The sequence below is a fragment of the Malus domestica genome, chromosome 09 (genome assembly GCF_042453785.1).
Source record: "Malus domestica chromosome 09, GDT2T_hap1".
In the NCBI taxonomy this organism is placed as follows: domain Eukaryota; kingdom Viridiplantae; phylum Streptophyta; class Magnoliopsida; order Rosales; family Rosaceae; genus Malus; species Malus domestica.
Window position 1 is genome coordinate 34,597,616 of NC_091669.1, and position 143,340 is coordinate 34,740,955.

The 143,340-nt window shown below is 40.3% G+C and overlaps 9 protein-coding genes, 2 long non-coding RNA genes and 1 pseudogene across 17 annotated transcripts; 6 read left to right on the top strand and 6 right to left on the bottom strand.

Annotated features, from left to right (window-relative positions):
- Positions 1-17,969: 17,969 nt before the first annotated feature.
- On the bottom strand, positions 17,970-23,882 carry LOC103444267 (uncharacterized). Its single transcript, XM_008383193.4, has 6 exons — positions 23,695-23,882; positions 22,180-22,451; positions 21,445-22,093; positions 21,155-21,354; positions 20,329-20,573; positions 17,970-19,788 (listed from the first exon to the last, which is right to left on the bottom strand). Exons 2-6 carry the CDS (start codon positions 22,449-22,451, stop codon positions 18,236-18,238), a joined length of 2,919 nt encoding a protein of 972 aa, XP_008381415.3. The 5' UTR covers positions 23,695-23,882; the 3' UTR covers positions 17,970-18,235.
- A 1,194-nt stretch (positions 23,883-25,076) lies between these two features.
- Positions 25,077-26,792, bottom strand: LOC103444268 (transcription termination factor MTEF18, mitochondrial). The gene has a single exon (XM_008383194.4). The coding sequence runs from the start codon at positions 26,790-26,792 to the stop codon at positions 25,077-25,079; it is 1,716 nt and encodes a 571-aa protein (XP_008381416.4).
- A 249-nt stretch (positions 26,793-27,041) lies between these two features.
- LOC103444269 (uncharacterized) lies at positions 27,042-29,556 on the top strand. Of its 2 annotated transcripts, none has more exons than XM_070804698.1 (3): positions 27,042-28,395; positions 28,526-28,577; positions 29,181-29,556. In XM_070804698.1, the coding sequence occupies exon 1, from the start codon at positions 27,124-27,126 to the stop codon at positions 28,330-28,332; it is 1,209 nt and encodes a 402-aa protein (XP_070660799.1). In that variant the 5' UTR covers positions 27,042-27,123; the 3' UTR covers positions 28,333-28,395; positions 28,526-28,577; positions 29,181-29,556. The 2 variants fall into 2 exon arrangements, with proteins under 2 accessions (XP_070660799.1, XP_070660800.1); XM_070804699.1 differs by having other exon boundaries at positions 28,526-28,543; positions 29,181-29,495.
- Positions 29,557-29,859: 303 nt separating this feature from the next.
- Positions 29,860-32,123, bottom strand: LOC103444270 (beta-carotene isomerase D27, chloroplastic). Its single transcript, XM_029108670.2, has 6 exons — positions 31,963-32,123; positions 31,660-31,860; positions 30,914-31,105; positions 30,740-30,820; positions 30,521-30,589; positions 29,860-30,435 (listed from the first exon to the last, which is right to left on the bottom strand). Exons 1-6 carry the CDS (start codon positions 32,089-32,091, stop codon positions 30,298-30,300), a joined length of 810 nt encoding a protein of 269 aa, XP_028964503.2. The 5' UTR covers positions 32,092-32,123; the 3' UTR covers positions 29,860-30,297.
- Positions 32,124-32,662: 539 nt separating this feature from the next.
- On the top strand, positions 32,663-34,917 carry LOC103444271 (pentatricopeptide repeat-containing protein At1g02370, mitochondrial-like). The gene is made up of 2 exons (XM_008383200.4): positions 32,663-33,031; positions 33,378-34,917. Exons 1-2 carry the CDS (start codon positions 32,765-32,767, stop codon positions 34,626-34,628), a joined length of 1,518 nt encoding a protein of 505 aa, XP_008381422.3. The 5' UTR covers positions 32,663-32,764; the 3' UTR covers positions 34,629-34,917.
- Positions 34,918-35,880: 963 nt separating this feature from the next.
- Positions 35,881-38,007, top strand: LOC103444392 (phosphoacetylglucosamine mutase-like; annotated as a pseudogene).
- Positions 38,008-38,241: 234 nt separating this feature from the next.
- On the bottom strand, positions 38,242-40,613 carry LOC103444272 (uncharacterized). Of its 3 annotated transcripts, none has more exons than XM_070804968.1 (4): positions 40,363-40,577; positions 39,919-39,944; positions 39,292-39,684; positions 38,242-38,536 (listed from the first exon to the last, which is right to left on the bottom strand). In XM_070804968.1, the coding sequence occupies exons 3-4, from the start codon at positions 39,612-39,614 to the stop codon at positions 38,527-38,529; spliced, it is 333 nt and encodes a 110-aa protein (XP_070661069.1). In that variant the 5' UTR covers positions 39,615-39,684; positions 39,919-39,944; positions 40,363-40,577; the 3' UTR covers positions 38,242-38,526. The 3 variants fall into 3 exon arrangements, with proteins under 3 accessions (XP_070661069.1, XP_070661068.1, XP_008381424.1); XM_070804967.1 differs by having other exon boundaries at positions 39,818-39,944; XM_008383202.4 differs by lacking the exon at positions 39,919-39,944 and having other exon boundaries at positions 40,363-40,613.
- A 4,823-nt stretch (positions 40,614-45,436) lies between these two features.
- Positions 45,437-65,438, top strand: LOC103421970 (uncharacterized). 2 transcript variants are annotated; one of them, XM_029108673.2, is made up of 27 exons: positions 45,437-45,751; positions 45,841-45,906; positions 45,995-46,081; positions 46,284-46,340; positions 46,445-46,509; positions 46,611-46,780; positions 47,074-47,135; positions 47,437-47,520; positions 47,777-47,936; positions 48,619-48,734; positions 49,620-49,748; positions 50,367-50,438; positions 50,615-50,710; positions 50,784-50,867; positions 51,395-51,523; positions 52,643-52,819; positions 52,977-53,180; positions 53,275-53,388; positions 53,485-53,726; positions 53,969-54,014; positions 54,105-54,353; positions 55,722-55,952; positions 62,927-63,018; positions 63,675-63,903; positions 64,067-64,420; positions 64,693-64,766; positions 64,872-65,438. In XM_029108673.2, exons 1-27 carry the CDS (start codon positions 45,638-45,640, stop codon positions 64,975-64,977), a joined length of 3,609 nt encoding a protein of 1,202 aa, XP_028964506.2. In that variant the 5' UTR covers positions 45,437-45,637; the 3' UTR covers positions 64,978-65,438. The 2 variants fall into 2 exon arrangements, 1 of the variants encoding a protein (XP_028964506.2); XR_011571030.1 differs by having other exon boundaries at positions 45,452-45,751; positions 63,675-63,911.
- Positions 65,439-66,076: 638 nt separating this feature from the next.
- LOC103444273 (pentatricopeptide repeat-containing protein GUN1, chloroplastic) lies at positions 66,077-70,142 on the bottom strand. 2 transcript variants are annotated; one of them, XM_008383203.4, is made up of 4 exons: positions 67,966-70,142; positions 67,042-67,258; positions 66,734-66,918; positions 66,077-66,650 (listed from the first exon to the last, which is right to left on the bottom strand). In XM_008383203.4, exons 1-4 carry the CDS (start codon positions 69,903-69,905, stop codon positions 66,386-66,388), a joined length of 2,607 nt encoding a protein of 868 aa, XP_008381425.3. In that variant the 5' UTR covers positions 69,906-70,142; the 3' UTR covers positions 66,077-66,385. The 2 variants fall into 2 exon arrangements, with proteins under 2 accessions (XP_008381425.3, XP_017190057.3); XM_017334568.3 differs by lacking the exon at positions 66,734-66,918 and having other exon boundaries at positions 67,966-70,124.
- Positions 70,143-71,406: 1,264 nt separating this feature from the next.
- Positions 71,407-75,165, top strand: LOC139198505 (uncharacterized). The gene is made up of 4 exons (XR_011584038.1): positions 71,407-71,768; positions 71,871-71,918; positions 72,662-72,721; positions 73,405-75,165. It is a non-coding gene; the product is annotated as an uncharacterized lncRNA (long non-coding RNA).
- A 2,089-nt stretch (positions 75,166-77,254) lies between these two features.
- LOC139198504 (uncharacterized) lies at positions 77,255-79,491 on the top strand. 2 transcript variants are annotated; one of them, XR_011584037.1, is made up of 4 exons: positions 77,255-77,554; positions 77,657-77,725; positions 78,448-78,507; positions 79,191-79,491. It is a non-coding gene; the product is annotated as an uncharacterized lncRNA (long non-coding RNA). The 2 variants fall into 2 exon arrangements; XR_011584036.1 differs by lacking the exon at positions 79,191-79,491 and having other exon boundaries at positions 77,263-77,554; positions 78,448-79,175.
- A 29,704-nt stretch (positions 79,492-109,195) lies between these two features.
- On the bottom strand, positions 109,196-109,672 carry LOC139187924 (uncharacterized). The gene has a single exon (XM_070804547.1). The coding sequence runs from the start codon at positions 109,670-109,672 to the stop codon at positions 109,196-109,198; it is 477 nt and encodes a 158-aa protein (XP_070660648.1).
- Between the last annotated feature and the right edge of the window lie 33,668 nt (positions 109,673-143,340).

Here is a 143,340-nt window from a genome sequence, read left to right on the forward strand (position 1 = left end):
TAATAATAATAAAGGGGGCAAGAAACAGGAGGGAGCCTTCACAAAGGTTGATCAGGTGGCGCCTCAGTACTCGGTAGAGCTCCAGAAGAGGGAGGCACCAGAGGATGATTATTTGGAGCCTCAACAGTTGGTAGAGCTCCGGAGGACGAAGGCAATAGGTGCCTTTGGAGTAAAGCCACAAACATTTGATGGTCACTCTGAATCCGACCTTCGGATTCCTGCAGCTGGTCGAGCTTTCTTTTCATGCTCGTTAAGTAACTAGCATGTGCAACTCTCTGTTTTCATGCTTAAGCCCTCTAATTTCTTGCTTAAGGCTCGCCACCTTAGCCATCAAGGATTCGACCTAGCGAGTATGAGCAAGAAGGCATTGGCCCATATTCGATACAGAGCCCGCACATTGAACACTAAAAGCCAGAGAGTCCTGAACAACCAGCTTATTAGACCGCTTGGAAATGATCATGTTGTCCTTGGGAGTGAGAAGATTTTTAGCTACCACCGTAGTGGTTATGTCATTCTTCATCACAGAGTCCCTAACTGTAAGAGGACCGGTGGGGGATAAGAAGAATGAGTGCCATATGTTGTCTGGAGAAGATATATCATCATTTTCCCCAACATTTAAATCAATACGACGATCAGATGGACAAGCCATTTGCAAAAATGATGAAAGAAGAAGAGGTCGTGTAAATTGAATTCTTAGAAATACAAAAGAAGGGAAATTCCTAACAGGTAGCAACTCTTTAAGTGTGTTTTTGAACACGATTAATGCCTTTATAAAAAGAAGAGGCAACAGGGCTGTTCAAAAACCAAGGAGGCACCTCTCCCCGAATTTCAAAAGCTGGGCCGTTTGTTCAGAAATTGAGGAGGCAACAAGGCCACCAGGGATAGGTGCCTCTTTGGTTTTTGAACAGCCACGTTGCCTCTTCGATTTTTGAACAGGCCATGTTGCCTCTTCTTTTTATAGAGGCATTAATCGTGTTCAAAAACACACTTAGAGAGTTGCAACCTATTAGGAATTTCCCTCCTTTTGTATTTCTAAGAATTCGATTTACACGACTTCTTCTTCTTTCATCATTTTTGCAAATGGCTTGCCCATCTGATCGTCGTCTTGATTTGAATGTTGGGGAAGATGCTGATATATCTTTTCCATACAACATATGGCACACATCATTCTTATCCTTTACCAGTCCTCTTACAGTCGGGGACTCTGTGATGAAAAATGACATAACCGCTACGGTGGTAGCTAAAAATCTTCTCACTCCCAAGGACAACATGATATTTTCCAAGCGGTCTAATAAGCTGGCTGTTCAGGACTCTCTGGCTTTCAGTGTTCAGTGTGCGGGCTCTGTATCAAATATGGGCCAACGCCTTCTTGCTCGTACTCGCCAGGTCAAATCCTTGATGGCTGAGATGGCAAGCCTTAAGTAAGAGATTAGAGGGCTTAAACATGAAAACAGAGAGTTGCACATGCTCGCAAATAGTTACTCAATGAGCATGAAAAGAAAGCTCGACCAGTTGCAGGAATACGAAGGTCGGATTCAGAGTGACAATCGGATATTTGTGGCTTTGCTCCAAAGGAACTTATTGCCTTCGTCCTCCGGAGCTCTACCAACTGTTGAGGCTCCAAATAATCATCCTCTGGTGCCTCCCTCTTCTGGAGCTCTACCGAGTACTGAGGCGCCACCTGATCAACCTTTGTGAAGGCTCCCTCCTATTTCTTGCCCCTTTATTATTATTATTATTATTATTATTATTATTATTATTATTATTATTATTATTATTATTATATTTTTTCTTTTTACTCATGTAAAATGTAAGTTTATGTAAATTTTGTACATAAATCAATAAATGAGCTTTATTTCCCCCACATGGCACTTCCTTAAGGAAGTAAGGCCCCGTCTTGTTTGTTCATTTTAGTATGTCAATTTTTTAATTGACATTTCCAAATCAACTTTCGGCTTCCCACTCCATTTGGTTGATAAACAAGACAAAAATAAAGGGACCATGTTCCTTGTTTTGGGGAGCAAAGCAAATGCTTTAGCATTGGAGCAAAGCAGATGCCTTAGCATTAGGGAAAAGCAGATGCATGTTGCCGTGCCAGATATCAAGTTCCTCAATTCCAGTTGTGTATAAATAGGTTCTCATGTAAAGCTTTAGACAGATATCTGATCCCCATTCCATTTCCTTCAATTTGCAGAGTGCTTGGACTGTACTACAACCACCACTGATCACCTTTCACTGTGCTTTATTTATTACGCTTGTTGCCACAAGTTCAGGTCTTGCTGTAATTTTTTTTTTTTGGTTCCTGCTGGGCATCGAAAGGATGTCATGTATATATAAACACACACACATTATTCATTGTGCTTTTGATTTTGACTAGCATATATGTATATATATACACACACACACATATGCACATACACGGCTGATGGGTTTTGACTTTCACGTGACTTTTTTTTTTTGTTAAGGTACACAATGTATATTAGTGAATTTCCTTGCTTGTTTCGACAGAGGTTCTTTTGCCTGCACTTGGAGCTTGTTGCAGTGCGTCACTTTTACCATGTGGGGTTGTGCAAATGACTGCAGCGAGTTTATGCTGTGTAGTGCCTTTTGGTCACGACTTTCCGCAGTGGTGACTTCGTCGTGTCTCTTACTGCCGCTCGGAATGACCGTCTTGTAGCTACCCTCTTTGCCGTGCTGCTTAAGTTTTGTGGCTGATTTTTTTTTTTTGTTTTGTTAAGGTCATGGTATTTTTCAAGTGCTCTAAGAGCAACACTATCACCATTCTTGCGAAGGAATGGGATTCGCAAGACAGGGGAAAGACGTTGAACCTTTACGCGCCACTGACTGGTTCTAAGGCGCTTGCTCTTCCCGCAAAAGACAACTCCATGCATATTAAGTCATGCTCTTCTGAAGTATCTTGGGAGGTGGTAGATTATGTTCAACCAGATACGAAGAAGAAGGCGTGCACCTCGAGGATTCTTATCTTGGACTCTTCGCACCATGTTCGTGACAATCATCTGAGCTTCTTGGTGATCGTATCCGTAGCGGAGCTGTGGCTTGGAGTAGCACCCTGTCGACTACTGGAGGAGCCTCTTTCGTTGAGTTTTACTAGGAATGGCTTGAAGATGTCTTAAGCCGCTCCAAAGTTGTGCTTACCAACATGGGCCTTTATCATGTTGTATATGCATCTTTGTTCAGTTATGATTGCCATCCTTCCATCCTTCGTGCATTCTTTGAGCATTGATGTTCAACAACCAACACACTCCACATGGCTCAAAGGGAGATGTCGATTTCACTTAGGGATCTTCACAAGATAGGAGGCTTGCCGATCCAAGGAAAATTTTATGACGAGGTTGTTCCTAGTGTTGATGAGTTTTCTTATTGCAACAATTGAGGATTGCCTGCGAGTTGCCGTTATTTGTTTTGGGCATACCATAAGCTTTCCTAAGAGGCCCCAGGTAAGTCAAGCATGAATATTTATTCATGGATCCTATTTTGGTATTGGGATGCCATGAAGTACTAAAGGTGTTTGAAGAAAAGTGGTCGTAACAAGACAACCAGACCTAAGGGAGACTTGGATTCGTCAGGTGTCATTGGTCAAGCTGGGCGCCGTACCCCTACTGAGTTGAAGGCATTTGAGGATCTTGGCTTGGCGTCAGAGCACTTGGACGAATCTTACCTAGTCGTTTTCTTAGCTTGTTGGCTTTGTAAGCTTGTTTTCCCCAAAGACGAAGTCAATTTCGTCCGTCCCGGAGTCTTCAAAGTTGCTAGCAAGATGGCTGTAGGTGAATCTTTTAGCCTTGCTATTTCAATCTTAGCCAACATTTACAATGGCGTGGGCGTTGTTTCGAACTCGGCCAGCACTGAAGATCGTGCTGCAGTACTTCCCTACCACTACGTGTATGGTTGGTTGGGTGAGTACTTTGGCACTCATTTTTCTTCGTCAACTTTAGACAAGTCAGGGCCTTCTTCACCGACTTCAGTTAAGTTGGGGCCGTTGATGACGAAGTATTCTGGCGTGTTTTCTGCGAAGGGCCTTGATGATTTACAGGCGCAACCGCTGTTTAGAAGTTATGAAGGTTTGAGGATGGATCACCTGGCGAGAGTGGGCTCGGTGCGGCTAGGCATCATGGATGATTCGCATCTTCGCTTCTCGGACTTGTCTTATCTTATACATCTTCGCTCGGGGTATGTTTCTTTGCGGCAAGAAGATCGATGCATCGTTTAGTCGTATAGTCCCCACCGTTTTAGCAGGCAATTTAGTTTTGTCCAAAATGTGCCTGGCAAGCTAAAGGAAAAAGCCCGATTGGAATCCTTGCAAGTCATATGTATGCATTAGAAGTCTTGTACCCGTGCATGTACAAATGCTTCTATCACCCTGCCGGCCAAAGATAAGTTCAAGAACAATCCGGTGACCCATGCTTACGTAAATTGGTGGTCAAATGTACATTATGAAAACTTGGGGACGGCAAGTGGTACCAATTCTTCTTGCTTACGTAATGATGCGCCGAGAGAGGGTTGTTCTGTGATTCCTACGTAGCTGGTACCGCTTGATTATGTGAGTACAACTCCTTTGTAAGATGGACCTATGGTTAGTTCCTTAGCACCCGTGCTTGTCTCTTCAACATCCGGATGCTTATGAAGAGGCAGGTGATGAAGTTGATTCGTGCAAAGATGGACTTGTGTTGCAGCAGCGTCAACAAATTATAAACAAACGACCACTTGAAGATGTTCAGGCTAATAGCGACGTCAATTTTTGTCATAAGAAGAAAGAAGCGTTTAGGCCTTCTCAATTTGGTGGTCGTGTGTCACTTGATAAAGATGTACATATTCATTTCTTTCTTGTGACTTACTTTGCTTTCATTGTTTTAGCTTTGATTTCTAACATCTTTCTTTGTCTTGTTTAGGCTGGGTCTTCTTATTCTTTTGATCTAGTGAACGCAGGCGTTCATTCTTGTATGGATATGATATTTGAAGGTAATTTACCTACAGACAGAGAGATTGGGGATCCGTCTGGTGCAGAGCTTGTTCCGAATCCGCCAAGTTGGCCTAGTTTGTCGTGTGTAGGTGAAGGTATGCAAGGACCCGTTATGCATCCAATACCTTTGCCAGCTAGCTCTGAGATCTCTTTAAGAGGGCCAAACATTAGTGGAACTGAGCAGCTTATCCGTCGCATCAGACTGCATGTGGCTATGAATGTCAAAAACCATATTGAGGAGAGGATTTCAAAGTGCCCATTGGAAGACCTTGCGTTGCTCAAGGAGGATTTATCGGAGTTTGTTTCTGCGATTGATGACCTTAAAGTTGATTCCTCGCCCTTGAGAGTTCAGATTGCCGAACTTATGGCCGCCTCAACTGAGTATTCTTCCTTGCGTGCTATTTCCTCGAAAAAGTTGAGTCCATATGTTATAGCTCAACAACTTGCTGGAATAGACTTATCAATTGCCCAAGTCTGGTCTTCTTAGCAAGCTGCTTCAGAAGATTATCAATTCACAGGAACCTCTTTAACTTCCGTCTAAGTGCGTCTGAAAGTGTAGGTGCGGGAGAGAGAGCAGTTGGGAATCAAACCATCACGACTTGAATATGTTTTTTCGGAGCAGGAAGCTACAATTTCTCAGTACCAAAAGGAGATGTCACACCTAGAGCAAGAGAAATGTATGGTAATAGAGTCGCTTACCTTGTCTCCTACCGATGTGAAGACTTTAAAGACTTTGGAAGGCCTGCTTGAGGATCGTTGCTGTAGTTTTAGGGACATAGTTCTCAAGTAATGTCTTCCTTAAGCCTTCTTTCCTTCTGATTAATTTTTTTTTTTTGTAAATAAAACTTTGTTGCCAAATCCTTCCTTTAAAGAAATAAAGTATTCACATATTGAATTTGCTCTTTATTCCTCAAAGTATTTGTGTTTTTGTTGATAATATGACTGTACTTGAAGTTTTGAAGTTTCAAGTTGCATACGTACCCTCAGTTGAAGAGGGATCAAGTCATGACGTAGTTCAAATACATATTTTTTTTGAATTTTTTTTTGTGTCGTACGTAGTTTATGCTCTTGCGGGCCAAAAACATAGTCCGTTTGTTTTAGGAGTAATAGCGCTTCAAGAATTTACCATTGATGGGGCTGATCTTCAAGCCGTCTTCTACCATGATTAAGTATGCCTCATTAATGTAGACTTCTTGTATTACATAAGGTCCATCCCACTTTGATGTGAACTTGCTTTTTGTTTTGTGAGTTGTGATGATAGGCCTACGCAATACAAGGACGAGATTTCCCATTTGAAAAGAACAAGGGCGAACTTTCTTTTATGAAGGCCTTGGTGAGTTGTGCTTGATAACATTCCAAGTGTTGGTAAGCTTCGAGCCTTCTCTCATCCAGCGCTTCTAGCTCTTAAAAGCGTAACTTTGCATTCTCTTCTTCAATCAAGCCTTCTAGTATGGCCATCCTTAGTGAGGAAATTTGACTATCGAGTGGTAGAACATCTTCCACGCCATATACGAGAGAATAAAGTGTAGCTTGGGTATGAGTCTTATGTGTCTTCCTATATAACCAAAGTGCTTCGCTTATTTTTTCATGTCAGTCTCTCTTTGTTTGGCCAATCACCTTCTTTAGGTGGTTGCACAATGTTTTGTTGAATGCTTTCGTAAGACCGTTGGCCGGAGCATGATACATGGAAGACTTGTGCTACTGGAACTTGTATTCCTCGCAGAGCTCGTCCATGAGTCGGTTGGAGAACTGTTTTTCGTTGTCAGTGATAATGTAGTGAGGCACACCATATCGGTGGATCACCTAGTAGCATTTCAGTAACGAGCGGGATCACCCATCTTTGGCAAACTGGCACGTCTGCAGCTTCGTTTTCTCCTAGTGCCATACTCGAGGCTAGGTTGGCGAGAGCGTCTGCCATTTGATTTTCTTTTCTTGGCACATGTTCTAGTGTCACAGTCTCGAACTTTTGTAGCAGTTGGGTTGCCAGTTGGAAGTATGGGACGAGATCATCTTTCCTCACCTCATATTCAGTTAAGAGTTGATTGATTATGAGCTTGGAGTCGCCAAATACCTCAAGGGCTGTGATTCCCATGTTGATCGCCATTTGGAGCCCGATGATCAGTGCTTGGTACTCAGCGACGTTGTTGAAGCATAGTTCGCTTAGTCGGAGGGAATAAGGTAATATTTGCCTATGTGGTGACATGAATACTACTCCTGCCCTTGCGATCCGTTAAAGAACATCGTCCATGTCGGAAAGATGTCGATGTAAAACACCTTCTCGTCAAGCAAGTCGTCTGAGATTTTCCAATCAGCTGGGATTGGATGATCGGTAAGGAAATTTGCTGGCCTTTGCCCCTTGACGGCTTTAGCTGGGACGTAGATGATCTCGTATTGATTGAGAAGCAACGCCCATTTAGCTAGTCTCCCTGTCAACACTGGTTTCAACATGACGTATTTGACTGGGGTAGCTTTAGCAACCAAGTGGATAGTGTAAGCATGCATGTAATGCCTGAGCTTTTGGATGGCGAACACCAAAGCGAGGCGCATCTTTTCTATTGGGGAGTAGTTCAACTCGACGCCGATGAGAGTTCGGCTGAGGTAGTAGAGCGCTCTTTCTTTTTGGGATTCATTCTCTTGTGCAAATAGTGCTCCAACTGAACTTTCTTGAGCGGCGATATATAATATGAGCGATTTTCCAGGCACAGGCACCCCCAGGACAGGTGGACTTGATAAATATTTTTTTATGCTTTCAAAAGCATTGTGGCATGCTTCGTCCCACATGAACGGAACATCTTTCTTCATGAGTCGACTAAACGGTTGACAACGCCCTGTAAGGTTGGAGATGAAACGCCTGATGAAGGCTAGTCATCTTTGTAGACTATTCAGCTCGTGCAAGTTTCTTGGTTCAGGCATGCTTTGAATGGCCCTGATCTTTGATTGGTCCACTTCAATGCCACGGTGCTTGACAATGAAGCCAAGGAACTTTCTAGAGGTGATGCCAAATGCGCACTTTAACGAGTTCATCTTGAAGTTGTATTTTCGCAACCTTTCGAACACTACTCGCAAATCCTTCAAGTGAACTGATCTTTTCTTTGTCTTGACCACCACATCGTCTAAATAACATTCTACGTTTTTGTGTAACATGTTATTGAAGATTTTCTGCATTGTACGTTGATATGTGGCTCCAGCGTTCTTCAGGCCAAAGGGCATCATCTTATAGCATTAGATACCTTTTGGAGTGCGAAAGGCTGTTAGTTCCTCGTCATCAAGAGCCATGCAGATTTGATTGTATCCAGAAGAGCCGTCCATGAATGACAGCGCTTTATGGCCAGTGGTTGCGTCCCCTATGATATCGATGATTGGCAAGGGGAAGTCGTCCTTCAGGAAAACATCGTAGAGGTCCCAGAAGTCTACGCAAACACGTATTTGTTCAGATTACTTAAGGACAATGACAATGTTGGAGATCCACTTGGGGTATTGCACCTCTCGAATAAAGCCTATTTCAATTAGCTTGTCAATTTCAACCTCAATTTGTGGGATGAGCTCCTATCGACAGCGCCTTTGAGTCTGCTTTATCGGTCGCGTTCCAAGCTTGACTGCAAGATGATGCACAGCGATGACAGGGTCAAGGTCGGGCATTTCCTTGTAGGTCCAAGCAAAGACGTCTTTGTACTATAGCAGCCGTTGGTAATACTCTTTTGTCTCATTCGCACTTAGCAGCGCACTTATGAAGATAGGCTTCGACTCCTCTTTTGTGCCTAAGTTGAGCTTCTTGAGATCATCAATTGTGGCCTGCCCCCTATCCTCAAGTTGTGGTGGTGCGGCAGTGACGTCTTCCTCGGGGATTTCATCTTTTTTGCCTTTTTGGATCGTGATGTGAAAGACGTCTTGTTCCTCCTTTTCAGAGCTGTCCTTTCGGGCTTGTTAGCATGAAGATTAGCCAGTGTGGATGATGGTGCGCCTTCTCACTTTCAGTGATCCAATTGTGTCAACCTCCAAGATTGCTTAGCGCTTCATCCTTGAAGGAATAGAGCTTCGAACGTCACCTTTTTCTGCTAGCCTGTCTAACTTTTCTTCTTTTGGTGTTGTCTTCCTTTTTTTCAAAGGCTTCTTGTTGTCTTCAAGTCTCTCCGAAGCTGACCGTCGTGGAAGATAGCTTGCCGTGTTGCTTTGTTTATTAGGTTTTGACAATATTTCAAAAACAAAGCTTTGGGATGTTGGCACGTTAAGCCTCTTGAACACGGAGGTTTGGTCATGACCACCAATGCGATTAAATGCCGAAATTCTGGGCCTTGAACGATTCATCCTATCGAAGACTGACGTTCGAGGGGTGGATTTAGGTTCATGCTCACGCTGATGTGTTGAGTGCTAGCGTTTTTCGCTTTGCTTGAAATCTTCACGAGTGCATTTAGTGTGAAGCCAAGTCCAGCTTTATTGTTGTTGATTCCGTAACCATGCTTCTTCAACTTCTTTTGAGTCTCAGTAAGGTCACGTTCTTTATTGTTGACGGTGTTTAAAACTTTCTTTCCAGTATTCAAAGAAGAAGAAAAGTCGTACCCAGCCTTCGACATGAGCTTGTAGGCATTTGGATCAAAACCTTCTTCGGTTCTCTTGGTTGGAAGAAAGCTTGGTTCCACCCACTTTGGCAAAGCTTTTATGAAGCCTTGTGGTAGTCTTGCAACCTTAGCATCGCCTAGATGTGTCAAAGGCAAAACTGCATTCGTTTTGAGCAACTTCACATTATCCTAGTGCCATTGTGTGTCGGCTTTGCTTACTCCAGTTTTGAACGGGGATTAACCATTATTTCTTCTTGACATCGGGATGTATCGGAATACAGGTATGTTCGGTCCTTTTGAAGGCGTCCTACTCCCTTTGGTTGTTGCAGGTTTAACAGGCTCGTCATCGTTTTTGCCTAAAAATGGCACGGCTTGCCATTCTTGCTTCTTAGGCATGGCTTGCCATTCTTGCTTCTTAGGCATGGCTTGCCATTCCTGCTTTTTAGGTGCTGCTTTGCCCGTGGATTTGATCTCTTCTGGAAGAGCTTCAGGCATTATGTCTTTGTTCATGTAGAACTTGAAGGATGTAATGTAACCCCCAGTGCATGCCTTGAACGCACATCTCAATGGTAGAGGTTTCAGAAAGCCGATCTTTGCAATCCAGACTTAACGAACACCATCTATTGATGTAGTTGACGACAGGTTCATCCTTCCACTGTTTTGTACTAGTCAGCTCTAGCATGCTTACCGTGCGGCGAGTGTTATAGAAGCGGTTGAGGAACTCCCTCTCTAGCTGATCTTAATTGTTGATATATTCGGGCTCGAGGTTGGTGTACCAATCAAAAGTGTTACCTTTCAGCGAGTGCATGAACTGCTTGACGAGGTAGTCTCCTTCTGTTCCAGCATTGTTGCATGTTTCAATGAAGTGGGCGACATGTTGCTTTGGGTTTCCTTTTCCATCGAATTGCATGAATTTTGGCAGCTGATAACCCTTCGGCATCTTTAAAGCATCAATCTTCTTGGAGTAGGGCTTTGAGTATAGTACGAAGTCATGTGAGCTTCCTTCGTACTGCGCCTTGATAGTGCTGGCGGTCATCTTCTGTAGGTACTAGATAGAAAGAGATCTTATGAGTGCTGCTGCTTGGTCTAGATCCGGCTTCACATCGACTTTCTCCACCGGAGGCTAATCTTCTTCGCCGGCTCTTCTCTTTAGTGGATTAACTTTTGGGTCGGGTTTCTTGTCATCCTATGCTTCCAGTCGATTGATGAGTGCAGCGATTTACAAGTCTTTTTCTTCAATAGTCCGTGTTAGCCTTGCAATCGCTTCATTCATTTGAGCCAGCTGCTCATCGATTGAAGTCGCTCTGGTGGTCATGACTTGCATGGCTGAACTGCTGCTTGAGTCGGCATCGAAAAACATGGAATCAGAGTACTTCATTGGGCTTTCCTCCCTTGGTACCCTTAATGAGGCCAGGGTGATCACAAGCTCGTGCCTCGGGTGCTCTTGTTCCTTTGGCAGAGTGTATGCAGAGGTAGAAGAAGCGGTAAAAAGAGCTTTTGCCTTGCTTCTAGTTATGATGCCTGAAGTGACACCACTTGTGGCGATGACGCTCTTGTTTTTCGTGTTGGTTGTGGGAACCGCTTGAACCTTCCTTGATGCCATTTGATTTTCGAATGTGTGCTCTGATTTCCTTGAACAGAGAAAGAGATGAGAGGTAGGGATGGTCCCACCGGGCGTGCCAAATTTGTAAACACAGAAATTCCTGGTAAACACAGAAATTCCTGTGATGAATGAAACAAGTACACATGTACAAAGTAATATTTGTATTAATGATTTTGTGGTTACAATCTTTTCTATAAACTTAGCCTCTGATTCGATCTTCATAAGGTGTTGATTTGTGGATGGGTTGTTGATCCAAAGGGTCGTCGGGGCTTGATCTTTAGGATGTATATTTGTGTAGATTTATGGATGGGCTGCTGATCCAAAGGGTTGTCGGGGCTTGATCTTGAAAGAGGATTTGAAGAAGAACGGAGGGAGCTTTCCAGATCCTTTGGGATTTGCTTAGGAGCTTTAGAGTTTCAAAGCTTCAAGGTTTTGGTGTGATGTGAATTGGTGATGAATTGGTGAACTTAAATCAAGCATGATATTCCATGTGATTGATGCAAGAACTTCCTACAGCCTTCTCCAAGGAAGGCATTGGATCCACGGGAATAGAGTAGTGCCATCCACCCTCCACCAATGCTTAAAATTCTACCAGTTCAGAGATCGAAAAGGCACTGCTCTCTGAATTTAAAAAGCTGGATTTGCTGGATCAAAGTTTGTCGCCACCCTTCACACGCAACCTCAACTTTGCAGAAAGCATGGGCAACTTTGTCAAAGATTTCTGACAAAGTCGAAAACGCACAAATCTTACTGTTTCAATTACCCAACGGTTGACGACAAAAGTAAAAGAATAGTGCCACTACTGGCTGTTGGGAAATTCCTATATATGTCAACATTCGTCCTTCATAGCAAGGCAGACCTGTAAAAATGCCCAACCCTTCCTCACCTCTGAGAGTACACTTCCAACAAAGCCTCTTGAAATACTCAGCTTTCTTCCTATCCGGGAATACCCTTGCAAACAAATGACATCAAAGCAAAAGTATCTCATATCACCAGGGTCGAAAGCAAGAGTATCTCATATCATGCTTTTTCCCTATCTTTTCCTTTACCCTTGCCCTTACTTGCAAGACAAGGAGAAAGAAAGCAATCAGTCAGAATCTGAAATCAAACTTCCGATCTGGAACTGATTGCCCTGAACCTTTGCCTGGTTGCTTACCTGACATTGCTCTTGAGTGCTCATCATCGCTAAAAAGTAGCTCTGAAAGACCATTTAAATGCAAAGGTTGCATTCCACTCCTGCATCGAGGGCAAATACTGCAAGAGATCGAAGCAGAATGATCAATGATGAGCCGGAACATATCACTATAGCACGACGCCCTTCCCTACAGAACCGCGTAACCCAGATGGAGGAGTCTAAATCAAATCCAAGCTCGGCATCGTTGCCCTAATCAAAGAGCTTAAGAAGCTTCAACAGCCTTTCGCCGGCATCGTCGTCGAAGAGCAAAGCCTCGCTGTGCAACGCTGTCAAATCACCACCACTTCTTCGAAAGCAAGAGTATCTCATATCATGTTTTCTCTCTGTCCCTTTCCTTGTCCTTGTTCTTACCTACATGACAAGAAGAAAGAGAGCAATCAGTCGGAACTTAAAGTCAAACTCCCAGTCAGGAACCGACTGCCTGAAACCCTTCCCTGATTACTTTCCTAGCATTGCTCTGCTGGGGAAATAGACAAGGTAGCAGAAGATACCACATCTACCTGAAGAACAGATAAGGCAAGTGAAAATGATACATTGAAGCATGTGGAAACAAGCATAACAAAACACGTGTCGATTCATCCGCTACTTCTTCAAAAACAAAAATATCTCATATCATCAAGGTTGCAATTACTCTAGATTTGGCGAACTTATTTTGACCCTTAAATTCTTGAGTTGACTCGCTAGGAGTTGTGAGTTGCACGTGCCGATTCACCACCCTTAAATCAAATCCTTAAAGATCAAGTCACCAACTTGAAGAAATCACGTCTGATTCAAGATCAAGTGTCCACCATCCTTGAACCAAATTCAGCTCCAGATAAAAGGAGTAAATCCAGACATTTTGGTGCAAGTCTAGCAGAAGAAACCCCTTAGCCCAGTTCAAGAATAAGCCTATGGAAAGTCAACAATTGGAGGAAACCAGAAAATCATCCAATCCAGTTCAAGATCAAAGCTGTGGAAATTCAACAAGCGCAACAAAATACGTGCCGATTCATCCACTACCAAAGCCAAAGATCATCTACCACGTGAAGCTCCTTGTGGTCCAATTTAATTCATGATCAAACCTCGACCGCCCTTGAAGAAATTTCAAACAAAGTTCAAGAACAAGCCTTAACAGCTATTGAAGAAACTTCCAGCCCAATTCAAGATCAAGCCTCAACGGCCCTTGAAGAAATCTTCAGCCCAATTCAAGATCAAGCCTCGATGACCCTTCAACATCTACATTAAGGGACTTCAAAACGCATCTCCTACACATGACAAGCACATGTATATGACGCGCCTTGAAGTGGGGGCATTTGTGGACATCGAAATTTCGGTGAAATAAATGTTGACCAATAATTACAATTTCAACGCTCACGTGTCATATAAATTTTACACGTAGCGTGTGACTAAACGAAAAATCAAAATAAATCGGAAAAGTCATCAAATAAGGACACGTGTCAACACCTGGCATAAATCAATTATTTCATCTGAATATTATATTCAAAATTAGGCCTTGAAAAATTCTATAAATACAAGGCCATTTCATTCATTTTAGGACACCAATTCATCACCAATTCACATCTCACCAAAACCTTGAAGCTTTGAAACTCTAAAGCTCCTAAGCAAATCCCAAAGGATCAAGAAAGCTCCCTCCATTCTTCGTCAAATCCTCCTTCAAGATCAAGCCCCAACGGCCCTTGAAAAACGTCCACCAATTCAAGATCAAGCCCTGACAGCCCTTGAACAAAGTATTCATCATTCATCATCTATTCATCTTAAGATCAAGCCCCAACGGCCCTTTGGATCAACAACATCAACAAATCCACACATCCGTTCTTCAAGATCAAGCCCAAAAGTCCTTGAAGATCCATTCATCCGTTTGTCCAGATCAAGCCCAACGGCCCTTGAAGAAACCATCCGTACACCACTGTTCATCCTAAAGATCAAGCCCTGACGGTCTTTTGGATCAGCAGCCCATCCATAAATCTACACAACTATACATCCTAAAGATCAAGCCCCGACGGCCCTTTGGATCAACAGCCTATCCACAAATCAACACCTTACCAAGATCGAATCAGAGGCTAAATTTGTAGAAGAGATTGTAACCACAAAATCATTAATACAAATATTATTTTGTACACGTGTTCTTGTCTCATTCATCACAGGAATTTCCGTGTTTACAGTGGTATAATCATCTCAGTGAGTATTTGATCAAAGAAGGGTATACCAACGATGTCATTTGCCCTTATGTGTTCATTAAAAAAATTCAACTCTAGATTTGTTATAGTGGCAGTATGTGTTGATGATATGAACCTAGTTTGAACCCCTGAAGAACTCAATAAAACTACTGAATATCTGAAAAGTGAATTTGAAATTAAGGACCTTGGAAAAACAAAATATTGTCTTGGCTGGCAAATCGAGCATTGTGCTAGTGGAATTTTGGTCCACCAATCAGCTTACATTGAAAAAATCCTGAAACGATTTGGCATGGACAAGGCTTATTCACTAAGCACGCCAATGGTCATTCGTTCTTTGGGGTCATTGGTCCAGAAGTACCATATTTGAGTGCAATAGGTGCTTTATTGTATTTAGCACAATGTACTAGACCAGATATAGCTTTTTCAGTCAACTTGTTAGCAAGATATAGCTATACTCCAACAATTTGTCATTGGAAGGGAGTCAAAAATGTATTGCGATACCTTCGTGGAACAACAGACATGAGTCTCTTCTACTAAAAGAAATCCACAAATGACAAGGTCCTTGTTGGATATGCAGATGCTGGTTTTCTCTCTGATCAGCATAAAGCCTGCTCACAAACTGGATATGTGTTCAAGAATGTAGATACAGCAATCTCTTGGCGCTCAACAAAGCAAACATTAGTTGCTACATCTTTAAATCATTCAGAAATACTTGCTTTACATGAAGCAAGTCGTGAATGTTCTTGGTTAAGATCAATGGTCCATCATATTCGGAATTCATGTGGTCTACCCTCAAAGACAGACACTTCAACTGTCATCTATGAAGATAATGCAACCTATGTTGCCCAAATGAAAGAATGATTCATCAAGGGCAATAAAACTAAACACATATCTCTAAAGTTTTTCAGTGCACATGAGCTTAAGAAGGCTAAAGTTATTAAAGTCAAACAAATCCGTTCCAATGAAAATCTGGCAGACTTGTTCACCAAATCTCTACCAAAATGCACGTTTCAGAAGATAGTGCAAAGTATTGGATTACGTCGACTTACCAATCAGATAAATTTGGAGAATGCGAAATCAATGGGAGATATATATCAGGAGGAGCATCCATGATACATGCATGTTGTACTCTTTTTCTTTCGCTATGGTTTTTTTTTCCACTGAGTTTTTCCAAGCAATGTTTTAATGAGGCAACTGATGTTGATATGTGGGCATCCAAGGGGGTGTGTTGAAAACATTGGCAGTGTTGAAAATGTTTGGCAGATTAATGAATGCCCACACAGATTTTCAATACCCACACAGTAATGTGGACTTTGGAAATGAAGGAGATCGTATTTTCAAAAGATGTGTGTTGTAAATTTCAAAATGTAATAATACGTTTGTTTGGAGTTGCTCTATAAATAGAACGCTCCGACTACTATCAAGATATACAGAAAGAACAAGAAATATCAATAACATCATTATCTATCCCTCCCTCTTTTATTTGTCATCCCCTTGTGTTATAGTTACAGTGTGATATTTTACACCTACTTCGCTCATGTCACTAGTAAAGGTCATCTCTCTAACTTTTACTTATTTATAACAATGTTTGATTATTGCATAGCTAAAGAAATGAACTAAAGTTTTTGTACAGAAAGTCTTGATTTTTATTGTTCTTTTGGAATGAAGAAAGGGATGCAAAAACAAAAGGGTGGCGTGGAATCACAATTTTAAGGCCTAGAGTAAAACAATGGTCCCTCAACTTTAATCAAATTGGAGCAATGGTCACTCAACTAAAAATTCATTACCATTGGTCCTTCAACTCATCAAAACATGTAGTTATGGTCTTATTTGTCAACTTCGTCAGAATTTTGTCAAAATGGGCTATGTTGGAATGACCATTGCTACTATTGGGTTAAAGTTGAGGACCATTTCTTAAATTGGGTTAAAGGTGAAAGGAAAGAAACAATGTTGTTTTTCAAAATAATACCATCAACCCATTTAGAATTGTGTTATTGCCACTAAATTTGGTGAAGATTATTTAAATGAAAATAAAAATAGTAAAAAAGTTAGTAAAAGAAAACTTGTTTATCAAATGATCTCCTCCATGAAGGGGGAACCTTAAACTAAACTTTGACAGTTCTGTAATTAACAGCCATGTTGCTGTTGCTGGCCTTATTGTGAGGGTTGAAAATTGCACCCATATTCTTGTTGGAGCTTGGGAGAAAACACTATCAATGTTGCGGAATGTGTTGGTCTGAGAGATGCGCATTGGATGGCTAGATCCCAGGGTTTCAGAAAAATCCAAATTGAGGGTGACTCGAAGCCTGTGATTGACTCTGTTCATAGTCGTTGCTTGATTCCTTGGAGATTAAAAATCATTATTGCAGATATCAAGATCTTGGCTAGCTGGTTTGAGGACATCTCTTGGAGCCATATCTTTAGGGAGGCCAACTTTTTGGCAGATGCAATCACGGATGTGGGTTTTAGATTTAGCAACCTTTCATGTGTGGGATAGAACTATTCCTAGTGTTGCTCATACAGCACTCCTATGTGATTGTATGCAACCTGGATATACTCGTGGTCATTCTTTTTAATTTTACTGTCTTTTCTTTCAAAAAAGGAAAAAAATAAAAATAAAAAAGCTTGAAATGGGCCGGGGCAGATTTTCTTGGTTCAAAGTTAAAAGTTTTTCGAAAGAGAAACATGCATAATCATGATTGAGGGATCGCATCATATATCAATGTTGTGTTGCATGTGATCATTCGGTTGAGTGATACCTGTTTTCATTTCTTTAGAAGATAAATTGAATATAAATAGTACCTGACGAAAACTGATCATATGATATACGATGAATGGATGTAATTGGAGAATTCTCAGGATCCTCATTCCCTTATATCCACACGACATCTCATTCAAATTTGAAGAGTGATGTGTCAACTCTAAATCTATATGAGAGCCAAGAAAGAAAAATAAAGCAAAAAACATAATCGCATTCTTGAAATCCCAATAAAGGCAGCCAGGCACTAAATTCTGCGTGTGATTATTAGAGCTCTTATAGGTGTGGTGGCTTAAGATAACGAGAACATTTCACTGTATATGAGTTTTAACTTTTTAGTGCATTGGAGTTGATTTAAATTGGACAGCGATTGAAATTAGAAAATGGCAAAAAAACAACACAAGTATGAAGTTTCACATGTGCAATAATTGATCGATTCATACCAACATTTATACTTTCATTGTTTTCCACATAGAATTGAGATTTTCTTCATCGATTTAGTTACAATAATTCACAAGTCACATGCATAATTAATTGGTGACTATAAAGTAATCGAAAAATGTTAACAAGACTCTCAAAAGTAAGACTTTCCACTGACACCTCATATTGCCCAATCAAAATGTCCTCTTTTTTCCTCTCCCATTTCCTTACCTCTGTCTATTGCATCGGCACAATAAATTAGGTGAGTGAACAAAATTTCGAGAGAGAGTGAGAGAGCTTAATGCTTGCATTGGCACAAATCAGATCAGTGAACAAAATTTCTACAATGGATCCATAAGTACACAAAGAAAAACCTTACAGTTACTTGAATCGCCGATATTTTAGCTCCCTTGTTGGACGCCATACTTGTCAAAAGGCCTCAGAAGTCTCCATTGAAACGTTTCCCTAAGCACAAGTATATATTGATGCCATTGACGACTAGCTGCTTCATCACCTCATCGCTGCTGTTAATGCTTTCAGAGCCCTTCTTACACTTCACTCTTAGTAAGATGAGGTTCAGCAAATGAAGATGGGTTCTCAGAAGGTCCAGTTCCGGTATCTCCATTCTCAATAGGCAGTTGTTCCTCGTTGTACCTCGATCTTGACGAGCATTTACTCAGTGCTTCTGGTTGTACAACCATCATATTTCCAACTGCTTTTGAGTCCTGACTACAATCAGAATCATTTACCAAGTTCTCACAAGGCCCGTCAATACTGGCAGCATCATCAGCGGAGGATGGCTGATTACTTGTGCTTCCATTCTTGTTTTCAGTTTCCATTCTATCACTTTCTGAAATGACACCTGGAACTTCAGCATCTTCGACCACTTGTGATTCAACAGGCATAGATGCAGATGGGGGAGTCTTTTTATACACAGTATTGTCCTCAGATGTCTTGCAAATAACAGCGGGTTCAATATCGTGGCTGTGGTGATCATCAGGATGAGTTACTGTGCATTGCTCCACAAACTCCATTGTTGAGGAAGGGATATTCATGTCCTCATCCATCGTATTTTCTTGGCTATTTCTATTTAAGATGTCATCCTCAAATCCGGTTGTGCGGGCATCATCAGCAGGAGGCAGGTCTTCAAGCTCTCTGTTAAACAATGACCTCTGTCTGCTTTCAGGGAAGACACTGCTAGACACAACCTCGTCAACAGAATGCAACCCGGGTGGGGAAATGCAGATGGATGACGGGTCGACATCCATCTCATCGCCAGTAATTTCTTCTCCATAACTCTCATTACATATGTCATCTCCACATGCTACCAAACTACTCGATTCAGTAGCCACTTTACCCTTGGTTCTCTCAGCAGCTACATCTCCATCCCCACAGTTATTCTCATTTAGAGATAATACTTCCTCATTTATTGGATCCTCATTTACTAATTCTTGATCTCGATTGGCAAAAAATGCCACATCCATTGCGGTATTGTTGCTTTCCAAATTATTTAGTCCACTTAATTGCTTCTGTACAAATACTGCTAAAGAAACAGCATGATCACGAATCAAAGAATCATGAGGTGGGCAGTGCAGCATATCAATCAAGGCCTTGTGGTACTGCAAAAGGCTGATGGATGGCGTAGACGACCTTTTCCGGCAAACGTTAATAACTTTGAGTATATGTTCACACAGGTTGCCCATTTCTGCCCAACGACAGTTGCAAATACTGAACTGAGAACCAGGGTTCCAAACAACATAAACCCTGTCTTGGTCGAGCTCGTCAATAACTTTTGCACGTGTACCCTCTATGACAATATTGCGGTCAGGAATCTTCAAAGCTTTACGCCAAGATGTTAAACCACTCGCCCACTCATCTTTCCAATATCGTGCAAAATCATCCTTCTCAGAATATTCATCAAGCCAGAAGTTGGAATGCACTTTTGTACCGAGCTTATCAACCAACCAATCAACTCGTTTGTACACGCTAGGTTTCTTCTCGTTCAATAACCGAAGCTTTAGTTGGTTGTGGTAGAACTCCATTGCCGCAGAGGTTTCCTGGCTAGCAAGAGGAAGATTTTGTAGCGCAGAGATCCACATCCCTAAGTCAAAAGACATTTTTCTTGTATGAGTTATTCAAGATAAAGCAAAAGAGAAATGGTTCCTATTTAAAGAGAAGGGGGCGAATGAAAATGAAAAACGCCACTATCTCCAAGACCAAATTTTATCTTGACCCCACACAATACATTGATCTTCTGCCGCATAAAGGTTGCCTTAAATTCGGCAGCCCAATTGTTAACATAACCTATTCCCATCTACGCAGAGAAATATATCGCATGCCAAGCATTCACGTATCAGCATATGAAGATACCATTACACAAACACATATACGTGAACATCCACAAATTTATCCACTTATATTGTAGAATTTATGAGCATATTGTATGCGTGCATATGTTGACCTGTATGTATGCAACACACAATCAAATCAATCTTATGCATAACAATTGGCAGGTTAGGTCTTAAGAGATACATACATAGGCATAGATGTAGATTAGTAATGATAAGAACCAATTAAAGGACACTTGTTACTTCATATCATAAGGCAAAATATACCTGTACTAAATATGATAGTGACTTACCAGTTCTAGGATACCAGGTTGCCTTAAAGTAATCCATAAAATCTGATTCATCAAGAAAATCTTCTATTAAGTCCTCAAACAAACGCTCAGTTCCTCCTTGTTGACAGATGTTATCCATTGCCTGATGAAGCCTTCTTGATATTGTAGCTCGCATCTCATTGTCCACACATTTCTTTCCTAAGTTTTTATGCCATGCATGACGGACCCGCCAAAAGCTTATCAACACTGAACACTGGAATACATCCCTGAGTATAATGAAAAAACAATATTTACTTATCAATTCATGCATGTATTAATCCATTAATAACATGAAGAAGAAATACTACTATGAATCATGTCAGACTGCCTTGCTCCATGTCAGATAGTTGACTGTAATGTCACTGGCCCAAACCCCAAAAAGGCATAGCATAAAATTGGATATCAAAACAAAGAAAAAGAATGATTTATTTTCCGGCCTTCAGCTTTGATTTTAAACATTTGTTGGCATTCACAAGACTCAGTTGAATTAAATTACAAGTTGTAAAAACCATGCACAACAAATCACTCAATACTGATGCATAAACTAGATAGTCTGGCCCGATCAAGAGGAATCATTAATTTGAAGGAGAGCAACCCACCCGCTTAGCATAATAAAAATACAATTGGATATTTTATTTATAAGTAAACAACTGAAATTGAATATATTGCAATAGGTTAATCAGTAATCATGTAGTTGCTTCACATTGCCACTTCTGTAGGAAATAACCTACGGACTGTTTGCTACCAAACAAAACATTAGTGACTAAAATTGTCAGTATGAAGTTTGGACGAGAACTGAGCAACCAACCTGATGGTGAGCACATCAGCTAGAGGATCATCCACTATGAAACCAGCTAACTTCCATGCAGGATCTTTCGTTTGAACTCTATTGTAAAGAGCTCTCATCCATTTATGGGCATTGGAACTTTCAAACTTTGGAGCCACTATCCACGCTACCGGAATGGCCTTGTTGTCTTCATTAAATACAAGGAGACTATGCACAGGATACTAAATAATGTTGCAATGTGAACACATTCAGTTTCTCATTATTATCAACAATTGTAGTTAATAATAAAAGGTTAAACATACTAAACGGACCTTCAATTTGGTTGTTCCGAACCTTGAATCAGAAGCTATAAGGCTGCGATTGCCGAAGCGAATCATCTGTTGCAACTGCCACTCTGTTTGAATGCCCAAAGTGAAAGGGTCCACATCAGAGAAATCCTCATAGAAGAAAACATGACTCTGATGGTTTTCTACCCACAAGCTAATGCTAACCACATCATCGGCATCCAATTCATATACAGAACGTCGAATGACCCTCTCCTGCCTCCGAACATACCTATGGGTTAAAAGGTCATCACGATTAGATGGACCACCCTGTTTCTCTACTGATTCATTGTGTCTCTGCATTATAGTCTCCACAGAGACCCCCACGTATAACAAAGATTGCACACGAAGACGTAGATCCTCAGAGATATAAGGGGCAAACATAGCACGTGTTCCAGCAGCCATCTTATCTTGGGGGCCATGGCAGGGCTCTCCTTTCCTATCTACATGCTTATCCTGATTATATATAATAAGCGCCACTGAGGGTTCAGCAATTAATCGTTTCACAATAAAGTGACAGGTACAACCTCTCTTGGTGTTCGGTCGACCAGCATTTTTCTTCTTTGGGATATTAACCCTGCTGGGTCGTACAAGCCCACCCTTCCTATGGTCATCAGGACCAAAGGAACACCAATATCTACACATTTGAAAAAAGATAGTTTAGGCTGATAGAATACAGGAATGCTGGCTAAAATGGACACGGGGGGAGAAATCGGAACTTACAGAATATATTCAAGAATACCATCAACCTTTGGTTTGTAAGGCGTCTTTGGCTGCCGCCGCCGCCTCGCTTCAACATGAAATTTTGTTGGACATTCTTTACTAGAGGATTCACCCCTCAGAAAATCGTCAACTCGAGGAAATGGAATTAGAGCAACTCGATCTTTCTTGTCCCGCCAACCTTCCACCTTTGACCACACAAGATCCGAAGAAGAAAACTCCAGTGCAGGTGGACTCTGTACAGGAAGGGACAGAATCTCATCCCATCTAGCCATCTACAATGAATAAACAGAAATGAAAATTTTAATAAAAACAATAATGCAATGGTCATTTTAGCAGAACACTCTAGACCAAAATCTGGACGTTAACCTTGATAGCCCTACTCTATAAGAACCTACTACTTAGGCCTTGTATTATGAATTCAGCTCAACTGAAGTAAAACGACATGGTCAAACTTATACGAATTGGCTGTTCAAATCCTATGCAAAACTCATGTCAATATAGTTTAACACCAGGCCTTCCCAACTTGAACACGTGCTTAACTGCTTATTGCCGTAGTTTTCATTCTAGTATCACTATCCAATTCCTTCAAGCTATCCTCAGTTAAACTCATCTCTAATTTCCCAAATACTACATTTAACCCCTATTATCTGTTTCTCCTTGTAACTACACATCCAAGTTACATAAATACTTCACACTGAGGTAAATAACAAATAATCCATGTGCACTGGCAAAACCGGGATTTCAATTTTGGCTGCAGTGAAACTTAGACTAAACTTTGGTGCTTCCCAAGAAAAAACGTTTGTCAAATTTTGGCAACAATCCTTGTCTTTCTTTGAAAATTTTCAAATTAAAATTGAAAATTTGCAGCAGCCACTTAAAGATAAAATATATAATGCGCTAAACCAAAATATAAAAAAAAAAAATTGCGTATACATATTCACGATAATTACAGCCTCCATATCAAATTGCAACGAAATCCCGAACATAACAACTCTAAATTCAACAAAATCACTGTCGTAGTTTGAATTTTAAACAAATTCCTAATAATCACACCAAACCCTTATCTATTAGTTGAATAAAAGGTTTCAAATCGAAAAACTGAACAAAAATGGCGGATTTTGCAGCTGGTTTCATACAGTCACACAATAACAGTAACATAGGTCCTTTTTGCCCTAAGGAGGACCAAACAATGTCAAAAACTTCAAATCTGATAACAAGAAAACAAACAAACAAACAAAAAAGAAGAAACAATTTAATTCATGCAATACATTTCCTTCCCAACAAGAAGTTCAAAACTTTAGCAAACAATTTAATTTATTTCTTCTGTTTTCATAACTTCTCAGAGATTACACAGTCGAAGACACAAAATTAAAGGCAAAAAAAAAAAGAGAATTATTTGAGTTTTCTGATATGTATTTAGTTGAGCTATATCGATTTACGGACACAATATGTATGTATATGTATATATGTATGTATATTTATATATTAAGGGGTAGAAGTTAGGGTTAGGGTTACCTGGTACGAGAAGGGCAACAGGGAGAAGGAGGTTGCGCACTTGTGGTGTCTGCGGAGATTGGAGACGGAGAGAGAGGGAAGGACTGAACCCCCAAAAACCCTTTCGTCGTGTAATTTTCTCTTTGTGTTTCTACTTCTTGCTATTTCATCCAACTTTGCAGTATTTGCAAAAAGGGCCAACTATTCTTGAAAAACCCTTAGACTTGGACTTTTTCCTTTTTAGTAAATTAGCTCATAATACGCAAATAATACACTAATTTAACAACAAATTTCTGCAAGTGGCCATTTACCAGTAGAAAAGTGTTGAGCCATTGCATGAAAGCGTGGATTCAACCTCCGTCGTTGGCTAATCCAACATCTAATTTAACAAAATTCATCGTTTTTAGCGTGTACTTTTTACATTTAATAAGGTTATAAAAAGAGAGAAATGAGAGGTTATTTAGCAGGAGTCGTTTCGTTTTTATGCCACGAGGTACCTATGGACAAGGGGACAAGTGAATCATCGCTTTTGGGCATAGGCAGCCCTCTACCATCCATCCATTTGCATTCCATCGTCTTTTCGGATGATCAGCCACACTTGGACTGAGACACCTACTTATTATTCAAAGGTGAATCACACAACACTAAAAGCTGTGGTCTCTCTTATGGACCTAACATAGGTCACATCCCTCAAAATATTAACAACTTAAAAAATAAAAATTCCCTTCATTTATATAATAACATGTGGTATACCACCGTATTCTAGACACGATAGAAAATTTCTCGCGCTTGGTAGAGGAGGCACTTTTGCTGGACTTGCGAGTTTTGGTACACTTCATCCAACCCATGGGCCACTTAACTCAGTATAGTTATTGGCCTCGACGGCTTAGCAAAGCTCAAATCCTTTCCTCGCACCTAGCAAGGCCTAATCTTGATGAAGGAATAAGCCCATCAGTGCTCGATAAGAAATGATCGTGCGTGATGACTGATGGGATAACAATCTCTAGAATCGTGGCCCAGTCATGAGCCCTCCAATGATACTCAGTAATACGACCTTGTGGTATTTTTCCTCATGCGAGAAATGCAGTGCAGTTTTTGTTTTGTGGTTCTGTTTTCTGTGTATTCAGAAATAGCATATTTGTGTTACCATTTTCCATGGGTTGGGGTTCAAAGCTTTACTCGCTTCTCACTAGACCGACCACTTGGCGTTTCACAATCTTAATTAAATACAAAATTAAAAAGAAAAATAAAACAAAAGAGGCAACCATCGAGTGCATAGAATAGGAACTACTGAACTAGGAAGGCTGGGAAAATTGAAAATTGAGGTTAAAGTGGAACCATTTTACCTTTAAAAATCATCTATTAACTTGCTGGTTTTCTCTAACCACAAACTCAAGTCAATGTCACAGATGTCTCCAAGTACCTAAATATTTTCTGTAAGAGAAACGCTCGAACCAGTGTTTCGGAGCAGCTGGATGAATTCCAGAAACCCGCGCTACAAATGTCTTCTCACTGGTAGCAATCATGGTGGCAATAGAGTAGCTTTCAAAATGCAAACCCTTCTTCTCTTTGAGCCACACATAAAATCTATATCTGGGCATGATCCGGTTCTCCAAGTTGAAACAAAGAAATGATGGAAAAATATTGAGGTACTCCAAAGAAGATTTCATTTCCTCACTAAGAAAGCTTACTTTCGCTTCTAGAAATTCTGGACTCTGATTCAAGATCTTCGGTTTCATTCTTATCATTAAACAAAGCCGTGAGAATTCAATGCCCGTCGAAAGAAGGATATCAAACCGCTTTTGTAACTCGCTGCTTCTGCCATGCAACTGGGATAAGCACATTAGCGTCAAAGGGTTCTCTCCAAATCCAATTCTATGCATGAAATCCAGTTTTCCCATGGTATGAATGGGAGTCGTCGTAGATTGGATCCTCTCCAATCCTTCACTAAATTCTTTCGCAATGCCTTCATCGAAGTCACTGATTACGTAACTAGCTAATAAGTTATGTTCATTCTTAATCTTAGTGAAGAACCATTGATGAAGATCCAGAGCCCTTGCCAAATGTGGTAAATTAGCCATTCTATTCTTTCCCATCACATGAGGGTACTTTTCACTCACCGCCTCCAATTCTTTCGCGTTCAATCCAAAATGTTTCAGCAACCCCAATGCTGATATCTCCGGCGTTTCCAGGTCAAGGTTTAAAACCTCCGGACTTTGAAGAAGCAGCATCCCGACATCTTCCATCCTAACACCAAATTTATGAAAGTAGTTTGATTTCTGCAACAAAACCTCTTCCGGGCATTCAAGAAAAATGTCTTTCTTCCTCCCCATCAATTCCCCTACCTTCCCTTTCTTGCAACCCAAATCGTAAAACACACTAACTTTCTTACAAACACCATACCAAGCATCCACATTTCCCTCAACACAATTTTCCAAATTAAAATCCACAAGAACCCTTTTCAAATCAACGAGCAAATCCGCAGTATCACCGCCCGGCTCGCCCTCCAGCAGCAGCAAATGAGGGAAAGCCAAGCACATACCCACAACAGAATGGTTGCTGAACCCACATTTCTTCAACCTAGTAAGCCTAGCTTTCAACACCTCTGAACTCTCACTAAAAATCGAAATCTCCTCCTCATACAACTTCCCTAACATATTCCAAGGAAACCCAAACCCGGAAAGTAGCGAAGCAACATCCAAAAGGGTCGGATCCTCAGAGAAAAAGTACTTGTCGGGAGGCAAAAAGTCACAAAGTTGACTGTAATGTATGCCAATGCTTTCAAAGAAAAACTCAAATTCGTTGATGGGGTGGTACCTGAGGAACCTCTCGAAGCGGTTGGAGAAATTCGGGGCCGAAAATTTGATCTGCTTGATGAGATTGGCGAGGGAGAAGAGGGAGTTTCTGCTGATGTGCTCGGCGGAGGGGAAGGACAAGCAGCGGGTGGCGTGGAGGTAGTCGGTGAGGACCTGCTGAGCTTGGCTGATGGTTTCGGACTTGTACCTTGGGGGGACGTTGGGGAGCTTCGGGAGCCTTGCGGCGGCGGAGGCGGCGGCGGCGGTTGCAGCGGAGAAATGGTGGGAAAGGAGGAGGGTGTAGAGGCATTTGGGCAGGGGCATGCTATCCCTCCTTCTAAAGGGCAAAACATGTAATTTCGTATTCGGCTTGGTTTTACATCCCATCCCTTTCGTTACTTAAGGCCACCCCCAACTCCAAATGCCACCCTTCCTAGTTCCTGCCACCCTAGTACCCATACCCGGGTCCGAGTCCGCCCAATCGCCGCCCTGAAGCGCCGCCGTGACGACGAGTTTGCTGCGGTGTTCGTTTCCTTCTCAAGGTCACAAGGTTTTCTATGCCATCTATTTTCCTAATTACTGTTTCTTGAATTCCTGATTCATTTGGCAATTCATTGAAAAATCAAACAGACCATCAAACCTCTGAAACTCTGCGATGCTTACACATCTTAAATTTCGCCACATTCTCTGTACAGTTCAATCCAGCAGGCCAGAAACCCTAATCCCTTTTACCCAGTTCAATAGATATTGTCATTTTCAATCTACAACGGGTTTCTATTCTTCGAATCCTTCCTCGTGTTTGGCACCAAAGAAAATTTCTGAAAACAGTGTTGCGATTTTCTGGGATTTGGATACCAGACCACCCAAATCAGTCTCACCGTACAAAGCCGCCGTCAAGCTCAAGACTGCGGCTTCATCTTTCGGGATTGTCCGGCATATGATAGCGTATGCGAATCGAAATGCGTTGAACTATGTTCCACAAGTTATTTGGGAAAGGAAAGAGAGGAATAGGGTTGTGATTAGGGATGGTGAGTCGAATATATGTCCGGTTTGTGGGAGAAGATTTTATACCAATGAGAAGCTTATGAATCATTTTAAGCAAATTCATGAGACGGAACATGTGAAGAGGTTGAATCAGATTGAGTCTGCTAGAGGGAGTAGGAGAGTGAAGTTGGTGGGTAAGTATTCCATGAAGATGGAGAAGTATAAGAAAGCTGCAAGGGATGTTTTGACAACCAAGGTGGGGCGTGGTTTAGCGGATGAGGTGGAGCAGGCAGGGTTTTGGATTCGGAGTGTGTTGGATAAGCCACAGGGGGTGAAAGTCGCATTGAGAAATCACATTGTGGACATGATGGATCACAGGAGAGTTGACTGTTTGATGCTTGTGTCGGATGATTCGCATTTTGTGGATGTTGTGATGGAGGCAAAGTTGAGATGTCTGAAGACGGTTGTTGTGGGGGATTTTGGCGATGGGGCTCTGAAGAGGGCTGCGGATTCTGGTTTTTCTTGGAATGAAATTTTGATTGGGAAGGCTGAAAAGGAGGCAGTGTCAGTTGTGGGGAAATGGAAAGACCGTGATGTGTTGAAGAGATTGGAGTGGACGTACAATTCAGATGGGGATCAAAGTTTGCATAAATGGAATGATGAGGTTTATGGTGAAAGCGAGAGATTGGAGTGGACAGACAAGTCAGATGGGGATCAAAGTTTGCATAAATGGAATGATGAGGTTTATGGTGAAAGCGAGGATGACGATATCGAAGGTTTTGTTGGTGAGGCGAATGACAATTTGGGGAAGGACGATGCTTGCAACTGGTGGGAGCTTGACTCTGATTCCGAGGCCATTTCATTACAATCATCCCGATGACACACGACTCTTTGTGAAACCTGGTCGACTATCATGTATTCCACTGAGTTTGTGATTTTGGTCAGGGACGTTCAGTTACCTATTCTTGGCTAGTATATGCCTTATTTCAAGACATAGTGAATTGTGTGCCTGGATAATCAGTTTCTGTAAGTAAATTTAAAGAAATTTAGTGCCCAATTGGTTTGTGTTTTGTAGGTTTATGGTGGGAAAGGTGAGCGAAAAGCATACACAAATTCCGTTTTGTGGTAGTACTCAACAGTTATATCCATCTTTTACTTTTTTATTTTAACTTTCTTGCCGGTTCGTTTTAAAATTCATCTAAGAGTCAGGGAGGAAAATGTTGTGTTATAGCTACTTGAGCATGGATTCGAGATGAAGTGATAGATTGTTGTAGTTATCCATCATGTGATAAGCTGTGATTAAAAAACAGAAATTTTGGAAGAAACATTCTATGAAATGCTGCCTAGAAAGAAATACAGACGTTTATGTAAATGGTTTTACTCTAAATTATTTAATAGTTAATACATTGCTGCAAGAGTGTTTGCATTGCAGTTGGTGGTATTAGGTTCGCCGATATACAAGTAAAGCGTATATGATATTGTGATAATATTATTTTACACATTTCAAAAGAAAACGAATAAGTTAATTAATTGTTAAAATGCAATCTAACTAGGAAAAACAGTTATTTCTGAAATTGGCATAAAAATTATAATACTTGTAAACTACGTATGATATAGTAATGTTATCTTTTCAATCTGGTTGCTTGTTCGAGAAACAAGCATGCTCGAACTTTTACAGTTTACAACGTATAAAGTTCTCATTTTCATGAATCTTTGGGTGCGTACCAGGTAGCACTGGCAGTGCAGAGGGTTGATGAGCATATATTCTCAGCTGGTACAACAGCCTGGTGCTCAACAGCCATCGTGGGTTTCCTGCTTTAAAATGATAGGCAAAAACGTGTGCGAACCCATGCTATACAGAAATACGCAACTGAAGTGATCAATCCAACAGTTCAAGCTGATAATCATACAATTGAACAACACCACTCTCACGTAAATGTAATCTTCTGTTTCTGTCGTAGATCGATTCCCTTTTATTTACAGTTATTGATATGCCTGTATTATGTTGACCTTCGTAAGTTAAGTTTTATTTTCGGCTTCCTATTTGTGTATGCTTGTACTTGTTATTCCCCCTACTGCTAGAAAGATGAATCAGTTTGGTTAATTTCTTTCTCCATTGTGTATTTAAGTTGAAAAAGGTGATAATCTAGGAAACTGATTGACTTGCTGCAGAAAGTGGATGATCTTTTATACTTGTGAAACTTTTTGTATGATACCATGCAGCAAACCTCTGCTTCTTTTGCTTGCCAAATCTTGATTTCAAATTAAATGGCTTCAGTTAAACTCTCTGTCAGATTAGTCAAGCCTCCTCTTCGTTTTCATGCTGTTGCAGATCGAACGGTATTCGATGTGTGCCCAAGGTTCCTTTTTTTTTTTTTTCAAAAAAAGATTGTTGAGTATAGGAAGATGCAGAATACATATTGTTCATTTCTCTGTACAACCCTTATGTCACAATTTAGGTCTGATAACATTGTAAATTTATGTCGCGGGCGAACAGAAAAACGCATTCTCGTTCATTCACCTCTCTCTACCCAGTAAACGCTCGCTTATGACAATTTTTTGGTTGTTTCCTTGCCACTACATTGAGAGTGAGCGCTGAACTCTGACTTCATTTGAAGGCTTTACAGAATTTGTAGTCCCTGTTGGATGTTATACAGGAGTTGCAGTACCTGTTTTCTAGTTTGATTACCATCAAGGGTCGATCGTTGTGTTGGACTCGTTGTTATTTACAGCAGACTTTTGAACATACAAAAATACCTGCACAAAGAGTTGGTTATGACAATGACCGTTCCTTTCGAATCTAGTATTGTGATGCCACCGGTAGCAAAGCGAATGCTGCAGTCATTCATGCCTTGGGACATTTCTCGACGTTAATGTTTCTGGCGATTTCTCTCCGTCGAGTGGCGTTAGGGCAGATTTCTAAGCAGGGTTCTTTGAGAGTGGCATCATCTTCAGGAAGTGGGGGGAGGACACCGAATTTAAACTGCCGTATTCAAGTTCAGTTGGGTCAATTGTAGGACAGTCAATGTGTGGAAATGAGTAGAGCTGTAGAGTTCTTGGGGTTTTACCTGGCAGCTGTAATCGACGAAGTTCGGCTCCATCACTAACGGAACGCCCATATAATCTTTGATGAAAGCCTGTAGCAACCGTTTGTATGGATTTCTAACCGATCAATTACTACTAAACAGTTTCTACGACAAAGAATACTTCGTGTTTTGTAGAAACAGTCCTGAACAGGCTGTTAACATCTACTTCGACACTCGAGTTAATTCGAAAGAGTTACTGACCTGAGTTGGAAGCTTACAAGTATTCAGACATATACCGACGCATTTGCTTTCTTCCAAGTACTTGCATTTCTCTACAAACACCTGCATCAACGGCGAAGCCTCCCATCCATTACGACAACCATTATCCGACCTCAGAAGGGAATAATGAAAGAATAAGACAGCGAACTCACTCACCCCGCTGTTCCATGAAGTCCCGTCTGGTAAGTCGACTGAGTTTACTGTGCAAGGGCCCATAAGCCATTGACAAGTAATTGCAGTCACCCTTGCAACCATGATGGCAGCTACTTTTCCTCCTTGTAAAGGTGCTACCAGCAACTTATAAAGGTCTAACAGTAACGGCGGGAACAAGGATCTCAATATTCTTACCTGCCATTTCAGCACACATATGGGAATCATCCAGTCATTTGACAAAAATACTTGGCTCCTTACATCTAAGCGAATAATTTGTCGGTGTGAGGGTCACACCTCGCAACATATCAACTATGTCAGCCCCCCATAGTATAACACGTGGGTTAATAGCTAAATCTAACAGTGTCAGCATCATTATAAAAAATTCCTCTATTTATATGGTATTACAAGTCAAAATTTGACATTTGTGCATAATTCCTCTGTTATAAGTTTCAGTTAAGTTAGTCGACTAATATAGCACACGGATTAATAACTACATGTGACAGTGGCAACATCAAACTCAAAAATTTCTCCATACTAAGTATTGATATTACCTGCCTCAAAATAGACAAGTCACTATTTGACACGCATTAATAAGTTTTCCTTTTTCTCATTTAACAAATTACTTCACGTTACGTCAGTATATGTTTCAGTTTGTGATTTGCAGGTAAGGAATGGAGCAACGTTCTTCGTTAATTTGGGGATAACACTTACGCAAGTATAGAGAATGAGAGAAAGAAAGTAGTGAGTACCGCAGCTTCTTTAGCGTGAGAATTGGTTGGACTTTTGAGCATAAGCCGATTCGCCACATCAATGAGTCCGTCGTATCCGGGCTTTTCGGAATCCCATCCAACTTCCGCAGCCATTTTGCTTCTAAACACTTTGAGGAACAATTCGTCCATCACTCCAAGCTTCTGCTGCTTCTCCCGGAATTGGGATTGTGGCTCTTTTATCTGAAAAAAAAAAAAAAAATTGTGGATTAGGATTCAGCTACTTTTAATATTAACTTCCACAACTGCGAGCAGTGGATTGCGCTGATGGATAAATCTCCTTACCAAAGAGGATGAGACCCGAAAGCGTTGGTTTCGGAGCAGCTGAGATTTGGGTTGGGATTGAAACTGTGGTGGCGGAGATGAGCGTGAGAAAATGGTGGTCGGAGGGCCAACAACAGCCGAAGCCTTCATTTTTTTGTGGAATCTCACCTAAAACTCTGTATCCTCGGAAGCATGGACCTTATTTGAAAGGCCTAATTGCACTTACAGTCCTCCTAGTTTATTTAAATTTTCATTTTTTGATCACATAGTTTTTTTCTTGCACTTTCGCCCAAATAGAACCTTTGTTGCATTTTCTTACTTGATGGACTAGATTGAACATGATAACACGATTAAATACAAAAGTGAATATTCAAGAAAAGAATGTACAAGAACAAAAGTGAAAATATGAGTAAACTACATGAACTTCAGTATAATTCAATTTATTTCAAATTGTCCCACAAAAAAGGGGCAGTGGCTAAAAAATGATCCGTTTTTGGCATTTTGGTTGCTTAATTAATTGAAATCAAACACCGACAATATAAACAATCTTTGTTAACTAAATAATGGTAATATAATGACTACATGATAAAAATCGATCGTTTGGACAAACAAATGTCAATTGAGACAAAAATAAAAAATGATCAATTGGGCCGGTTCCTGGCCTCAACCCATTATTCAGCCCAGTTTAATTAGTAATAGACGGTGATTTAAAACCCACTGTTCGGAATCCGCGATTCCCATTCGAATGAGAAAGCATATCAACGTTAAACCCTAACAAAACCCCTTTTGGCTTTGAGAGACATAAAAATCGACTCCGACGAAAATGAATCTGAACCGTTCGATATCCACCGGAACGTGGCTGGTGAGGAAGCTTTGTACGGCAGTTGAGGCTGCGACGGCGGCGAAAACGGGTCAGCCTGGAAATCCCAATAGGCTGTATCGGAGGTTATCGGCTTTGGGAGCGACCGGAGAAAGCGTGGCCAAGACGTTAAACCAGTACGTTATGGAGGGCAAAATGGTCAGGAAGTTTGAGCTCGAGAAATGCATCAAGGAGCTCCGCAAATACCGCAAGTACCAGCATGCCCTCGAGGTTACGCCCATTTCCACTTCTACCCTTCCGCTTTCTTGTTTGCGACTTTTCATCTCGAAATTTTCAACTGCAGACAATGTGAATCTAGATAATGAAATTTAGTCGCCGTTTGATAACCATTTCGTTTTTATTTTTGTTTTAGACATATGGAGAAAATAAGAAACGATGGGAGTCGAGATGTAGAAGAAATGTCTAAGGAAACTAAAAACGAAATGGTTATCAAACAAATCCTTAGATGTTTCGAGTGCAATTTGATCAAAGTTTTTGTTGCATTGCTTATTTGTTCATAGATTTCAAGGTAGTCTGTAGTAGCATGTTCGATTTTTGATTCGGTTTGTTAGTGCAGATAATGGAATGGATGGAGTTTAGGAAAATGAATTACTCGAAAGCTGACTATGCCATACGCGTGGATCTTATGTCCAAAGTCAAAGGGATAGGAGCCGCTGAGGATTACTTCAGCGGCCTACCAGAATCTTCAAAGGACCGATTCACTTACGGTGCACTTTTGAACTGTTATTGCAAGGAACTGATGGAAGAAAAGGCATTGGCACATTTTGAGACGATGGATGAGTTGAACTTTGCTTCCTCTACTTTGGTCTTTAACAATCTCATGTCTCTGCATATGAGAAAGCAGAATCCAGAGAAAGTGGGTCCTTTAGTGCAAGAAATGAAGAAGAGAAACCTCCCTCTGGACACGTTTACTTATAATATATGGATGCAGAGCTACGCGGCCTTGAATGATTTTGAAAGAGTAAATAGAGTCCTGGAGGAAATGGAAACACAAGACGAAGAAAAATGCAGTTGGTCAACATATAGTAACCTGGCTGCCATCTATATAAAGGCGGAACTTTTTGACAAGGCAGAGCAAGCCCTTAAAAAGTCGGAAGAAATGATGAAACCCCTGAAGCAACGCGCGCCGTACCATTTTTTGATTAGCCTCTATGCCTGCACTTCTAATCTAGGCGAGGTGAAAAGGGTATGGAAAACGCTCAAGAAATCTTTCCCCGCAACAAATAATATAAGCTATCTTGTAATGCTTCAGGCCCTTTGTAAGCTAAACGATATTGAGGGGTTGAAAGATTTGTTTGAGGAATGGGAGTCCATTTGCATTAGTTTTGATATAAGGTTGGCAAATGTTGCTATACGCGGGTACCTCAGTCAGGGCATGCATGACGAAGCAGAATTGGTCTTTACAAATGCCAGTAAGAAGACTAAAGGGTCTTTCATGAAGGCTCGGGAAATGCTTATGGTTCACGCCTTGAACACCCGTAAGATGGATTTGGCTGTTAGCCATTTGGAAGCTGCTGTTTCGGAAAGCAAGAATGAGGAATGGCATCCATTCCCAGATACCAGAATTGCATTTCTCAAGTATTTTGAGGAAGAGAAAGATGTTGATGGTGCTGAGAAATTTTGCCAGATTCTGAAGCGTCTAGGTTGTCTCAGTTGCAATGAGTATTATGTGCTGCTTAAGACTTACATAGCTGCAGGAAAATCAGATCCTGAGATGCGTCAGAGATTGAAGGAAGATCATACTGAAATAAGCCCCGAGCTTGAGAACTTGCTTGAAAAGGTTTCCGCAAGTGAATTGACTGCGTAGAGCAAGCCCCTAGAATTTTGACACATTATTCGGTACTTGAACTTGTATAAGGGGATCTTTCGAGCTTTCAGTATTTTCAGGTTGAGGCAACCTGTATTGTATCGATACGCAAGTATGCAGGCATAGATTTTTCTGTGTATGGTATCACAACATTTATTGCACTTCAATGCACATGCTTGTCATTGACTCTGAGAATTGGAACGTACGTTTTTAATCCCATACTTGTATTACATTCTGCCTGTACAGATATATTCAAATTCGTTATAGATGAACGCCGCTTTCTTTTTCATCCGTTGTGTAATATCATTGTCTGAATATAATCTTACCCGTGTAGTTACATGACACGCATTTGGCTTTGGGGGAGATAGCTGTAATGGTAGAACTGAACTTTGTTGATTAGGTTTTGGTTGTTCATAGTAACAGGCATCGTTGTGCAGGTAGGTCATTTTTCCAGAGAACTGGGGAACAGATTCATTGCTACATTGATTAGTGGCAACAATCATACGAATATCGCCAACGACCACTACTTTGAAAACAAAAAGCAGTTAAGTGTTTGAAGATGTTGCTGAGACACGAAAAACAAAAGGCTCCTAGAACTATTTGATTTAGTAAAAATGTAAATTTCGTTGTTTCGTGGTGCTATGCAAGCCAACTACATCAGTATTTGTCATCTTCTTCCTGATGCTTCAGAACAATGGTGGCAAGAGCAAGTCTACAAGCTGACGATCTCAAATTCCTGACAAGAACATATATGATATATTTCCTTCGTCTTCGCTTAGCTGGCATCGATTCCCATTGTTCCTCTGTGAGACGAGCTGCCTTGCAAAATGGTTCTGGTACTGGCTTCTTGCTGCATATAAATAAAATGCAACTTAGCACACGGCAAATTATCACTACATAGCAAAATAGAAAGAAAAGATGGTCGTTGTAAAGTGGCAGGAGGTTGTGAAGTAACCTCCCTCTAACAAAACCAGTGGTGACGAAGCCTATTGGTGAACGATGAGTTTTTCTAAGAACAGTGTTCTCTGGTATTTGGAGTTCCCACTTACCAGAAGGTTGCTCTGCACAGTAAGATGCCACAGCAGATTGAGGCAGTTGAAGTCCACCATCGAAACTCTCTGACCTGCAAGACACACATGAAGCTTATTTTTCAAAATTATTGGTCTGCAGCATGAATATTACTCTGAAATACGTATAAACATCTTTCAAAAATAGCCACAAAATTTAAAGTCACTCCCAAGATTAAAACTTTCAACAGTTACAAAATTTCAAGTCACTCCCAATATCTCTGGTCGAAGCTGCTAAACAGGTATCTACTCTATAATCATTGTGTAGCATGCAGTTTCTAAAATATTTTTTCACTTCTATTTGGTTAGCATTTGTTCTATTGCAGGGAATCAGTTCAATTATAGGAGCGATTGCCCATGACTTGGGAATTATAACTACACTGCAGCTGCATTGGATGGTTCGTGCTATAAATAAGGGTTTGCAAGTATCAGACAGTGATTACTTCAAACAGCTATCAAGTTCGTTTAGGTTAGTTAGAGATAGAGGTTTGTTTTATGAGTTCATATGTTCTAAAAAGGAAAAAAAATTCATATTTTGTTTGAGTGGCTTTTATTTGTGTGGTTGGTTAGGTGCTTGCCTGCTTGGTAGATTTGATTCCCAGTGAATTTCATGCCATCATATTTTGTTTGAATATGCGCTTTGTGTGGTTGGTTAGGTGCTTGATAGATTTGATTCCTAGTGGAAATCATGCCTGCAGCATGGATGACAAGTTGGTTGTGGATGGGGCAAATGGTGTTGGTGGAGAAAAACTCGAAATCTTGTAAACGATGTTGAATGGTTTGGCTATTGAGATTTGGAACTGTGGAAAAGAAGGAGGTGTACTGAATGAAGGAGTTGGTGCAGGTTATGTGCAGAAAGAGAAAGTTGCTCCTTGTAGTTTTGGTTCACAGGATGTTGGGATAAGGTCAGCCGTCCCTTGATTATAAGACGAATCATTTACTTTAAGTAGCTTGTTTGAAATGTCTGCATCACAGAGATACTGTAAAATACATAAACTGCACTAATGACGTAGATGGGAGAAAATCTATGAATTTTGGTGATTGATTTGTTATTATTATCTTGTTTGATATATATTACATCTTTTTCCCTAAAAGGTAACGAAGGATGCCACTGGGCAGTAAATTTTCTCTGTGGTAAAATATTACTGTTCTACTGTTGATGTAAAATGTTTCTTTAAATGATAAGAGGAGGGGATTAAGTATTTGTATGGTTCTAGCTTTTCAGGTGAGCTAGTTTAAGATGATGCTGATTGGCTTGTATATTTTATTGTACCATCTAGAAGTAGCGACAAGATTGAACTCGTCAATGGGGACAAGATTTTATCTTTCTTTGCTATATTCATCAAGGAGCAACTAAGCATTTTGTATAAGGAAGTAGATGTGAATGGAATAACGGTTATCAATGTCGCCTTGGATCGCACAAACAGCTTATGCGAATGGAGCATCCACAGTCAGATTATCCCAAACAATTAGGTCTAGATGTCACTTTTACTCCTACAGGAGTGAAATACCTGCATGAGAAAGCTGCAGAGTATGACAATCGGGATTTACTTTGAGGCAAATGGCCATGGCACCATCTTGTTCTCGGAACATTACTTATCCAGGCTGGAGGCTAGGACTGCTGAGCTTTCTCATGTAGTTAAAGGTCACGCAAGGCGTTTTATTTGGTTGGGATAAAAAAAAACCAGGCAGTATTTATTTTATGCACGAGTGCTGACTTGACTTTCCATTACCGATCTAAATGACGTATATGATCGTTTCTTTCAGGTTCAGAACAGCATAAGGCTGCTTTGAGGCTCTTGGATGTTAGTGAATTGATTAACCAGGCTGTTGGGGATGCGTTGAGCGGAGACCTCTTGTCGAGGCTATTCTGAAACATACGGGCTGGTCAAGGTGGAATGAGCTCTATCAGGATCTTCCCAGTAGGCAGCTTAAGGCAAGTGTCCTTGGCCATCTTCTATGTTACGGACTCTTTATTCTATCCGTAATTGTTTTCGAAGCATTCTTAAGTTTTATAATGATACTCGATTCAGAAACTAATTCTTCCTCTTCTTAATTACCAGGTCAAGGTTGTCGATAGAGCTGCTGTTGTTACAGAAAATGCAGAAACCGTGCCCGTGACACCCCCCCCCCCCCCCCCCCCGCCATTCAAGAAGCCATCGATGCTGAAACTGGTAGGCATCATTAGTGGCCCTGTTGATTCAAAGCGATAATTGGCATGTTTACTGGTATATAATTCACAAACAAAATTTTGAGGATTTTCTTTGTTCCTATTTATATTGCTGTTAAATACCGTAGAGGCCGATGTTTTATACGACCATCAGGTACTGAAGATGTTATATGCGTATATGCGGAGGCATTCACAGACAGTGTATCAGACAGTCCAGCCAGCTCTATTGCAGCAAAACTAGTAGACCAGTTTCTTGGGTTTGGTAGCTCATAAGTATCGAAAGTGATGGAATTATCATATCGTCGATGTTTACGGCAGCTTACAGGGTGTTGTGGATGTGGTGGACCTCGGAATACATTAGGGGCAGACGACGAGAAGCAGAAGCGTGAAACATTGAATTTTTCTTTTCATTGTTTCCGTTCTTATTTTCCATTTAGCAGTCTGTTAACACATCAGTCACATAAGTAAATGTACAATTTTAACAAATTGAGCATTCTCGCAAGCGACTTGTAGCTGATGTGATGAAGAGCGATGAAAAACTGATGCATTTGGAATAACATTTCTCAAATGTAACATGACTGTCTTAAAAAAAAAAGACCAAAAAGAAGACGAAATTCCAGAACAAAAAGAAGACCATCCAAAATCAGCTCGAATGATGTTCTCACAGGCCTCTGCAAAAAATAAATTCAGAACATGAGAAGAGGACATAAAGAAAATACTCAAGAATCCAAAACAACAAAGACATCATACGAGTTAATAGTCACATAAGAAGGAAGTTTGAAAGACAAACTAGGTAAGCAACAAGTGTAAATATAAGAACAAAAAAACCTCCATCGACAACATTATAACCTTGTGAAGAGATGGCCCTTGTTTGGTTTGGGCTGTAGATCCTTGTCTACATTCTGAAATCTAGAAATCTAGTAATAACCAAACAGAAAGTTGGAGAATTTAATAAATTTTTCTCTTCCCTTTCAGTTTATCCACCATTGGTGAAGCAAACAAAACAAACAAATGGTTGAGTAAAATTTCAAAGTTGTTTTTCGCTTTGGAAGGGTAGTCGACAAACTACAAGACGAAACTAAGCACTCAAGCAAAAGTTGTCTTTCCAAGGCATAACCTCAAACACTTGAACTGCAAAACAAACTACAAGCTGGGAAAAGGCTTAAATACAGTAAAACCTTCCATTATTCTTAATCATGTAGTGTAAACCTACAATAAACGCCCTAATCTCTATTCCAGCTATTGCAACTCACTTCACCCAATTACTAATCAATAATTCACATTGATAATGGGCAAATAAAGCTATGATAGCATATGGGTTTTGTCGTAAAATTTATGCATAAATCATAATCCAGCAACCCAATCACTGATCAATAAATTTCAATGAGAGCAAACAAAGGAAGTTTGTGGTTCTGAAACTGGGTACCTGACTTTCTTGAGGAGGACGGCCTTGAGCTTGCGAGCAAGGTCTTGAGACCGGAGCTTCTGCTCGAGATTCTTGCGAGCCAAGATTCGTTTCTCAGAGTTTTTGAGGTGGTGGGTTTGCTCCCGCTTTATCATCCTCTCAATCCCACTCGATGTCATCTTCCTTTGCATAACCGTCAGGGCCCACTCCAGGTTCCCGTTCATCACCTTCACCCGAATCCCTCTCAATTGCTCATGACGATGGTACCCCAACTGAGTCACTGACTCCACGCCCTGACTGGACCGTTTCAACACATTCCACGCGCTCCTCGCTACCACATTCATTGCTTCTCTTCTTCTGTGCTTCCTGAGAATTTGACTGACCTCTAATAACACTACCAGCTAATAATATTGGCTGAAATATTAATCAACACATAACACATTTCAGTTCAGCATGTAAATTATAATCAGCCACAATATTGATCAACACATTCATCAATCAGCAAATAACATATAAAGGGCACATTTCAGAATCCATAACAAGCTACAGGATTCAAGTTTCGACACATTCATTATTTCACACAATCACTCCACAATTCAGTTCACGGTGTCACACGTTTCATTCCCACAATTGAAATTTGAAGCTAACCTCAAGCAAATGTCAAAAACCCAGTTCTGCAAATTTTTAAAAACCCAATATAAAATATAAATCACAAATTGGAAACCCTAATTGTTAATGCAACAGTAAACGTGATACAGATAGGGATATCAATGCAAAATGCATGAAAATCAAATATCCAATGCCAAAACAAATGAGAAATGTGCAAACTCCACCTCTTGAATTGCCATTGAAACCTCCAAAAGTAGAAGATTAAAAGTTTGTTCAGATTATTACGACCAAACACCCCAAATTGCACATATTTTTGCACAAATAACAATTTACATCTTCTTTTTCTTCCTCTTCTAATACGAAGATGATATGACTTCTAGCAGCCAAAATTCTCTAGTGTCTGCCTAACTCCAATATATAACAAACGTAATCCCAAATACAAAACCCTAATTTCAAAAACCAAGAACCAAACATGAATCTTACCTTGAATTAGGCTGGAGGTGGAGTCGATTTACGCTTCAGGGAGGTCCGATTTCGAGGTGGAACCATGGAAGTGGGACCGGTGTTGAGTGGATGTGGAAGATGTAGGAGAGAGAGTTATGATGGTGGTCGACGGCGAGATGAATATGGAGGTGGTGGCGGGGAGTGCGAATTTTGGAGGTTGAATTTGAAGTGGGGGGACATCTGAATGTGAAAGTGAGAAAGTTGCAGAGATGGGAGGTGCTTGTCGTCGAAAGTCTTGACAGATGGGTTGGGCCTTTTGACAGCTCATTGATGGGTTGGGCCTCCGGCAGTCATGACAAATCTTTAGTAGTGTAAGAGCAATTCCACCCCATTAAAGCGCACGGCACTCCTTTGTATTTTATTTATTTTTTATTGGTGTTTGTACCATACTTAGGACCTCCGTATTTAGATCTCGTATAAATACTCGGAGGATTTAAATGTAATTATGTAATAAAGGAATTGATAAATATGTAATAAGTGAGGGGCCCTTATTCTATAAAATGACCTATCACCTTCACAATTAGGGGAGGCCATTTTCTTAGGCCATGGGAAGAGTTCTCTCACTCTCAGAAGCTCTCTCCCTCACTCCCCTCACCTCTCAGAGAAATACAATAATCAATGTGGGCGTAGCCCAAACCTTGGGGTGAACCACGATACATCTTGTCTTATTTACATTACTTGCAGATTCACGGTCAAATTTACGTTGTTCCAAGACCTCCGATTTTGTGCATCAACATTTGGCGCCGTCTTTGGAAATCGATACGAAAAGTTGTGTTGGTTCTCTTTCATTTTTTCACCTCCACCGTGAATCTGCAAAATCACAAAAAACCCAGAAACAGAAAAGATCTAGATCTTTCTTTCTCTCTTTTTTTCTCTCTCTCGCTCTCTTTTCTCTCTAATAGATGTCGCCTCCGTCAATTGTCATCACCTCTCTCTCTCCAAATTCCAACTTCGAAGAAAACGCAGAAAGGCCAGAAAGGCCTGAGATATGGGGAAATACATGAAGAAATCGAAAATTTCCGGCGACGTAGCCGTGATGGAGGTCTCCATTTCGCCGCAGTCATTTCTCGGAGTTCAAACCAGCGCCAAAATCCTAGCCCTCAAAAAGCTCCAGCAGCAGCAAAAGCAAACATATCAAGAACATTTGAGGAATCAGCCTCTGTGGCTCCGCTTCAAACTCTGGTCATTTCTCCGTAGGCATCTCCGTCGGGCCACTAAGCATTACACAATCAGCTGTTTGGATTCTCATAAAACACGACGGAAAGTACCAGAAAATCTCAGAGAAAATTCCTAGCACGATAAAGACGACGGAATTCATGGATAAACAGATCATGGAACTCTCTCGGTCCCACTCCGAGGATTTCTCTCAACTTTCGTACCCTCAACAATTCACTCATTTATGCTGCTCTGGTTTAAAGGACTGTGGTATTCTGAGTTCAAAACCACTCAGCGAGTTCACTAGGAGAGTTAGCCTTTCTCTAAAACGGAAAAAACCCATCAAAACCCAGTATTGTGATTTCGATATCTTTCAACACATTTGGAGTTTTATGCAGGTTTCAATCCAAAACCCAGAAGAAACCCTTCTAATCCCATGCCAAAATGCTCAACTTACTACTCGAAGCTTCTCGGCAGCTCAATCCCACGTATCATTTAGAAGCTAGGTCTCTATCCAATCCCACCATGCTGCCTCATTTTTATTCCCCTAAGCATCATATGTCAAATCTGCAGATGAGCAAAGGAGTACGTCGATTTGGAGCACCTGAAGCCCACGCCGCCACAACTCGCTGACCGAAATTTCGAGGAGGGAGATGTGGTAGATGTGGATTACAGAGATGGGTAATGGACTGGGGTCATAGGGAAGATGGTCGAGAATAATTCCAAGTACAGCGTCGTCTTCGACAACCTTCCGGATTTGATCGAATTTCAGAAAGACCATCTCAGATTGCATGTTTTGGAACATCTTTTTGAAGCTGTGAATGTTGATCTTGTCAGGATATTGCAGCAAACTGTTTGCTATGACAGTTCAAAGATGCTACCAGAAGCTCTTTTGGGCAAACCAATCTGTGAGCATAAACGAAAGCCAGGTTTTGAGTCAGCTTCTAAGCCAGAAGCTGAAGCCGACGCATGAAGATAACCCAATCCGAAGATGCTACTAGAAGGCATGATGCCATCATAACATCACCATCGTGGCCAACCTGCAGATTCAAGGGTGCACATGCATGACAGCTTAGAGACCAAAAAAGAGGGTCAAGAAACAGAAAGAAAATCAGAAAGAAAAGCAGAAAGCAGAAAAGGAAAAGCCGAAAAGAAGATGCTCCACTATTCTACTACTCCACTATCCCACGGGATAACATGATTAAAGATAAGAAGATGCCCACCAAGGTTTCCCGTCTCCACTTTCTGTTGGACCAGAAGATGCCCATCAACATGCTGAAAACATGTAATTTATTTTTCTTATCTTTCGGAGACATCTGTATAAACCCCATCAGAGGGTTAAAAAAAAACGGCAAAGCCCAAAAGAAATGGGTTGGAATGTTGTGTGGAGGGCAAAGGCCCATAAGCCCAAAATAGCACCAACAAGGTAACCAAAAGTACGTCCAGTACTACAAAAAATTATTCGGCACCCTACCGCTATTATCACCAACCAGGTGACCAAAAGTACGTCCAGTACTACAAAAAATTATTCAGCACCCCGCCGCTATTATCACCAACCAGGTGATCAAAAGTACGCCCAGTACTTCAAATCATACATAAACATTCATGAACATTACTCATATCAATCATACATAAACATTCATGAGCATCACTCATGTCAACATTCATGAGCATCACTCATGTCAACATCCATGAGCATTGCTTATGTCAATCAGCTTCAAAAGCTTCATTTACAGAGCTCTAGCTTTAAAAGCTTCATTTAGAGAGCTATAGCTTCAAAAGCTTCATTTACAAAAGCTCTAGCTTCAAAAGCTTCATTTACAGAACTCCAACTTCAAAAGCTTCATTTACAAAAACTCTAGCTTCAAAAACTTCATTTACAAAAACTCTAGCTTCAAAAGCTTCATTTACAGAGCTCTAGCTTCAAAAGCTTCATTTACAAAAGCTCTATCTTCAAAAGCTTCATTCACAGAGCTCCAGCTTCAAAGCTTCACCTGCAAAGCTTCACCCACAAAGCTTCAGTGCAGGGTATACAAATACTGACTCCGAACAATCGCCATTTCGGCCCATACATGGATTCAATTTGAAGTTTCCAGCCAACATACTCTATTGACCGAAGACTTGGGGGACTACACTATACACCATATATTGGGCCTCAACTAGGCCTCATGAAAAATACTTGGGGTCTTAGCCCATTATTTATGTATTGAGGAGCGAATCCTTATTCTATAAAAAGGACTCCCTCACTTTCATTAGAGAGCACCCATTATTCATGTATTGAGGAGCGAGCCCTTATTCTATAAAAGGGACTCCCTCATCTTCATTAGAGAGCATCGCCGCCAGCTAAGCAACCGTCTCGCCGCAAGCATCACTCCTAACCCATTATTCATGTACTGAGGAGCGAGCCCTTATTTTATAAAAGGGACTCCCTCACCTTCATTAGAGAGCATCGCCGCCTACGGAGCAACCGCCTCGCCGTGAGCATCAACTCTAGCCCATCATTTATGTATTGAGGAGCGAGCCCTTATTCTATAAAAAGGACTCCCTTACCTTCATTAGAGAGCATCGCCGCCAGCTGAACAACCGTCTTGCCGCGAGCATCACTCCTAACCCATTATTTATGGACTGAGGAGCGAGCCCTTATTTTATAAAAGGGACTCCCTCACCTTCATTAGAGAGCATCGCCGCCTACGGAGCAACCGCTTCGCCGCGAACATCAACTCTAGCCCATCATTTATGTATTGAGGAGCGAGCTCTTAATCTATAAAAGGGACTCACTCACCTTCAACGCCACAAGCCGAGCCAACCAAGGCAACATAAGCCACAAGCCGAGCAACCTCACAACATGTGCTACTTCTGGTTGAACATCATTTCACTTTGAGCGCCGCCTCATATCGAGTATCATCCCTAGACAACATCTAGTTACTTCGACCCACACATGGACTAAATTTCAAGTCTCCAGCCAAAAGACTATCTTGACTGAAGACTTAGGGGACTACTGTTTGTACCATACTTAGGGCATCCGTATTTAGATTTCGTACAAATACTCAAGGGACTTAAATGTAATTATGTAATAAAGGAAGGGGCAAATATGTAATAAGTGATGAACCATTATTCTATAAAAAGACTCCTCACCCTCACAATTAGGGGAGACCATTTTCTTAGGCCATGGGAAGAGTTCTTTCACTCTCAGAAGCTCTCTCTCTCACTCCCCTCACTTCTAAGAGAAATACAATAATCAGTGTGGACGTAGCCCAAACCTTGGGGTGAACCACGATACATCTTGTGTTATTTACATTACTTGCAGATTCACGGTTGGATTTACGTTGTCCCAAGACCTTCGGTTTTGTGCATCAACAATTGGATTTTTAATTCTTTACTAAAAAAGCTTAATTATAATTTTTTTATTTATAACAAGTTCATAAAAGGGCCAGGTTGTTTCTTTTGAATTTTTACTATTTTGCACTTACTTATTTCAATTTCTTTGTACTCTTTAAAATTTGTAAGAAGGGAGGAGATTCTTATTATGACAAATGTTTCATCAAATTTCCTTTTTTTTTTCTTCTTTTCACTAGCTTTTTAGCACATGTATATTGATGAATATGCAGTTTCAAACACACGTATACTGATAGATGTACAGTTCCAACAATTAGTATAATATATTGAACTCAAGAATTGAAATTACCAACTACAAAAAGACAAATTTTCCAGCTCAATACAAGAGTTTGATTGCCACAAAAGTGGAATCAAACTTAATTTTTGGGCTACTTGTGAATGGCCTTACAAAAAGGTGGTGTTAAGTTCCACTCTTGTTAACAATTTCAATGTCAACCATTACTAGCTCGTTATGTTGGTTTAGTCAAATATCCTTAAAAAAAAAAAGAAAGAAAAACAAGTCACTGTACTGAAATACTCGAGTCTCCACTCTCTTGCGGACTGATTCGTAAGCTCGCTCTCTCTGTCTCTCTCTCTCTGTTGTTTTAAATGATGGATCATATAAGCTAGCCAGATCTGCGTCGTTGCTTTCAGAGAAACACATCTTTTTCTCGGCCCTCGCAAATCTCTCAACTACAAAACACACGCACACGACGGAGGCCAAATGGCCATCAAAGACCAGGCCTCACCCTTACTCTTCTTTTTCTTCTTCCTCGCAATCTCTTCCCTCGCTACCACTTTCGCCGATTCAGTCCACGGCTGCGGCGGTTTCGTCGAGGTTAAATAACTTCAACTTTTTCACTGTTTGAGCTAATGGGTTTTACCCTTTTACTTGATCGACTAAGGAATCGCACCGTAAACTTGCAGGCTCGCTCTTCTCTGATCAAGGCCAGGAAACCCACCGATGCTAAATTGGATTTTTCTCACATCACGGTAAAACAAATTTTACTGAATTTTCGTCACTAATGCAAATCCAGATACAAGATATCGAATAAGTTGCAAATTGATTTTGGGATTTTAGGTTGAGCTTCGGACAGTTGATGGGTTTTTGAAGGATAGCACTCAATGTGCTCCCAATGGTTACTACTTCATTCCCGTATATGACAAGGTATTATTTCTTCTTCTTTTTCGAGGCTTTGGATTTCGCTGCATCTTTTCATTTCACATGCTCTCATGCTTCAGTGGTGATTTGTGTTGTTTTCAAAATTATCGGAGTTGATCACGAAAAGCCACACACTTGATGTTGCTTACTTGACTGAAACGTTCTGTTGTTTGTTCAATGCTTCTCGTTGCCCTTATTGATAATGCAGGGCTCTTTTGTTATTAAAATTAACGGCCCAGAGGGATGGTCATGGAACCCAGACAAGGTTTATTAATTTTTCTTTTCTCTGTCTTTCTATCTATTCCTATATGTGGTTCGTTGACTCAAAATTTGCGCTTGTCAGAATCTGACAACAGTAGTGTTTTCTAGGTTCCTGTTATTGTTGATGATTCCGGCTGCAATGGCAGTGAAGATATTAACTTTCAGTTTACAGGGTGTGTTCTTTTGCTTTTATTTGAGTTTGCATGATCTTATAAGCATTTCTGTCCTTGCCTTGGGCATTTGGTATAAACTACCTTGTGGTACATGTGGGTAGGTTCTCCTTGTCTGGTAGAGTAGTGGGAGCGGTTGGTGGAGGGAGTTGTTCCGTTCAGAATGGAGGTCCTCCAAATATTGAAGTTGAACTTTTGTCTGATTCTGGTGGTGTTGTTTCTTCTGTTATAACATCAGCAGGGGGGAGTTACTTGTTCAAAAATATTATTCCAGGTACAAAACTTGAGCTTATGTTGTACCACAATTCATAAATCTTTTCAGTATGTCACATACCTTTCAAAAGGTATTCTAATTTGATTATGTTTCCAATATGTCCCGTACATTTCAACAGTTATGATTAGTTGGTTCCCTTGTGAAACTGCAATTTTCACCGTGCAGGTTGTATATCATTATTTTGTTCCAAGACCCTTTTTATTAACGAAAGATTACCTTGTATTCGTCTCTCTCATTTAGTCCATTTTCAGCAGATAAATAACTTTGTTATCAAATATCCTTCTTGTGTGCAGGAAATTATGAATTACGTGCTTCGCACCCTGACTTGAAAGTTGAAATAAGAGGTTCAACAAAGGTTCATTTATTATTCTTTCTTGTGCCATAATTGTTTTTTTCTTTTGGACTTGTGTGTTGTGTTTATCTTCCATTGGATTTCTCTGGGCCTTTCTTGCCAAATATGAGTATGTTATCTTATATTAGGTTACTTGATTTTATAAAATTATAACATGTTACTTGGTTTTATAAGATTATAATAGTTACTTGGTTTTCTAAGATTATATGATCTTACATGGTTTCTTAAGATTATATTATGTTACCATTGATAAGCCTTTACAAATTTAAATGACACTCATGTGGAAATTATATACTTCTTGCAGGTGAATTTGGGGTTCGGAAATGACATAGTGGATGACATTTTCTTTGTCCCTGGGTATGATATTCGTGGATTTGTTGTTTCTCAGGTAAAAATGTTACTTTAGAGATGACAGTTGTTCATCATACAATTTGCTTTGTCTACAAGTCCCTATCTTAAATATGTGCAACCAATGACTTGAGAAATCCATCCATCAGTACTAGAGGTGGATTGATTTATTTATAGTTGTTTTCTTCTAATTGATGTTGGTTCCCCTAATGTGGTGGTGGTCAGGTTAAATTGGACTTCTAGTTTGTCTACTTAGACTGTATACTGATTTCTTTCTTTTTTCTTGTGTGGGATAGGGAAATCCAATATTGGGAGTTCACGTTTATTTATACTCGGATGACGTCTTAGAGGTAGATTGTCCCCAAGGTTCTGGAACTTCTTCTGGAACGAGGAAGGCACTGTGCCATGCTATATCTGATGCTCATGGGATGTTCATGTTTAAATCAATACCTTGTGGTAATTGTATACGTTTTCTGTTTATTTGGTTTATTTTAGGCAGTTCCATTACACTATTCCCCATATATGTCCTCTTTACTTTATAACTTCTGCTTCTTTACGCTTTATGTATTAGTAAAGTTTGATTGTTTGTGGTAGATGTTCCAGTGAGATGTTTAACTAATCGGTGCATTTTAAATCATATAAGATTGATACTTTTGGAGTTTGTGGTCAACAAACTATATAGAAGCTGCATTTGGCATTTCTTTTAATACTAAGCGAACAACATTATACATCAATGTGTAGGTCCGCCGGATAGATGATTGCAACTACTGCAGAAAACCACAACTTATTTTTCCTTGGAAAACCTTAACAGAAAATTCTGGTTGGCAGACAAAATGACACCTCTTACCCTCTAAAAGTTAAAAGAAAGGGGGTAGTGGGTGCAGACAAAGAGCAGAACATTTATGTTCAGACAAACATTTAGATGATCTTTTTCGCTAACCACTGTCTTGCTATCTTATGTCATAGACATAGTCACAAATCTTAGTTATCGTGCCACCTCATTCTGTTAATGAAGTTTCAAGATTCATCTGGTTTGAAGCCCTCTTGCTTGGAAAATGCTCAGCATCTGCATCTCACTAATTTTACTGCTTTCAAATTGAACCTAGTGCTCAGTTCAGTTTCATTGAATCATTGGCAGGAACGTATGAGCTCATACCTTATTACAAGGGGGAAAACACAGTATTTGATGTTTCACCTCCTGTCATGTCCATAACTGTTGAGCATCAACATGTGACAGTTCCTCAGAAGTTCCAGGTAAGATGCATAGCGGCCTACGAGGTCAAAATTCAGACATTTGGTGTTTTAATATTTGTTGCACAATCTGTCTTCCGGAGATACTTTTGTTTTTTCTATGGCCCTGTTTGGTTCACGTATTACGAGCTTGGGAATGGCTATATAATTTCCCAATTGTGGTAAGTGCACTCATGTGAATTCTAATCATGTTTATGTCACATGGGTTTCAAACTCCCATTAAGGGGGAAGTTGAAAGAAACTCATTGCCCCCCTTGGGTTTGCTTCTTACTTGCCTTGCGAAAGCATTTATTGCTCTCTCATCCCTACATTACCCTCATAATTAACTACAACCACAACTTTGTCTAAATATTCTTGGTGTTTTTTTTTCTTTAATAAGGGTATTATTGAGAAGTAGGAAAAACTTTAATTCCTATTACTACACAAACCAAAATTGGAATGGAAATGAAATGTATTTCCTTGTTACCATTTCCTGGCATTTTCAAATAAAGGATTGAAATCATTTCATTCCCAACCTATTAGGAATATGCATGGGAAGTGTATTCCCAAATAACTCATTCCATGAACCAAACAGGCCCTTAAAGTATACAAGATTAAACTGTATATAACTACTATAAGTCATTTAGCCTCATTTGGTTTGGGTTAAATCTATTGATTGGCTGCCCATCCATCAATGTGAAAGTGTCATTTGCAAGTATGTATACTTGTATAAAGTTATATTACAGATATGTTATTCACACTGATTTCAATTAGATTAGATAATTAGAAGCCCCTTCATCCCTTTGAAAATGTTATCTAATTTATTTGTGTATGCTGGCATTAGTTATTCTTGTGTTGTGTTTGGATTTATATTTGACAGTTTCATCTTCTATATTTTCTTTTGTGTAGGTCACTGGATTTTCTGTTGGGGGACGAGTTGTGGATGGAAATGATGAAGGTGTTGAAGGTGTTAAAATTAAAGTTGATGGTCATGAAAGGTCCATCACTGACAAACAAGGATATTACAAGCTTGACCAGGTATGTATCTACCTTTTTCCCTCCCTGTTAGCTTCCTTTGTTACACAATGAAATAATGAAAAAGCCCAAAAGCTCACGCCCGGTAATTTTATTGAAAAGTTCTGGCATTTCGTTCAACAAATGGCCAATATTTTGGCTTTTTCACCTCCACCAGAGGAACCGCGATAGTGCCTTGGTGTTTGCTATTGGCTGTTCCTTAAACAGTTATACGAGACAGGGGAAACACAATCTTATTTTCCTAAGCCTCAACAAAAAAAAAAAAAAAAAAAAACTACATTTTAGCTTCACCCCAACGCATGATATGCCAATGGGAAGAAAGGCATGTATTAAGTCGTCTCTTTTGAACCATATTGCAAGTGATGGCCTTGCTATGATCAATTGTCTAGGATAGAACATGTAGCTTGGGTGGTCTTTATCCTTTCAAATCAAACGTGTGCCTTGGGTGGTCTTTATCCTTTCAAATCAAAGGAGCAGGATGAAATTAGAAAGAGATGAGTTGCACTCAAGCTCCTTGCAAAAGATTTACAAGTCCATCCCTGGTGGTTCTAAACTAGATAACATACTATTGTTGTTGTTATTGGTAATGAATTTAGGTTACTTAGCTGTTGAATGTTGCAGGTTACTTCCAATCGCTATGCAATAGAAGCCACAAAGGAGCATTACAAGTTCAGCAGTTTGAAGGACTATTTGGTAGAGTATTTTATGAGAATCTGTTTCTGAACTTTTACATTGATTCTATAACAAGGTTACCTTCTTATGTGTCATTAGAAGCTTCAATGTTTAGTATTCTGCGTTTAACTAGGGTTTCCATCATAATGAATTGCGCTCTGTTATATTTTTCTTTCTTACTTTGCTTGCTGATCCAGGTATTACCAAATATGGCTTCAGTTATGGATATTAAAGCAGTTTCCTATGATGTCTGTGGTGTGGTTCAGATAGTTAGTGCTGGTTACAAGGCAAAGGTAAAGATCACATTCCCTATGTTCTTCTTTCTATGCTATATGCAGGAATAATATTTTCATATTTAAATTTTAGGTAGCTTTGACTCGTGGGCGTGGCCCTGAAAATGTCAAACCGCAAGTGAAACAGACTGATGGAAGTGGAAATTTCTGCTTTGAGGTATGTTAGTTTGATGTGCAATAAGGAGGTGGTCTTTTGTTTCTGGGCGTGTCATTGAGGTTATGATAGAGAACGGGTAACTGGCCCAGTTCTCAACGATTGAAGCCAGAATTAATTACTCTTTGCTCCTTTTAGTTTAATTTATACGTGTTTGAAACTGCAAGTGTGAACTTACTACATATGTGAAGTGATGCAAGGTTGTTTGGTCAATGAACTGACATGTTCCTGTTTTAGAATCCAGGTCTGATCCTAGGATTGCTTGAACTGCATTAGAATTTTCTATAAAGAAAAGTTCTTTGAACCAACTTAGTCTTTGTATGATAAGGTGGAGAAGTACAACTTCTTTATTTTTTTGTGTAAGCAGTTATCAATATAGTAAATTAATTTTGTGCTGTAATTTTTTTTTTGCTTGCTTTGCTTGCTTTAGGTGGGTTTTCAGCCATGCATTCATTGGCTTATGTATTGTGGATCCAAACTTAACCCCTATTGTGTATGCAATTTACATGTTCTTTGTCTTTTATGCCCAGGTCCTACCTGGTGAATATCGTTTATCTGCTATAGCAGCTACCCCTGACAGTGCTTCTGGCCTAATGTTTTTGCCGTCTTATATCAATGTTGCTGTCAAAGGTCCATTATTGAACGTCAAGTTTTCTCAGGTGATTTTTCTTAAATGATACGGATATTTGTTTTCCTATTAAATATAACTTTTTTTTTTAGGAATTGTTATTGACACTCCAAAAATCTTATTGTGCACTCCAAACTTTCTATAGTTAGAAAGAAAAATACTTTTATGAATGCACAATTAGATTTTTCGAGTGCCAATGATAGTTCCCTTTTCTTTTTTATTCTTATTTTTTTATCTTTGAGTCTTCAATGCTTGCACATACTTATATGCACTAAGAGCTGCGTTCTAACATGAATTAGAATACCTTTTCATACAAGTTCAGATTGATTTTTTTTTTTTTGAAAAGAAACGATAGAATTTTATAAAACGAAAGAATTACAAAAGAGAAAAAGTAAACCACGTGGAAAAGATATCCACCTGGGGCTATAAGAGAACTAGCAAGGACCCCTAAAGAAAACTAATTGAACAGAGGAAAAGCTAGACCAAATCAAATAACGGCTGCTAACAAATCCCTAAAAATAGAAGAGAAATTGTAATCTCTAAACTCCACTGAAACCGAAGCCCAAAGGGCTGCCCAGTGTTTTACTCTATCCCAAAGCTCCTCAACCCCCACTCCCTTGTAATCCTCAAAGACTCTTTTATTACGCTCCAACCAAATGTTCCAGAAGAGGGCCATCAACAGAGATCCCCACAAAGTTTTGGCTTTCCTCCCTTTCCCTAGGCCTTCGAATTTAGTGCTTAGGAGCTCAAAACAACCCTTTGGGGTGACCCATCTTGCTCCGGCTTCCTTGAGCAATTTCCACCAGAGTTGAATGCTATACGGACAATGGAGGAAAACATGGTTGGCGCTTTCCTCCCCGGATTTGCACAAAGTGCACCAATGGGGGGAGAAGCATGCAAAAGGCATTCGTCTTTGGACTTGATCACAAGTATTAACCTTCCCGAGCGCCACTAGCCACACAAGCATTCGTCTTTGGTCTAGTTATTCATTTGCCTAGTAATTTATTAGCGCAAATGAGATGGACACAAAACCGCTTCTTCCATCAACATAAAACTCTGAAGTATTCTACATTGTGCTTGCTTATGTTAGATATTCAATTTCTCACTATTTTTCTGTTTTGATTTTTCTCTCTTTTTGTCATTAATTAAGGCATTGGTCAATGTACGTGGAACTGTAACCTGCAAGGAGAAGTGTGGCACATCTGTTTCTGTTATCCTTGTTGGTTTAGCTGGTAAACGTAATGAAGAGAAGAGGACAATTAGTTTGACTGATGAGAGTAGTGATTTTCACTTCGAAAATGTCATCCCAGGGAAATACAGATTTGAGGTACAGTTATTCGTCTCTGCCCATTACATTTTATTGAATTAGCTTTCATTCGTCTCTGCCCATATGATAAAAAAAAAGTTTTAGTCAGAATTAGCATTCATTTGGTATAATTCCTGTTAATATGCTTGTTTTCTTTGGATGTATGTTGTTACTTTAGGTCAAACACAATTCAGAAGAATCCACAGCTGTAGAAGATAATTGGTGTTGGGAGAAAAGTTCCATTGATGTGGATGTTGGTGTGGAAGATGTAAAAGGAATTGAATTTGTTCAAAAAGGTTACTGGCTCAATGTCATTTCCACCCATGATGTAGATGCTTATATGATTCAGCCAGATGGTTCTTCCATTAATTTGAAAATTAAGGTTTGTTCTGTTATTTAATAAGCCCCCAGTGATCTAAACTAAGTTGCATATGCACCGGCATCTGAATTTTTTTTTTCCTCTTTTTGAATTGCAGAAAGGTTCCCAGAATATATGTGTAGAATATCCTGGAGTGCATGAACTTCATTTTGTCAACTCGTGTATTTTCTTTGGGAGCTCATCAATTAAGATTGATACTTTAAACCCATCGGTATAGTGTTATCTATTTGTTGTTTTTTTTCCCCACTTTTAGTGATCTTGCTTAATTAAAATCTCCTTCCCCTCACATCTTTTATTTATTTTGCAGGCTATTTATCTGAAAGGAGAAAAGTATCTTGTTAAAGGACAAATCAATGTTTCATCAAGCTCATTTGAGGGCGAGGTACCTGAGAATTTCATTGTGGATATTCTGAATGCCGGGGGCAGTATTATAGATGAGACCACAGCTAGGCTCACTTCCAGTGGAAATGATCAAAGTGCTATAGTGTATGAATATTCTGCATGGGCCAATCGTGGAGAAAGACTTACCTTTGTTCCTAAGGATCCAAGGTTCATAGTTAATTGTTTCTCTTTATAACTGATCAGTCATGGCTCTTGCACATCTCAAATGTTTAGATGTGTCTACTACATACTGTCTTTTGGTTTCTTATGAGCACTGAATTGTTACTTTATCCTTTTAAGATTTACTCTCTCTTCTTGCAAAGAAAACTTGGTGTAGTCCTGCATTTGTGTTACTGTTTGCTATTACTTCACCATTTTTTGCTTCTGACTCGAGCTATGATGTTTTGCAGAACTGATGAGATGAGGAAGATCTTGTTTTATCCGAGACAATATCATGTATGTATTGGTTTTGGATTTTCCAACTGAAGAAATGAAAGTCCATTGTTTTTTTTATCGAAGATTAATCTTGAAACTTTTCTCCTTCAGGTCTTAATTACAATTGATGGCTGCCAAGCTTCAATCCCTCCATTCTCTGGTCGATTGGGTTTATATATTACAGGATCAGTCTCTCCTCCTCTTTCTGAAGTTCATATTAAGATTCTTGCTGCTGGGGATAGCCACATTGCTCAACTTAAGGACGGTGAAATAGTACTGGAGACTACCACGGGAATGGATGGCTCTTTTGTTGGCGGACCTTTATATGATGAAGTAACATACCACGTTCAGGCTTCAAAGGTTTGGACATCTACTAAAACCTAATTTACTTTCTGCAATAAAGTGTCCAGCATGGTGTACTTTTTTTAACCATCTTGAAGGTGATGCATCTGAACATCGATGACTTGATTATTGTTTTTTGCACTTTGTGCACTTTTTGGATTCTAGGTGGTGGTTTGTAAAATTTGTTTGGAATTTACAAGGATTAAAACGTGCTGTGTAGGAGACCAAGAAAATCTAGTAAAGCAATTTAAGAGATATATAGTTCAGATAGTACTGAGCAACAATGGGATTGTGCACTATTATCCACCCTACTCTCAGATTTGGAAATCAAAAGTTCCTCCGAAGGTTAAAATACTTGTATGGCTTGTGGCCAATGGGAGTCTCAACACTTGCGACAAAATTCAAAGGAGAAACCCTATGATGTGTTTATCCCCACATTGGTGTAGTTTATGTAAAGCTAAGGAGGAGAGTGTAAATCACATCTTTCTTCATTGCTCCTACTCGATACAACTGTGGTGGAAACTGTTTCAGGAGGTTAAAGTAAGTTGGGTCATTCCTAAAGGGTGTTTTGAGCTACGAAGCACCAATTTCAAGGCACTTGGAAAAGGGAAAAAATCCAAAGCTTTGTGGGGTTGCCTGGTATCGGCAATTTTCTGGAATATATGGCTGGAACGCAACAAAAGGATTTTTGAAGACTATACTGGAGTGGGGGCAGAAGTACTTTGGGGGAGAGTTAAATATTGGGCATCTTTTTGGGCTTCGGTTACTAAAGAGTTTAATAATTGCTCTCTATCTCAAATACTGTGGGATTTGTTAGCAGCAGTTAAGTGAGCTTGGTCTAGAATTGGCTACTGTAGCCAATTCCTATTAGGATTTTCCTTTCTAATTTGTTGGTGGACTTCTTATCCACTTCTGTGTTTTTCTCTTTTCTTTAATAAAATTGTTTCTTCTCAAAAAAAATAGTTCAGATAGTACAAATCTTGGAGACCTTGCACTTCTCTTTGTCTGGAGATTGTAAGTATAAACCTCCCTAGGTAAACTTGTGATTCAACAACCTTTTAACTTTTTGACATATTTGTGCCTACTCTTACATCTTTTTGTTTTTCTCATTACGGATAAATTAAATGAAGAACAAATGAGAGGTTGAGATCTTTGTTCCATCATTAAGATTCTCTCTTCCTGGCTTGTTACCCTGCAATTCGTTACGGCTTAAGATGGTCAAAGTACATAGATAATACATATGAATGTTTGGTACACATTTTGTACTGTAATATCAATGATTAAGAGAGGAATGAACTAAGATTATTTTCACTTGTGAGCTGAGTACAAGAAATACGTGAAACTGCAATACATTGCTATCAACCTAATGTCTTCCAATTTGTGCAGCCTGGGTATCATTTAAAACAAGTTGGGCCTCATTCCTTTTCTTGTCAGAAGCTTGGCCAAATTTCTATAAATATTCATTCTAAAGATGATGCTAAAGAGACTATTCCTTCAGTGTTATTATCTTTGAGTGGCGATGATGGCTACAGAAACAACTCGGTATCTGGAGCTGGTGGAGCATTCTTATTTAACAACTTATTTCCAGGGACATTCTATCTCCGTCCTCTGCTAAAGGTACCCTTCGAGGATATGCATTCTGAATACAATATTCCTATTATCTTCTGGGATATACATGCTAGTTATTCTCCTTTTCTTCCTGTTCCTGTATTCTCTTTCCTTAATCTCCTTGTTTTGGATCTTCAGAATGTACGAGTTAAGTAATTTTGAATGCATTATGATGTTACAAGACGTGTTCAACAATCATTAATCATGTTACTAAAAAAAAATTATGTTACTTTTATCTGATATTTATGGTTGGTCACAAAACTAGTCACACTTGCATTGCTTACCTTTGCTTAGAAATAGAATCTAAAAGAAAACTCAGTTCCACCATGTATCATGCTAAAAAAAACATTGGAATTAAAATGACTGTAAAGCTAGTTTAGGCAAAAATCCGTAGGATATATATTGTTTTTACAGTTTAAAGTACAATGACATGTTTCTCATTTTTATCTTTTGACTAGTCCAAAGTACAATGATATTTTTTCAGTTGAAGCTTACTGTATGCATCTTAAAGATTCTGTATATATAGTTATATACACATATATATAATACAGTCATCTATGTTGTGTGCCTGTGTAAATGACATAATTCCTAAGGACTGATGTTTTTGTAATACACACCGGCAAGACATGTATACATCTTATGTATTTATGTTATATTGTTAGGGTTCTTTACAAAGTTACACTATTTCAAAGATACTTTCAAAAGAGAAATAAAAACTTGTTTATTTCTAATTTTCTACTTTCAAAAGTAAGTTTTTCTTTCAGGTACCACATGCAATGGGTTTGTAAACTTGTTATGGCTTTGACATTTGCAATTGAGAGTTTTGTTTATATAATTTACAAGCTAGTTAGCTCTATTTTTCTCATATTATGTTAGTACTGTTAGGCTTCGTTTGATGTTTAGGATTGGCATGGCTTGGATGACTCACTAAATTTAATGAATGTTTTATGGAAATATGGATGCCGACTTGCATATTTTGTCCAAGTGAAGATAGAAGATGGAGCAAAGACTTGCATATTTTGTCCAAGCTATACAGGATATGTATGAAGGAGCAAAGACTGCCGTAAGAACTCATGAAGGACAAACCGAAAGCTTTCCCATAACTGTAGGATTACATCAAGGCTCATCCTTAAGTCCTTACCTTTTTGCGTTGGTAATGGATGAGTTAACAGGACATATTCAAGGTGATATTCCTTGGTGTATGCTTTTCGCAGACGATATAGTGTTGATAGATGAAACTCAGGAAGGGGTAAATGCAAAGCTTAACCTTTGGAGAGAAGTGTTGGAATCTAAAGGTCTTCGCCTAAGCCGATCAAAGACAGAATATATGGAGTGCAAGTTCAGTGCAAATGGAGGCCAAAACGAGTTAGGGGTGAGGATCGGAGATCAAGAAATACCAAAGAGCGACCGTTTTCGTTACCTAGGATCTATCTTGCAAAAGAACGGAGAACTAGATGGAGATCTCAACCATAGAATACAAGCTGGATGGATGAAGTGGAAGAGTGCATCCGGCGTGTTGTGTGACCGCCGTATGCCACTGAAGCTCAAGGGAAAATTTTATAGGACGGCAATAAGGCCGGCGATGCTGTATGGCACAGAATGTTGGGCGGTGAAGCATCAACACGTACACAAAATGGGTGTAGCGGAGATGAGGATGCTTCGTTGGATGTGTGGGCACACGAGAAAGGATAAGATTAGGAATGAGGATATCCGGGGTAAAGTAGGAGTAGCCGAAATTGAAGGAAAGATGAGAGAAAATCGGTTACGGTGGTTTGGACATGTGCAAAGAAGGCCTACTGACGCTCCGATTAGAAGATGCGACTATGGGACAGAGGTTCAGGGCCGAAGGGGCAGAGGAAGACCTAGGAAAACTTTGGAAGAGACCCTAAGAAAAGACTTAGAGTACTTGGATCTAACGGAGGACATGACACAGGACAGAACACAATGGCGTTCTAAGATTCATATAGCCGATCCCACTCAGTGACTTGGATTTTCCAAGTCTCCAACCAAGAAGTTTTCCTCACTCGGGAAATTAAGGGAACATTACCTCAACCTATATGCTCCACTCACAAAGCTTCAACATACAAGCTTCAACAAAAGAAAATTCAAAGAACTTAGCGAAGAAGGCTTTGGTGTATTTAACACAATACGTTGAAATGAAGGAAAGCTTATTTATTGATATCCCCGATAAGCTACAAATATGTACATATACTTGAGTCAAAATAAACAAACAAGAGGGAGCCTTCACAAAGGTTGCTTAGGAGAAGTCTCAGCAGTTGGTAGAGCCCCAGAAAGAGAAGGCACCGGAGGAGGATCATTCGGAGCCTCAGTACTGGACAAAACCCTAGAAGGAGGAGGCATCAGAGGTTGATCATTTGGAGCTTCATTACGCGGTACAGCCCCAGAAGACGAAGGCAATAAATGCCTTTGGAACAAACCCACAAATCTCTGATGATCAAGTAAAACCTGACCATCAGATTCCTTCATCTGGTCAAGCTTCCTCTTCATGTTTGTAGCATAGTCATGTGCGAGCCGGTGCAACTGTTTATTCTCATGCTTGAGCTCTCTAATCTCCTGTTTGAGACTCATCACTTCAGCCGCCAATGATTCAACTTGGCGGGTTCGAGCAAATAGGCGTTGGGCCATATTAGACACAGAACCTGCACACTGAACACTGAGAGCCAGAGAATCCTTAACAGCCAACTCATCAGACCGTTTGGAAAGTAGTCTGTTATCTTTGGGAGTGAGAAGGTTCCTGGCCACTACCGCAGCGGTCATATCATTCTTCATCACGGAATCCCCAACGGTAAGAGGACCAGTAGGGGAGACGAAGGATGGGCGCCATATGTTGTCTGGAGAAGGCGGGGCTGCCTCTTCAACAAGGTTCAAGTCAAAACGACGGTCGGAGGGGCCAGACATTTTCAAAGGTGTTGAAGAGAGAAGAGGTCGAACAAATCAAGATCTTAGAAGTGCAAGAATGGAGCTTCTACTGGTGGATATTCAAGTGTGCTTTGGAACTTAATGTCAGCCCCTATAAAAATCTGCACTCGACGAAGCTTCAGAAATCGAAGAGGCGCCTGCTCAGAAATCGAAGAGGCGTTTGCTTTCTCAAAAGCTGGGCTGCTCAGAGACCACGAGGGTCGATCTCAAAAATCGAAGAGGCGTTTGCTTTCTCAAAAGTTGGGCTGCTCAAAGACCACGAAGGCCGATCTCAGAAATCGAAGAGGCTTGCTTTCTCAAAAGCTGGGATGCTCAGAGACCACGAGGGCCGATCTCAGAAATCGAAGAGGCACCTACTTTTCCAGCCTTGTCAGCACCTGTCACACGCACACTCAGCTTTGCGGAAATTATGGGCATTCTGTCGAAGATTTCTGACGAAGTAGAAAGCACATGAATCGTACTGTTCAATCACCCACTTCCCACACGCAACAGTAGCTCATGGGTACCACAGATAACTTTGCCAAAGTTCTCTGACAAAGTTGAGACACGTGAAGCTTGCAGCTCCCACTACATCGCTCTGACCAAGAAGGGTAAAAGAATTGCAAAGAAACAACACTAACAAAGTTTAAACACATAAATTTTGAAGGTCTAGCTACCATATTATTACCCACAAGGGTAAAGGAACAGTACCACTGCTGGATAATTGGAAAGTCCCGGTGTGTCAACCTCTGTGCTTCGTGGCAAGGTAGACTAGCAAACATGCCCAACCTGTACTCACATTCGAGAAAACACTCCCAACAAGATTGCTTGCTCCAAAATCGAAGAGGCACCGCCCTCCGAATCTCGAGAGCCAGACTCCCAACATGATTACTTTCTCAAAAATCGAAGAGAGGGTAAAGGAACAGTACCACTGCTGGATAATTGGAAAGTCCCTGTGTGTCAACCTTTGTGCTTCGTGGCAAGGTAGACTAGCAAACATGCCCAACCTTTACTCACATTCGAGAAAACACTCCCAACAAGATTGCTTGCTCCAAAATCGAAGAGGCACTGCCCTCCGAATCTCGAGAGCCAGACTCCCAACATGATTACTTTCTCAAAAATCGAAGAGAGGGTAAAGGAACAGTACCACTGCTGGATAATTGGAAAGTCCCTGTGTGTCAACCTCTGTGCTTCGTGGCAAGGTAGACTAGCAAACACGTCCAACCTTTACTCACATTCGAGAAAACACTCCCAACAAGATTGCTTGCTCCAAAATCGAAGAGGCACCGTCCTCCGAATCTCGAGAGCCAGACTCCCAGCATGATTACTTTCTCAAAAATCGAAGAGACACCGCTCTTCGAATCTCGAGAGCCAGACCCCCAGCAGGATTGCTTTCTCAAAAATCGAAGAGGCATCGTTCTCCGAATCTCGAGAGCCAGATCCCCGACAGGATTGCTTGTTCGAAAATCGAAGAGGCACCACTTTCCCAACTTCAAGAGCTGGATCTCCTTGGATAAAGCTTGTCTGTAATCTTCACACGCAACATCAGCTTTCCAGATACCACAGACCACTTTTTCAAAGTGCTCTGACAGAGTTAAAACATGTGAAGCTGGCAGCTTCCACTACCGTGCTATAACCAAGCAGGGTAAAGGAATAGCATTATTACTTGATGTTAGGGAGACTCCTATATATGTCGACCTCCATCCCTAACGGACAGGCAGACCTGCAAAAATGCTCAACCCTTTCTCTTATCTGAGAGGGCACTTCCAACGAAGCCTTTTCGAAATATTCAGCTTTCTTTCCCCCCGATAATACCTCTGTAAACAAGCTATACTAGAGCAAGAATATCTCATATCATCAGGGTTAAAAGCAAGAGTATCCCATATTATGCTTTTTCCCTGTCTTTTCCTTTGGCCTTGTTCTTACCTGCAAGACAAGGAGAAAGAGAGCAATCAGTCAGCACTTGGAATCAAGCTTCCAGCCAGGAACTGACTGCCTGGAACCCCTTACCTGATTACTTACCTGGCATTGCTCTCGAGTACTCATCTTCAACATCTTATGCTTCCAGGGAAGATACTGCATCTGCCTGAGGAACAAATAGGGCAAGTGAGAAGGATACAAGGAAGCATGTGGAGACAAGCGTAACAGCACACGTGCCGATACATCCACTACTCTGTCAAAAGCAAAAGTATCCCATATCAGCAGGGTCGAACGTACTCTAGATTTGATGGACTTGTTTTGACCCTCAAATTCTTCAGTCGGCCTTATACTCTGGAGGAAACCAAAAAACCCTCCAGCCCAGTTCAAGAATAAGCCTGTGGAAAGTTACTTCTTCAAAAGCAAAAGTATCCCATATCATCTCTCCTCATTTTTCTTCTCTTTATCCTTCATGCTGCCTGCAAGATAGGGAGAATGTGAACAATCAGCCGGAGCTCTAATTGCTTACCTTGTCTGTCACCTCTTTCAGCAGATCCCCTAGCTCGGCGACTTGGGGGACTCCTACTACATGGTTTGTATCGCGCTTGACCAAGCATGAAACTACAAGTAAGCTTCAAGTGAAATTGATACATTACCTTGTGCATCTCCACCAGTTACAGATACCACCCCTGGATGGAGGAAGAGTACTTCCAGAGAAGATGCCACATCTACCTATGAGACAGATAAGGCAAGTCAAGACGATACCACACTCCGGTACTTAGAAGTTTCGTGGCTACGAGATCATTCTCCCACAATATTTCCTAATGTCATTTGTACTAAATCATTCACTTGTACTCACTAAAGGAGAGCTTGAACCTATGTACTTGTGTAAACCCTTCACAATTAATGAGAACTCCTCTATTCCGTGGACGTAGCCAATCTGGGTGAACCACGTACATCTTGTGTTTGCTTTTGTGTAAACCCTTCACAATTAATGAGAACTCCTTTATTCCGTGGACGTAGCCAATCTGGGTGAACCACGTACATCTTGTGTTTGCTTTCCTATCTCTATCCATTTATATACTTATCCACACTAATGACCGGAGCAATCTAGCGAAGATCACAAAAAGTGACCGTTTTCGCTACCTAGGATCTATCTTGCAAGAGAACAGAGAATTAGATGGAGATCTCAACCATAGAATACAAGCTGGATGGATGAAGTGTAAGAGTGCATCCGGCGTGTTGTGTGACCGTCGTAGGCCACTGAAGCTCAAGGGAAAATTTTATAGGACGGCAATAAGGCCAGCGATGTTGTATGGCACAGAATGTTGGGCAGTGAAGCATCAACGTACACAAAATGGGTGTAGCGGAGATGAGGATGCTTCGTGGGATGTATGGGCACACGAGAAAGGATAAGATTGGGAATGAGGTTATCCGAGGTAAAGTAGGAGTAGCCAAAATTGAAGGAAATATGAGAGAAAATCGGTTCCGGTGGTTTGGACATGTGCAAAGAAGGCCTACTGACGCTCCGGTTCGAAAATGTGACTACGGGACAGAGGTTCAGGGCCGAAGGGGTAGAGGAAGACCTAGGAAAACTTTGGAAGAGACCCTAAGAAAAGACTTGAGTACTTGGATCTAACGGAGGACATGACACAAAACCGAGCGCAATGGCGTTCTAGGATTCATATAGCCGACCCCACTTAGTGGGAAAAGGCTTTGTTGTTGTTGTTGTTGTTGAAGATAGAAGATGGAGAAATCATGAAGAAAACTTATCCCTCCTAATCCCCACAAAAATGGTAGGATTGAGAGGGACAAGTTTTCTTCATGACTTTTCCATCTTCGTGACTTTTCCATCTTCTACGTTCACTTGGACCAAACTACGAAAGCTGACATCCATATTTCTATTCAACATAAATTGAATCCAGTGGATTATCCAAGCGAAGCCGATCCTAGACATCAAACGAGTCCTTATAGTGTAAGTTTGTCCCCATATAGATAAAATCCTTGGCCCGCCATTATAGATTGATCATGATACAAAAGATATAGCTACGGAGAAGCCCCTAAAACCCCATGATTTAATGGTTTATCTGTATGCTAAGGCTATAATTAATCACTCCACCTAACAAGTGACTTTTGACGTCCTATAGGAGTTTGCCTTTTCTCCTCCAGCACTGGCGATAGATCTTGGTTCTGGGGAGTCTAAAGAAGCTATTTTCTTAGCTACTCGAGTGGCTTACAGGTTTTCCATTAGTCTTCTCTTGTATTTGGTTTGCATAAATTTTTTATTTTTTTTTAACAACGTGATCATGTAAAAAGTTTATTTTTATTATTGCCATCACACATTTAAATGTTGACAAACCATTCTCTCTTTCATATTAAGAATTTTGAACTACATGTTTATTACAATTTGGAATTTAAAAATTGGAAGTAATTAGGAATTTTGTTGGATCTGTGGATTAAACTATTTCCAGATTGTAGCATTATCCACAGATTTCTCCTTTGCCAAGAATTGATAAAATTGATTTGAAACTTGATATAATTCTTGTGCGGTACAACTTTGCCCGATTGATTTTGCTTTCCTTCCCCTTTTAGTCATCATTGTTCGCTTTTGGTAACTATCTTAATATGAGTTTATGATACTGTGTTTTTGACTTTTAATCAGTGTTCTTTTTCTTTTTTCCAAAATGACTTTAATCCATATTATATACATCGCAGCATATTTATCTGTGCATGCGTGGTCCAAGTTTTGAAATCTTTAAAACCAAACCTGTTTCATTTATACTTATAATGGTACTTTAAATTTTTTTATCAGTGTAACCATTTAGAAACATACAGATTTGTTATTAATTTATGCTTCTTTCTGTGAGATATTAAGTTGATTTATACTCTTTCCAGTGCTATGGGTGTCGTTACTCTATTGTCTGGCCAACCAAAAGAAGGCGCGTTGGTTGAGGCCAGATCAGAATCAAAAGGCTATTACGAGGAAACAGTGACTGATTCATCTGGAAGTTATCGTTTGAGAGGACTTCTTCCTGACACAACATATGTAATCAAAGTAGTGAAAAGGGATGGTTTGGGTAGTGCTAAAATTGAGCGTGCATCACCAGAATCTGTTCCCATCAAGGTTAGCAGGTAGCAAATTTTGCAATATAGTAGATCGAACTTCCATGGAGTGGAAAGATCAGTCCAGTATTTAGAAACCGAAAAGAAATTGAAGATTGCAACTAAGCCTGATAATGTTGCTTCCCATGTGTATATGTTTATTCACGGATTTGGTAATTTTGTAGGTTGGACACGAGGATATCAAAGGATTAGGTTTTCTGGTTTTTGAACAGCCAGACACAACTGTTTTAAGTTGCCATGTTGAGGGAAAGAGAATAGAGGAACTGTATCCACATCTACTGGTGGAAATCAAATCATCTAGTGACCTTTCTATGGAGTATGTCTTCCCTCTTCCGCTTTCCAACTTCTTCCAGGTGAAGGACTTACCCAAGGGTAAGCACCTTCTGCAGCTTCGTTCTAGTCTTCCGTCAAGCAGCCATAAGTTTGAATCCGAGGTTATTGAGGTTGATTTAGAGCAGAATACTCGTATACATGTTGGCCCCCTCAGATATGTATTTGAAGAGGATTACCACAAGCAGGTTTGTTTTACTTCTCCTTCCAATTGTTCTTTAACAATCTTGTAAGAGTGCAATGCCTTAAAGTTATACACCCCTTCCCTTATTTTCTTAAATCATGTAAACATAGAATCTTCTGATTTTATGGTACTTTCTGGAACGGCATATCACCTATTGTGGTGCTTACGTTTGTTTAGGATGGTTCAATTTTTTGCATGTGAGGCTATGAATTGAGTTTAGAGTTAGGCTAACGAAATATTAATTTGTTTCCCCTCTTCCACTTCCATGACCTACAGGAGTTGACTCCGGCGCCAGTTTTCCCTCTTATAGTTGGCGTCTCAGTGATTGCTCTGTTTGCCACCATTCCAAGGTATTTGTTATATTATTTTCTTCCAACTACATCTGCTACTTACTGGTTCTGGAACTTTTTGTCCTCATGAACATGCTGTAATTGTTGTCAACTTTTGTTATGAAGCTTGAAGGACTTATACCAATCCACGGTGGGAATACCAACACCCGGATTCACTACAACTGCAAAGAAGGAAGTGCGGAGGCCTGTTTTGAGAAAGAAGACTTACTGAATATCTGTTTGTGCCTAAATAGAAATGCACCTCGGGTAATATCTAATATTGAATCGGATAATGCCCTTGCTGTGTGGAGGTTGAAGATGAGCTTAGCCTAGGAAAAGAGCTTAGAAAATTAGAGCCACTCGCTGTATTTCTCCTCGCGTCATGTAGGCAGGTACGGTTGTGTGATATAAATTTTGTATTTCTCATAGCAAAAACTTCCACCACGGTTGAGGTCCTTCATGACGTAATTTTTGGTCTTGAATTTTAAGATGACTAGTCTTGTACTTATGGAAATTAGTGATATACAGGATGATTCATAAGGGTAGGATTTAGTTGGGGGGCCTGACAGGTCTCACATTTCTTGACAACAGGCATGTGTATGTATGTTATGAACCTACATATCTTAACAACAGATTATGTAATGTTTCTTGTTTTCAAATCACGATTAGACATGGTAGTACGTTTTATTGACATTATCGGTGTTCTCATTTATCTTCAAGTTCCAAGTGTTTGATTTTAAGAACACAATCAAATTTATAATTGTATTGTATGCGACTCTCCGTCGTGTATAACTTGATCAGTCTTTCGACCACTTTGCTTGATTCCCAAGTTAAAACCACTAACCCTTGAGAAGAAAAAAAAGGAAAACTTCGTTCTTTGGTGAATAGGGGAAAAATTTGCATACCATAGTTTGACAATTAGGCATATAAAATTTGCACACCCAAATTTTACTCTTTTTTCTTTGTGCTCCATTGGTAATTGTATGCGGATTTTTTAGACCACTCGTATGGCTGAAAACTTCTAGGACTTGCATGCAATGCAAATCCTACTTTGGTGGTCTCTCAAACCAATTGGTGCGGAAAAGTTAAAGTTTAAATGCATGCGTGATTGACTTTGATACTGTCACAATTGATCCCTTTTTATCCATTAGTATAGTATTATATTCATCACAAAGTAACCAAACCGTTCCCTGCTTCAGGACTTACATAAAATTTATATTTCCTCGCGCACTGTATTTACTGGATTGGGACGTCATCGTAAAAACATTTTAGCATTAACCGTTGCACCTCTCACTCACCTTCTTTAATGTTGATTGTAAAAGGAACAAAGGTTAAGGCAAAATACTGCATTCATTTGTTGGGAAGCCCATATGAATTCAAGGAAACAACTTTAGTCACTTGTGTATCAGTAGCATAAATGTCTACTTTTTTCTTTCACCGAAAAGCCTACAACCGCTACTGCAGAAATACACTGCAAAGTTGCAAATTCGGATTGAGAAAAGGGAGCATCAACCTTGTCCCAAATAGCTGATGAGAGAAAGCGCCGTCTAAAACGCTATGCAACAACTTATGATACAAATATATTACATTTCGTTAACATGTTTACAAGAATACAAAAAATTTGCATATGTTACAAACAACTACAAGGCTAGCGCTTGAAAATTGGAGATTTGGTCCAAATGTGCACCTTTTGGGTAAGTCCTGTCATCGTGAAGAACGAGCACCTCCAGTGTCCCAGATTCTTTTAACCAGGCAGCGGCCACAGAGCCCGTCGATATAAACCTACCCAAGTTACACTTGGCAATGTGAAAGGGTGCACCCATGCTAGTAAGAAGTGCCTCAATAGCTCGTCGTAAGGTACTGTCACCTACTACTTTGCTGTGCTTCCCCCATCCTGTTAGAATGCTGCAGGGAGTCCGACAAATAAACTCAACATTCTAACAAATATTATGCAAACAGGGACTTGTTTGATGAGAAAAAATGCAAACCTTAACAGGTTCGGTAATTGTTGGCCTTTAAACACTATAGTGCGTATATTGAGCAACCATGCATGAACCATTGCCCGGGCAGCCCCAGGAGACATTAGATGCAAATCTAAGCACGAATCAGACCACGCACTTTCCCATACATTTCGGCGTTTCCCTTCAAGCACAACCAGTTGTGCCCCTTGTTTCTATTAAAATACACGTTGATAAAAATGAACCTTAATATGGGGAAAAAAAATTTAGACCTTGAATTGTTTGGGGTAAGGGAAAAACATGTTACACCTGAAAAGGTGGCATCTTCTAAAACTTACCTGTCCGAAGTGCCATAGCATGTCGGTCAGAGCATTATAGAATGCAGATGCAGTCGAAGAGTCCATCTGCTTAACTTCATCAAACAGAGACTGAGCTTTAACCCATACATTATCCCGGTAGCCCATAAGAAGTCCGTGGGCAACCCCATAAACTTGATTATCAAACAACCGGAGTTCCTCCAATAACATTGAAGCATCGTCAAATGAATTACAACGGCTGCATTGAAAAGCCATTGAAACCAAGATTAACCATAGATTCTGGGATGCTATTGGACTATGTTTACATTAAAAACATGAGATTAGGGGAATGCAACGGAGATTAAAGAATCCACATCGTACTCAATATTAGACATCCTAATCAAACCAACTGATCATTGACATTGTAGCATAATAACCTCAATGACACTACGATGAATAGTGGTTACATTACAATGAATAGTGGTTGTTTTTCACCTTCCACGAGTTGAAACAAAGTGAAGTAGGTAGAGTTTTGCTTGATTCGCTTCTTTTCTGGACTAACAACTCACTATGAGTAAACAGTCCTTAAAACATACGTCTACAATTGTTGTGTTTGAGAGGTTCCACTCTGCCTATATCAGTGCATATATTTAAGAACCCTCCAGCGCATATAATTCTTAACTGAATCATAACCATAAATTTTACTTCACGTACTCCCATGTTCTTGACATGCCTCACAACCCACAGAGCTCAACTGCTCCGTAGAGAAAATGAAAGCAAACTCTTGAGAAGCATGACACTATGTAAGGCATACACCATAAGAAACTGAGACTGAAACACCTATGTAATATGTAAGGTACAAATAAATCTAAATTGCTAGTAATGCACAGTTTAAAAATTGACTTTAACAGATCTTCAAGCAACTAGGTCCTCAATACACCATATACGAAAGGTAAAGAGACGTACCTGCACGCGTTTAAAATGGCAGAAAATGTGACAACATTCGGCTTGATGTCTAGCTCATGCATCTTCTGAAAGATTCCCAGAATGCACAAGATTTCTTGTCTAACCTTCCTATCTTTTATTGCATAACCTGCTTTCTCAGCTGCAAGTTGCCCAAACATCTTCAGAAATCTGTTATCCTCCCTATCTCCCACCTGAATTTCAAAGACCTTCCTTTCAGAAACTGTAGATGAAGATCCGGTGTGTAGCATAATGCCTCCTGGAGCAGCATCCACTGCACATTCTGTAGCTGCTGACCGACCAAAGGCATCAATTATTGAATTATAAGTGACAACATTAGGTCGAATCCCTTCCTTGGTCATCTCATCAAGCAACGAAAGAGCAGATTCCACCAGTCCATTTTTGCACAGAGCATTGATAAGTTCACTATAAAGCACAACATCAGCCTTCAACCCTGCATGCTTAAACTCTCTAAAAACCCTCATTGCCTCTGCATACAAGCCACCCTTTGAATACAGATCGATCAATGTTGAATAAGTTAATATGTTTGGTGATACATGTTCTTCTATCATCTCATTGTACATTCTTTTAACTTCATCATACTTCCCTTGCTTCCCATACCCACCAAGAAGTGCATTATAAGACACAACATCCTTCGCAATCCCAACACTCTCCATCTCCTTGCAAACATTCAAGGCGTCCTCAAACCTACCAAGCTTCCCATATAGTGAAAGCAATGTGTTATACAGAACTCTGTCCAGACTGATGGCCAAAAACTTCATTTCATTAAATAAACTGAGTGCATCTTCTAATCTACCAGCCTTAGCATATCCATCGATAATAGTACTATAAGTAACCACATTGGGCAAAATATTCTTTGAAGGCATCTCCGACATCATCTGATATGCCAAATCCATCTGCCCACCTTTACAAATCGCATCCAGAAGCGTATTGTACGTGTAAATATCCTGATCAATTCCTCTATCCACCATCTCACTAAATAGGTTTTGAGCTGCCTCCCACAATCCCCCTCGACTACAAACCGCAAGGAGTGAATTATAAGTAATTCGATCTGGCTGAACCCCATTTCTCAGCATCTCATTGAAAATCTCCACTACCCTCTTAAATTCCACTCCCCCTTTTCCACACGCATCAATTACCGCATTGTAAGTAACCAAATTCGGTTTCAAGCCCGCATCTTTCATTGACTCAAGAACTCTTATAGCCTCCTCACAATACCCACTTCGCCCATAAGCACTAATCAACGCAGAATACGTATAAACGGTCTTTCCGTAGCCGTCATCAACAGCAGTTTGAAACACATTCTTAGCAAGCTCAACCTTTCCTAACCTGCCAAGAGTACTAATCATAGAACTAGCTAATTTCCCCTGCTCAGTTCTCCTCCTCTCCCTCCTCACCGCAAACTCGAAACATCGAATTGCCTTCCAACACTCACCCCTATTCCCAAGCTCTCTTAGCAAAAACGTGTAATCATCAGACCCACCAAGCCTAGTCTCAAAACTAAGCAAAACATCATCAAGAGCCAGATCATTCTTACCGTATTGGACGGCGTGGTGCAGGGCCTCCTCTGCCAGCGCCGAGTGGCGGGAGCCCACGGTGGTCTTGGGGCGGCCCAGGTGCATTTTGGAGACGAATCGGGTGGAGCGGCGGCCCGAGAAGGCGGTGACAAGATCAGATTTTGGAGGAGGGAGAGAAGGGAGGGATGAAAAGGAGGAGGTGTGGGCGGGAAGCGGCGGCCTTGGGGCGGAGCGCGGTGGTTGGGAAGGTAAAGGCAGAGGCTTTGGGAGGGAGACTTGTTGGGTCGTCCATTGATTGGGTTGGCGGGCGTTGCGCTGAGATTTTAGGCGCTGGTTTTGGGGGTATTGGTGGCTCTGGTAAGGCTTAGTCGCCGTGATTGAACAGTGCGGCGGCGTTGAAGCCATTTTTGATATGTATAGAGAGAGAGAGAGAGAGAGAGAGAGATGTATATACTGAGGGGGGTGAGAGAAAGAGAGAGATTTTCCTAATGGAGGTTTAGGTAGAGTTTGGTGAGGGAGAGGAAAAAAAGAAAGAGGGAGGAGGTGAGGAGGAAGGCATTTGGATGGATATGGCGGAGATAACAGAGAGAGAAAGCGAAAGGGTTTTAGAGATTGAGTGAGAGTGACAGCTTATGCGTATGCGGTAAATACTACGTAGAGTAGACTAATCAGCTGACTCTCTCTCTCTTCCTTTTTTCCCAATCCTTCAAAACAAAAAAGTTTTTCTTCACCTTTTTTTCCATTTTTTATTTTCTTTTTATAGAAAAAAACCCAATCATTAGGATACTCCTGTTGAAAATGCTGGTGGGTAGTGAATGCCTACAGAAGTTTTCAATGTCCATGCAAAGTGAAATGGAATTTGGAGATGCAGGAGATGGTATTGTCAAAATGGATGATGTAAATATCAAAGTGCAGTTAATGCATTAGTTCGGAGTTGCTTTATAAATAAAGCACTACGTATGCTTTTAAAAGGTGAGAGACTCACGGTAGAGAGAGAGAGGAAAGAAGAGGAGAGAAGATAATAGAGAGAGTTATCTTTGTACTCTTATTATTTCAGATTACAATGAAAGCATCACTGCTGCCCCGAAGATGTACTCCAGTCATACTGACTGTAGAGGAACCTCGTAAATTTTGTGTCTTGTTTATTTATTCCACTGCACCCACCGTCGATTTTACAACATGTTATCAGCACGAGAAGCTCTCATGTCAGTGGAAAGCACAACGCCATAAATCCGGAGAAACATTACCTACCTCCCACCTCTGCTAGCCAAAAATCTCACAGAATAAAAGGTATGTCCATTTTCTGTATCTCCCACCGCTCCAGAAGCGCCCCACCGAATTCCGGTGAGAATTGAAATTTACAACGACCTGTAGTCGTCACGAGATAAGAAAACTCGTACTTGAGAATTGGTTTCCAGAGATCCAGAAGAATCTCATCAGACTTGGAAACCCAGATCGCGTCGTTTTCGACAGATCTCGAGAACTCCCATGAATACTCGGTTGTCTGAGATGGTGATGGCAAGACTGACTCCACACAGGCCTCCCTCTCTTGTACCTCCATCAACCTCGCTGTCATCTATGTTCCTGTATGGAAGTTCTTGCTTCACGATGCCATGTTCTCTAGGCCATGCAAGAAAAATTGAAGAAAACACGGGGATGGGAAATGGTATATCTTATCTGGCCTCTCCCATGAAAAAAGTAACGGTCTGTGGGTTTTTGCAGAGAAAAAAAGGCAAAAGCAATGAAATGGTGCATTAGCACCTTTTGAAAAGCATAAGACAAAATAATAAAATAAAAGGAAAAATGATGGTGTGTCAGACACCATGTGGAAACTAAGAAAAAAAAACCAAAAGGGTGAAGACTTTTTGGATGGTGTCGTACCATATGAAAAGAAAGAAGAAAATGAAACACCCCAACCCTCTTTTATATTTTAAAATTGTTTTAAAGCCTTAATTGGTGAGCCAAAGGGGACCCACCCCTGATTTCTGTCCCCAGCCTCCCATTTCTCTCTTCCTTCTTCTTCGTCTCTCTCCCCCGTAACTCTCCCTTAGCTCTCTCATTCTCAGCTCTCCCGTTTCTCTCTCCCTCAACCTCTCGCATCTCTCTCTTCCCCTGGACTCACTAGGACCAAGTCACCATCGAAGAGAGGCTCGCAACGAACCCCGGACCCTACCCTGCAAGTTCGACGACACGGAGTAAGCTCCGGCGAGCACCGCCCATTTCGAGGCCATTTTCGGCCAAACCACTGCGAGTTGGCCGGCGTGCAAGGTATCAATCTCTTCGTCTCGTCGAGTAGTACAACTTTCCTTTTTGTTTCACTCAATTTCGTTGAGTATTGAAGAGGTTATACTCATTTGAAATCTTACCCAGTTTCCGGCGAGTCCGACGGCTTTCGAGGCATTTTCCGGCCAAACCACGGTGAGTTAGACGTTGTGTGAGGTACCATTCTCTTCGTCTCTTCGAGGGCTAAAACTTTCATTTTTGTCTCGCTTGATTTCGTTGAGTAGTGACAAAGTTATGGCCGTTTAAAGTTAGGTGGTTTTCCGGCCGAATTTCCGGCCTTCTCTTTCAACAAACCCAGGCCATCCGGCCTTTCCCTTCCCCCTTGGGCCAATTTGGAACAGGGCCTTCGGCCCGTGAGCAGCAACCCAGAAAACCCTAGGCTTTTAAGCCCTTGGGCTTTCCAAGTCAGGGCCCTAAGCCCTTTTTCTTTTAAAAACCCATTCCCTTTAGAACCCAAAACCCAACCCTTTTGGTTATTAGGCCTTTGGGCCGTGTGTGTATGGGCTGTGTGTGTGCAGCCTGTGTGTGTGTGTGTGTTTGTTTGTGGTGTGTGTGTGTGTTTGGGGTTTAAGCCCAAACTACCCATTTTCACCCTAAACCCTTTATAACCCAAACCCTTTTAATCTTAGAACCCTAAAACCAAAACCCAATATATCCTAATCCTATTTAAACCTAAACCCTAATCCAGATCCAAACCCGATAGACATAATTTGACCGTTGACCCCCGGTCAACGTTGACTTTAGGGTTGACTTTTCAGGTTTTCGTCCGGGACTCTTCTTAGGGTACTTCGACGTTCTGAATCCGTTTCCAATGTCCGTTTTCCCAAATTCAATTTCTATTATATAGTTTTATTTATTGGACTCTTTAATGTGCTTAGGGGCAATTATTGTGACGTTTCCGTTTTCGCTAGTGGCGCAGCTTTTGACAACTAAGTACTGTGAGTGGACCCCTTCTAAAATGCATGTTTTATAGTAGAAATGCATACATGAAAAGCATGATTTGATGATTACATTTTATGAAACGTTTTGTGAGATAACATGCTTACTAAGGCTACTTTGAATTATTACTATTTTTCCTATAACCCGTGTTCTTATAGAATATCTGATGGATGACGATATGATATTTAGAACATGTTTCGAACACCTCTTTATAGTATAGATGATGGATGACTTTATACTATGAAGTTGTTTTTCAATATATATATATATGTTCAATGGTTTTGTACTTACCTAGTGGTCATTTCCACTACGGGACGTAGGGATAGATTCCGGTCCGTCCCGGGCGACGGTTTGATGTTGGCATAGGGCCTGGAGTGTGTTTCCTCTGGCTATTTAGCACAGGGACGGGGAGCCGGCATGGGGCCTGAAGTGTATTTTCCTCTGACTGTCTGCTCAGAGACGGGGAGCCGGCATGGGGCCTGGGGGTTATCGGAAAATTCACTAGTGATTATTATATATGAGTTATGATTTGAGATACTGCACATCATGCTAGGTTTCAGAAAACCTACGTTCATCATTATATATTTGTTTTCATAAACCTGGGGGTTAGTATATTGATAATTGTTTTATTATATATATATATCAACTTGGTCCACTCATGTTTGTTTTGCGCCCCCTTCAGGATTTAGGATCGAGGCGTACAATCCCGACAATCAAGGCACTTCCGCATCGGCATCTTCGAGTCCTCTTGGTGTGGGACTCATTCTTTTAGTCATTCCATTTTATATCATTCTTTTAGTGTTCTAGTTAGTTGTATGCTTTGAACACGTTCCTTAAATACATATTCCTTATTCTTTTACATTTATAAGTTTTATCTATCCTTTATTTTCAGCAATTGCACTCAATAAATGGCTTTCGTCACCCTCGGGTGTCGGCCAGCACGTGACCATCCTGATATCCCGAGGATATCGGGATCGGGGCGTGTCAGATTGGTATCAGAGCGTGGTTTGTTCAGAGCATACTTAGGATCTTCTCTTACTAAAGTAGTGTGTCGGTTTTGACGTCATTTGGATGTCAGGACTTCTGCATTTTGTGTTATTCGGCAGTTATGCGAATCTTTCTCTGTTTGAATTGTCACCTTCGGGTTGATATACAAGAATTTGTGTCGGGATTGTGCCTCATCGGTGACGTGTTTGAATTGTTGGACGACTTTCAGCATCGGATCGATACTTTGTGAAGTGCATTCTCTGTGAATGACAGGCATAGTCGGTGTTACTTGGAAGCGGCGTGTTTTAGAAATCTCGGTTTGAGGAAGTCTAGTCAAGGCCAGCTGTAGATCTGAAATGGTGATGCCACTCTGCAACATGCGTTCCCTAGGAATTGCGGGCGGAGTCGGCTCTACATCGAAATCTTGGGAAACGGAAAAATCTTGGTGGTACAAATTGGTTAAGACCAACTGGAGATCCGAAGTGATGATATCACTCTGCAACATGCGTTCCCTAGGAATGGTGGGCAGAGTCATATCTCTTGGAAATTGCTTGAAATATTCGAAGTGCGTGCTAAAGAAGCGAGTAAGTGCTAGTGGTGACGACGGTTAGTAAGTGGTAATTAGTGGGAGCAAATCAATGTTCTCGGACTCATTACCACCGAAGAAATTTGGGTGAATCTTTATAACAATTCTCGGCGATTGTTCTATCGATTACCTTCTTGTTTACTCAATGACGAAGACAAGTTCACGAACCTTTGATCGTTAACTTCACATCAAATCCTTTCAGAATTGACTTCGTCTAGAGATTAAATTTTTCTTGGGAAACTTTTCGGTAGCAGACGCTATTCTCACCAAAATCCAAAAGAAGTGGCGATTCTTGTTGTTGCTGTAGTTTGACTGAGATGATGAAAATCCAGATTTGTTTGGATAAACAAATTCCTTGAATTTCACCTGGGTCTGGTACTCGGTGGTAAAATGCTAATTGTCCACGTACTTTTTGGTATTGGTGGACTTAACATATTGCTTGTAGCCTAAATGTTCAGTCTTGTAATTTTCATTGTAATGGCTTGAGACTCTACCATGTTTATCATTGTACGAAGATCGAACTTTACTCTAAACTTCTCTGGACTCATTGAGCTTTGGTTTGCTCAAGGGCATCACTTTAAGGTAGCCAATCGTGTCACTGCATGCATACGCAGACTACTTTGTATCTTTCTTCTTCGTCATTCTGTTGATTCAGAGGTTCTATGTTTAATTTTTGAACTTTGAAACAGCTCTCACAAAGTATTGTGAATTTCGAAATGTCTTTGGCCTCGTAAAATCTTATTAACAGTTCTTAACTATTCTTGAGATTAGACCTATTTCCTTTTTGGCTAAGAAACCAGTTGACCATACTGTGATGATTTGCAAAATAATCATAAACAGTGATTTCTATTTCTGCATCTTTATCTTCCTTCGCTTGTTTGTCTCTCAATGTGAAACTGGATCATGCCGGAACATTAAAAAAAAAAAAAAAAAAAAAAAAAACGTTTGTTCTCGGCATGGTTCCTGGTTCAAATTTTGCTATCTTGTACTCTAGATTTTAATGGACTTGTTTTGGCCCTCAAATTCTTAAGTGTTCTTTTAGCCTTCTTGATATGGTTTCTCGCTCAATCAGTGAGGAATTCACGATCGATCGATTCGGCGGAAGTGTGCGCCCAATTCTTATCGTTTTGGACAGGAATGTTGAGAGCATAATATTTTGACAAGCTTACCAGACTTGCTAGAAAGGGTTCCTTGTGGGTGTGAAGTTTGAGTCGTCTTTTGGTAAGAGACCGGTGAAAGATTATGGTGCAGATGAGTAGCAGATTGCATCACTATCTTCACGCTAATTGAATGGTTACCATTCATTATCCTACTGCAATTCATCGCCATCATATCGTACTCTGGTAGATCTTTTCAATGATGTGATGTGTTCGCCTCAATGCACCTCAGCGTAGCTTTCCACTACCTCGCATTAGGATCTTTCGGTTCGAGAGCACGTGGGCATGAGGTTTAAGCGGTCTTTTAGTAAGAGTTGGTTGAAGGTTTTAGTACATAAGGTCAGCATATTGTATCACCATCTTACTAGAATTCATGGGCATCACATCGGTTATTTTCAACGATATGTGTTCGTCTCAACGCATATTTCGACTGCTTCACTTCTGAACCTTATTGTGGTGAGTACGTGGTTGTTAAAACAATTCTAGTAGATCTGTTTGGGGCATTATGAGATGGAACTTCAGCACGATCGAGGCGACAATTGGACAATCTTTACACTTCTCTCGAAAGGTGTGTACTATTTTGTTTTTAGGTTGACCATTTGCGAGTCGTTCTTCTTTCCATCAACTTTGGCCTTGTTTGACTTGAAATCTGCAACTAAGCAAAAATGGAGAGGTGGATTGAGCACTACAACAGTTCCTAAGAGATAATGCGTGTTGAGGAAGATGACTTCTCGTTTTCTGCTTGCTTGGTTCGAGCTTTTGGGTTTACTACTAACATGGTAGCCACTTCTCTTGAATCCCAAGGTACAGTTTTCAAATGGGTTACTTATTGGCAAAATTCTGGAGTAGTTGGTCACATTTGGAAGAACTGAGGAGGATAGGATGCTTGGTGCTGGATAAAGTTTTACGACGACAGTTCTTATTTTGTTCGGTTTGAGTATGGCACTTTTGCGACATGGTACGAGAGTTTCTACATGCAACACTGGTTAGCAGAGGAGTATTGTGAATTGGTATTTGGAGGATCCAACGTACGATATGTGAAATTGTACACCATTTGAGAAATTACTGCTTGCTTATCGAGACAACAAATGTGTGATCGATATCACGGGCGGCCGACCGGTATATCGGTAGCTTATTTGTTGGGTTCGTTAGGCAAGTGGGCAAAAGATTCGTCTACAGCAGCTGATGCAGATTCAGAATTTGTATTTCTTGGGACTCGACCTAAAGGCACATCTATTCTCGGAATATATGACATTTCGAATTCTTGGGCGAGACCCACTCTCATTTTTCAGTTTTGGTTTTCAATATAAGTATTTTAACTTCATTTACTCTAGTTAATTGTTTTGACGTTACAAATGTTTTTGGAAAAGTATTTATGTTTTCATTTTTAAGTTGATTCGAGTTTTTGAACTATATGTTAGTACATATCTATTTTGACGTTATCTGGCCTTAAGCTATTTTGTGTTTTCAACTTTATATTTTATTAAAGTATGTGTTCTATTTTTTACACTGATGGAAAAAAAAAGAAAGAGTTTGAGCTTGGAGGCACGAAAGATGGAATCATTGCAGCCGATCGCGACGGCGTGGCATTTTCCCTTTTGTGAAACCGTTCTTACCTGATCTCTTCGTTACATATATATATATATATATATTATTCTTCTTCCTATTTTCAAGTATTTTCGGTGTAGTATGTTGTTTTAAATTTCGAGGACGAAATTTTTTACAAGGGTGGTAGATTGAAACACCCCAACCCTCTTTTATATTTTAAAATTGTTTTAAAGCCTTAATTGGTGAGCCAAAGGGGACCCACCCCTGATTTCTGTCCCCAGCCTCCCATTTCTCTCTTCCTTCTTCTTCGTCTCTCTCCCTCGTAACTCTCCCTTAGCTCTCTCATTCTCAGCTCTCCCGTTTCTCTCTCCCTCAACCTCTCGCATCTCTCTCTTCCCCTGGACTCACTAGGACCAAGTCACCATCGAAGAGAGGCTCGCAACGAACCCCGGACCCTACCCTGCAAGTTCGACGACACGGAGTAAGCTCCGGCGAGCACCGCCCCTTTCGAGGCCATTTTCGGCCAAACCACGGCGAGTTGGCCGGCGTGCAAGGTATCAATCTCTTCGTCTCGTCGAGTAGTACAACTTTCCTTTTTGTTTCACTCAATTTCGTTGAGTATTGAAGAGGTTATACTCATTTGAAATCTTACCCAGTTTCCGGCGAGTCCGACGGCTTTCGAGGCATTTTCCGGCCAAACCACGGTGAGTTAGACGTTGTGTGAGGTACCATTCTCTTCGTCTCTTCGAGGGCTAAAACTTTCATTTTTGTCTCGCTTGATTTCGTTGAGTAGTGACAAAGTTATGGCCGTTTAAAGTTAGGTGGTTTTCCGGCCGAATTTCCGGCCTTCTCTTTCAACAAACCCAGGCCATCCGGCCTTTCCCTTCCCCCTTGGGCCAATTTGGAACAGGGCCTTCGGCCCGTGAGCAGCAACCCAGAAAACCCTAGGCTTTTAAGCCCTTGGGCTTTCCAAGTCAGGGCCCTAAGCCCTTTTTCTTTTAAAAACCCATTCCCTTTAGAACCTAAAACCCAACCCTTTTGGTTATTAGGCCTTTGGGCCGTGTGTGTATGGGCTGTGTGTGTGCAGCCCGTGTGTGTGTGTGTGTTTGTTTGTGGTGTGTGTGTGTGTTTGGGGTTTAAGCCCAAACTACCCATTTTCACCCTAAACCCTTTATAACCCAAACCCTTTTAATCTTAGAACCCTAAAACCAAAACCCAATATATCCTAATCCTATTTAAACCTAAACCCTAATCCAGATCCAAACCCGATAGACATAATTTGACCGTTGACCCCCGGTCAACGTTGACTTTAGGGTTGACTTTTCAGGTTTTCGTCCGGGACTCTTCTTAGGGTACTTCGACGTTCTGAATCCGTTTCCAATGTCCGTTTTCCCAAATTCAATTTCTATTATATAGTTTTATTTATTGGACTCTTTAATGTGCTTAGGGGCAATTATTGTGACGTTTCCGTCTTCGCTAGTGGCGCAGCTTTTGACAACTAAGTACTGTGAGTGGACCCCTTCTAAAATGCATGTTTTATAGTAGAAATGCATACATGAAAAGCATGATTTGATGATTACATTTTATGAAACGTTTTGTGAGATAACATGCTTACTAAGGCTACTTTGAATTATTACTATTTTTCCTATAACCCGTGTTCTTATAGAATATCTGATGGATGACGATATGATATTTAGAACATGTTTCGAACACCTCTTTATAGTATAGATGATGGATGACTTTATACTATGAAGTTGTTTTTCAATATATATATATATGTTCAATGGTTTTGTACTTACCTAGTGGTCATTTCCGCTACGGGACGTAGGGATAGATTCCGGTCCGTCCCGGGCGACGGTTTGATGTTGGCATAGGGCCTGGAGTGTGTTTCCTCTGGCTATTTAGCACAGGGACGGGGAGCCGGCATGGGGCCTGAAGTGTATTTTCCTCTGACTGTCTGCTCAGAGACGGGGAGCCGGCATGGGGCCTGGGGGTTATCGGAAAATTCACTAGTGATTATTATATATGAGTTATGATTTGAGATACTGCACATCATGCTAGGTTTCAGAAAACCTACGTTCATCATTATATATTTGTTTTCATAAACCTGGGGGTTAGTATATTGATAATTGTTTTATTATATATATATATCAACTTGGTCCACTCATGTTTGTTTTGCGCCCCCTTCAGGATTTAGGATCGAGGCGTACAATCCCGACAATCAAGGCACTTCCGCATCGGCATCTTCGAGTCCTCTTGGTGTGGGACTCATTCTTTTAGTCATTCCATTTTATATCATTCTTTTAGTGTTCTAGTTAGTTGTATGCTCTGAACACGTTCCTTAAATACATATTCCTTATTCTTTTACATTTATAAGTTTTATCTATCCTTTATTTTCAGCAATTGCACTCAATAAATGGCTTTCGTCACCCTCGGGTGTCGGCCAGCACGTGACCATCCTGATATCCCGAGGATATCGGGATCGGGGCGTGTCAAGAAAATATATATGTATTTATTTATATGAATTGGTGTTGGTTTAAAACCCTTTCACAAGATCTATTTACTTTAAAGCAAATTATTTATCATGGACGGTTTTACCACCTACTGCTTTAAGTTTTGATTTATGTGAATGGTGCTAAATTAAAGCCCTTATCACAAGCTTTATCTACTTAAATGCAATTTATTTACTATGGCTGGAATTACCGCCTATTGCTTTAATTTATTTATTGTACTTATCTTTTGTTACGATGAGTATAACAAGGACTCAGAGTTCATTGATTAGATCAGAACCTACAGTTTCTTGATCCTTATCATATAAAAATGATTGGACCCAAAGTTTCATCATACAAAAAGGATCGAGCATGAAGTCCCTTGATCCTCAAGATCAAGACATAAAGTTCCTTAATAAGTACCGTAAGTTTGAAGTGCCACAATGCCTCAACTTAATTGTAATAAAAGCCATAAGAGTCTCATTCTACAGACTATTAAATAAGGACTAGAAGTTCCTTATGTCCATACTCAAAATGGTTTAGCAGAAGCATTTATTAAACGGATGAAATTGATTACCCGCGCTCTGCTCATGAAAACGAAATTGCTAGTTTTCTACATGGGGACATGTCATTTTACATGACACATTATTAAGTTCGGTTGAGACTAGTTGCCAACCATCAATATTCCTCAGTACAACTCGTGTTTGGGCACTAGCCAAACATTATACATTTACGAGTTTTTGGTTGTGTTATCTATGTGCCTATTGCAGTGCCACAACGTACTGAAATGAGCATTGATGTTGAACACCATATATCATTCAATATTTAGAACCCTTGACTGGGGATATATTTACTGCATGGTTTGTGGACTATCATTTTGATAAGACAATTTTCCCGCCGTTAGAGGGAGAAAATATCATTCCAGAAGAATGACAATGAAGGATCGTTCCAAAAGAATGACGAGAATTTGTCTTATTTTGATTCACAAAGCAATCAAATGAAGTAAGAATAATTGAATGATGCAATGATGTGTCAATCAAATGCCAGATGCATTTAATGATGCAACGAAAATGATGAAATCACATATACTTGTTGCAAATGTGCCTACAAGAATTGATGTCCCTGTTTGGACAAAATAATGAGGCAGTAAATGAGTTATATGTTACACGCCTGAAGCGTGACAAACCCTTAGACTCAGAAGATTCAGTCTTTTGAAAGAAGAAGAATATGACATTACTGAATTATTACATTCCTGAAGCATAACTGTTGCATGCTAGAAGCATGATAGTTGCTGCATGGATACACATCCCAAAAAGAACAATCCGCGGAGATGAGAATGTTGATGTCTCATGCATGAAGCATGATAGACGTATAGGTTCCAATGACTCAACTCCCGGAATTGGAGATTAAGATCCAAGCTCTATATTGCTCAAGAAGAGGTTATGATCCGTATTATCTAAATTACGACTATCCTGGAAGAGATAGTGTAATGCCCTTGAAGAGGCAATGGATATCCAAAGAACTAAAAAGCTTTTATGCATGTGCATGCACATGAGAATATGGGATCATAGATTGATGATAACCAATGGTAATTTTGGTTCTTACAAGTAGCTACTAAAATCATCAATGAGCTATGTTAATATTGAGTCTCGTTCTTTTCAACGAAAAACAAAGATGGAGAAAGGCAATTCCATTACAAATTTGTAAGAACGTGAAAAAACGGACCTATATATTTGAATATAATACAAATAGCCAAAAGATGTTGAACCAAGGAGGTTACATTGGGCATTTGTAATACAGTGAACTACACTCACATGATATGACACAAGGTTGTAAACGAGTTCATATGAATGGAGAATTATATACGAAGGGTTGTGAGTCGCCCACATCATATCTCCATAAGTAAATCCCTCAATTATACATGGGAGCAAGTTGCTCTGCATAAATTCCAAAGGAAAATGTGTCATGAAGTGTAGAAAATCCCTGGAGGATTCAACTTGCTTGAAGTAAGCCCCGAAGGGTAAAACATAAAATATGTACTCAATACCAATGGATGGTATAATTGCCTTAGTGAGTACTATCATTATAATATTGTTGCAATATATTAAAATCTCTTACAAGAATTTTTGACATTAAATTAGAACTCCTGAAGAGTTGATGATGTTAAATTGGGATTCCTGAAGAGTCAAGAAAGATTATAAAGTGTTGAGAGAAATATTGTCTCGAACTGCAGATCGAACAATATGCCAACACGAATCTTATCCATGATGTTTATGATATTAAAGAACCATATGGATTGAAGATTATGAGTTGAATACTCAAATATTTAGACACTAAGAAAAATCATTCATCTTCGTGAGGGAAAAGTTGAATTGATATTTGGTCCAGAAGTACCACATCTTAGTGCAATATATGCTTTATTGTATTTGACACAATACATTGAATGAAATAAAACTTATCTATTGATATCTCCGAGAAATTACAGACATACACATGAAAACATGAGGGAACTTTCACAAAGGTTGCTTATGTGAAGCCTCAGTACTCGGAAGTACTCCAGAAGGGGGAGGCACTAGAGGTTGATTATTTGGAACCTTAATACTTGGTGAAACTCCAGACGGTTGAGACAATGGGTGTCTTTGGAATAAAGACATGAACCCTTGATTGTCACTTTGCGTCTGACCTTCGGATTCCAGTAGCTGATCGAGCTTTCTTTTCATGCTCGTTGAATAATTATTTGCAAGCATGTGTAACACTCTATTCTCGTGCTTGAGCCCTCTAATCTCTTATTTAAGACTTGCCACCTCAGCCATCAATGATTCAACTTGGCGAGTTTGAGCAAGTAGGCGTTGGCCCCATATTGGATACAGAGCCTGCACATTGAATACTGAGAGCCAAAGAGTCTTGAATGGTAGCCTCATTAGATTAGTTTGAAAGGATTCTGTTATCTTTGGGAGTGAGAAGATTCCTAGCTACAACTGTAGCGGTTAGGTCATTCTTTATCACAGAGTCCCCGACCGTGAGAGGACCATTTGAAGATAAGAAAGACGGGCACCATATGATGGGGCTCACCTGTATTAGTCCTAAGACTCAAATCTAAGCAAATGTTAGATGGGCAAGCCATTTTCAGAAGTTGATGAAAGAAAAAGGTTGGATATAGTGAAATCTCATAAATATAGCAGAGACAATTTTCACAAGTAGGAAATCTTCAAAGTGTGCAAATTTGAATACAATCAATACCTCTATAAAAGAAGAGGCAAAAGAGTCACTTGTTCAGAGATTGAAGAAGCACAGCTCTCTGAATTCCAAAAGCCAGATTTTCCTGAATAAAGTTTGTTGGCATTTTTCAGACGTAATCTCAGCTTTTGGATATCACGTACATCTTTGTCAAAGATCTCTGATAAAGTTGAAAACGCGTGAATTTCACTATTCCAACTACAATACTGTTGCCGACAAGCGTGGATGACAAAGTCACATCCACACCACTACCTGCTATTGGGGAAATCCCTATATATGTCGACTTTCATCCTCCATGGTAAGGCACGCATCCAAAACTCCTAACTTTCTCTCTCATTGTCGAAGATGTATCTGCAACCAAACCTCTCAACATACTCAGTTTTATTCCTCTCCGAGAATACCTCTTCAAACAAGTCACACCAGAGCAAGAGTATCTCATATCTTCAGGGACGAGAGCAAGAGTATTTTATATCATGCAATCTCCCTGTCCTTTCCTTTGTCCTTGTTCTTACTTGCAAAGACAAGGATAAAGAAAGCAATATGTCGCAACCTCCACTCAAACTCCCGGTAAGGAACCGACTGCCTGGAACCTTTCCTGATTGCTTGCCTAGCTCTCGAGTAGTCATCTTCAACTGTTGTTGGAGCTGGGCCTCCAGTCACCAAGAAGTAATGAATCATCCAAATGCAAGGGTTGCATTCCACTCCTGCATCAAAGGGCAAATACTGCAGGAGAATATGCCACACATGCATCGGGGAAACCCAGGGAAAATACTACTTAAGCAAGGGGAGCAAGTAAGGAAAGTGAAAATGATACATTGAAGCATGTGGAGACAAGCGCAACAAACACGTGTTGATTCATCCCTGACAAAACCGAAGATCACTTGCCACGTGTAGCTCCTCATGGTCCAATTTCATTCAAGATCAAGCCTCGAAGGTCCTTGAAGAAATCACAAGTCCGATTCAAGATCAAGTGTCCACCACCCTTGAATAAAATTCAGCTCCAGATAAAAGGAGTAAATTCAGACTTTTGAAGCAAGTCTAGCAGAAAGCCTTCCAAGTCAGTTCAAGAACAAGCCTGTGGAAAGTTAACAAGTAAAGCATCTATTTCGGCAACTCTTCTCGCTAAAAGACTGAAGCATAATGATTAACGATTAGCCTAAATGACTTAAGATCAGGGGGATATCCTCGTCAAGGGGGAACATCCAAAATGAAGCAAGGTTTTTAAAGAGGCAACTGATGTTGATATGTGGGCATCTAAAGGGGAGTGTTGAAAATGCTGGTGGGTAGTGAATGCCCACAGTACTTTGCAGAAGTTTTCAATGTCCATGCAAAGTGAAATGAAATTTGGAGATGCAGGAGATGGTATTGTCAAAATGGATGATGTAAATTTCAAAGTGCAGTTAATGCATTAGTTCGGAGTTGCTCTATAAATAGAGCACTACATATGCTTTCAAAAGGTGAGAGACTCATGGTAGAGAGAGAGAGAGGAAAGAAGAGGAGAGGAGATAATAGAGAGAATTATCTTTGTACTCTTATTATTTCAGATTACAATGAAAGCATCACTGCTGCCTCGATGATGTACTCCAATCACACTGACTGTAGAGGAACCTCATAAATTTTGTGTCTTGTTTATTTATTCCACTGCACCCACCGTCGATTTTACAACAACCCCATCCTTCTAACCTGTTTTTAATTTTTAGCTTTAAAGTATTTCAAACAATTTCACCTAACTTTTTAAAAATTAAACATTCGTTAAGTTACTAACGTTAAGTGAAGACATCATAAATATTAATTGATGATTTTGCTAGCATTAAATGATAAGATGAACAAATTCTTAAGCTTGTTTTAATTAATCATTTTCTTTGGAGCTCCAAATTCCCAAATCGACTCCTTTTAGTCAAGTTAAACTATAAATTTGTTTGGCTATGTGTCCATTTGGAAATTCAAAGTGAGAGTTAAATTTCACTTTAATATTTGTCCATGTCATCACTTAACGCTAGTGAATCTGACATATATGCAATTTTCAAAATGTTAGGTAGTTATTTGATATGTTTTAAAATGTTATGACCAATTTGGAACCACCTCCAAAGGTTGGATAGTTATCTGCACTTAACCTAATTTAATTTCTATGTGATATATTTACACTAAATGGTGGGAGAATCAATTGATATCAAACTTGTTATTCACAATATTCGAACCTAAGACCACTAAAAAAAATACCACTAAATTGTACTAAGCGGCAAAAATTTGAATCATTTCTCAATTTATGCTTGTTTTATTTACTAGAAAAAACTATTTTCTCATTATTTGATTTCTTCGTTTATGGCAACTGATTATCATCCAAAACTATGAAACATTTATTTTTATTGAATTTTGAGAGATTACATTAATTGATTATTATTATTTTAGAGATTTGATTAGTTTCTGTAATTTTCTCAAGGCATGCAACAATGATACAATTGGCAAAATGAATAGTTAGGACACCTTTTGTAATGACCAAGGTTCTAAAAAACGTTAGGCGCTAGTCAGGTGTCGGGTTGGGGCCTAGCGCATAGGCGATTGGGCAGGCGCCTAGACGAACTAGGCGGATTTAAGTAAATCCATTATATTTCGTGTAAATAAGTGTCTGTTTATACTTAAAATATATAATTTCATTATAAACTACAAAATAGAATGACATATGTATTATGAAGTATTAGAACATAATGAAAACATGTGGAACAAACATTTAGTGTGTGCTCATTTAAGTATTCAACAACTCTCTTACAATTTATTGAAAAAAATTAAATGCAAATTGAAAGTTATTATTTTCTGTCTAAGTGAGTCGCAATCTAGGTAGGTGCCTAGCGGTCTAGGCAGGCGCCTTAGTTGGCATAGGCTCCCTTTCTCAATTTTCAAACTCCTAGGCATTAATCGGGGCCGTGGCCAGCCACCTAGCGCCTAGGCAGGGATTTTTAGAACAATGGTAACGACCCATCACCAAATATTTTGGTTTTCATAATTTTAATGCGTGAATTTATGAAAATGCCCTTCGAGGCAAAAACGTTGACTTTTGTTGACTACCTTGCCGTGTCACGTAAGACTCGTTTCCTTGGCGTATTCTTGTCATACTCATCGTTACGAATGTGTGGGCACAAGTGGAATCAGAATTGGAGTTACGATGAACGTTTTACGAAACTACAAAGTCGAGGGGCAAAATAGTCAATTCAATGTTTTAGATTTTGGGGTGGGATATTTGTCTTATTTTATTACTTTTCTGGTGACCTGTGGGGCCCACACCCCATTTTTTCCCCATGTCCTTCCCTCCCTCAAGCTTTCGGACACTCTTGAACTCTCCCTTACCTTTCTTCTTTACAACTATCTACCTCTCGATTCCCGAGCACCACGCACATACACACACATGCAAACATACAACAGCAACAACAACCTTACCACCATCTCTCAATTTTCCCTTAAATCCCCTTAGCACTCTTTCTTCGTCCAACTTCTTTATGTGCAAAGGATCACAGTGACATCACCTCGTCGTACTCCGGCGAGCTTCTTGAATCTTAGACCAAGGTAAACCCCTGGAACCCCATAGATTGTGTTTAGTATTATATTAAGGTAGTTTAGGAGTTAATCATACGTGTGGATGCAGAAAACACTTCGGGAGAAACCTTCTTTAGTTTCCAGTGAGAACCCGTGCCTTCCAATTCATTTTCCTACTAACTCCGGCCACCATTGAGGAAACTAAGGGTATATTTCGACTCCTTGTTTCTCAGGCTTCAATTTGATATATTAGATTACTATTGTTAGTTGAGATTTGAGGTTGATCGGAACTTGGGAAGCTCCGGCTTTCTTCTTCATGGAATCCGACCTGAAACCAAGTCGACCCGACCCAAAAACCCAAAGATTTGACCCAAAACCGGCCCAAACCATTGGGCCATGTAACCCAATAACCTAGCCCAAAACCCTTGGCCCATTAACCCTAACCCGGTCCAACCCATCTGACCCATAACTCGGATCTAACCAGGCCCAACTCAATAACTCAGCCCAATCTAGCAACCTAAGCCCAGATCCGACCAGGACCCAGTCCCAATTTCCTGGGCCGACGTATGGCTTGCGTGTCATGGCTAGTGCGTGGAGCACACACACCTCTGCCGCCGACTTTTTTGGCGACCCAACTCGGTGCTTGGCGAAGCATGCGATGGTGCGTGAGAGTACCTGAGGTCCATCTTTAAGTTTTTTGACGTGTCGAACCTAAATCCGCTGCCCGTTTTCCCAAATTCGATCATTTTAGTACAGTTTTACTAAATGGTCCCTATTTGTGTTTAGGTGCATCAATGGGAAGTGACTCCATCCTCACTAGCTCAAGCGGCTCCCGGGCAACAAAATACTGTGAGTAGACCCCTTCTTAACTTGCATGTTTTTATAAAATACTAGGCTTGCATTCAAGAAAAGCTTGATTTCATGATTTTACATTTATGCATTATTTATGATTTCTCAAATTTACGTTTTACGAAAGATTATGAATTATTGGATTTTCGTATTTGAAATTCTATGGATCTACAAATGTGATTTATTATGGATTTATAAGGTGAAGATTTGTGCTTTTGAGCTCCGGATTGATATGAGGTTTTTAAGGTATGAGTTCGGTGCTTATATAGTGAGTTATCATACAACACATACACACAATCGGGTATGTAGACATCTATGGCCATAGGACACAGTTGATGATATTGATGATATTGATGACATACCCCCAGCTTTACTAGCCCAGGTGTCACATCCCGGGTTCGGCTTAATTGTAGCAGTTGTTTCTCGGAACTCACACGAGAACTTTCCAGTAGGTCACCCATCATAGGAATGTTCTCGCTCGAACTCGCTTAACTGCAAAGTTCTTATGGGATCTGTAGTCAGTGAGTTCCCAAAAGGCCTCGTGCCATAAGGAGGGGAGCATGCACATATAAGGCACATCACCCCCTCTTTGTAGGTCGATGTGGGATCTTACAATTAACCCTACTTAAGGGGAACCCGACGTCCTCGCCGGCACATCTTCACCGAATAGCAAAGTGGCTCTGATACCAAAATGTCACATCCTAGTCTGCATAGCAAGATATTGTCCGCTTCAGGCCACGTCCTTATGAATTTGTTCTTGGGTTTCGGCACGAGAACTTCCTAGGGGGTCACCTATCCTAGGACTGCTATCGTCCAAACTCGCTTAACTTCAAAGTTCTTATGGGATTCGAAGCCAGTGAGTTCCCAAAACGCGTTTTGCTAGGAAGAGATGGGCATGTACATATAAGGCCATAGACCAACCCTCACCCCGCCGATGTGGGATCTCACACCAGGGCTAGTGTCGGTGTGATATGTTATATGTATATGCTTATTCTCCGGTGTAACCCGGAGTCGTACAGTTTCACCCTCGGATGATGGACCTCTCTTTCTTCTCTGGTGTAACCGAAAGTCGTACAGCTTCACATTCGGGTGATGGACCCACTGCATATACATATATATGTTATATCCTTTTCTCTGGCATAACTCGGAGTTGTACAGCTTCACCTTCGGGTGATGGACCATGGTTTCTTCATTGGCGTAACCCAGTGTCATACAGCTTCACCTTTGGTGATGGTTATGTCTTCGGGGCACTATGATACCCCTAGTTAAGTATACCATTGATTTGAGTTATGAGATGCTTGGGTTTTGCCTTCGGGTGTTTCGATACCACTTTTAGAGATAATTTTATTGCTACAAATATTTTGGCATGTTAGAGTTTTTGGAAAGATCTATATGTAGTATTATATGTGTTTTCAAAACAGGGGGTTAGTATGTTCAGAAATAAAATGGTTTATTATAAACTTTGGTCCACTCACCTTTTGTTTTGCACCTCCTCAGGAGTTAGAATTGAGGCACATGATCCCGGCGTCAGGGCACTTCCGCATAAGCATCTTGAGCCTTCTCTGTGTAGGACCCATTCCTCGGTTCATACCTTTCTATAATAATTCATTCACATTTTTCTTAATTAGTTGTATGCTCTGAACACGGTTCTGCATCAGTGTATTTCTTTCTAATCACATATTTAATTTGTATGCATGTTTAAAATGACTTCGTCACCCTCGGGTGTCGGTCAACATGTACCTATCATGATATTTGGGGTTATTGGGGTCGGAGCGTGTCATCTTTTGGACAACATGACTGCAATAATCATGTATATTTGTTGATATTTGTCACAGCAAGGTGATGGCATGGCCAAATTTAAAGCCTACATTTGCAACTGTTTGCGGAAAGATTACAGTGCAGTACTAGAAAGGATGGAGATCTCATCTCGAATACAACTGCTAAGGAGACTCAAAGTCAGATTTTCTATGGACTCTCTGCCATCTAAAGTTTAACGTCAATTTCTATGTCAACATTCTAAAGCATTGTGCCAAAGAACATGAGCGTTGCCCTTGTCCATAGTAGTCATGGTGGTCGAGTTGCCTACAATAAAAGATTAAGTATTTCCAAGTGAGAGAGTTTAGCCATGGAAAACTCTCAAAGTTTAAAGATAAGTTCTGTTTTTCTATCTTAATTTCTAGGCTTCAAAGCCTCCCAATTAGATACTATTAAGCTCAGAACTTCCTCCTAAATTAATTAACATCAATGCGGGGACTCAAAGTAAAATTTTGACTTAGATAGTTTGAGATTTTTTTTCATCTCATTAATGCTTACAAGTATGTTCGTTAGACACTTAATGCAACAGTTGTAACTGTTTGAGCTACTTAATCAACACATCAAAGTTAGTGTAAGAAGACCCACCAAATGTCGTAGCTGCTTCTGCTTTCTTCTTCCATTCCTTACTCTTTTCCCTCATCTCCTTCCCTTTGTCACCCTCCATCAATTCCAAATGCAGAGTGAGCGAAACTACAACTCAGTAGGGAACATGTTATCATTAATCACAATTTAATTAAATGATGAACCATGAAATGCAACTTAATTTCAATTACCCCAATTTGTTAATTTATATAATAAAACACACGGACTTGCATGTCTCATACCATGCATTTTACCATTGTAGCGATGGTCCGAATGCTGTATAATACAAACTAACCGTCGTAACTCAATCATCCCAAATACTAGTTTTGTTGGTCGTCTTGTCCTTCTCTCGACCTCCAGAGTCCCCACTATTTCGTACCATTCCTATAATTTCACTTTTGCCACCCTTTATGGTCCCTACGAGTGTCGAACTCAGCCATACAAAAGATAGTTCCATTTCCATATCCTAATCTCAAATAACCAATAAAAATCATCCACTCCAATATGCAATGATACATGCATATAATCAACTTATCACAATATCCACATTATCAACAATAACAGTGAATAAATCATATTCCAATATCCAGCATTATATCAATTATAGAAATATATCAAGTATAACACCTATTTCACAAAGCTTAAACAAGACAAATACCCCAATAGTGATAAGTTTCCAAAAAAACCCCCTACCTTAGTTCCGAAGCTAGAACCTAACTTTATGTTCCAACCCAAGTGCCAAGCTCCACGAACAAGAAGCTCCTAAGACCATGTCTTTCTTTCACTCTCAAAATAACTAATTTTGTAAGAGAGCCTAAGAGCCTACTCAGGCTTTGCTAAGGCACCTTCAAATTGCTCATTCACGGAAGGAGATTTGTGGGCGGATCACAAGTCCAAGGAATATCTGATAGATTGCAGTCAGCCAAACTTAAGCTGCATAAAGAATGTGGTAAAATTGAGATGACCCCTTGACCAGATTGATTGAAATGATTGGGCTGTACAGTGTAACTGGTTTGTAGCGGTTGTACCGGTGGACATAGCTCTGAGCAGCGGCAAATATTAAGACATCGAAGAGAAATCATGCTAGTTGTCGGAAATTTTATGATACTTTTGCAGTCACTTAACTTCAAGACAAGAAGTTTGTCCAAGGGTGCAATGGATGCACGAACTTCAACCAGTTTTATGCAATCTTCAAGAATTAATGTCTCAAGGTTAGGAAATCCTGATAAATCAGGGGTTGTCTCAAGGTCATGTAAATGACAAAGATTAAGGAATCTCAGTCTTAGAAGAAACTGTATAAAGAGAAGTAGTTAGTTTCTCCAAATATATGACAATACAAAATCCCTAAATTTGTGTGAGAGAGAGAGAGAGAGAGAGAGAGAGAGAGAGAGAGAGAGAGAGAGAATCATACCCTAGTTCCCTCCCAAAGATGTTGCAGCCTGCTGTTATGCAACTCAAGGGCAACTAGATATTCCAAACAAAAATTGGCTGGTATTGAATCTAAAGGGAATCCTCGCCAAGATAACCATACTAATTTTTTTGGAAAATCTCCATAGTCGCCATTAATTTTGACATTATTGAGCAGGAGAAATTCAAGATTGTGCATTTTGCTATATGTCTCTGCTTTGAAAGCTAGTTCATCTGATGAAGGAGTTAAAGTTGGTTTGGAATTATTCATTGGTTCCGAGTAGAAGATATTACGCCATATCTGTCTTGAAAAGTCACTACGTTTCTCACTGGAAAGGTTAAGCAGGAGGCCTTTAATAGTTTCTGTACCCTGCTAACCAATAAAAACATGGGCGAAGTTATTTCCTAGTATTCATTCACGGGACAACATACATACATACGAAGAGTAATTACTTACAGTTAATTTTCTCAAAATATTAAACGCATCCTCTTGCCACACTCTACCACGCTTTCCGAGGTCCTTGGGTGATTCTTTGCGAATAATTCCCATTCCCATGTCTTGAAGTAATGGATGCATGAACAATTTGTCAACCAGGCCAAATTCAACTAGACATTTATCAACTAGATTTTGAATTCCAAACCTTGTCGAAAAATCACAGGAGTCCAGTACTGTAGCTGTGAAATTCATGTCCTTTCCTATGAAGAAACATGCAATATGGAGGAATAATCTTTTGTCATGATCTGATAGAGAAGAGAAACTGATTTTGAGAATATTTTGAATTCTGGGATCGCCAGTAATCAGGCTCAAGTTTTGGACTGCACTTTTCCAAGCCTCTAGAGTTTTTCCAAAGAGAGAGGATCCCAGAACTTGAAGAGCCAATGGGTTCCCTCCACAGTGTTCTATTACAGAGACTATATAACACTCGTAACCTTGGACATGATAGTCTTGTTTGAAGGCATGCCAACAGAAGAGCTCAAGCGATGCATGGCTATCTAGACCCTTAACTTTAAACGTTGCAGACACTTGATCACGGGCCTTTGATATATTTTCATGTAGTCTAGTGGTTATGATGATTTTACTTCCTGGATAAAACGATTCTCGCATTCCAAGAATTGCATTGAATTGGTCCAAGTCGTTCAGACCATAAAAAACAATAAGAACTTTTCTCCCACGCACAGAACGTTGAATCATGTTTATTCCTTCACCCTTGTTGTATATTTCCTTTGGGATGTCAAACAGAAACTTTTTGTGCAAGCAAACGAAACGATGGACAGATTGTGGTGAATCAGGTGACGTTGCTGAGGTAACATCTGTGAAAAAGCAGCTGCGCGGGAATCCGTGAAAGGTCAGGTTATATGCAGCTTTTGAAATATGAAAATAGAGAGTAGGAAATAGTAATGTAAACAAATGAATGTTGATCTATACCCATCCATCTTTTTTTTTCATTATGAACTTGAACTGGTACCTGGGAGATGTGGGATCTAACAGTTACTAGAACTTGATTTTTTACGCGATATATTTACATGGGAATCAATTGATATCGAACTTGTTATTCATGATATTCGAATATAAGACATCTTAAAGAAAAATATCATCAGACTAAGTGACAAAATTTTTGAATCAATTCTCAATTTATGCTTGTTTTATTTACTAGAAAAAACTATTTTCTCATTATCTGATTTCTTCGTTTATGGCAACTGATTATCATCCAAAACTATGAAACATTTAATTTTTATTGAATTTTGAGAGATTACATTGATTATTATTATTAAAGATTTGATTAGTTTCTGTCATTTTCTGAGCATGCAACAATAATATAGTTGGTAGGTGAAGATTTAGGACACCTTCAGGACACCGTGACTGCATTGATCATGTATATTTGGTTACTTAAGCGTTGATAAACATGTTCATTTTTATTGGTGACACATCATTTAGTCTCCAAATTTAGTATCCCTAGCATTATCCTTGTTGATATTTTTCACATCAAGGTGATGCCATGGCCAACTCTAAAGGCCTACACAACCATTTGCAGAAAGGAGATCTTCTCAAAGTGAGACTCTTTATGGACTCTCTGTCACTTTAATATTAATTTATGTGTCAACATTATAAAACATTGTGTCAAAAACATAAGGTGGTAGAAAGTCCGTAGAGAATTCCACTCTTGAGAAGGTCTCCTTAGCATTTCTCTTGTTTGATTTTCCAAGGAAAGAGCGTTGCCTTCGTCCATATTAGTCGTGGCGATCGAGTTGCCTACACTAAAGGATTAAGTATTTCCAAGTGAGAGAGTATAGCCGTGGAAAACTCTCAAAAGTTCAAAGATAGGTTCTCCTTTTCTATCTTAATTTCTAGGCTTTGAAACCTCATTGCCTTCTTAGGCTTTAAAGTATGAAGACCGATTTATTTTATAGCATTGAAAAACAACCACAATGTGAGAAAATTGTGGGGTGGCTTAGCTATTTTTGAGAGTTAACATATACTTAAGAAGGAAAAAGTAATTTGCTTTTAAAAAGAGATAATAATATAAAGTGTAGTAGTTCAGTATTAATGATTTTTCGAAAATACCTTACATGTGGGGGAATCTGCTGAAGACTAAAGTACTAGCAAATTACTTAATAAGTGATAAAGATTTTTACCGCATGCAAAAGTAAGTATAAAAACACTTTAAATACTTGCAAGAGTACAAGGTAATTGTAGTAAGGTCGTTCTCCTCAGGGATTGAATGAATAATTTGTATTAAACCAAATTTTAATTAATAATTTAAAACGAAGTTTGAGAAAATGTTGATTTTGTGATTTAAAATAATAAAAATGAATTTAATAGAAAATAATTAAATAAGGTTGTGACGACCCGTCCCGAATTAATATATATATTTTATCCTCAGATGTGTGGAATTGACGATTATGCCCTCGAGTCGTAGTGACATGAATGTATCTTTACAATTTTAAATTACTTTTTTCGCTGACGTAATTAAATTGTACATGACGTCCCGAGAGCATTGACGTGAGTTAGGGCCGAATCGGGCTTGTAACGGAAAAGTTACGAATGTTAAAATACAATTGAATCAAATAGGAAAATAAAATTAGACCAATTGGAGCCCAATTAGGATTGAGTTGAAGTATATGTTGGGCCATTTGGGTTTTCCTTTCTTCTTCTTTCTCACAGCTGCCCAATAGGGAGCTTTGATATTTTCCTTTAGCCAATCCCGTAGCTGAATCACACACACACCCACACGTAACCTTTCTTCCTCTCTCATCTTTCTCGAAATCTCTCTCGTTCGTACCGTTCGTACACCCATGCACTCAACCATCCTCATCTAGCATAGATCGAGATGTTGGAGACCACCTTCGAGTTCGTTGCAAGCTCACGAGCCTAACCATACCCTTTGTTTGAGGGAAGGATGTCGAAATCGTGAGAACTTTCGAACTCCGGCGAGGAGTTCTGTTGCTCCGATGTGATCATGGTTGATTTAATTGGTTTTGAGGCTTAAGAAGGTACTCTTCTAGTTTCCCTAGCACTTTGGAGTCATTTTGAAGTGTTTTGGACGTCGGGACACTAGGGTTTATCAAGTTGCAAACTTAGCCGGAATATCGAAGAATTTTCAGACAACTTCTGGTCGGTTTTAGGGCTCCAAATAGGTAAGGTTTTGTTCTCCTTGTTGAGAGCTTCAAATCCATATAAGATTTATGGAATTTGGTTGAAAAGTGAGTGAGAAAATCGAATTTTAAATTTTTCCAGAAACCGACAACACAGCGGCGACTGGCGCCGGAATCTGGCAACCCACCGGAGAAGAAAGGAGAATATTCCGTCAACTTTGACAGAATATACAAACGGCATCAGGTATATTTAACGAAATATTCTCTAACGGCGTTAAAGTTTCTGTCCAATGTGCCTGGCACGTGCCTATGCGTGGTCGGAGTGTGAGGGCGCGTGGGATATCGGAAAATTATTCTAAAATATGGGGATGCTCGTGGTGTTGAGTAAGCCACAATGGTATATTCAAACACTCTAATTGAGCAACGTATGAGAATTTATTGTACAGTTTTGATTATGTGCTTAAATTAACGTTAAATCAGTGGTTTCACATATAGGCGAGACGTTCCCGGAAAACGAGCGTAGCCAGGCGAGACTCGAGGGTTACGACCCAGCTACATACCAGTGAGTAGGCTTTTGGTTTTCTATATATATACGTATATATGATTTACATTTTCCCAAAAATTGTTTTAAATGAAATTATGTTTTAAATGCCATGTCTATTGCATTACATTTAAGTATATGCATTAGTATAGATATGCATATTATTGCATGGTGCTGCGGACGCTTAGGTAAGCTTCAGGTGAGTACATATTGATGATAATGATTGTAGAGTGTATGGTTATGTTTAGATGCATTTAGTGCTCATTATCCTGCACTCCGGTGTTAGTGCTCTGCCCCGGGCCAGGTCTAGCCTTCACGTGATCGTTCACTTCCCACACCACACGCTCACCTTGGATCCAAGGCAGGTGTCAGCCTGTCGTACAGACCACATTAGGTGGTTCTGACTCGTAGGTGACTTGCGATACTTCGCACAGCCTTCACGTGATCGTAGCACTTGAGCGTATCTATTTACACCCAGCCTGTCGTACAGACCACAATAGTGGTTCCGACTCGTGTGCAGGAATTGGTTATGAACTATATGTTCAACCGTACAGGTCACGTTAGGTGACTCCGGCTGATATATCATTTTATATTGATTTACATCACCTGGCTTACATAGTTATTATTGAGATACTTGACATGGCATATACTGTGGTTTTCATTACTCTCGAGCCTGATTTCTATATATGTATATATTGTTATTTTTTGAGAAATTATATGGATTTTATGGTGAGGGGTTATATGTTTTGGAAGTGAAATGGTTTTGAAAATTTTTATTTTTGCCCACTCACATTTTCTATTTTGCGCCCCTCCAGATTCTAGTTAGAAGTTCGTGTTGGTGGCTCACGAGGATCCTACGGCGGTTCTGACAGACATCCATCAATATAGGGTTTTCTTTCATATCTTGTATAATTAGTATTTAGCTTGCTGGACTGCACTTTGGTACTTGCACTCTGATTATGTGTATCTACACTCTAACACTTCCAATCGTACTTTTATACTAGTCTAGTGTAAGTTAGTTTGATTTTTATTTACCCACATTATCTTATCACTTTCACTTCCGCACGGCGCACATGGCTACATCATCTTCACATGACGACCAGCATGCCTCGACTTAGGTCGGGGTGTGTCAAAGTGACAAAATAAAAAAATAACTAAAAGAAAACGGTTTTTGAAAATTAAATGTAAAAGCCTAGAGTTCCGCCATCACCTTAACAGACCTATGTAGTTCTTCCAATTACTTATGAATTACACATGCATATTTTGAAGGTTAAGTTTTCCTAAAGTATGCCTACTTGGACCCCCAACATAGAGTGAATATCAAACATGCAACTTGTCTTTGGTATTCAGATCAAATCTAAACATGCATGACTCATTAAGCTTTGTGAAACCTTTTGAGAAACCATACAACCTTTAAGACGTGGTATTCATCCTAAGTGAACTTGCACATATTAACCACATGAAGCCTTCGTCAATTTCAGGGACCAACCTCTGTCCAAAATTGCATAAAATTACTTTTCTAAAGATCCTAATAGTAGCTAAGCATTAAGACAATTAGATAGTATAAATAGGTGATTAATAATTCAAACCTACATACATAATATCATAAGCAAATTCAAAAGAAACTACAGTCTACATATTCTTGTTAAGGCTCGTGGCCTCACCCTAGCAAACTGAAATTAGTTACTAACAATCATAAAACAAAATATTATTAAAAACAATGATAGAAAACACCTTGAAGATAAACTTGAATTGTCAAAAACTCCAAAGTAAAGCGTTCTTCTCCTCTCTCTGCTCACCCTAATGGCTAAAAAGCCTTATTTATACTACTACATAATTAAAATCCTTACTAGAAAAGGTCTTTTAAAAACTAGGAAACATAATAGAATTAGATAACTAGGAAATACATTCATATTCTAACTTTGAAAAATCTGCCCAGCCACAAATCAGCCATGTTTTTGGACTTCCGGAGCTCCAAAACAGGCTCAAAATGACTTGAACTAAAACTTGAGATGTCCCAAACATAATTGCAGAAGGTCTCGAACACAAAATACATCATCTTGGACACCAAAAAGTCCAAATAAGCCCAAAATGTCACTTTGATAGTATTGCACGCTGCTCCTTTATTTCTTCGCCATAAATAAACTACTTGGTAGAAAAATATGAAACTTTGACACAATCAAGTTGAGAGACACATAAACGTCCTCCAATTTAAATCACTACAAAATTTGACACAACCCGACCCTAAAATCAGGGCGTGCTGGCCGTCACGTGGGCGTGACGTAACCAAAAGTGCGACGCAGAAGCAAAAAGGTAAAAGAAAAACGAAGGAATAAAAACCAACTACTAGCAATAATATCCAACTAACATGCTAGAGTGAGTTTAAGTGTGAAACACACATAATCAGAACATAAGTACTATGTGCAGTCAAGTAGGACCATTACTAAATTACAACACTCGATGGTGAATCCTACATTTAAGTAGTCTGTCAGAATGCCGTGGAAATCCTCGTGAGTCACCAACACTGCTAACTAGAACCTGGAGGGGTGCAAAACAAGATTGAGTGGGTCAGTAAAACAAAGATTTTCGAAAATATTTCAATTAATAACACTTCTAACCCCTCGCTGTAAAACCTGTATACTTTCCCAGAAAAATAGTATATATATAACCATATATAACAGCAAAACTCAAATCACAAGTCTTTAACACTTTTCAGGAAAAATGTGCCATGCTATGCTTTAAAACATAATAAGGATGCATCAATATAACAAGTGAAATAAGGAATCAACCGGAGACCCTGCAGTTGTCCTGTACGGCTAATTCTATAGCTCAATATCCAATCCAGCCGGAGTCACCAACCGTGACCTGTACGGCCCTACTCTGCACATAAATCGGAACTATCTGAAGTAGTCTGTACGACAAGAATGGTGTAAGAATACGCTCTAGTACTTCTCTCATTAATAGCTGTATAATAATCTAAAGTCACCTACAAGTCGGAACCACCTCTAATGGTCTGTACGACATGTCGGAACCACTTCTAATGGTTTGTACGACATGCACCTACTTGGATCCAAGGTGAGCGTGTGGTGTGGGGTGAATAATATAAGCACTAACACCGGGGGTGCAGGTTATGAGCTCTCAACATAATCACATCAAACAATAAATCACATGAACAACATAAAACTCACCTGATACTCACCTGTGTGTCTATAGCACCATTTAACATATATGCATCAATTACTAACTCATATATTTCATATAATATATATGCATGGCATTTTAAAACATACTATCATTTAAATTCAATTTCTGGGAAAGATCAGTAGTATAAAGGTATATACAGAAAATAACTGCCCACTCACTGGTATGTCGAAGGGTCGTAACCCCCGTGACGCCCTTGAATGCGCTCGTCCTCGTGATAGGTCTCACCTATATGCGAAACAATTATAAAAACGTTATTTTAAAGCACATAACTAACAATACGTAATAACTTCTCATACGATGCTCAATTTGGGTATATGAATATACCACAGTGACCTACTCGACGTCACGGACGTCGAGATATTTTTAGAATAATTTTTCAATGCTGCATGCGCCCCCATGTGCCGGGAGAGGCATGGTGCTACGCGCCCCCATGCGGATCTTCCCCTACCTCCAGACGCCGGACTGGTTTCGCCGGCAACAGAAAAGTCGCCGGTTTCTGGGTTATTTTCAAATCGCCATAACTCACTCATTTCTTCACTATTTTCAGTGCTCTTTATATCAAAATGAAGATCTCGACGAGATAAACAAATCCATACCTGCTTCGACCCTTAACTCGCCAGGGATTCATCGGAAAAAGCCTCGAAAGTTCCGGCCAAATTTGAAAAGCTTCGTTCTCAGTCCTCTGACGTCCAAATTCTACCAACGAAGTACCCTAAAGCTCGTGAGAACCTCCTTAAGCTCACTGTGAGCTTGAAATTCCCTGAAACACAATGTTTTACGTGTGCATGAATAGTGCACATTTTCGGGGTTAGGGTTTCATGATGATTTCGAAGGTCTTAAGTTCCAAAATTAGAATGTTTGGACTCAGGGACTCAAGATGAGTTCGATTCTTACCTTAGAACCTTCGATCTGTGCCTGAATGTTCGCGGGTGAGAGTGTCCGTACAAGTTTGAAGGGAGAGAGAGTGAAACTGAGAGGGAAAAGAGAGATACGAGATAGGAGAGAGAGAGAGAGGATGATAGGGATTTGTGTGGTCCTCTGAAGTCCCTAACCACACAAAATGCATACAATTTTTAATCCAACCTAATTTTCCAAAAACTTAGGAAGGTATGTATTATTCAAATAAACATGTTACACATACCTTAGCAACCTTTAAGGGCAATTCCATCAATTCACATCCACGATAAATGAAATTTCGGGACGGGCTGTGACAAAATTCGTCCGTTTCATCATGTTTTGCTCTAGAGGAAGTCGAATGTCCTACATTAAGAATATAAATCAAAGTATCAAAATTCTCACAAAATAACCACTAAATTATAACTAAGAATAGGGTAAAATATATAGTATAATAATGACTCGTCAATAAGTCCGAACATACATTTTGAGGATGGAAGCGCGCACCATATGTTGGAACCACTCTTGAATGAAATATAATTCCAGAAGATGGAAGTGCGCACTATGAGAAACCATGATCTAACCTAGTGGCACCAATTATAATGTCCTTGCACCCAAGGCATGGAGAACCTATGACTGACCGGGACGGATTCCTTCCTTAGGCCACAATCACATTTGAAAGATGTCAAATCACAAGCAACTAAAACCACCAACTTCTCTTTACTCGCTCGGCCTTAGTTGCAAGTTGGCTCGTTCACGGAAAGATTTGCAGTGCAGTACTAGAAAAGATGATAATTGGAAAAGAAACTTCACTACTAATTAGTGTGCTGTTTGTGTGATTTCCAAGGAAAGAGTCTTGCCTTCGTCCATATTAGTCATGGTGATTGAGTTGCCTACAACAAAGGGTTAAGTATTCCGAGTGAGAGTTTAGCTATGGAAAACTCTCAAAGTTCAAAGGCTATGGTAAAGTGCCAGGACATACTTATCCTAAGAAGGCAGTGAGTTTTTAAAGCCTAGAAATGAAGATAGAAAAAGAGATCCTATCTTTGTACTTCTTTAAGCATGAAGACTGATTTATTTGATAGCATTGAATAGCAACCACAATGTGAGGAGATTATGGCGTTGATATATACTAAAGAAGATGAAAAAAGTAATTTGCTTCTAGAAATAGATAACAAATATGAAGTGGATTAGTTTACTAGTAGTAGACGGATTTAAATTCTCTTATAGTGATTTTTAAGGTATTGAAAGGTTAGAGACTTCCAAAAATACCTTAAATGTGAGGTAATCTACCTGAAGTGTTAGCAAATTACTTAGTTCACTAGACGGTTTTAAATTCTCTTATGGTGATTTTTAAGGTATTGAAAGGTTATTGACTTCCGAAAATACCTTAAATGTGGGGAGTCTACCTGAAGTGTTGGCAAATTACTTAGTAAGTCCGAACATACGTTGTAAGGACTTAATGTTGGAAAACAACTACTCTCGAATAAAATATAATTTCACAAAATGAAAATGCTCACCATAAGAGATAGTCTTCAACCTAGAGGTATAAATTATAAAGTCCTTCCTCAGTCCACAATCACATTTGAAAGAAGTCAAGTCACGATGCAACTAAAATCACCAACTAAAATCACCAACTAAAATCAACCTAGTGGTATAAATTATAAATCTTTCGCTTCTCCCTGTGCAAATCTCAGAGGCGCTTACCATAATTGCTTCACGAGGTCCTCTCTCTCTTCTCGCTCTAAAATCTATCTCAAAAAGGTATAATGGGTATCGTTTTTGTCCGCAGGTTGTACCCGGAGAAGGTTGTGGTTTTTTTTTTGGATTTCAGATTTCTCTTTGTTAATTATCAAATCGCTTCTGTATTTTCTTGGTATTAGGATCTAAGATTTTTGGTTTTTAAAGAGCAGCAGGCGAAGTTGGGGTACCTTTTCTTCTTTCTGTATTTTTTTTGTTTAATTTCTAATTTTTATTTCATGCATGGTGGACTTCTCTTTTGTAATTATTAAATTGCTTCTATATTGGTTTGCTATTTAAGATCTGATTTATTTTATTTTATTTTTTGTTTTTTGCATTTCAAGAGCAGCGGCAGGATATACCTTTTCTATTTTTCTATTTTTTTTTAATTTCTAACTTTTATGCAAGATATGAAAATATTGTATGAATCTCATTCTCATGTACGATTATCACCAAACGTATATATTTTTCGTGGAATTCTTGAGAAAATCCAAGCTGAATTCTATTTTGTTTGGAAGAAATTTAATACGAGAAAGCTTGGCTCTCGTTCTGATTTGAAGAAATTTTAATTTTTTTTCTTGGATTAAACTACTCTAGATTAATTGTAGTTTGTGGGTTCAATTAGGAACTTAGATCTACTGAATTAACTGTTTTTAGGGTCTGTTTTTCAGAATATTGAATCAGTTTATTTGTTATTTACGTTATTCCATTGGGGTGTGCTATCTACGCACCCCATTTTACTTCTCACACACCCTTTGATGATTTATGTCCATTGATTTTCTTCAATTCATCCGATCTGACGGCCGAAAATTAAAAAGGTGTATGAGAAGTAAAATGGGGTGTGGATATCACACCCCTATTCCATTTCCAACTTTAGAAGGTGATCTCAGTTCACCTGTTGTGATTGATCACAGTTGGTGATTTAATGATTTCATGTTTTTTAAATTGTGTTACATCTTAATTTGATGGTGATTACAGGAGGATACGTGTAGATGTAGCAATTGTTTTGTAAGCGCCAAAAACTGTGCATGGGCCAGGGTTAGCAGTTGCTATTTCATCCCATAGATGGCGACGCTATTCTTATTGAGTAATCTTCGAAGAAAGTTACCTCTTCAGAGAAGTACTCTGGCAGCATTCGTTAAGCACTCTCCCTTTACTTTTCTTACAAGGATTGCAACCTGGTTTGGATCAGTACTGATCAGTTTGTGGTCATTGTTTTGGCATTCAATACAAGAGAAATATAAAGTCCTTGTCTTCAAGGCATAGAAAAGACTTCAATATGGACTCAACTCCTCCATAAGAACGATCTTTTGATAAGGAGGCAGTTTACTTGTGGCGCAAGCAAATGACCTATATGACACTTAAAACAATATGTTGCTCTTGGCTAGTAGTGGCATGCCTAAAATTAATTAATTTGGTAAGAGAGCCTAAGAGCCTACGCAAGGCTTTGTAGGCACCTTCAAATTGCTCACTTACGCAGGGAGAGTTGTGTGGGGATCTCAAATCCTAAGGCAAATGAAGCCTGGAAAAACTTCTAGGGTTGACCGGCCAATAAGAACCACCTCAAGAGATGTCCGCAGGGCAAAAGTTGCTTGAGTGTCCAGCAATTCAATCAATTTTGTCCAAACGTGGAACAATTAAAAAAAGGTCGTACCCAGTGCACAAGGCTCCCACTTTACGCAGGGTCTGGGAGAGGTGAATGTCGGCTAGCCTTACCCCCATTTATGGAGAGGCTGCTCCCAAGTCTCGAACCCGAGACCTACCGCTCATGGGCGAAGACACTTGCCATCGCACCAAACGTGGAACAATTAATGCCTCAAATTTAGGAAATGCAAAAAATTCAGGGATTGTCTCAAGGCTACGTGAACCACTAAGATTCACGAATTTCAGTTTCTTCAAGTGTCCAAGGGCACGAATTTCAACCAATTTTATGCAATCTTCAAGAATTAATCTCTCAAGGTTAGGAAATGCTGATAGATAATTCAGGGGTTGTCTCAAGGCCATGTGAACCACTAAGATTCAGGATTTTCAGTCTTAGAAGAAACTGTATGAAGAGAAGTAGTTAGTTTCTCCAAATATATAATGATGAACGATCTCTTAATTTTTGTGTGTGCGTGTGAGAGAGAGAGAGAGAATCGTACAGTTGTTCCCTCCCAAACATGTTGCAGCCTGCTGTTCTGTAACTCAAGGGAAACTAGATATTCCAAACAAAAATTGGCTGGTATTGATTCTAAAGGGAATCCTTGCCAAGACAACCATACTAAAGTTTTTGGAAAATCTCCATAATCGCCATTGATTTTGACATTATCGAGCAGGAGAAATTCAAGATTGTGCATTTTTCTAAATGCCTCTGTTTTGAAAGCTGGTTCATCTGATGAATGAGTTGTCGAGGAAGTATTCATTGGTTCCGAGGAGAAGATATTATGCCATATCTGTCTTGAAAAGTCACTACTTTCCTGAGTGGAAAGGTTAAGCGTGAGGCCCTTAATAGTTTCTGTACCCTGCTAACCAATAAAAACATGGGGTAAGTTATTTACTAGTTTACATTCACAGGACAATTAGGAGTACATACATAGGGAGAGTATGTTACTTACAGTTAATCTCAAAATATTAGAGGCATCCTTTTGCCACACTCTACTAAGCTTTCCAGGGTACTCGGGTGATTGTTTGAGAATAATCCCCATTCCCATGTCTCGAAGTAATGGATGCATGAACAATTTGTTGTCTAGGCCAACTTCAACTAGACATTTATCAACTAGATTTTGAATTCCAAACCTTGTCAAAAAATCACATGAGTCCAGTACTATAGCGGTGAAATCCATGTCCTTTCCTATGAAGAAACATGCAACATGGAGGAATAATCTTTTGTCATGATCCGATAGAGAAGAGAAAGTGAGTTTGAGATTATTTTGAATTCTGAGATCGCCAGTAATCAGGCTCAAGTTTTGGACTGCACTTTTCCATGCCCCTAGAGTTTTTCCAAAGAGAGAAGATGCCAGAACTTGAAGAGCCAAAGGGTTCCCTCCACAGTGTGCTATTACAGAGGCTATATAACACTCGTAACCTCGGACATGATAGTCTTGTTTGAAGGCATGCCAACAGAAGAGCTCAAGCGATGCAAGGCTATCTAGACCTTCAACTTTAACCGTTTCAGGCACTTGATCTCGAGCCTTTGATATATTTTCATGTAGTCTAGTTGTTATGATGATTTTTCTTCCTGGATAAAACGATTCTCGCATTCCAAGAATTGCATTGAATTGGTCTAAGTCGTTCAGACCATCAAAAAGAATAAGAACTTTTCTCCCACGCACAGCACGTTGAATCTTGTTTATTCCTTCATCCATGTTGTATATTTCTTTTTGGATGTCAAACAGAAACTTTTTGTGCAAGCAAATGAAACGATGGACAGATTGTGGTGAATCAAGTGAAGTTGCTTAGGTAACATCTGTGAGAAAGCAGCTACGCGGGAATCCGTGAAAGGTCAGGTTATAAGCAGCTTTCGCAATGGTGGTCTTGCCAATTTCCCCCATCCCCCAGATCACAGCTACATCAACATCATTGGATCCATCTTGTAACCAAACAGCTAGACTATTCACATGATCTTTTATTCCAACTGCAGGGTCAGGAACATTCATTGCTGTGCAATTTAGTCGATTTCCAATTTCTTCAACAATATCTTGAATAAATTCATACTCATACCTATAAAATATTGAGATCAAAATTTATAAAGCACACGATGTAAATTTTATTTCTTTATAATGAAAATAGAGAGTAGGAATAATGAAACATAATCGATGATATGTTATCACTTGAATTCATGAACCATAATCCTCGTGCCAATGAAATATGAAAATAGAGAGTAGGAAACAATAATGTAAACAAATGAATGTTGATCAATACCCATCCATCCATCTTTTTTTTTCATTCTGAACCTGAACTGGTACCCTTTGCTTACATATTGTTACCGTGACTTCTATAACTTGAGAGGGTTTCTGTATGCTTTTCAGGTAATTTCTCTTTTATTTTGTTGTTATAAGTTGAACGTACCTTTGCATTCATTTTCATTGCAAGTTATTTACATTATCACTTTAAATTTTGTAGATCTGGTTGTTTGAAACTTTGCAGTACTTGAAGACCAAAAACTATGCAAGGGTGCGGACAGATAACCCTGAGTTATTGCCCTGGATTTGCCGTTGGGACACCAGCTTAAATCCGTCCCATCACAAGCTGAAGAGGGGTCTTTTTTCTCAACAATTGGCATGTGTTCATTCTAATTTTAATAAACTTACTGAATTTTTATTAGCAATTGGTTGTCCTTACTTATGCTACGTCTATTTTGTCGGATGCAGGTTCTTGTCCAGCCGATTACGCCTACCGACAAAAGAAAGAAGGCGGCTTACTGGAGCGTCATGTTTGATGATGTTTAGCCTTGTAAGGACGCAACACCGGAGGACGAAAGTGAAGGTCTTGCGGATGCTGATCACGACTCCGAGGCTACTCCTTTATGCAAACCGAAAGGGAAAGCCAAGACGGGACAGCAAGGCAAGGGAGTGTTGCCATCCTCGTCTCGTTCAACGGTGAGTACATAAATTCGTAAATTGTAGTTTCAATTTAGACACTTGTACTGTTTCTGAACGGATATCGATTTAAGTGGAGTTATGAAATCACTGTTTTTTATACGCAGGATTATGAGTCTGTTCCTAAGCGATGGATGTCCCGGTTGCTTATCCCGTCCAATACCTTGGTATTATTTAGTCGGGTTCACAAACGTCACAACAAAACGTCACAACAACTGCTCCAACCATCTCGCGACCTGCATCTACACATCGGGAACTCCTTCTCAACTAAGGTATTCCTTCTCTCCCTCTTTCTCCATCCCCACCTCCGATTAGCATCAAGCAGCTTTTGAACGGAAAACCAGAGGTGGCGGATCGAATCCAAGTCACACCGTTCCTGTCGTGGAGAGACATTATCTGGGTTTTTGGCTTAATTGTTATTTGATTTTGATGATACTCAAAACTGGAAAAGATTTCATCTGGGTTTTGGTTTCAATGGATTAAAAACTCAAAACTGGGTTTTTTTATTTCACTTGGGTTTTGTTGGTATTGAGAAGTTTACTAACTCAATACCAAAATATGTGGGTGATAAGTTTACAAACTCTATCACACCTCTCACTTTGCACTCTCAATAAAATTGGACAAAGAAATAGAGAAAGGAGGGAAGCTACAAGCTTTGGCAAACAATGCACTTTGATATATTTAAAAACAGTTTACAAACACACTTCTGAAATGGAATGACAAATCAGAGACATTCTTCTAAAGCCTTACGGGAGGCTTATTTATACAAGCAGAAAATGAAGGACCACTCAAGTGCTTTTAATAAACTAAACACAACAGCACACACAAACAGATCATATGAACTTTGGACAGTCTAGCACACATATGCAGCTATCTTTCCAGCTTGCAAACAACCCAGTTTCGGCTAGCACATCACATGGCAGCACACAGCTGCTGTCTTTCAACACACTTTCAGCTGGCACATGGAGAAAACTTTAGTCTTTGTAGTTGCAGCAAGTGTGAATACAACCTGTAAAGAAACTAACAGCTAGCAGCTGCCATTTACAACCTGTTTAGATTTGAATTTCCAACACACCTCCTCAAATCAAAACGTCTTCATTCCTAGCATTTCACGTAGCAGCCGGAATGATTCAACTGGTAGTGGCTTAGCGAAGATGTCTGCCACTTGTTCATTCGTGTGACAATGACAAGTTCGATTGTCTTTTGCTTTACATGGTCCCTTAGAAAATGGAACCTGGTATCAATGTGCTTGCTCCTTCCATGTTGAACAGGATTCTTTGCAAGCTTGATTGCAGACATGTTATCCACATGAATCACAGTCGATTCCACTTGTGGATGACACACTGACTTCAATAGATTTCTTAACCAAATTGCCTCACACACTGTTGAGGCTACAGCAACATACTCGGCTTCACATGATGACAAAGCAACAATTGATTGCTTCTTTGAAGTCCATGAGAAAGCTGTTGATCCTAGAAAAAACACATAGCCAGTTGTGCTTTTCCTTTCATCTTGGTCACCTCCCCAATCACTATCTGAATAACCAAATAATTTTGCATCTTCACTAAAATTATAAAACAGACCATAGTTTAGAGTACCTCTTATGTACCTCAAGATTCTCTTGGCAGCCAGCCAATGAGACTCCCTTGGTGTTTCCATGTATCGACTCACGAGTCCAACACCATAAACTATATCAGGTCTTGTGATTGTAAGGTACCTTAGACTTCCAACCAAGCTTTTGTACACGGTTGAGTTTACAAACTCACCTTTTCCTTCCTTAGACAGCTTCAATCCAGTTGCAACTGGAGTGTTGACAATATTGCACTTATCCATATTGAATTTCTCCAATATATCTCTTATGTACTTTTGTTGAGAGATGTAGATACCGTCACTTTCTTGCTTCACCTCTATGCCAAGAAAGTATGACATTAATCCATTGTCAGTCATCTCAAATTCACTGAACATGGATTGCTTGAACTCACAGAACATTGCTTCATTGTTTCCTGTAAACAACAAGTCATCTACATAGAGACAAATAATTAAGAACTCCCCTTTTGCACCATTCTTCATGTAAACTGAATGCTCGTATGGACATTTCTGAAATCCATTTTGGTGAAGGTAGTTGTCAATCCTTGAGTTCCAAGCTCGTGGTGCTTGCTTGAGGCCATACAAAGCCTTCTTCAAACGATACACCTTATCTTCTTTTCCTTGTACTTGAAAGCCTTCTGGTTGTTCCACGTACACTTCTTCCTCAAGAACTCCATTAAGGAAGGCTGACTTGACATCTAGTTGATAAATTTTCCATTTATGATGAGCGGCAAGAGAGATTAGCAATCTTACCGTGTCAAGTCTTGCAACTGGAGCATAGACTTCATCATAGTCCACTCCGTACTTTTGTTTGTAGCCCTTTGCTACAAGCATTGATTTGTACCGATCCACACTCCCATTTGCAGTGCGTTTGATCTTGTACACCCACTTGACACCAATAGCCTTCTGATTTGGTGGGAGCTTTGTCAACTCCCAAGTGTCATTCTTCTCGATAGCATGGATTTCTTCCTCCATGGCTATTCTCCAACGATCTTCTTCCACAGCTTCATTGAATGAGAGAGGCTCGTGGTCTGCATACAAGCAGAAAAGGTTGGTTTCTTCTTCTTCTTCTTGTCTATATATCTCGGTAAGACTTCTTAGCCTCACTGGAGTTGAGGAGCTGCTTTCTTCACTAGATGTAGGACCACTCCTTGCAGTTCTGTGCAATGGAGTTGTTATGTTTGTTTGAGCAGGTTGTTGCTCAACAAGTGGTACAACTTCTGGTTCTTCAAAATCAGTGGAGACAATCTTCTCTTTACTGACTTCTTTGTTGTTCCACTTCCATGCCTCTTCCTCACTGAAGATGACATCTCTACTAACCACTAGTTTGCCAGTTAGTGGGTTGTAGAGCTTGTATGCCTTGGACTCTTCACTATAGCCCACAAACACACATTTCTCACCTCGATCATCGAGCTTTCTCCTCTTGGCTTCTGGAACTTGAGCATATGCAACACACCCAAAAACTCTTAGGTGTGCAACATTCGGCTTGTATCCACTCCAAGCCTCTTGTGGTGTCATCCTCTTGACACTTTTTGTTGGACATCGATTCAACAAATAAATCGAACAAGCTACAGCTTCTGCCCACAATTCTTTTGGAAAATTCTTCTCCTTAAGCATGGACCTTGTCATGTCAAGGATGGTTCGATTCTTTCTTTCGGCTATCCCATTTTGCTGTGGGGTATAAGCAGCAGTCAGTTGATGCCTAATTCCTTGCTCCTTGCAGTATGCTTGGAAAGCATTGGAGGTGTACTCTCCACCTCTATCTGATCTCACAGCCACAAGCTTGTGGTTACTTTCAGCCTCTGTGAGTGCCTTGAACTCCTTGAAGATTTTTAGGGCAGCCGACTTCTCCTTGAGAAAATAAACCCAAGTCTTCCTACTAAAATCATCAATGAAAGTAATAAAATACCTATTACCTCCATAAGACATAGGATCCAATGGACCACATATATCCGTGTGTACCATCTGCAGTGGTGCCTTTGCTCTCCATGTATCACCAACAAGGAATGATAGTCGTGCTTGCTTGCCAAGCACACAACCTTCACATACTTGGCGTGTGACTTCAATCTGGGGTAGACCACGAACCATTCATCCACTTGACAGCAACTTTAGGCCATTGAAATGAAGATGGCCAAATCGAAGATGCCATTTCTATGACTCATCTTCCATTACACCGATGTTGCAACTCCCAATCTTTGTGTTCAACTTCAACGGGAACATTCGGTTCTTTGACATTTGAACACGTGCAATAAGTTTTCTCCTTGCATTCCTGAGAGTGAGAAACATATCCTCCATATGTATAATATACCCTTTCTGGAGCAGTTGACCAATGCTCAGAATGTTGCTCTTCATACCTGATATGTAGTAAGTATCGGAGATGTATTCTTTTCTACCATCCTTCTGGATGATCTTGATCTTCCTTTTGCCTTCAACTGGCAGCTTTGAGGAGTCACCAAGACTCACAGATCCATAAGGCCCATCTTTGAGTTCGGCAAAAAACTCTTTCTTTCCACACATGTGGTTGCTTGCACCAGAGTCTAAATACCAAACATCTTGTTGGCTACTGATATCATGGTGTGCTAGTAAGACTGTAAATTCCTCACTAGCATTTCCATTTGATTCTGCCATGTTGACATGCTCACCATTTTTATATGAACATTCATTTGCATAATGTCCATATTGCTTGCAAGTGTGACATTGGATATGCGCCTTTCCTCGGGTAGATCTCCACTCTTGAGATTAACCTCAGTTTTGTTCATAGCCTCGACCTCTTCCTCGGGCTCGTCCTCGGCTACGGTTGGATGAACTCCCACGACGTGAGTTCGACTGCCCACGACCTTTATTTGGTTTGTCAATATTCAACTTTGACTCCAAAGCTTGCTCTAGCGTTGTGGGGCTTGCATTCTTCTGAATGCGTTGCTCGTGAACTAGGAGGGATCCTAGTAGCTCCTATGCGCTCATCGCCTCCAAATCCTTGGATTCCTCAATGGCAGTCACCACATGCTCAAACTTAGATATGAGTGACCGGAGTATCTTCTCCACAACTCGTACTTCATCGAGTCTCTCGCCATTTCTCCTCATCTGATTTACTATCACAATGAGCCTTGAGTGATAGTCGGAGATGCTCTCCCCTTCATTCATGTGAGCAGTTTCAAAATCTGCTCGAAGTGACTGTAACCTCACTTTCTTGACTCGATTTACTCCTTTGTAGATTGTACTGAGTGTGTCCTATACTTGCTTGCTCGTTGTTGCTTCTGCAACCTTCTCGAACGTTGAATCTTCTAATCCTTGATAGAGAAGATACAACGCCTTCTGGTCATTCTTTCATAAATCCTTGAGAGTGTTCCTTTGATCTGCAGTATATGTGGCTTCTTGCTCGGTAGTGGGTACAACATACCCACTACTGACAACTTCCCATAGCTCTTGTGATCCAAACAATGCTTTGAATTGGATGCATCATCTTTCATAATTTTCTTTCTTCAATGTGGGAACTTGGAGCTGCACTAAGTTGGATGCCATAATTGCTGCACCTGCCAGAATGGTATTCTGGCTCTGATACCAATTGTTGGTATTGAGAAGTTTACTAACTCAATACCAAAATATGTGGGTGATAAGTTTACAAACTCTATCACACCTCTCACTTTGCACTCTCAATAAAATTGGACAAAGAAATAGAGAAATGAGGGAAGCTACAAGCTTTGGCAAACAATGCACTTTGATATATTTAAAAACAGTTTGCAAACACACTTCTGAAATGGAATGACAAATCAGAGACATTCTTCTAAAGCCTTACGGGAGGCTTATTTATACAAGCAGAAAATGAAGGACCATTCAAGTGCTTTTAATAAACTAAACACAACAGCACACACAAACAGATCATATGAACTTTGGACAGTCTAGCACACATATGCAGCTATCTTTCCAGCTTGCAAACAACCCAGTTTCGGCTAGCACATCACATGGCAGCACACAGCTGCTGTCTTTCAACACACTTTCAGCTAGCACATGGAGAAAACTTTAGTCTTTGTAGTTGCAGCAAGTGTGAATACAACCTGTAAAGAAACTAACAGCTAGCAGCTGCCATTTATAACCTGTTTAGATTTGAATTTCCAACAGGTTTTTGGCTGCACTGACTCCCTTGTAAAGCATGGATATGGACTTTTTGCTTGCTGAGTGAGCAAGCTCCGATGTATTTGGTTTGGGCGAACTCTGAATGAATTCTGGTGGTTTCCCTGATGGTGGAATTGAAATTGCCAGTCAGAAAGTTGAAAACCAAGCTCTGATGCTACGCAAAAGGTGAAAACTTGATCTTCACAAAACCCAGTTGAGAAAAATCAAAGAAACTTGTTTCTGCAGTGCAACGAATTAAATCGAAGCCAGAAATGAAGAAATCCCTGTGGTTTGACCAAAGGGTGGAATCTGTAGAAATCTCTGTGGTTTCAACTGAAGGTCGTGTGTCGGTCTCCCGGTCCGGTTCCATAAAAAAATGTAACATAGAATTCGGGTGAGCAAGCTCCGATCAATAATTTGGTGCTTCTGCAAATTTGATTGGTTGGTGGCTGTTATAGAAACGGTGATAAATATCAACCATTAAGTGGCAATATTAATAACCATAACTTTTAGGAAATAAATCGATTTGTATTTGAAATATTCTAAAAATTCTAACAAAGGCACTGCGAAGGAGGAATACTACACCCTAATTATACCTCTCTCCACATACGCTATCTCTTTGCCGCGCCCTTTCTATCTCATTGTCCACCATAGCTCGTATAATACAAAAAATACTGAAACAATAAATAAACCAAAAATACTAATATTATCCAATTATGCCATGTCTTTTTGGTTTTTGATTTAGGTCCATCGGATTCCAAATTGAGAGTGCCCGTGGTTAAGGGTGAGGTAGTATAGTTCCTAGGTTTGATGAACCTCCTTGTAAACCAAAAAAGAAACAGAGTTCTTTCAATATAAAAGAATTAATTCAATGTGTTTGGATCAAAACTTGAAACTTTGGGCTCAAGAAAGGAGCTAGCCTAAAAGGAGGCCTAAAGGGAAAGACAACCGAAGCCCAGTCAAAGCCCAGAAGGCAGAAATGGTCTTTTCTGACTTGGTGCAGCTCATGAAGACCACTTGCTTACCTACCCAAAGGCCAAGTGGTATAGACTGACCAGCTACACAGCCCATAAAAGTACTTTATGATGGCAGTACATGTAAAAAAGCTGATGAGTCATCACCCTTCAAACCGCATTCGGGCAAGGTTGCTGCTACAGGAGACCAAGCCGAGTTGTCTATATAAGAAGAAAGAGAAACCAGGGATAAAGACACTCAATCAAACAAACAAATGCAAGCACAAACTCTGCTCAAAGCCAGATTTGCCTTCAAAACGAAGCTGTAGTCAGCCCAAGCATTCATCCCTCTCGGGACAAGCCTTCATCCCTCGCGGGATAAACCTTCACTCAAACCCTTGTAATAGCTCTGCTACCTTGTTCAACCTTGCTGTAATATCGATTCATTTTTTGTAAATCTTTCTCCCTCCCTGAAGTTTTCATACCCTTGATAAACCACAAAGATAGGAACCTGTAAGACGACCAAGCTTGCCCGACAAGGTTAAACCTTGCCCGACCTTCTTTGTTTTTGTCTTTTCATTCATTAGCCTAGCAATATGTTGTATACTTCCAGTTATATTCAAGTAGTTATTTCTAGCAAAATGACTATTAAAAGGCTTTCTCAATACTTGGATCCAATTTGAATATATCGTCAGTGTTCAAACCAGATCTAAGTCCTAAGCCCTCGGGCATGTAAATCTGATTAGTTAAAAGTCCTTGGCCTCAAGGCATAAAAAAGAACCTTATGTGGACTTAACCCATCCACGACAATCCTTGATAAACGAGAAGTCCGAAGTTACTTGGGGCGCAAGTAATCGACCTATTTGGGTTCATTCTACCTCTCAGACTCGGGTAATCAGAAGTGTAATAGTTATAAAGACTCATGCATTCACGAGAACAAATATGATGTGTTCGAGCACTGGTTTAGTTGTTGATAGGAAGCCTCAAGGCCTACACCTAAGGCCCCACAAAGGCACCTGTTATAACTAACACGGTTTCTCGGGTATATACATATACAACCAAAACTCGACATCCATTTTACATCTGCCATACTAAATATGGCAGTGGCACGCCTGAGCACTTAAAAGTTAACCTTGATTGTAAGCCTCAAGGCCTACACCTAAGGCCCCACAAAGGCACCTCTCAAAGTTAACTCTGTCATTCTCTTTCAGCCTTGCCCGACGAGCCTTGCCCGAAGAGTTTTGCCCGACGAGACTTGCCCGACAAAGCCCGACAGTGAAGCAGAAGCCCGACAGCAGCCCTCAACCGGCGCCAACCTCCTGGGGAGCTGTGTGCTCGTCGGCCAGGAAACATCCCCGACGGAAATTCCTGACGCGAACATAGTTTTGGCACGCCCGGTGGGATTCCCCTTGGATCAGAAGATACATGTCAAAATGCCAGAAGATTTGCAAACCACGTTACTACAAATGTTACAAAGATTGGAGAAAGCTTCCACAGGCTCTAGAAAAGAAATAGACCTGGTTCCTCCCGAGGGAAAGAGACTTAAAACCAGCCCGCCTGAAGAGTTGGTGGTAGACAAACCTGCAGTTCCCTTTTCAGAAGCCCCTGTAAATATGATCAATATGGCATGGGTTGAAAAGGGAAAAGAAAGAGTCACAAGGGAACCAGAGGAAGAAAGATTGGCTGAAAAACCTACTGGAGGGGTGATTAAATCGCCCGAATATCCAAAAGCAGCCATAATCAAGGGGATGGTTATGTGTAGTAAGTGCCAATGCGAATGTGAGCTCGAAATTCCTCCGGCTGGAATCCTCATTGATCATGAACTGATCAGGAGGAAGGAAGAAGATGAAAGGAGGAGAGCCCATGAAAAGATCAAACAAGCTACGAAAAAAGACACTTCCCGAAGCGTTTTTCAACGATTAGGAGGTGATTCCCAACCCAAAGCTTTGTCAGAGGTATTTCGAAACCATGAGGCTTCTGAAGATGCAGAAGATATGGAGGCCAAAATACGGAGGGGTACAGATCATCCTCAAAATGGCCAGATGGGAAGGGAAATCAAGAAGATGGATGAGATAACAAATCCTATCATAAAAGAAAAACCTGCCCACCTTGGGCGAAAATGGTACGTAGTCGGAAAGAACGGAAAGCCTACCAAACAAATGGGAGCCTCCATGGTCAGGAGAGTTCAAAGGCAGCACAAAGCCTACATGAATTCCTTGAAGACCTCTGCAACATCCGAAGCCTCCAAAAATAAAAAATTGGAGAAAACATCATCTGGGGGAAATAGTCAGCTCCACTGGAGAAGTAAGAAAGATGTGGAAAATGCCAATAGCAAGACGAAAGGCGAGGGGAATCACGTGCCGCAGAGCCAGCACCCTGGGAAGTATCGGATCTTGATGAGAGCTCAAGAAGATCTGGTCATGGTGCCAACCCCCGGGTGGAAGCCAGAGCCTATTTGCGTTGGAGCTGTTTCATCTGAAAGGAGACCACCTTCTCTGCCCTTGGTGGATCCTTTTGGTGAAGTTCCAAGGCAAACGCTGTATGCGGGCATGAATCAACAGGAGGGGGCACCAGAACCACTACTTCTAGCCGATGCAATGGCCTGGTTGGACGAATTCATGGACCAGATTGGGGGCAATAAAGAAGATCTGCCCGAGCCTAGTAATTTTCATATCAACATGGCGTATGTATTATCCGCCATGTTTGGTGCCAGACCTGATCAGCCCGCTACTATGGAAGATGATTACTTGACAACTGAGCCAATGATGACACATGTCAATGTGGAGGTAGTCGAAGAGGGAGAGTCGGGCAAGGCTGAATCCACTGAAGCGTCCAAAGATAGTCCTTTCAGGATTTACACAGACGAAATGGTGTTTAGCCACCCGAACAGCTCGTTGGCCAATCATCTGAAGCCCATATATGTTGCTGCTCATTTGGAAGGTGTGCCCTTCAAAAGAATTCTAATTGATGGGGGAGCAGCTGTTAATGTGTTACCAGCCAAGCAAATAAGGAAAATGGGAAGAGGCACGGATGATCTTATTCCCACAGACCTCACGGTCTCTAGCTTCTAAGGCGCTATCACCAAAACTCATGGGATATTGCCTTTAGAAGTGGATTTGGGATCTAAACAGATCATGCTGGCATTCTTTGTGGTGGACTGCACTTCCACTTATGGGGCCTTACTCGGAAGAGATTGGATCCATCAAAGCCTGGCCATACCCTCCACTCTTCATCAACAAGTGACTGTTTACCATGAAGCGGGCACAGAAGGACCAGGCTTTTGGGAGATGGTAGAGGCCGAATCACGGCCATTTCTCCCCACAGCCAATGTTGCAGAAGCAAGTTTCTACAACCCCAACGTAGGAATCTTGAAGTGTTCAGGAGCTGACGAGAACGGCCGCCCTACCAAGGTGACGGCCCAAAAGCTTTTGGAACAAGGAATGCTCCTTACTTGAGAGGAGTGTGATAGACCTTGTATCCTCCCAAATCCCCTACACCATCAATGACTGAACAAAAGAAGAAAGATCAGGTAACGGCAGTCAGATCCCTGATTAAAAGACTGTTGGTATATGGGAATGGAAGAAGACAAGAAAGGGAGCTCTTGGACAAAGAAGAGCAGAAATGGCAGGTGGGAACTTCAACCAGCCAACATGAAAGCAAGGAGGAATCTTGCAGAGAAGAATTGGAAAAGGCCATTCAAATGGCCGAGTGCATTTATGACCTAGATGGGCCAGATGACTTGCCCGAGAGCCCGGAGTTGGTCGAATTTCTGTGTGCAGAACCTGATAAGCCACCACCAGAAGTCCAGGATCCTTTGGAAACTATTAATCTAGGAACAGAGGAGGATCCAAGACCAATACAAATTAGTGGTTTATTGGGGGTTGATGATCGGGTGAAGGTTATCTGTCTTTTGCAAGAGTTCAAAGACTGTTTTGCTTGGCATTATACTGAGATGCCAGGTTTAGATTCAGCCTTGGTAGAACATAAAATGCCCATCAAGGAGGGATACAAACCTGTTAACCAAGCACCACGAAGGATGTCAAAGGAGATAGAAGAAAAGGTCAAAGAAGATATTGAAAGGCTAGTAAAAGCTGGCTTTATCAGACCAGCTAAGTATGTGGAGTGGTTAGCCAACATTGTACCCGTTTTAAAAGCTGTAACAAAAGTAGTACGATGTTGTATGGATTACAGAAATATTAATAGCGCTACACCAAAAGATGAATATCCCATGCCCATGGCCGATTTATCCATAGATGCAGTAGCAAAACATAAAGTCCTATCTTTTATGGATGGGAATGCCGGGTATAATCAGATAAAGATGGCTCCAGAAGATATACACAAAACAGCTTTTAGGTGTCCCGGTCATGTGGGGGCATATGAATATCTGGTCATGCCATTCGGGCTTAAGAACACTGGTGCAACTTACCAGAGGGCAATGAATGCCATCTTTCACGATCTGATTGGCCAGAGCATGGAGGTATACATCGATGACATAATGGTGAAGTCCAAGACAGAAGAACAGCATCTGGAAGATCTCAGACAGACATTAGCAAGAATGAGGATCCACAAATTGAAGATGAATCCAAAGAAATGTGCGTTTGGAGTAAGAGCGGGCAACTTCTTGGGATTCCTGGTGCATCAAAGAGGTGTAGAAGTGGATAAGAACAAATCTCGGGCAATTATGGAGTCACCTTCACCCACCAACAAGGTGCAACTCCAGAGGTTACTGGGCAAAATTAACTTCTTGAGGAGATTCATTGCTAATTTAGCAAGCAAGATCCAGCCACTGACTCCTTTACTAAGATTAAAAGATAAAGAGAACTTCGAATGGGGACCACCGCACCAACAGGCCTTTGACAGCGTCAAGGCCTATTTGACTTCTCCACCAGTGTTGGTGCCACCTCAAAGGGGAAAACCCTTGAAGCTGTATATTTCTGCCTCTGAAAAGTCAATCGGGAGTTTGCTAGCCCAAAATAATGAAGGCGGGAAGGAGCAGGCAGTGTACTACCTCAGTAGAATTCTGACCGAGGTAGAGACAAGGTATTCCCCGGTAGAGAGATTATGCTTGGCTTTATATTTCACTGCCAGTAAATTAAGGCATTACATGTTACCTTGTCACGTGCACATCATCGCCAAGACAGATGTGATAAAGTACATGTTGTCAAAGCCAATGCTCACAGGAAGGATTGGGAAATGGATTCTAGCATTATCAGAATTCAATTTTCAGTACGTACCCCAAAGGGCAGTCAAAGGCCAAGCAATTGCTGACTTCCTGGCCGAGCACCAAGAATCTCAAAGTGAGGTAATCAATATCCCAGGAAGCCTGGAGGTTACTAGCATTTGGATCCCGCCAAGAAAAGATATTTCGGGCAAAGAAGACTGGGTCTAGCAAGAGATAAGAAGAGTAGCTGGTCTTTGGATCACTCATTGGAAGTTGTATTTCAATGGATCCCATACTCAGAAGGCTTCAGGAGCGGGAATTGTAATTGTAAACCCTCAGGGAGTTTATCATTATTATTCATTTCTCCTGGACTACCAAGGAAATACTAATAATCGGGCAGAGTATGAGGCCTTAATTATCGGTCTGGAAATCTTAATGGATCTGGGGGCAGTAGAGGTAGAGGTCTTTGGGGATTCAGAGTTGGTAATAAACCAGTTAAATGGGGAGTTCAAGTGTAGACATATTACCATGGCAGGGTATTACTTGGTAGCTACGCAATTATTGAGTTTCTGGGATTCTGAGATATCGGTCAATCATGTTCCTAGGGGATCCAACTTAGCGACCAACGAGATGGCACAACTAGCCTCAGGAGTGCCAATACATGAGAGAAAATATGGGGTAGATGTCGAGATCCAAAGAAGAAACCTTCCTTCCATCTTAGAAAGGGGATTCAGTCTAGATATAATGGTGCTAGAAGCCGAGATAGAAGATTGGAGGTCACCTATCATTCATCATTTGAAGGATCCTTCTTCGCCTACAAGCAAGAAGGATAGACAGCAAGCAACCAAGTATGTCTTATGGGCGAAGAACTTGCTAAGAAAAACTCCAGATGGGTTGCTGTTGAAATGCTTGGGCCAAGAAGAATCCATGAGGGTAATGGCCGAAGTACATGAAGGAGTATGTGGAGCACATCAGGCTGGAACGAAGATGAGATGGTTGCTTAGGAGGTATGGTTATTTCTGGCCCAACATGGAAAAAGATTGCAAGTCTTATGCCCAAGGTTGTGAAGAATGTCAAAGGCACGGACCTCTCCAGCATGTGCCCTCGGTACCTTTAAATCCAGTGGTCAAGCCTTGGCCCTTCAGAGGATGGGTGATGGACTTCATCGGGCAAATCTATCCAGCTTCTAGTAAAGGGCATACCTTCATAATTGTAGCAACGGATTACTTCACCAAGTGGGTGGAAGTATCAGCAGTAAAATCCATAACTTCAGCCACAGTCAAGAATTTTATCGAGACTAAGATTCTGCACAGATTTGGGGTGCCCGAAACTATAGTGACGGATCATGGACCATCTTTTATTTCAAAAGAAGTTGAGGAGTTTGCAAGTAAGTACAAAATAAAGATGATCCAATCCAGTCCGTACTACCCTCAATCAAATGGCCAGGCAGAAGCCAGCAACAAGATCCTGGTCAACATTATCAAGAGAATGGTGATTGATAGTCCAGAAAAATGGCATGAAAATCTGGGGAACACTTTGTGGGCATACAGAACTTCTAAGAGAGCAGGAACATGGACAACTCCTTATGCTTTAACTTTCGGGCAAGATGCAGTGCTCCCCGTGGAAATCAATGTAAGTTCTGTAAGAATTCAAAATCAATTTAGATTGCATAGTGAAGAGTATATCGAAGGCATGTGTCAAGGAATTGAAGACTTGGATGCTGCCCGAATTGAAGCTTTGAACCAGATTCAAGAAGGAAAGCGAGCCGTTGCCCGAGCTTATAACAAAAAGGTGAAGATGAAATCTTTCAAGGAAGGGGATTTAGTATGGAAGACAGTCCTCCCTTTAGGAGCTCAGCTCAGGGGCTTTGGAAAATGGAGCCCGACATGGGAAGGTCCTTTCATTATTAGTCGCATTTTGGATAAAGGGGGATGCTACTTGACGGACCTTGAGGGAAACAGGCATAAACATCCCATTAATGTTAAATTCTTAAAGAAATATTGTCCTACGTTGTGGGATGTCAGAGATTGTTATATTGAAGAGGATGCAGGGTAAAGCATGCTTAGGGATATCAATGTGCAGTGTATATTTATCAATCATTCAAGAAGATGGAAAGACAAGAGTTGCTGAGATAAGGTATATTTCATTTCGACAAATTGATGAAATTTACAAAAGATTCAAAGCCGACGTATTACAATCAATTCTCCTGCTGGATGCAATGGTATCTTCAGCTGATTTTCCGATGTCTTCATGGATGGAACCCAATCAGGTGATCGGGTTGTGCGGCCAACATGAGCCTGGTAGAGGATCCTCAGATAGGACCATCACCATAGGTGATGGTCAAGCCCGACTTATCACCGCAATAAGCAGGAAGACAAGCCTTCGAGAGGAAACCGCCTGACCAAGGGTGTTGGAGATAGCGGGGTGTTCGACCAAGGGTGTTGGAGATAACGGTCCTTTGATGAAAGCCCTTTTTCTCACGGAAAGGGAGTTTTAGGAAACCCCACTCAAAGCCTAAGGAACCCATTTCTCAGTTTCTGAACGCTCGAGGAAGATGGAAGAGAAGGCTGAAGAGGATTTGATGGCTTGACAGAATAAATTCCGAGCCATAATTTATAGAGCCCCAGAGGGTAGTTCAAAGGTCGTGAGAAGAGCAAGGGGCACGGGGTTGCCTTCATCTTGTCTAGAAAACACGAAGTTCCAAAAAATTGAGATACACGCATGCGGATATTCAATCAATGATGGCGCCTGGGATTCCAACCTTAACATTAATTGAAGGTGGCACTATTTGGATCAAAACTTGAAACTTTGGGCTCAAGAAAGGAGCTAGCCCAAAAGGAGGCCTGAAGGGAAAGACAGCCGAAGCCCAGTCAAAGCCCAGAAGGCAGAAAGGGCCTTTTCTGACTTGGTGCAGCTCATGAAGACCACTTGCTTACCTACCCAAAGGCCAAGTGGTATAGACTGACCAACTACACAGCCCATAAAAGTACTTTATGATGGCAGTACATGTAAAAAAGCTGATGAGTCATCACCCTTCAAACCGCATTCGGGCAAGGTTGCTGCTACAGGAGACCAAGCAGAGTTGTCTATATAAGAAGAAAGAGAAACCAGGGATAAAGACACTCAATCAAACAAACAAATGCAAGCACAAACTCTGCTCAAAGCCAGATTTGCCTTCAAAACGAAGCTGTAGTCAGCCCAAGCATTCATCCCTCTCGGGACAAGCCTTCATCCCTCGCGGGATAAACCTTCACTCAAACCCTTGTAATAGCTCTGCTACCTTGTTCAACCTTGCTGTAATATCGATTCATTTTTTGTAAATCTTTCTCCCTCCCTGAAGTTTTCATACCCTTGATAAACCACAAAGATAGGAACCTGTAAGACGACCAAGCTTGCCCGACAAGGTTAAACCTTGCCCGACCTTCTTTGTTTTTGTCTTTTCATTCATTAGCCTAGCAATATGTTGTATACTTCCAGTTATATTCAAGTAGTTATTTCTAGCAAAATGACTATTAAAAGGCTTTCTCAGTACTTGGATCCAATTTGAATATATCGTCAGTGTTCAAACCAGATCCAAGTCCTAAGCCCTCGGGCATGTAAATCTGATTAGTTAAAAGTCCTTGGCCTCAAGGCATAAAAAAGAACCTTATGTGGACTTAACCCATCCACGACAATCCTTGATAAACGAGAAGTCCGAAGTTACTTGGGGCGCAAGTAATCGACCTACCTCTTAGTCTTATTGCTATTACATTATGATTATCATAGAACGCTTAAGCATGGGAAGGATTCTGATAGGAAGCCTCAAGGCCTACACCTAAGGCCCCACGAAGGCACCTATTTGGATTCATTCCATTCTGCGGTCTAGAACGTTTGAGTATAAGAACGAACTCTAATGGGAAGCCTCAAGGCCTACACTTAAGGCCCTACAAAGGCACCTATTTGGGTTCATTCTACCTCTCAGACTCGGGTAATCAGAAGTGTAATAGTTATAAAGACTCATGCATTCACGAGAACAAATATGATGTGTTCGAGCACTGGTTTAGTTGTTGATAGGAAGCCTCAAGGCCTACACCTAAGGCCCCACAAAGGCACCTGTTATAACTAACAAGGTTTCTCGGGTATATACATATACAACCAAAACTCGACATCCATTTTACATCTGCCATACTAAATATGGCAGTGGCACGCCTGAGCACTTAAAAGTTAACCTTGATTGTGAGCCTCAAGGCCTACACCTAAGGCCCCACAAAGGAACCTCTCAAAGTTAACTTTGTCCTTCTCTTTCAGCCTTGCCCGACGAACCTTGCCCGAAGAGTCTTGCCCGATAAGACTTGCCCGACAAAGCCCGACAGTGAAGCAGAAGCCCAACAGCAGCCCTCAACCGGCGCCAACCTCCCAGGGAGCTGTGTGCTCGTCGGCCAGGAAACATCCCCGAAGGAAATTCCTGACGCGAACACAATGTGTTTGATCATATTCATTGAGGATACGGCCAACCTTCGAACCCACATGGATTCATCATTCATGCTTGCGCGCATTTAACCACAATGGTAGGAAGAAGCCCAATAAAAGAATTCAATGTGTTGGACAAAAATTCACGAGGGTTTCGAGGGTGGGGCAAATTTGCAGATTAGGGATGAAAGTTGGAGTTGTTCATGGTATTTTTATAAGTAATATGTTATAATTTTTGCTGTGAATACCTGAGTAGCTAGGTAGCTATATTTGTGATTGTTTGGAAACTTGTATTGCAAGGACTGTGCGATGCAGAATAACTAATAACTAGGCATTTTGTGCAAGGCCGGTCATAGCCGGATGCCTAGACCCCCATTTGGGAGGGGCCGTAATTTTTATTTTATTTTTTAATTATATAAACTAATATTACAAATTTTGTGTAAGTTTAAATAATTTTTTTTTTATAGATTTTGAGTCTTTGTCTAAATATAATGGCCTATTGGGCTGAGCTGCTGATCCCAATATTTGTAAGATTCAATTGTTTTATATAATTAATTGAATAAAAAACAGCAAACTTGTTTTAAACTTGTTTTGTAGGTGAAAGGTGAAATGTCAAGCGACTCAACTTGTTCTTATTGACTTGAAAAAAAAACCTGTTTACTTCTTTTGTTGCACTGTCTAGACTGCAAGCCACCAAACCCTACACGGCTAAAACCTTTGTCCTTTGTCCCATTCCCTAAACAAACACTAAATCCTAAACACCCTTGTTTATTCTAGGATCTCACTTTGAAGGCTAGCCTATGGCCCCCAAATTCTCAACGCCAACCTTGATTTTGTGCGTGTGCGGTTTCTTCCTTCATGTCAAGTTTAAGGTGTATCAGTAAATTTATACAATAAATAGAACATAGAGAAATCATTTTTGCAAAAAAAAAAAAAATCTCTTCTGCACATCCCACATGTTTATTTATTTAGATTATTAAGGCAGAAAGCCTTATGGTTAAACATTCAAATAATGGCAAAGTTTCTCCTTTGATTACAGATTTATCGAAAAAACAAAAAATGAAAAAATGAGTACAAGATGGTAAAACGTGAAAAGGAGCGGTAGACAGGGAGGACAAAAATGTTGTAAAATGTGAGCACAACAAAATCAACTTAGATTCCCAATTTTATTGATTGTTGAAAAATAAGCTTGTTTATACCTATATCAATATATTTGACAACACCTTCTACATAGCATGATGATCATCTTGAATTGAGTCATAATCACCAACCAAGTCATTCAAAGAAGAACTCAGTTGCAAAATAGAAGACAAAGACCTTATATAGTCATCGAGTGAACTATATTTTAAATTTGTAAAGGAAAGAAATCAAGACTCAAGAGGCAATCAAAGGGCATTCATGGCACTCTGTATTCTTTTTTATTTTATTTTTCTATTCAAAATGTAGCAATTAGAGTAATTTGTATATATCAAATCAGTTTTCAATTCTCGCAAAATTTTTTTTTTTTGGCACGTAGTGTAATTTTAAATTTTCTCGCACTTAGCGTAAATTTAAACTTGACGCACTTAGCTTAGCGTAAATTTAAACTTGACGCACTTAGCATAATTTAAAATTATCCCATACTTAGCGTAAATCTAAATTTCTCGCACTTAATTGTAATTTTAATTTTCTCGCAATTTACTTTATCGCAATAGGAGTATTGTAACGTAATTATTTATCAATTCAATCCATTCGACTAGTCCATTTGGGTTGATGTGATTCGTCTCTTTATACAATCAGCTCACCATATCAATCACCAAACTCGCTTCCACCCATCCATTCTCATCATGTCCGCATGGACAACAACAATCTCAACGTCTATCTAATACTTATTTAAAATTTCTTGCACCCAAGGGATGGAGTTTTGGCGTGAGTCAATATGTAAAAAGGGAATGTAAATATTGTGTAAATATTAGAGTCCTTTATTAGGAAGGATATATTTGTGATCTTTATTGTTTCCTTAGAGACCAAGGATTGTTTGTACTTATATTCAAAGTTATGGAATACAAGAAAATTAAGCTATATAATTCTATTTGGCATCCGAGCCGAGTTATCGTAACCCTAAACCACAAAACAGTTTTCTTCCACCGTGTTGCTGCTGTCGTATTGGAAGTCTGCAGTTTTTTTCCACAGAGAGTCAAAGTTGTCGTATTATGCTGATGTGTTGTGTGCTTTGCTGTGTTGTCGAGATGGCAAGTATTGAAGAAGGCTTGAGGCTGAAGTTGGAGGGTAGTTCATGTGCAACAACCAATAACTCAGTTTTGAGTCTTGTAGTTATACATAATGATGCTTCAAGCGTACCGAATACCGTGAAACTCAATGGATCAAACTATCCTCTTTGGTCCAAAGTTTTGGAGATATTACTAGACGTGGCAAAAAGTCGTGACAAGGAGTATCAAGGAACCCAAGGAATAGAGTGTCGTGTATGAAACATGGGAAACTGGGAATGCAATTGTAAAGGAGTGATCGATTAATTCCATGGATCCTACCATCATGTTTCATCCATCTTCATACCGATAAAGAAGTATGGGAATAGGTTGCTTTAATGTATTATGATAGTTCTGATATCTCTCAGATTTATGATTTAAAGGTAAAGTCGTTTTAACTTTGTCAGGAAGGGCATCCTATTGGTGTGTACTATGCTGATCTCAAAGCTGTTTAGCAAGAATTAGATCAACGAAGACCAATCAAGATGGAGTGTACTATTAAATTGAAGGCACTTCGAGAAGAAATCCAATTGGACCGTGTTTATGCTTTCCTAACAGGCTTAGATGACATATTTGATAAGGTACGTAGTGATATTTTGAGAACTTAAGCCTTAACATCTGTCGATGATGTGTTTTCTGTTGTTAGGCATGAAGCACAACATCGATGTGTTTTCTGTTGTTAGGCATGAAGCACAACATCATGCTGCCATGATAGAATGAAGTAATATAGGCAGCCAAGGAGGAATACCGACACCATCACTAGCCATGGTGTCATGGCCACCCTCTGTTGGCCGGCCCTATGTCTTGTCTTCATTGGCAACTTCTCGTCCTTTTATCCGAGAAAATAAAGATAATTTAAAGTGTACTTTCTGCGGTTAAACCCGTCATACTAAAGATACTTGCTTTTAAAAGCATGGAGTACCTGAGTGATTCCCTGAATTAAAGAAAAAATTGTGTGCAAGGGAGCAAGTAGGAGCTACTTATCCATAGCTGCTACTAGGCCTGGCAATTCCTGACACGACCCGATAACCCGACCCGACACGACACGAAATTAACAGGTGTTCGAGTCGACACGATAACGAATCGGGTCGTTATCGGGTAACCCGATAAGCACCTGTTAAGATAACGGGTTGATTCGGGTATACACGTGGGTAACACGATACACGATAAGCAGAATATTAATTTTATAATTTTATAACCCTAAAAAAATATTGTAATAATTATATATATTAATTTAACAATTTTATACCCCTAAAAACTATAATAAATATCTATATATATATATATATATTAAATTAACTATAATAATTATAATAATTATATATACTATAATAATTATACCCCAAAATATTAACTATCTATAATAATTATATATATATATATAGATTAAATTTTGAATTATAAAAAGTATAATAATTATTAATTAATATGTATGCATCCATTGATTTGAATTTTGATTCCATAATTGATCCATTCCATTCCCTGCTGCAGTGCCGCCCATTTTGAAGAAAAAGGAAGGGAAAATGAAAATGATAAGAAAAGTTGAAAAGGAAACAAAAAAGAGAGGGAATTAGGGAAAGATGGATGGATAGGGTGGAGGGAAAAGTGAAAATTATATGAAAAGTTGAAAAGGAAACAAAAAAGAGAGGGAAAAATGAAAATTAATAGAAGTGCAGTGGTGAGAATATTTTTTTTTAAGTTATTAACTTTTTATCACACATATGATATATCCCACTATTTTTATAATGACACGTGATGTACTACTCTGTGTACAGGTCAATTATACATACAAAATAAATAGATTTAAATCTACTTAATATATATACATACATCATTGAACTTGATGGGATACGAATTCTTCGAAACAAATTTCAACGATCCCAACCGTCAAACTTGTTTGTATATGCTTCGAGATCACATCAACAAAAAATCACAAAAAACAAACATTCAGAGATCAAGTAACGGGACAAATCTTTTCGAAAGTTATAAACGAAAAATCACGATTTAACGGTTATTTTAACTCCGATTTTGATGATTTTTTACAGCTACACTCCTTGACCCTATATGAATACAATGAATGAATTCGATCTTCAATTTAAAATATTTACACAAGTGGATACCACAAAATCTTATGTTATACTTAATGAAAGTATAAATAAACTCTAAGTTTTAGTCAATCTATTGTTTTGATGGGATACAAATTCTCCGAAACTAATTTCAACGATCTCAACCGTCAAACTTGTTTGTATATGCTTCGAGATCACATCAGCAAAAAATCACAAAAAACAAACATTTAGAGATTAAGTAACGGGACAAAGCTTTTTGACGGTTATAAACGAAAAATCATGATTTAACGGTTATTTTAACTCCGATTTTGATGATTTTTTTATAGCTACAGTCCTTGACCCTATATGAATACAATGAATGAATTCGATCTTCAATTTAAAATATTTACACAAGTGGATACCACAAAATCTTATGTTATACTTAATGAAAGTATAAATAAACTCTTAGTGTTAGTCAATCTATTGTTTTGATGGGATACGAATTCTCCGAAACTAATTTCAACGATCCCAACCGTCAAACTTGTTTGTATATGCTTCGAGATCACATCAGCAAAAAATCACAAAAAACAAACATTCAGAGATCAAGTAACGGGACAAAACGTTTCGACGGTTATAAACGAAAAATCATGATTTAACGGTTATTTTAACTCCGATTTTGATGATTTTTTACAGCTACACTCATTGACCCTATATGAATACAAAGAATGAATTCGATCTTCAATTTAAAATATTTACACAAGTGGATAACACAAAATCTTATGTTATACTTAATAAAAGTATAAATAAACTCTAAGTGTTAGTCAATCTATTGTTTTGATGGGATACGAATTCTCTAAAACTAATTTCAACGATCCCAACCGTTAAACTTGTTTGTATATGCTTCGAGATCACATAAGCAAAAAATCACAAAAAACAAACATTCAAAGATCAAGTAACGGGACAAAACTTTTCGACGGTTATAAACGAAAATTCACAATTTAACGGTTATTTTAACTCCGATTTTGATGATTTTTTACAGCTATAGTCCTTGACCATATATGAATATAAAGAATGAATTCGATCTTTAATTTAAAATATTTACACTAGTAGATGTGGATATCACAAAATCTTATGTTATATACTTCATAAAAGTATGAATCAACTATAATAATTATATATATTAATTTAACAATTTTATACCCCTAAAAACTATAGTAATTATATAATATAATTATATATATTAAATTAAATTTAAAAAATTGATGACCATTTGGATCGGCCGAGATTTAATCTTTTGAGAAAGACTTACAACCTTGAAAACAATAACTCTTTCATTTTGCATATCCTTGCACATTTAATATTTGTAATAGATTAGTAGTGTATGTATTATTTTTTTATTAGGCTCTTATTTTCGAGTGTAGTTATAGTACTTAAATGACAAATGTTTTAATATTTTGAAGTAATATTTATGTGGCAATATGTGGTATGTGCAAATTTAAAAAAAATATATTTTTTCTTAACGGGTCATAACGGGTCATAACGGGTCGGGTCACTTTACCCGTTGGGTAAAGTGACACGACCTGTTAAGGACCCATTAAGATAACGGGTGTGACACGACACGACCCGTTAAGATAACAGGTGTTACACGAAAACGACACGAACACGACAGACACGACTCGTTTGCCAGGCCTAGCTGCTACCACACCTAGTACTAAAGAGGTCGTGCCTAGGCCTGGAGATCCGAGTCAAACCTTGTTGACTAGGACTAATCCTAGTAAATTGTGATCCGATACAGGTATTATAGGACGTGTTCTTTTAGCCTCCGACACTGAGCATCATACAGGTTGGATTCTGGACTCTGGTGCAACACACCATATGACATTTGATATAAATATGTTTAACTATATGACGACTCATCGAAAGTGTGTAGCAATGGCTAATGGTACCACTGCCCCAATTATTGGAGCAGACATTGTGGATCTTATGCCATCCATTTCTCTTTACCACTGCTTACTTGTCTCATCATTGTCTCATCATTTATCTATATCTCAGGTTACTGAGCAATTGGATTATGTTGTACTTATGTTTCCACTATTTTGTTTACTTCGGGATGTTCAGACTAAGGAGATAATTGGGCATGGCACTAAGAGAGAGGGGTTGTATTATGTGGATGACGTCGTTCATGGCAGAGCTAATGCAGTTTAAGCATTTCATACTAGTAATTTGCAAGAAGTTTGGTTATTACATCATTAGTTAGGATATGCCTTTTTTGGTTATTTAAGGCGTACCTTGCCTAGTTTATTTCATGAAATAAAAGAATCAGACTTACATTGTGAAGTGTGTATTCTCGCTAAGAGCCATTGTGCTTCACTTCTTCCTAATATGAATAAACAATTGTTTCCGTTTGATCTTGCGCACTCAAATGTTTAGGGGCTTCTCCCATTACCACTCTTTCTTGAATTAAATGGTTTTTACATTCGTTGATGACTGCACGCACCCGTATGACTTGGATATATGTGTTGAAAAAATAAGAGTGATGATAGTCTGGTGTTTCAATCATTCTCTCATATGATTACAACATAATATTCCTCCGTTATTAAAGTTCTCCGATATGATAATGGAGGTGAATATATTATTTCTAAGTTGTCTGTTTTTCTTCGGGATTAAGTAATTCTCCATCAAATAATGTGCCGTCATAGTTCGCAACAAAATGGGGTTGCTGAAAGAAAGAATCTTCATATTTTGGAAACTGCTTATGCATTGCTTATTGGTGTATCAGTTCCTAAGCATTTTGGCCTAAAGGTGTTACTTATGCGGTTTATGTGATTAATCGATGCCCTCTCGAGTTGTGGACTTTTATACACCTCTCCAAGTGCTGACTAAACATGTTCCAGTCGTGTCTACAAATACCTTTACTCCTTGGGTATTTGGGTGTGTTACTTATGTTCATATTCACAAGATTCATCGTAGTAAACTGGATATGTGTGCCCTTCGATGTGTCTTTATTGGTTTTGCATCGCAACAAAAAGGGTATATATGCTATCATCCAGAAACTCGACATATGTATGTGACGATGAATGTTACTTTTTTGGAATCTGAATATTTTTTTTCTCTGTTACCATCACCTTGAGATCACCAGGGGAGAACACTAGTGGCAATCTTGGTGATTTTGGTTGGTTAGATGTACAAGAAGATGTGATTTGTGCTTTAGAGGGAGTGGGCGTTGTAGAAAATACCTAAACTGGTACACCAGTATCTCGGCCAGCTCCTGCCGAGACTGATGTAGGCCTTCAACTGCCATTTGCTGAGAACATTATAGACTATCGACAAGGTCATGCCAATGAGTGTGCTGGTTTTCTGCTAGCTTCTGCCGAAGGCATAACAGCCCAGCAATAGGCTGCTACTGAATTTAATATAACAGAGGATATGCATATTCTTGCCAAACCTACATCACCCTCTCTCTCTAGCTCAATAGTGTCGTCCAATATGTCTTCTTTGAATATCCCTGAGGTAAGTACCATAGATGCTCATGTAGCTAATCCAAATAACGTTGTAAGTACATATAAGTTGCCACCAAGGCAAAATCATGGTGTACCTCCTGACAAATTTTCTCCAGAAGGAAAAGTGAAGTATCCAATAGCCAATTATGTGTCATGTAAAAATCTTGCACCTGAACGTCAAGCATGGGTAAATAATGTGGAGTCAATTCAAGTACAAACCTTAGTGAATGAAACTTTGAAGGATCCAAAATGGGCTAAAGCGATAATATCACATGGGAAATAATGGAACTACCAAAAGGGAAAAAAAAATAATGGAACTACCGAAAGGAAAAAATCTAGTTGGATGTCGATGGGTTTTTACAATTAAATATAAGGCTGACGATCAATTGACAGATACAAAATAAGGTTGGTGGCAAAATGATATACTCAAACGTATGGTGTTGATTACCAGGAAACTTTTTCTCCAGTAGCCAAGATGAATATGGTACGTGTCTTATTTCTTTAGTTGCAAATTTGGATTGGCCATTGAAACAATTTGATGTAAAGCATGCTTTTCTTCATGGGCATCTGGAGGAAGAAGTATATATGGACTTTCTTTCGAGATATGACGCTGGGGGGAAAACCGGAGTATGGCGATTGCAAAAGTCACTCTATGGACTTAAGCAATCACCTTGTGCATGGTTTAGTAGATTCACTCAAGCCATCAGAAAGAATGGATATTATCAGAGTCATTCCAATCACACCTTAGTGAAATAGAGAAGTGGTAAAGTGATAGCCTTGATTATTTATATGGATGATATGATAATAACAGGTGATGATTCCAATGAGATTGTAAAATTAGAAAGAAAAAAACCTTGCTGTCGAGTTTGATATGAAGAATTTGGTAGATTTAAAGTAGTTTCTTAGAGAAAGTATTTTCTTGGAGTCGAAGTTGCTTGCTCGTCCAAAGGTATTTTCTTGTCTCCACATAAATATGTTCTAGATTTATTAAATGAAACATTTATGCTTGGGTGTAAACTTGTGTACACTCATATTATGGAGAAACATCACTTAGGAACTTATCCAGATAAAAAACCAGTTGACAAAGGCAGATATCAAAGACCGGTAGGAAAATAATTTATTTTTCCCACACTTTCTAGATATTGCTTATACAGTGAGTATGGTGGGTCAATTTATGCACTCACCAAGTATGGATCATAAGGTTGCAGTTATGCAGATCTTAGCATATTTAAAGTTTGCTCAGGGAAAAAGAATTTTGTATGAACATCATGGTCATATGAGGATTTAGAGGTTTACTCATGCTGATTGGACAAGTGATGTGACTGATAGGTATTCTACGTCTGGGTATTTTACGTTTGTTGGAGGAAATTTAGTTACTTAGCGAAGCAAGAAACAAAAAGTGGTGCCACGGTCTTCTGCGGAAGCCGAATACAGAGGCATGACGCATGGAGTGTGTGAGATTCTTTGGTTGTGAAAGCTGCTTTGGGGTCTTAGGTTCAAGCAAAATGAGGCTATGAAATGGTATTGTGATAATAAGTTAGCAAGAGAAATAACAGAGAATCTAGTACAGCATGACAGAACGAAGCATGTTGAGATTGATCGACACTTTATTAAAAAAAAAGATTGAGAAGAAGATTGTGTCAATACCGTTCGTAAACTCGGAAGAGCAACTTGCGAATGTTCTTACTCATGTCGTGTGCAGTAGGAACTTTGGTGACTCACTTATCAAGTTGGGCATGTGTGACATCTATGCACCAACTTGAGGGGGAGTATTGGCCTGAGTCAATCTTTAGAAAAAGGGAATGTAAATATTGTGTAAATATTGTGTAAGTATTGCCGATTCACCACCTTACCCTACGATTTACCTATTAAAATGAAGGTAGATATGAGAGGGAGAGATTCGTACCTTCGTGGTCCATTGCCATGGCCAAGAAGTGGGCTTGAAGCCGTCGGACTTGCGGAGAGAGTTGGGTCCGCTGAGCTTCAAAGGGTGTGCTCTATGATTCACGAAGGAGATGATGGAGAGAACGCAGAGTGTGGGTGGTGGTGAGTGTGTCCTCCGGGAAAGAGAGAGAGCGAGGGTTGATGGATGGAGGTTTGCGAGAGGGAGAAAGTGTGAGCTGAAAGAGTGACTTGGGGAAGAAGAGAGAAAAAGAGAAAGAATGAGGGGTGGGGGAGCTGCCACATGGTAGTCAAAGAGAGAGAGTGTGTGTTAGGAGAAAATCCAAAAGGGAATCCGGATTGGGTAAAGGATAGGGGACAAAAAGGTAATTTCATAAATTTAAAAATGTGAAATTACAATTAACTTTGGGGTGGGGTTTCACAAGTGAACCTAACATATATGCAATTTTCAAAATGTTAAGTAGTTATTTGAAGGGGTGTGCTATCCACACACCCCAAATTACTTCTCACATACCCTTGTTAATTTCTATTCGTTGATCTTCTTCCATTCGTCCGATTCGACGGCCGAAAATTAGAAGGGTGTGTGAGAAGTAAAATGGGGTGTGTGGATATCACACCCCTTATTTGAAATGTTTTAAAAGGTTAGGACCAATTTGGAACCACCTCCAAAGGTTGGATAGTTATCTAGACTTAACCTAATTTAATTTCTATGCAATATATTTACACTATAGGGTGGGAGAAGCAATTGATATCGAACTTGTTATTCACGATATTCGAACCTAAGACCATTCAAGAAAAAAATACCACTAAATTGTAATAGTAAGCGGCAGAAGTTTGAATCATTTCTCAATTTATGCTTGTTTTATTTACTAGCAAAAAACTATTTTCTCATTCTTTGATTTCTTCGTTTATGGCAACTGATTATCATCCAAAACTATGAAACATTTATTTTTATTGAATTTTGAGAGATTACATTAATTGATTATTATTATGGGAAGTGTTATTGGCACTCCAAAAATCTCATTCTACACTTCTCATAAGTGTATTTTTCTTTCCTAATATAGAAAGTTTGGAGTGTATAATGGGATGTTTGGAGTGCTAATAACAATTCCCATTATTATTATTAGAGATTTGATTAGTTTCTGTCATTTTCTCAAGGCATGCAACAATGATATAGTTGGTAAAGTGAATAGTTAGGACACCTTTAGGACAACATGACTGCAATAATCATGTATATTTGTTGATATTTGTCACAGCAAGGTGATGGCATGGCCAACTTTAAAGGCCTACATTTGCAACCGTTCGCGGAAAGATTACAGTGCAGTACTAGAAAGGATGCAGATCTCATCTCGACTATATATAGACACTATAACTGGAAAAGAACCTTCAGTACTAATTGGTGTTTTGTTTGTTCGATGACAAATGCTAAGGAGACTCTCAAAGTCAGACTTTCTACGGACTCTTTGCCACCTAAAGCTTAATGTCAATTTCTGTGTCAACATTCTAAAGCATTGTGCCAAGGAACACGAGCTTTGCCTTCATCCATATTAATCATGGTGGTCGAGTTGCCTACAATAAAGGATTAAGTATTTCCAAGCGAGAGAGTTTAGCCATGGAAAATGTAGACATCGAAATTTCGGTAAATAAATGTTGACCGATAAATCAAAGTTTCAACGCTCATGTATTACATAAATTTTACACGTAGCGTGTGTCTAAACAAAAAATAAAAATAAATTGGAAAAGTCATCAAACAGGACACGTGTCAACACCTGGCAGAAACGACTTATTTCATCTGGGATATTATATTCAAAATTAGGCCTTGGAAAATTCTATAAATACAAGCCCATTTCATTCATTTTGGGGAAGACCAATTCATATGACACCTTGAAGCTCTGAAGCTCTGAAACTCCGAAGCTCTCAAGCATCCAGGTTCCCGAAGAATCAAGAAAGTGTTCTTCGTTCTTCGTTCATCGTTTTTCCAAGATCAAGCCCCAACGGCCCTTTGGATCAACAATCATCCACCAATTCAAGATCAAGCCCCGACGGCCCTTGAAGAAAGTGTTCTTCGTTCTTCGTTCATCGTTCTTCCAAGATCAAGCCCCAACGGCCCTTGAAGAACTTCCACCAATTCAAGATCAAGCCCCGACGGCCCTTGAAGAAAGTGTTCTTCGTTCTTCGTTCATCGTTCTTCCAAGATCAAGCCCCAACGGCCCTTGAAGAACTTTCACCAATTCAAGATCAAGCCCCGATGGCCCTTGAAGAAAGCACCATCGTTCATCATCCGTTCATCCAAGATCAAGCCCCAACGGCCCTTTGGATCAACAACGTCGACAAATCCACACATCCAACCGTTCTTCAAGATCAAGCCCAAAAGCCCTTGAAGATCCGTTCATCATTGTTCTTCAAAGATCAAGCCCAAAAGCCCCTTTGAAGATTCGCTCAAATCCACCTTCAAGATCAAGTCCACGGCCCTTGAAGAACGTTCATCCTTAGATCAAGCCCAACGGCCCTTTGGATAAATCACACATCCACAAATACACACCTTACGGAGATCGAATCAGAGGATCAAAATAGAGAGAGATTGTAACCCAAAATCATCAAATACAAATATTTGTTTGTGCACGTTGTTCTTGTCTCTTTCGTTTCAGGAAATTTCCGTGTTCACAAATTGGCACGCCCAGTGGGACAATCTCTGCCTCTCATCTCTTTCTCCGTTCAAGAAATTCAAGCGCACTTCCAAAATTAATGGCATCAAGGAAGGCTCAAACTGTTCCCGCAACCGGCGCAAAGAACAAGAGCGTCCTCGTCGCAACTGGTGTCACTTTGGGCATCACGACTCGAAGCATGGCAAGAGCTACTTCTGCCGCCTCTTTCACCTCTACATCAACTCTGCCAAGGGAACAAAAGCACCCAAGGCACGAGCCTTTGATCACCTTAGCCTCACCAAGGGCACCAAGGGGCGAAGGTCCAAGGAAATACTCCGAATCCATGCTCTCCGATGCCGATTCGAGCAGCAGTTCAGCCATGCAAGTCATGACCATTGGAGCAACTTCAATCGATGAGCAGCTGGCTCAAATGAATGAAGCAATCGCAAGGCTAACCCGAACTGTGGAAGAAAAAGACTTGCAAATCGCTGCACTCGTCAGCCGACTGGAGCCACGGGACGACGAGAACCCCAACCCAGAGAATGATCCACTAAAGAGAAGAGATGACGAAGAAGAGGAGCCTCAGGTGGAGAAAAACGATGTGAAGCCGGAGCCAGACCAAGCAGCGGCACTCATGGGATCTCTTTCTATCCAACAGCTGCAGGAGATGATCACCAACACCATCAAGGCACAGTACGAAGGGAGCTCACATACCTCCTTATTCTACTCGAAGCCCTACTCCAAGAAGATTGATGCCCTGAAGATGCCAAGGGGTTATCAACCACTAAAGTTCATGCAGTTTGATGGAAAAGGAAACCCGAAACAGCACGTTGCCCACTTTGTTGAAACTTGCAACAACGCAGGGACCGAAGGGGACTACCTTTCCAAGCAGTTTGTGCGCTCGCTGAAAGGAAACGCCTTTGAGTGGTACACGGACCTAGAGCCTGAGTCCATCAACAGCTGGGAGCAATTAAAGCGGGAATTCCTCAACCGCTTCTATAGTACCCGCCGCACTGTGAGCATGCTAGAGCTAACGAGCACAAAGCAGTGGAAGGACGAGCCAGTCATTGACTACATCAACAGATGGCGCACTCTAAGCCTCGACTGTAAAGACAGGCTGTCGGAAACCTCTTCAATCGAGATGTGCATCCAAAGCATGCAATGGGGTTTGCAATACATCCTTCAAGGCATTAAACCACGGACCTTCGAGGAATTGGCCACTCGCGCCCATGACATAGAGTTGAACATCGCCCATCATGGGAAGAAAGAACCGATCGCCGACTACAAGGACGACAAAGTTCTTGGGACAAAGGTGGAAAAGGCTGCATGGAAACCCACCAAGGAAGCGATGACGGTCAACACAGCTCCCGTCAAAATCTCCACACGAGGCAATGCGATTCAAACCGAAGCTTTTCGTGATCAAGAGATGCGTAGACGCACTTTGAAGGAGCTTGAGGAGAAGATTTATCCATTCCCCGACTCTGATGTAGTTGCCATGCTGGATGACCTGTTGGACAAGAAGGTGATCAGTTTGCCTGAGTGCAGACGGCCGGAAGAGATGAATCGTACCGACAACCCAAGATACTGTAAATTCCACCGCTTCATCAGTCATCCAACGGAAAAGTACTTCGTACTGAAAGATCTCATCCTGAAGCTAGCACAACAAGGGGAAATCGAGCTTGACCTCGAAGACACGGTTGCGGCACACACTACTACTATCGTGTTTGAATCACTCGATCCTGTGCATCTCCGAAGCATGCATGACCATTCCCGTCAATGTTCAAGTCACATGGCACCTCCTACACAACCATCACCGGGGGCAAGCAACCAAGATGCATCTACTGGTGATAAGAAAGGGTGGACATCGGTGACCTACAAAAAAACGAGGAAGCCAAGACCACAAGCCACAAGGCCAAAAGAGGAGCCTAAACTCGCCCCTCGAACTTCAGTCTTCGAAAGGCTGAATTATTCAAAACCTAGAATTGCAGCACTTGATCGCATCAGTGGTCGAGACCAAACTTCTGTCTTCAAAAGGCTTGAGACGCCAACACCGCAAAGATCAGTCTTTGAAAGGTTATCAAAACCCAAGAAACAAAGCGGCACAGCTAGATCTCCTCCGCAACGGTCGGCTTTGGACAGACTTGAAGAAACTAAGAAGCCTTCTAGAAACAGGAAGACAACGCCAAAGAGAGAGAAGCTTGACAGTCTAGCAGGAAAAGACGATGTTCAAAGCTTGATTTCTTCAAGGATGAAGCGCCAAGCAACTTTGGAAGTCGACACAAAAGGACCACTGAAGGTAAGGAGGCGCACAATCATCTACACCGGCCAATCTTCACGGCAACAAACCCAAGAGGACCGCACTGAAGAGAAGGCCCAAGAAGACAAAGAAGACGAAATCCTGGAAGAAGACGTCACTTCCGGCTCTGTCAACTCAAAATTTTCACCTCAATTGCTGGGGGCATGCTCCAAAAACATGCCAGTCAAGCCGAGTGAAGTTGAAGGATGGACTTATGTCACTCCGAAGAAATTACACAAGAAGCATATGTCTTCTCCACAAGCTCACCAATGGGAAAAGGGGCAAAACAGCTCATGTTCACCTCTAGAACAATGTGAAAGTGTTGGAGATAATGAAACTTTAACACGAAGTTCATCCATCCCCATCACGATGCGTGACATCTTCCCAGAAGACTTCTTCAACTACTCAGTCAAGGCTCCTTGCTATGAAGATTGCGAGGAACGACTCTCTCAGATTGCTTGACGAACCAAAGCTCCTTGTCCGCACGAGCCTAAACTGTAGGACACGAGGCTCCTCGCCTGCACGAGCCTAAACTGCATAGCACTACGCTCCTGGTCTGCACGAGCATAAAAGGCAACACCAACGCTCCTTGCCTGCATGAGCTGAAACTGCAAACGGCACAAAAAAAAAAAAAAAAAAAATACCAAGAAAAAAAAAAAGGGTCTTTTGAACTACGTTTTGACTTGATCTCTTTCTTTGGAAGGGTACGTAGGCAGCTTGAATATTCAATTTCAAGTTCAGTCACATCAAAATAAAAAAAAATGTTTTATTAAATAGAGTCAATTTTATTACAAATTTATTTTGTTAAAAAATAAAAAATAAATAAAAAATAAAAATCTCTGCAATTTTCCTTTGACAAAATTAAATTACTGTTTCTTCGAAAAAAAAAATGAATACATATGTTATTATGTATTTACAAAAAAAAATAATACAATTTCTTCAAAAGATCAAAACAAAAAAAAAAAAAGTTTGTACAATATATATATATATATATATATATATGTACACATATATATATAATCTGCAATTGCTTCGGCCCAGCACGGTGCACACCATCAACAAGTCCACCAAACGTTGGGCCCATCTCCTGTGGCCCAGTTCTTCACCTCCAGCTTGTCTTCTTCCCCAAACGCCTCCCTCCTGTCCCTAAGGAAAATTCTACAGCTCTAGGGTTTGGTTGTGCTGTACTCGGTGGCTGTCACCTGTATTTATTTGGAGGAAAAGACCCGCTGAAGGGATCAATGAGGCGAGTCATCTTTTATAATGCCAGGACCGGCTTGGGTATGACCGACCCAGCAAGGCCGTCGATTGGCTAATCAAGAAGGCCAAGGCCGCCATAGACGAGCTCGAGGAGCTTCCCTCATGGAACCCACATTCAATTTCGACCACCGCGGCTGCTCCAGCCATGGAGACCCAGAACCCGTCCGCCACCGACATCCACTGCTTCGCGGCAGTGGACGCAATTGGGTCTGCTAAATCGAAGAACAATGGTGGGGAGTGGAGTTTCGGAGCAGCAATTTGCTCAGAACCCAAATAGCAACTCGACTTTCCTCATTCCTCCTCAATCGGACAGCCGTGCCTTCGACTTGCAGCTCACCACACGCCACGGGACGGCCCAATGCCATCATCGATTCCACTCCCGTAGCAGCGCTTCGCCAAACTCCTGCCCACCTTCTTCTTCTCCGTCGTGAGAACAACGGCCGCAGCAGCTCAACGCCCTGCAGCAACCTTCTTCCGCCTCTGCAATTGCACCGACGACCCATATCGAGATGCTCGAGAGCCTGCCCTCATCCTTATCCTCCTCATCTCAGATCCGAGACCAATGCTCGCAACCTGTTCAATCAAATGCCTCACAAGGATTTGGTCACTTGGACTGCCTTGATTTCTGGCTATTCTCAACACGATCGACCTCAGGATGCCCTTGTTTTGTTTCCTGAGATGCTCCGCCATGGGCTGGAACCCAACCAGTTCACCTTGTCTAGCTTGTTGAAAGCTTCTGGCGCTGTCTCTGATGACAACCATGGCAGGCAGCTTCACACTTATTGCTTTAAGTACGGTCTTGATTCCAATGTCTGTGTGGGCACTGCTCTTGTGGACATGTATGCTAGGTGTGGTCATATGGATGAATCCCAGTTGGTCTTTGACGCCTTGGACACCAAGAATGAGGTGTCCTGGAATGCTTTGATTGCTGGGCATGCTAGGAAGGCTCAAGGAGAGCATGCACTCAGGTTGTTCTGGAAGAAGCAGGGAGCGGCGCCGTACCGGATCTTTAATTTGGGGAACACATCACCGGTGACAGTGCCCACACTCGTCAACATCTTAGAGCAGCATATGCTGGTCTACGAGTACATCTGCTTGACGGCGAGTACATTGAAAATGAAACCCGTCTCGAACATCTGCAGGCTTGAAGACCTGGTGGTTGAAAACGACTTTCGTGGATGAAACATTCGCAGGTTACGCTTGACACGGTTGAAGGTCTGGTCAATCTTCCTCGACGACCTCGAGTTCTCGTCCTTGATCGCCTCAGCGCAGAGCCCGCAAATCCACCGGTCCTGGTGCCTCTCCTTCACTGTCGCTACGTATGCCGGCGTACACTCCTCCGTCAAACCGCAGCAGTAGCCCTTCACCTCCGACCGGGCCATGAGCATGCGCTTCTCACGTGACTGCGACGCCTGCGACGGTGACGGACAATGCGAGTTCTGCTCCGTCGAGTTTCATCCTCCTTGCTCTGCTCCCTGCAAATTCCTCTACCCACCACCCAAATTTATACAGAAAAAATATATTAAAAAAAAAAAGGGGGATGGTGGAGCAAAGTGGTGCTGGCACCACGTGAAAAAAGAAAAGAAAAGGGGAATGGTGGATCAGCACCATGTGAAAAAAAAAATATATATATATATATATATATATATATAAAATAAAAAATAATAATAAAAATAAAAAAAGGAGAGAAGGTGGATTCTTGGTGGCTAGCACCATGCAAAAGAAAGGGGAAGGGTTTTGGAATGGTGGATCGGTTCACGTGAAAAAAATTTATATATACATATATATATATATATACATATATATATATATACATATGTATATATATACATATGTATATATATATATACATATGTATGTATATAGCAAAAAAAAAAAAAAAAAAAAAAAAAAAAAAAAAACAAAAAAACAAATGCATTGAGAGAAATAGAAGTCCATTTTATTTATCTTTCTGGAAATTTTACATAAATTTGCATTATATATACCTTCACAAAAAAAAAAAAATCAAATCAAATCAAATTTACAAGAGGGGATCTTCAAGGACGATCAGGTGCCGCCTCACCACTCGGCGGAACACCAGGAGGATGAGGCACCGAAGGTTGATCATTAGAGGCTTCATTACGCGGTACAGCCCCAGAAGACGAAGGCAAATGCTGCTGGAACAAACCCACAAACCTCTGATGATCAAGTAAAATCTGACCATCAGATTCCTGCATCTGGTCAATCTTCCTCTTCATGTTTGTCGCATAGCTATGGGCGAGCTTATGCAACTGTTTATTCTCCTGCTTGAGCCCTCTAATATCTTGTCTGAGACTCATCACCTCAGCCGCCAATGATTCAACTTGACGGGTTCGAGCAAATAGGCGTTGGGCCATATTAGACACAGAACCTGCACACTGCACACTAAGAGCCAGAGAATCCTTAACAGCCAACTCATCAGACCGTTTGGAAAGTAGTCTGTTATCTCTAGGTGTGACAAGGTTTCGGGCCACCACCGCAGCGGTCATATCATTCTTCACCACCGAATCCCCAACGGTAAGAGGACCAGTAGGGGATATGAAGGATGGGCGCCATATGTTGTCTGGAGAATGCGGGACTGCCTCTTCACCAAGGTTCAAATCAAAACGACGGTCGGAAGGTCCGGACATTTTCAAAGGTGTTGAAGAAAGAAGAGGTCGAACAAATCAAGATCTTAGAAGTAAAAGAGGGAAGTTTTCACAAGCGAAAATTCAAGTGTGCTTTGAAACGAACTGCATGCCTCTATAAAAAATCAGCACTCGATGGGATTTCAGAGATCGAAGAGGCGAGCTCAGAATTCGAAGAGGCCATTCAAAAATCGAAGAGGCAGGCTCGGAAATCGGAGAAGCATCTTGCTTTTCTAGACGCGTCGGCACCCGTCACGCGCAAACTCAGCTTTGCGGAAATCACGGGCAATTTGTTAAAGCGCCAATCCCAGATATCGAAGAGGCGCCAGTCTTTTTCAAGCCTCGTCAGTACCCAGCACGCGCAAACTCAGCTTTGCGGAAATCACGGGCAATTGGTCGAAGCGCCGATCCCAGATATCGAAGAGGCGCCAGTCTTTTTCAGCCTCGTCAATACCTGTCACATGCACACTCAGCTTGACGAAAATTACGGACAATTTGTCGAAGATTTCTGATAAAGAAGAAAGCACGTGAAGCCATACTGATCAATCATGCATTGGTTGCCGACATGAGTAAAAGAATAGTACCTCTACAGGTACTAAAGAATTTCTTATAACTGTCCACCTTCACCCTCCATAACAAGGCAGACATACATAACCTTTCTTCATCTCCGAGAACCTTTCTTCATCTCCGAGAATGCCTTCCCAACGAAGCCTCTCGGGTCACTCAGTGTTCCTTATTCCTTGGGGTACCTCTGCAAGCCAATGACTCTAAAGCAAAAGTATCTCATATCACCAGGGTAGAAAGCAAGAGTATCTCATATCATGCGTTCTCCCTGTCCTTTCCTTTGTCCTTGTTCTTACCTACAAAGACAAGGATAAAGAAAACAATATGCCGGAACCTCCATTCAAACTCGGGTAAGGAACCGACTGCTTGGAACCCTTCCCTGATTGCCTACCTAGCATTGCTCTCGAGTACTCGTCTCCCACTGCTGCTGTACTTCCAAAGAAGCTGCCACATCTGCCTGAAGAACAGATAAAGGCAAGTGAAAATGATACCTTGCAGCATGTGGAGACAACGTGCAGAAGAAACAAGCAGAGAAGAATGCGGTCTGCACAGTCAACTCAGCAGAAGGAGTCCGAACTGAGGAACTCGAGAAACTGCCACATCTGCCTGAAGAAACAAGCAGAGAAGAATGCAGCATGCACAGTCAACTCAGCAGAAGGAGTCTGAGATGAAGAACTCGAAAAGATGCCGCATCTGCCTGAGGAACAGTTAAAGGAAATGAAAATGATACCTTGAAGCATGTGGAGACAAGTGCAACAAAGCACGTGCTGAGTCATCCACTACTTCCTCAAAATCAAAAGTATCTCATATCATCAGGGTTGCAATCACTCTGGACGGTGAACTCGTTTTGACCCTCAAATTCTTGGGTCGACTTACTAGGCGTTGTGGGCTGCACGTGCCGATTCACCACCCTTAAATCAAATCCTTAAAGATCAAGTCACCAACTGGAAGAAGAGCCCATCAATCTTGAAGATCATACCGTTGACCAAACTGCTCAGGTGTGAATTAGAAAGATTGAACAAAGCAACAAGTCGTCACCTTCACCTCGTGCCTGCTTGCCATGTGTTCGAGTCAACCTTCAAGAATCAAGCCTCAACGGCCCTTAAAGAAGTTTCCGGCCAAATTCAAGATCAAGCCTCGACGGCCTTTGAAGAAATCACAAGTCTGATTCAAGATCAAGTGTCTACCACCCTTGAATCAAAACCTAGTTCAAGAATAAGCTGTGGAAAATCAACAATTGGAGGAATCCAGAAAATCCTCCAACCCAGTTCAAGATCAAAGCTGTGGAAAGTCAACAAGCACAACAAAATACGTGCCGATTCATCCACTACTAAAGCCAAAGATCATCTACCACATGAAGCTCCTTGTGGTCCAATTTCAACCTTCAAGATCAAGCCTCGACGGCCCTTGAAGAAATCTCCAACCCAATTCAAGATCAAGCCTCAACGGCCCTTGAAGAAATCTCCAACCTAATTCAAGATCAAGCCTCAACGGCCCTTGAAGAAATTTCCAGCCCAATTCAAGATCAAGCCCCAACGGCCCTTGGATCGACATCTACAATAAGGGACTTCAAAACACATCTCCTACACATGACAAGCACATGTATACGACGCGCCTTGAAGTGGGGGCATTTGTAGACATCAAAATTTCGGTAAATAAATGTTGACCGATAAATCAAAGTTTCAACGCTCATGTATTACATAAATTTTACACGTAGCGTGTGTCTAAACAAAAAATAAAAATAAATTGGAAAAGTCATCAAACAGGACACGTGTCAACACCTGGCAGAAACGACTTATTTCATCTGGGATATTATATTCAAAATTAGGCCTTGGAAAATTCTATAAATACAAGCCCATTTCATTCATTTTGGGGAAGACCAATTCATATGACACCTTGAAGCTCTGAAGCTCTGAAACTCCGAAGCTCTCAAGCATCCAGGTTCCCGAAGAATCAAGAAAGTGTTTTTCGTTCTTCGTTCATCGTTTTTCCAAGATCAAGCCCCAACGGCCCTTTGGATCAACAATCATCCACCAATTCAAGATCAAGCCCCGACGGCCCTTGAAGAAAGTGTTCTTCGTTCTTCGTTCATCGTTCTTCCAAGATCAAGCCCCAACGGCCCTTGAAGAACTTCCACCAATTCAAGATCAAGCCCCGACGGCCCTTGAAGAAAGCACCATCGTTCATCATCCGTTCATCCAAGATCAAGCCCCAACGGCCCTTTGGATCAACAACGTCGACAAATCCACACATCCAACCGTTCTTCAAGATCAAGCCCAAAAGCCCTTGAAGATCCGTTCATCATTGTTCTTCAAAGATCAAGCCCAAAAGCCCCTTTGAAGATCCGCTCAAATCCACCTTCAAGATCAAGTCCACGGCCCTTGAAGAACGCTCATCCTTAGATCAAGCCCAACGGCCCTTTGGATCAATCACACATCCACAAATACACACCTTACGGAGATCGAATCAGAGGATCAAAATAGAGAGAGATTGTAACCCAAAATCATCAAATACAAATAT

Coding starts and splice junctions, on each gene's coding strand:
- LOC103444273 (XM_008383203.4), bottom strand. CDS start 69,905: ATGGCTTCAACGCCGCCGCACTGTTCAATCACGGCGACTAAGCCTTAC. Junction 66,919..67,041: donor TGCTATGGCACTTCGGACAG/GTAAGTTTTAGA, acceptor GTATTTTAATAG/AAACAAGGGGCACAACTGGT. Junction 66,651..66,733: donor CAATTACCGAACCTGTTAAG/GTTTGCATTTTT, acceptor GACTCCCTGCAG/CATTCTAACAGGATGGGGGA.
- LOC103444271 (XM_008383200.4), top strand. CDS start 32,765: ATGAATCTGAACCGTTCGATATCCACCGGAACGTGGCTGGTGAGGAAG. Junction 33,032..33,377: donor AGTACCAGCATGCCCTCGAG/GTTACGCCCATT, acceptor TTGTTAGTGCAG/ATAATGGAATGGATGGAGTT.
- LOC139187924 (XM_070804547.1), bottom strand. CDS start 109,672: ATGGCAGAATCAAATGGAAATGCTAGTGAGGAATTTACAGTCTTACTA.
- LOC103444272 (XM_008383202.4), bottom strand. CDS start 39,614: ATGAATGTGGTAGCGAGGAGCGCGTGGAATGTGTTGAAACGGTCCAGT.
- LOC103444270 (XM_029108670.2), bottom strand. CDS start 32,091: ATGAAGGCTTCGGCTGTTGTTGGCCCTCCGACCACCATTTTCTCACGC. Junction 31,106..31,659: donor CTCACGCTAAAGAAGCTGCG/GTACTCACTACT, acceptor CTGAAATGGCAG/GTAAGAATATTGAGATCCTT. Junction 30,436..30,520: donor TCGTCGATTACAGCTGCCAG/GTAAAACCCCAA, acceptor TGAATACGGCAG/TTTAAATTCGGTGTCCTCCC.
- LOC103444269 (XM_070804698.1), top strand. CDS start 27,124: ATGCTTACACATCTTAAATTTCGCCACATTCTCTGTACAGTTCAATCC.
- LOC103421970 (XM_029108673.2), top strand. CDS start 45,638: ATGGCCATCAAAGACCAGGCCTCACCCTTACTCTTCTTTTTCTTCTTC. Junction 46,781..47,073: donor GTTCAAAAATATTATTCCAG/GTACAAAACTTG, acceptor TCTTGTGTGCAG/GAAATTATGAATTACGTGCT. Junction 64,767..64,871: donor CTGTTTGCCACCATTCCAAG/GTATTTGTTATA, acceptor TTTGTTATGAAG/CTTGAAGGACTTATACCAAT.
- LOC103444267 (XM_008383193.4), bottom strand. CDS start 22,451: ATGGCTAGATGGGATGAGATTCTGTCCCTTCCTGTACAGAGTCCACCT. Junction 21,355..21,444: donor TCGGAACAACCAAATTGAAG/GTCCGTTTAGTA, acceptor AACATTATTTAG/TATCCTGTGCATAGTCTCCT. Junction 19,789..20,328: donor AACCTGGTATCCTAGAACTG/GTAAGTCACTAT, acceptor CTTTTGACTTAG/GGATGTGGATCTCTGCGCTA.
- LOC103444268 (XM_008383194.4), bottom strand. CDS start 26,792: ATGCCCCTGCCCAAATGCCTCTACACCCTCCTCCTTTCCCACCATTTC.